General features: G+C 38.7%; 4 protein-coding genes and 2 non-coding genes across 6 annotated transcripts; 2 read left to right on the plus strand and 4 right to left on the minus strand.

Annotated features, from left to right (window-relative positions):
* Window positions 1-1,907: 1,907 nt before the first annotated feature.
* Window positions 1,908-65,748, minus strand: tafa4b (TAFA chemokine like family member 4b). Its single transcript, XM_038291813.1, has 6 exons — window positions 65,263-65,748; window positions 52,193-52,278; window positions 50,328-50,443; window positions 30,686-30,841; window positions 10,566-10,690; window positions 1,908-3,999 (listed from the first exon to the last, which is right to left on the minus strand). Exons 3-6 carry the CDS (start codon window positions 50,440-50,442, stop codon window positions 3,988-3,990), a joined length of 408 nt encoding a protein of 135 aa, XP_038147741.1. The 5' UTR covers window position 50,443; window positions 52,193-52,278; window positions 65,263-65,748; the 3' UTR covers window positions 1,908-3,987.
* A 4,510-nt stretch (window positions 65,749-70,258) lies between these two features.
* Window positions 70,259-85,692, minus strand: LOC119787775 (EGF domain-specific O-linked N-acetylglucosamine transferase-like). The gene is made up of 10 exons (XM_038291812.1): window positions 85,580-85,692; window positions 85,173-85,276; window positions 84,382-84,474; window positions 83,960-84,031; window positions 82,738-82,824; window positions 74,554-74,622; window positions 74,242-74,303; window positions 73,988-74,107; window positions 73,521-73,623; window positions 70,259-72,399 (listed from the first exon to the last, which is right to left on the minus strand). The coding sequence occupies exons 1-10, from the start codon at window positions 85,593-85,595 to the stop codon at window positions 72,253-72,255; spliced, it is 873 nt and encodes a 290-aa protein (XP_038147740.1). The 5' UTR covers window positions 85,596-85,692; the 3' UTR covers window positions 70,259-72,252.
* A 13,055-nt stretch (window positions 85,693-98,747) lies between these two features.
* Window positions 98,748-113,912, minus strand: LOC119787778 (arrestin domain-containing protein 4-like). The gene is made up of 6 exons (XM_038291815.1): window positions 113,839-113,912; window positions 103,391-103,473; window positions 101,014-101,074; window positions 100,572-100,722; window positions 99,105-99,201; window positions 98,748-99,022 (listed from the first exon to the last, which is right to left on the minus strand). Exons 1-6 carry the CDS (start codon window positions 113,910-113,912, stop codon window positions 98,748-98,750), a joined length of 741 nt encoding a protein of 246 aa, XP_038147743.1.
* On the minus strand, window positions 113,341-128,295 carry LOC119787784 (arrestin domain-containing protein 3-like). The gene is made up of 7 exons (XM_038291820.1): window positions 127,934-128,295; window positions 125,680-125,721; window positions 122,858-122,918; window positions 122,412-122,562; window positions 118,378-118,474; window positions 118,039-118,295; window positions 113,341-115,084 (listed from the first exon to the last, which is right to left on the minus strand). Exons 1-7 carry the CDS (start codon window positions 128,193-128,195, stop codon window positions 114,821-114,823), a joined length of 1,134 nt encoding a protein of 377 aa, XP_038147748.1. The 5' UTR covers window positions 128,196-128,295; the 3' UTR covers window positions 113,341-114,820.
* Window positions 128,296-140,223: 11,928 nt separating this feature from the next.
* trnar-gcg lies at window positions 140,224-140,295 on the plus strand. Its single transcript has one exon. It is a non-coding gene; the product is annotated as a tRNA-Arg (tRNA).
* A 176-nt stretch (window positions 140,296-140,471) lies between these two features.
* On the plus strand, window positions 140,472-140,543 carry trnas-gga. Its single transcript has one exon. It is a non-coding gene; the product is annotated as a tRNA-Ser (tRNA).
* Window positions 140,544-144,179: the final 3,636 nt, after the last annotated feature.

Below are 144,179 nucleotides of genomic sequence, written 5' to 3' on the forward strand. Positions count from 1 at the left end.
TGTTGTCTTCTGCTTTATCCAGGACTGGGTCACGGGGGCAGCAGTCTCAGCAAAGACTCCCAGACTTCCCTCTACCTTGACACCACCTCCAGCTCTGCTGGGGGAAGGCTGAGAGACATAGTCCCTCCAGCGTTCCCTGGCTCATGCCCTGGGCCTCCCCCCTATAAGTGCCTGGAACACCTCCCACCAAAGAATCCAGGGGACATCTGAAAGAGATCTCTGAGAAACCTTGGCTGACTCCTCTCAATGCAGAGGAGAAGCGACTCTGCTCTGAGCTTCTATCTAATGACCAAGCACCCCACCCCATCACTAAGGCATTGCCCAGTCATGCTGCAGAGAAAGCTGATTTGGGCTGCTTGTACCCGCAATCTCATTCTTTCAGTCATGGTCCAGTTTTCATGACCATAGGGGAGGGTAAGAACATAGACTGAATAGTAACTCAAGAGCTTTGCCTTTTTGCTCAGCTCTCTTTACCACAACTGAACAATGCAGCGTCTGCATTATAGTTGCAGCTGCATTGATCCATCTATCGATCTCCTACTCCATTCTCCCCCCACTCGTAAACAGGACCCCAAGATACTTGAACTCCCAGACTCGAGGAAGGAACTCTCCTCTAACCTGAAGGGGACAAGCCACCTTGTTCCTGTGAGAACCATGGACCCAAAATTAATGGATCTGATTCTCATCTCTAGAAAAGAAGTCCCAATCTAGTATTTACATCTACATGAGTAGTTTTCAGTTTTCCAACATTTCTGCTATGAATACACATTTATTGGTCTTATGAGATAGTCCACTTTTCTGTGAATCTGAATTTTGCATTTTTATTAAGTATTACATAAAACTCTAAAAAGTCAACAGAATCTAATTGTAAAGAAAAAATTGCAAATGTGCAATGAATAAATGGGGTTCACTTTGTAAAGTGAATAAGTAGACATATATCACATTTTAATATACTGAGATGGACCTGTTGTTTTTTTTTAATGTAGGTGAGCAAAGTTGTTGTTTTACTTTTTTTATATATATAATGCATTGTTTTTACCTGTATCTGAATGCTACTGCAGAATCCCATTCTGAAAAAAAGAGTATTGTTGCTAAGACAGTGCTCAAAGAAAGAGGGCAGTGTGGTGTGACTGGCCTAACAGCAACACTGCACCATAAGCCTTAAAATACTCTATGTCAGTGTTCCCAGGAGATGACCAGCGCTATCCAGGCCTCTCAGTAATGAGCGAGTAGAACCGCCTGCCACTGCTAGTCCTGCCGTCCCCGGACTCCCTCTGCCTCAGAGCTCAGCACTGGAGCTGGAGAGTCAGCGGCTCGGCTCCCAAACATTTATCATAGCTCACAAGGCAGCGTGTCTGAAAAGCGGAGGCTCTTAGCCACAGAGGAGCTGGACCCAGAAGGCTAACCTTGGGCATGCTGACCTAACACATTCACATATCAGAGAGGCATACTTCATACCGTGAGAAAAAGATTTGGATGGATGTTCAGGAGAGAAAACTTCATTTAAAAAAGCATGACACCAAAAAAAAAAAACTACATCTTTGCTTAAACAAGAAAACTGATAGAGTTTATGGAACAAATTTTTTTTAACAGAACTATCACTGTGCAAGTGTCTCAGACGAGAGGAGCATCACAGAGGGACAGAGACGGACAGAGAGGACAGAATAGTATGATGGTTGGGGGTTCAATCAATTGGAAATGCTGATGAATCAAAAGCAACAAAATCCTCTCAAATTTAAAAAGTTTGAATTTTTTCTCAAACTGTAGAACAGACTATAGATAGATCATCATCGGTATTTAAGATGTTGTGGGCTTTGTTAAAAACAAATGACACAGACTGAGGAGAGTAAATGAAAACATATGGAGCCCTGCAAAATAATTAAAAACCCTATATCTCTTTTTTTTGCTTTTATTACAATTGTTTTACTTCATTTTATACTATAATCATTTTGTGTGATGGATAAAGTAGGGTGAAATTGATATATTGGTATCAAGTTTTTCAGTAGACAAAAATCTGAAAGTGTTTGATGTTTGATGGTGTTTTAAATCCAGTTGTTCTGTGAAGGTTTGCTTGGAACATTTGTGAATAAAAAACGAAATAAACACCAAGGAACTACGTAAAAATGTCAGGGAGAAAGCTGCAGAGAAGTTTCAAATTGTTATCTCTGGAGGTGCTGCTTAGATCCTAAGCTCAAATAGAATGATTTATTGATATAACATTTATCAGTTGTGCAATTCCTAAATCTGGTCTTTATGGTGACATGAAGATCAGTGCTGCTTAAGTTTAACATAAAAAGTATAATAAAGAGGACATGACTGACACCTCAGAGAATAAAAAGATGTATCTGTTTGAAAAGGAGTGGTCAGAAAAGACCAACAGTGGTCCTTTTTTGCACACATGCATAACCTCATGTTATATGGAAAACTGACACTTCACTCTGCAGCATACATACCATCCCCATATTAAAACATGGCAGGCACATTATGATACTGTGGAGAGGCCCGTCCTCAGCAGAGATATAGAAGTGTATAGTAGTTCGAGGATTAGCTGGAGTTAGAGGCCGATGTGGAAGAAAGCATATTCTCATGTATCATGAACAAAATAACCTTAAACATACAGCCAGATCATTCTAGCTTATAAGATATTGATATGTTATTAGGCCCCAGTCAAAGTCCAGAGCTAACTCTATTTGAGAATGCCTGCCAGCACATAAAAAAAATATTTGTATATGTGACGTATGGGGGAAAAAAAATATTTTACAGCTTTAAAACAAGTGAAAGCTGGTGGTAAAATGCATTGATTCAGCGGATTAACATACAGCTGTCTGCCACACCTTTTACATTTTGACTTGCAAATTGACTTGAATGAATGTCATACTTTTTTCTGAAGTATTCCAAAGTATTTCGTGTTGGAATATTACATACAATCAAACAAACAACAAACAAAAACTTGAGGTTTTAGTGTGACAAAAAGTAACAATGTTCAAGGCGTTCACAAGGCAGTGTAACTAGAAAAAGATGATTCATTAGTCGTAAGAATACCATAAAGACAAAACCTTCTCTTTGTTTAAACGTTTATGAGCATCCTTAAAAACAGAATTAAAATAGGAAGTAAGGAATCAAAACTCTGAAGGATGAGATAATCAATGTCTGCAGGCAAAATAAAAATCAACTTATAAATACGGTAAGACAGTTTTCTAGTTCATATTTTGCGAGACTTCAAGTAAGTAAAGCTGCTTGATTTTGAGCTATTTTTCACAAAAAACTTGATCAGTTGATGGTTTACGATATGCATATTTATCTACAGTACTGCAATTCTCAGTTTATTAAAATGCTCACCTTCAGTTTCATTTGGGATCCACAACAAAAGATGTGCCATGTACTGAGCAATAAAACATCCCCAAACAGTTTTTCGACAGCTGCAAATATCCTACATGAATTTTTAATATTTTGTTATGATTCTACTGCAATTCCCCTAATTAGACCTGCAAAATGAATCCTGCAAAACCGTGCAAGCGGTGGTGACATGACCCACAAGAGCATTCTGCAGCTAATTTGCTATGAGCTTTTATGTATTTCATTGTTTCCGCTGTTTCCAGAAGAAGTTTTAAGAGTTTGACAACTTTGTCAGTAAATCCTTGACTTCTCTTCCCACACAGGAGCCCAAAATGCTTTGCTAAAGAGTTTCAAATGCTACATTGGTGTTAGAGATCAACCAATGTGTAACATTCCACATTGTTCATGGTACAGAATAACTGTCACACTTGAGTGACCCTGACTGCAGTCTTTTAGCTTCAATATGCAGTTTGGTAAATTTTCTGGATCCACATTGTTTTGATGAGAACTTTTTATCCATTTGTTTTGTGACAGATATCCCGACAGTAGTCCTTTCCTCGATATTCCCCATCAGGCTGTGAATATGTGTGAGTCATCCGCTGTCTCCACATTAACCGCTTCAGGTTTCTCTTTGCCTCAGTGGCTCTCTCGCTATCGTGTAACCTAAAAAAAAAAAGAAGAGAAACAGAGAAAGAGAGAGCAAGAGTTTGTGTAATATAAACCAACAAGGAAATGGAAAAATATGAATACTTTGCAGTCTGGCAGTAGGCTGGAGCCATATATTTGGAGACGTAAAGACCTTTTCCTCTCCAAATCTAATCCCTTGTGCATTTAAAATGAACTGACACGCTGATGAATTAGGAACTCTGGTTCTCATTTTCCAATCCCGAAAATGCTATAAAAGTTGGACTGTAATATTCGATGTAGGCAACATTATATGTGAGAACCAACTTTGGTCTTTCTTGTTGAACCATACAATACTGCCCTTGTGAGGCAGCCTATGAATCTTTCTGCAGCACACCAACGCTGTGTGGGAGCGAAACGGAGATGGACAGATACAGATAATCAAATAAGATGTTGAGGTGCTGGAAAGGGGTCACGGGTAGAAAATGAGTAGCCATGTAAAGAGGAAAACCACAGTGTGACTGCATGAACAGTTGCCAGGGAAGCAATGTGTTGTTGTAACTATTTTCCTTGACATCTGCTACTAAGTCTCCAAGTAACTGCTCCCTGGTCCCAAAGCTTTTTACAAATGCACAATTATTGCAGTCAGCTGACCAGCTAGTCGGGCTACAGCGTACAAATCAGAGGGAAAAAATAGGGATAAAATGAAAAGGCAGCATGCAACAGGATGAGGATAATTGCACCTATCACTCCCAGAGTTGGTGTTAGACTCATGCTCATTAATTGAGCTGCCAATGACTGAGCTCAGAAGAGCGTTGGTTTCTCAGTCTACCCTGCTCACCAATTTAATTATGACTCTTAATTGTACAGCCTCTATGAAAGGCTCCTGCCATAATGCATTCTAATGAATAGGACAGATGTTGGGCTGCGGTGCCATCTCTTGAGCAATTACACTCTCAGTGCCTGTGCCGCCTTTTCCCTCCAACTGTTTCTCTTTTTATATTTTACCTTTAAATAAAGCCCTTACTCAGTCCCACAACACACATACATGCACACACATCTACTACAGCTTCAAATTAACCTTCACACTTCAACTACTTACAAAGGGCCATGAAGGACTCTTATTTATATTAATTTACCTCATCTGAATGGGACTTGTTTACTCTACATTATATATGGGTTGAATGAATTACACTTAGAGTCACTCACTAAGGGATGAGCATTATGTTATTCTCTGTATCGTCTTTGTAGTTTATTAACTTTTTTTAAAAGGCTGATTAAATTATGGCTGTGACAAGTCAAACATTTGTTTATATTATATCTAGAATATTCTTCCCTCCTTTGTGAGACCAGTTTCACTGCTGCCTTTTTAAGTGAGAACACTGAAGGGGAAATGAAGCTAAAGATGTATTTCCCCTGATAAGATAATTGGATTTAAATGAATAAATGGACTGAATTAAAGCTCAATGTTAGTTTGATCTGCATTAAAGGTTAGTGAAGGCTTGGAGGGTGACGGGGCAGTCGATCAGTTCCAGTTGGACACTGATAAAGGTTGTGGTTGTTGGTATCGTAAGTAACTGTCTGCACACTGACTCCCTCAGTAGATAGCCTGACTAATTAACCAGCTAATAAAAATCACGTTTCTGTTTCATATGAAAACAGTTAGATCCTTTTATAATATTTTTGTATTTATTTATGTGTGTTTATTCCAGGTTTGATGAGCAGAACATTAGAGCATGCTAACAGTGTGTCAGTATGTTCATGTAGTGTACACACCAAGTACACAGACCAAGTGTAACCTCTAAGCTACAAACAGCTAAATAAATATCACTGTTCAACATGGAACCTGTGAGTTTGTGTTAAATATAAGAAAACAAGTGTACATTAAATGCTCAATGTTAATATTTTAGAAGAAAGAAAGATGGGCAGGCAATACGTAGTCGAGAGTTTGACAGGAACCCAAATCGTGATGGACAAATGACTGGGTCAGGGCTTTTCCAGAGCTACAACTCTTATTGGGCATTCTCAATCTGCAGCTGTCAGCAATTATCTAAAATGAGCGTCAAGAGCAATGCTTGGTCCTGCTGTAGTTTAAATTGCTGACAAAGTCAATGCTGTTTTTGACATTAAGGTGTCAGGATACAGAGATGTATCATGGTTTGTTGTCTAATAAGCTGCATAGATGCAGATCAGTCAGGGTGCCATGAGGATTATATTATCAAATAAATCAGTGTGTAACCTTAGAAATTAAATGAAAGACTAGAGTGGGTGTTGGTTCTGTGCTCCTGGGACCCGTTTCACAAAGCAGACTTAAGAAACTCAGGCTCTAATTGTCTCTGAATTTATCTAGCCTGAGGCTGACAATGAGTTTTCGGTTTCACGACAGCTGCTGTGAGTTAGTTTGATCAACTCTAAATAGGTCCACTCATAGATGAACACCTGGAACTAGAAATTAAAAATTAAAATAAAAAATTGGAGAAGTGTTTAAAAGACCTAGCAACCACACCACGGCTACAAAGTAGAGGCACATGGCTTAGAGGAGATTGCTGCTTGAGTTTATACAAAGTCTGTAATGGCAAGCAGTTTTAGCATATTTAAAAAGCACTCTGTTTTCTTGTTCAATTTGTAGATAATTAAAATAGGATTCTTCCTAGTCAAAATTATATTCCTTGATGAGTTTAATTCCAGAAAGTGAAAAAAACAAAAATCTGACAGTGACGTTGAATGCAGGAGGTTGCCCTGCAACCCAAACGAACGGTTGTCAGTTTGAGCCCCCGCACCGGCTTTCAGTGTCGCTGTGATCTTGGGCAAGACACTTCACCATCATGGCCTTCTTAGGGTGGTCAGAGGGCCCAGTGGCACCAGTGTACCACAGCCTCGTTTCTGTCAGTGAGCCCCAGAGCAGCTGTGGCTAAATAATAGCTTGCCACCATCAGTGTGTGAGTGAACGCCTGAATGTAGTGTAAAGCGCTTTGGTCGGCCAAGTCTCCTGGCTTGTAAAAGCTCTATATAAATTCAGGCCATTTACCATTCAAAATTGTACTAGCAAGAATTACATTCTATATATCTAGAAATATTTACGCATTTTCATTATCAAAACAGCCACTTGTATGTTTTTATGATATGTAAAATGCCTTTCTATCTCATCAAAATAATACAAATTATAACCGGTGACAGTAGAAATATGGAGATCTGAAATTTATTTCTACACATTATAATGATGTTATCACACATCAATGTGCTCTCATTGTTATCAAGTTATCAAGTTAATACCTGTTAGTCAATGTTGCTAATGTGAGGACGGATAAAGTCACGGAAATATGTGATGGATGGTGAGGTGAAATGGTAGCACTCATAAAGAACTTTCTTAATATGAAGGGCATCTATACACGGTGCATGAACTCTGTCTATATTAAATTCTCTGTGATTAATGCCACTCATTTTTTTATTGGATCCTCGTCAAAACAAAGTGCTAATATTGTGTTTTTAACAACCCACCTAGGTAAATAGTTTCTCTTATTGTTCGCACAAAACTATAACAGAACTCTGCAGATTAAATCCGGAAAAAAAAAAGAAAAAGAGGGCAGAGACAGAGGACACTGATTTTATTGAAGACAATCTAGTTGAAGTTTCCCTGATTTCAGATTTAAAAGATTTAAAATGTTCAAGACTTAATAAGAGTTTAAAAACTTTGAGTTTTCAAAAAAACCTGCTTGTCAAACTGGACCCACTACTCTACTCTGCAAGCATAAGCAGGAAGACAGGTGCACAAACAAAGGTCATAAAAGAAGAATGCACCAAAGCAGCTGCAGTCATGAATAAATGGTTAAACGTCATGTTGCTTGGGATTCAGGAGATAGTTCGTTGGTGTTCAAGAAAGGAAAAAATAGACAAAATCTAAACTTAAGATTATTCTTTATGGATTCACTTCTACTTCTGCAAATCCGCTGAAGCCCCAGTGTGTCTTTTGCAGGAAAGCTAGCCCATTTATGGTGGCACCAGAACACCAAAACCTGCTGGTAAAAGACCTGGTAAAATAGAGACTTTTTACAAACGAAAGCTGTCTGAATTGAAGTCAGAACATACAGTAATGAAAAAAGCTACAATTGGAGGCTTCTCATACCGTATGCCTGCATGTGACTAAATAAAAAATGCCTCACTCAAATGGTATAAAGCTACTTCTTCAGAGGAGTTCCAGTTCTTGTTAAAAAAAAAGGTAGATTTGTATTATCTGTTTATTTCAGTTGCTATTTGATTTCCGGGAAACATATTTATGTTATTGTTTAATTTTATTGAAAAGAAGAAAATCTCTAAAAATTAAATGTTAAGGTTAAGCTAATTTAATAAATATTTTTCATTTATATAATCAGATGTTTTTTTATTTTATACTTTTGGAAACTCATTATCACGTTTGACTGATTGGTTGGGAACTGACTAACTGGGTTACTCATGAAAAAGAAAAAATGGCCAAGATGGTACATAAGTTTAAAAAGGTTGGGAGCCACTGCTCTGCAGGTTAATCCTGGTACTTCCTGCAGGGTGTTGATGTGGCTTTTATCATTTTCCTGGAGAGGAGTGGCTTCTTTGTTGCACTTCTGCCATCAGATAGGTGTCCTAAGGGCTCTGCTTTTATTAACACACAGGAATTCTCCCACAGTTTCTGCATGCTCTGCAACAATATCAACCCGATCTTTTTGTTAAGTTCTTATTAAATACAAGTGTCACTTGGGTGCCCCAGAGTTTTCTACACAACTGCCTAACTTTTTCCCTTGAAGATCCTTTTATAAAAGTTTAATCAGGGTGTAAAGATGGTAGTAGTGGTCTCCTTTTCTTTGTAGTTGTACTGCAGTGTGTGATAATGAAACCAAAGGTTTTTATGCAGGTCACCACAGTTAGTAAATGAAGGAAAATCCCCTTTTAAAGTAAACTCTCTATTTTAAAGAGGGCTGAAATTATTTTACCTTGAAGAAACAATCATAAATTTATTATCAATACCAAAAAGATTAGGGGGTAAATTTTTATTTTATTTACATTTTATTAGTTTCCATTTTATATAATCAATATTCAAAGCCAACCAGAACCATTCAAATTGCAGAAGCAGTAAATATTGTTTCACAACTTTTGGCAATGGCTTTAAGTTGGTGGGCCTAGTCATGTATGGAAAATCGGAATGGAACCGCACACAGAGAGTCTGTCTGGGCATGAGATAGCTACCTGAAACAAACTGTCAGAGCTCCTGCAGAAATGAATCTATGCCAAAGATTCTTCAAGAAAAGTCGGATTGTTTTTAATCACAAAGTAGTTTTCCATTAAGTGCCCTGAAGCATTTGAGGCTTTATCTCTACATGTCTGACACTTTTAGCAATCCAACCAGATTGTCTCCCCAGCCACAATACTGAGAGCAATTTCTCCTTCCACTCTGGTTATCAAACCATAACTTGCTCTACTCTTTATCAATATAGTTAACATTTAGAGGGTAAGTCTGGACAAAAAAAAATTATAAAATAATCTAAACACTGTTTGTTTTTATCTTCTTTTTGTTGCGTTTCACTTTGTGTTGCTTAAAGGTATAGAGGACAATCTTTTATTTTCAGGTGGATCGTCTAAATAGGTGGTCCTCCAAATTGTCAATCAATCTGGTGATAAGAAGTGGAGAGGGCAGATCTTTTAAAGGGTGTTTTAAAAAATTTACAAAAATCCTCCACAATTACTTTAATTCCTTCAGTGTTCACAGTCCACTGGGACTGATGCCTGATGTTACTAAATATGTTTCTTGTTGTACTTTAAAACTGAGACTAATCTCATGGATTTTAAGCATACCTGTCCTTCATTCTTCATATTAGTTTTTTTTTTGCTGCCATCTTAGTAGTCCATTAATGCAAAGAAATATAAGTTCTGTTTAACACAAAATTAACTATTAATTGTCTAAAATATTATGAAATATATTTGAAACGTTATTTTATTAGAATAGTGTTAAATTTCTCCTTCTGCTTTATATTGTAAATGGCTTGTATTATTTCCTTGCAGCTGTTATCTTTTAGCTCTCAGAGTTTATTTGGCCTCATTACCAATTCCTCAAAATAAACCTTGGTTCTTAAACATACATATCCATACTAAACTTTGATATCACAGCACCATTTATTGAATAATGGTTTTATTTTGTTCTTATTTAATCCTCTTTAACGTTGTTCCTACAATTTATTAGATTTCTTATGCCTTTATTTTAATTACAGGTAAGTTAAATTTAAAAGGCTTAAAGAGTTTTTTGACTTATATATTTTAACTGGAAATAAAAAAAATTGTCGATCAATTATCTTCTTTTGAAGAGTTGTTTGTGTTTCTTTGGTATACATATTTAGTGCTGAAGTCCAGTCCGTCATGCATTGTTCTATAGTAGCAGACCTCTATAGGGAGGTATTCATAAAACAATAACTGACAGAGACTAAGAGCTGTTTTCTGTTATTTCTTAATTAAGTGCTTCACCCAACTTGATAGTTTTGATTGAGGGGAATAACTGTTTTAATATCTGAACTATGCATTAATTAATAGTTATTCATGGCATGCCCAAACCAATTCTTACACATGGTCTTATGGTTTTTTCTTACCTTGGTGGTTTTTACTTTGTTGCCAGTGCTGCATGACCAACCAGTCAGGTCAGGTAGGACTTTGCACTCCTCTCCATCCATACAGGGCTGCATGTGACACCACCACTTCTGGGCGACAATAGAAGCTAAAGAGCAGGAAAAGGTATTTCAGGAGAATTGAAGATAGAAATTCTGAATATGTAATGATTAGGGGGGAAAATGAATATTTAAATTCTGTGTAATCTTAAATGAGCTAAAATACTTAAAACAAAAAGTAATGGTACACTGTTTTATAAAACATGTCAGCAATTAGCAATCCAGAGTTGTGTGCCAAGTTCCTGCAGGTTCAGCACCATGGACAGAACGTGTGACCTACAGCAGCTGCAGTAATGGAAGACCCTATTTATTTAAAGTGAAGTAGAGTTTTTGTTTTATTTTTCATCTTGTAAGGATAGTTTGCAAAAGAACATTAATGTAAATACACATTTTTAAAAGAAGAAGAACTCTTGAAATGTTTGCATCAACATCTCAGTGCATTAAAAGGAAATGAAACCCTATGTCTTTACAGCATCCTCGATTATAGTAAAAAAGTACAGAAACATATGTGGTACAAAAAGATAAAAAATTGTATTATTATTCCCGTTGAGTAGAATGGAGAGTGAAGAAACTAGATTACCATAAAGATACGCAATTGGAGATGAATGCTTTCTTCAAATTAAAAGAAAATAACATGACTAATAAAGAGCTGGATGAAATCTCTATTTCCCACAGCACAAAATGACTCAATGGAACAACTGCTTTGCATGCAGAGTAGTGATGGACAAAATTAAAGGGATGGGAATAGGGGGGTTCAGTTAATGAAAAAAAAGCTCTTACAAAAATGAGTATAATATCTGTTTTATTTTACTAAGATTTACCAAAGAAAATGGCAGTAAATCTGAAAGAAAACCCCAATTTTGGCCGATTATTAGAATGCAGTTGAGCTTGACCACTTTGTGCCAAACCTGGCAGCTATTTTCTTCTATATTTGAGTCATGTTTCAAGAGCAATACTATTACTACTAAATGAACTATGGAAGAACCATTTAACATGGTGAGTGGAGCTCCCAGTGCATCCAGGAAACTAAAACACTATAAGATCTATATTTAATAGAGAAGTAAAATCCTGAGATTTTCACTGTCTTAGAAACTGACATGTAAATCTTTTGAATCATCAGACCTGCTCTGTAGACATCAGACAGTTTGACAGCTGAGAAAACTAAATTGTTTCTCTCCCAACCCATCATCCATATATTCCCCTATCTCAAAAGCAGCTTTACCTGGTCGTACAAAAGTATAATAGTAAGCTGACACTCTTTAGGAAGAGATGTTTAATACCCTGTGTCTTTGTTTGTAGCCAAATAGGTAAAAAAGCTTTCACTTTTTAAAACTATGGCTTTCCTGCATAGAAACATATTTAAATCCTCACAGGAAAACAACTTCTTTGTAAAAAAAAAAAAAAAAAAAGTAATTAGCTTTGGAGGGCACTAAGTGAGGCAGAGAGAAGGTAGGAAGGTAAAATATCCCTTTAAGATGACACTTAGGCAGAAGAACCATTTTTTAAGAAATAAACAGATGAGAATGGAAACAATTTGAATCAGATTTGGAAGAAAGACAAAGCAAAGTGAAGATGGTCCATTTTCACAACAAAAAAAGAATAAAAAACTCCTACAGCTTTCAAAGGGCATAATGTTAAGCCCTCTACTATGATACATGGGCTCAGGGCCAGTAAGTGCTTTTAAAAACCAGTGGCTGTGTGTTGCCTGTTAATGTGGTCACTACAGTGTGAAAAACAGCACCTCTAACTGTCAGCATGTTGTATTGCACTCAAAGGCATGGCCTGTGAGGTTTATTAGAGAGTTGTTTGTTCTCTGTATCTTATCTCACGCTGTTACAAGAAGAATATGGCACAAGTGGCACACACAATAACCAGGGTAAAAAGAGGCTGAGAGGAGTAATCCCCCTGTAATTTCAATGATGATCTAGATGCTGGACAGCATTCAGAGGCAGGTGCATACAGGTCAATAGTAACAGAGTTACACAGGTGGTATTAGCACTAAACAGAAGCACAGTGTCATATCAACAGTGACTGCTTCTGTTCTCAGATATGATGTTGGCAAAGAGATTGGAAGAGTTAATTTCCTGTAACTTATTGCACAATGTTGTCAGGAGAGTGGAAAATATACAGGAGTGGGCAGCTACATGATTCTTTTATCTCACATACTGTATATTACAGATGTTAAATATCTTTTAAGACGCATGTATCAACAGGTCAAGGATATAAAGATTACAAATATATATAATAATAATAATAATATAATAATAAAGTTATTGGTTGTTACAGAAGGCCATTGGTGTTTCAGCTCACAATCAAACTAAAAAGCTTTCTTGGCAATGTCTTTTTATATATTTTGTCCATATGATTTGTCTTTTTCTATTCTATCCACATTAAAGCTAGAGCCAACAATTCTGGAAAAAAAAAAAAAAAAAAAAATATATATATATATATATATATATATATATATATATATATATATAATATATATACAGACTTTGCAACTTACTAGACTTTCTAGTCTTTGCAAAAAATCATTTAAATCTACTTCAGTTAGTCACCTACAGAACAACATGCCATGGTCTGTAGTTCTTTGTTTTGATATTTTAATGGAAACTCTTATTTGATCAAATCTACTCTCTCAAAAATGACCCTGCAAGCTGAAATGTAAATGGTGACATGAAAAAAACGAAAGGCAAATAAAATCTTTTCAGTACATTCCTTTTTATATTAGATGATTTCTCTTTTTTCACAATAATAAATTCAATTTCTTCCACTTTTTTTACTTTCATTCAGAATGGCTGCAAGAAGACATTTGACCTATACAAAAACTAATAGACCTCAGTAAAATAGGACATCGCCGCCAAATCATATGAATGTACTTTATGAGGACCAGAAAAGATATGAAAACTATATAGTCTCTTTTCAAGCATTTTATGATTTTTCCATAATTTAGCAACCAAGCATTTACCTGTTATGAACCTAACTTGATCAGAATATTTCTAGTCAAAGCAAAGGGAAGAAGCAGAAATGCAATATTAACCCCTGGCAGTCAAATATAAAAAAGTAGAATGAGTTTAGATGTTTAACAGTTTTCATACATCTAATTCCAATGGTGAATTTAGAGAAAATCTATGCATACATGGGGAGAACAAGCAACTGCATGCAAAAAGACAGGTATTCAAACTCAGAACTTTCTTGCTGCAAAGCAGCTCCTCTACCAACTGTTCAGCCATTGCACAAAAACCAACCAGACCACTTTATTTAATGTCACTATTTGCTTTAGTTTCACCATCTGCAGTAGTGTCATTGAGGTCAATCTCTTGTTAAGCACATAAGGTTGATCCTTAAAACATAAATATTTTATAACATACACTATATTGCCAAAAGTATTTGCTCACCCATCCAAATTATTGGAATCAGGTGTTCCAATCACTTCCATGGCCACAGGTGTATAAATTCAAGCACCTAGGCATGCAGACTGTTTTTACAAACATTTGTGAAAGAATGGGTCGCTCTCAGGAGCTCAGTGAATTCCAGCGTGGAACTGTGATAGGATGCCACCTGTGCAAAAAATCCAGTCGTGAAATTTCCTCGCTCCTAAATATTCCACAGTCAACTGTCAGCTGTATTATAAGAAAATGGAAGTGTTTGGGAACGACAGCAACTCAGCCACGAAGTGGTAGGCCACGTAAACTGACGGAGCGGGGTCAGCGGATGCTGAAGCGCATAGTGCGAAGAGGTCGCCAACTTTCTGCAGAGTCAATCACTACAGACCTCCAAACTTCATGTGGCCTTCAGATTAGCTCAAGAACAGTGCGCAGAGAGCTTCATGGAATGGGTTTCCATGGTCGAGCAGCTGCATCCAAGCCATACATCACCAAGTGCAATGCAAAGCGTCGGATGCGGTGGTGTAAAGCACGCCGCCACTGGACTCTAGAGCAGTGGAGACGCGTTCTCTGGAGTGACGAATCGCGCTTCTCCATCTGGCAATCTGATGGACGGGTCTGGGTTTGGCGGTTGCCAGGAGAACGGTACTTGTCTGACTGCATTGTGCCAAGTGTAAAGTTTGGTGGAGGGGGGATTATGGTGTGGGGTTGTTTTTCAGGAGCTGGGCTTGGCCCCTTAGTTCCAGTGAAAGGAACTCTGAATGCTTCAGCATACCAAGACATTTTGGACAATTCCATGCTCCCAACTTTGTGGGAACAGTTTGGAGCTGGCCCCTTCCTCTTCCAACATGACTGTGCACCAGTGCACAAAGCAAGGTCCATAAAGACATGGATGACAGAGTCTGGTGTGGATGAACTTGACTGGCCTGCACAGAGTCCTGACCTCAACCCGATAGAACACCTTTGGGATGAATTAGAGCGGAGACTGAGAGCCAGGCCTTCTCGTCCAACATCAGTGTGCGACCTCACAAATGCGCTTCTGGAAGAATGGTCAAAAATTCCCATAAACACACTCCTAAACCTTGTGGACAGCCTTCCCAGAAGAGTTGAAGCTGTTCTAGCTGCAAAGGGTGGACCGACGTCATATTGAACCCTATGGATTAGGAACGGGATGTCACTTAAGCTCATATGTGAGTCAAGGCAGGTGAGCAAATACTTTTGGCAATATAGTGTATGTTGAAATCTGTGATTTTGTTTCAGTTCACCATAACATATAACCACGGCTGCTCAGCTGAATTTCTATACATCTTGTGATGTCACTAACCTAAATACACAAAGATACATTTTTCTCTTTACCTCCCAGGATATTGCCTTATAGCTCTGTTTAAAAAGAACAAGAAAATACACCACTATATATTACCTTGTTCTCCGGAGGTGAAATAGATGATTCTTTAAAAATGAATAATTAAGCACCAAAAGCCTTCATGTTGCTAAAAGAATATGAAGCCGTTAACCACTGTTGACACGTACACATCTGTATGATCAGCTAAGTGGAAATCTCTGCATCAGGGTTGCATTTCCTTAAAAAGAAGAAGAGTGGTGTAACTTTTAATACACATTTTGTGTGACACATAACAGGGGATTCAACCATTCAATTAGAATACAAAGTGTAAGATTGGCATATCATAAGTACATAGAAAAAATAAATGCATATTTTTCTCTAGGTGTTATAAATAAAAATCAAGTGTTGAATTGCAGGATTATCGTGTATTTGACTCCATTGATTTTCCTATAAACTTGACCAGCATCCTCTTCACTTACAGAGGGAAGGCAGTCTCACAGCTCAATGCTGCCACCACCATGCTGCACAGAGGACATTTGTTTTAGGATGATCTGTAGCTTTAGTTTTTCTGCTAAACATTTTTTTTTTTTTTATGTAGTCATGAACCTCAAACCTCCCTACTAATTTGACACTTCTCTGACACTTCCGTCATTTTCTCACACAAATGGCTTTATGCATGCAGCTGTTCTGGGAAGAATACTGTAGATGCTGAATGAACAACAAGAAGTCTGGATTACAGAATCTCCTATGAAAAATTTGAGACTTTTGCCTACTTGTAAATTTGTAACTTTCTCTCTGACCTGTCTAGCGTGTTTCTTGCTCTTTGCGGAGCAATATGTTTGCTTCACAGAACAGATGAATTAATGCTGAAAGAAAAAAAACACTCACGTATTTTTAACACATTGTAAGTAAGTGAGAACTGGCATCAATAGGGCCCCTGGATCGCATTGGATGGTCTTAAGAAAAAGTTTGCCAAACGTTTTGGATATTTATTTATGATACAGAATAAATATTAGAATTTTAAATCAGTTTGAATCATTGCTGGCTATGATATTTTAAGAGTTTTAGTATCTCTGTTGAACTAATTTGACATATTCAACGTTTCTCAGAATTATCTCTTTTCCTACAGTTGCACCATGACAGTCAACAAGTCAAAGTGAAAATGGGGAGAGAGAAAAAGTCCTAAAATAGGGCCCTTGAGAAATGAGGATAAAACACCCAGCACCTCTCCCCTTTTGACTATAATTGCATCATTCTCATTAAGAGCCTGCATTGATATTCACAAAAGGTGTCTATGCAAATGAAAGAGTTTTACAGCCCAAGCATACATTTCATCACACCTACTTTCAGCTCATTACAATAGAAGCAGCTCTTGAAGTAGCTTTTTTTTTTTTTTTTTTTACAATATTTTCACCATGAGATAAGCTCAGGGTTAAAATGCCTTGACTCTGCCTTGCTCAGGGTGCAGGTGATTAGGGATGACAAGAGACAGAGGCTATGTTATTCTCCAGGTTCCCACCTAGTCTCTGGGGTTCCTCTAAATAAGGTCAACGGTAGCTTCCTGCCACAAGGCTCCCTGCAGCTCTGCCTCTTCTTCCACTGATGACAACACGTCAATCTAGTAAAAGCTTGAACAGTGTCACTTAATGCTGTTCGTTCCCATTTTAGATGCAGCTTTTTGAGAACAATCTAAAAGAGCATCTTAAAAGATGCCACTAACTTCATGCTGTCTGGCTTTTACTGTCCTTGTAGTGTTTGTGACATCAAGTGGACAAAGTAGAAACTGCAGCTGCAGCTTGGAAATGATAATGAGGTGAACTTTTCCACAGGTTCCTTTGGTTCAGATATAACGCTAATTAGCACATTCAGGGTGCCACCTGTCGTCTTCATAGGTGCTGATTGTTTTTTGTGAATTATTTCTTGGCAAAACGTTCCCGACTACAAGCCCTAGAAACTTGATACTTTACAGGTGTGTTGATCAATTCTAAATCAAGCAAAAAATAGGATGAACCATTTTTGTCACTTTAAAGAAACTTTGAAGAGTTTATTTGATAATGAACGGGAATTACCAATAAATCAATAAAAAAAATACATATATACATACGTATATGTACATAAAATTTTCACTCTTTTTCATAAGTATTTTATGTCTTTTTTGTGGAGGTGGATAATCCAAGTCCAAGAAGTAAAAACCCTGCATAGCTTTTCTTATCCAGTTCTCTTAATCAGGGGTTTAGTCCCCAGTCTGTGTTGTGGAGCCTGAAATGTAAATGGTTGGAGCTAATCTCTATGCAGGCTTTTATATTTCTGGACCTAGATTATCCGCCTCTGATTTTTAGGGGGCCTCCCTTAGTAAGTAGCCACAGTTATTTTGGGTTTCATGGGAAAAATGTTTGAGATCCCAAATCTATACCCTGAAAATTTATATAATTTGGCAGTGGGGCATTACAATAAATCACGGATAGAGAATTAGTCCAATATCAATGAATGCAATTCTAATATCAAAAGAACTTTCTAGAATACAGTTTTCAATGATTTCTATGTTCCAAATGTCTTGGATTTATGCTTAGCAAGCAAATAATAGCATAATTATACTGGATGGAGCCTCGTTACAGTTGATGATAAGATCTAATTAGTATATTCACACAGAAGTTTAAGGAAAATGCTAGAAGCTTTGTAGTTACTGATAAGAAACAGAGAAGGCAGAAATATATTAACTAACTTCGACTGACATTGTAGTTGCTATGTTGGAAAATAGCAACCCAATCAAACGATTTCCCTTATATTGTGCAGCATATTATGGCACAGCTGTAAACCAGAGCTTTACAATTTGAGAAATACTTGTGATACTTCAACTGTAAGTTTAAGTTACATTTTTATTGTTTACTTAATCAATGAGTAATGCCCCCACCATTCTTTTTGAGCTTTAGCATCTTAGCCACTAGCAATGCAAACCAGTTGTAAACAGCAAGTGCTGTTAGAGTACATCCAAATGATCAAATATATAAAAGGTATGCAAGGGAAATTTTGCTTTTTTACTTCAGAAGGTACGAGGCAGCTGGCTCAAGTTAATGAGGAGATGGATGAACTAATCACAATAGGGCAACTCAGGAAGAAAAGTTGTTAGAGGCTGCAAAAGGCTTGACATTGTGTCATAGCTTCCCCATCCAACAGGACAAAAAACACGGAATCAGTGCTACAATGGAAATGTGTAGATCAGTGAGTAATTGTGTATCATAATGGTGTAATTAAAGTTCACAATCATATCCAATTGTGAATGTTTGGTATGAAAACTGATTTTCATAGATGCTCTGCATCTATACTGATGAAGCTTTTTTTATAAAACAACACAAGCAAACATGGTGCCTTTATGGTAAATTCTAAGCAAATAACTTTGGATTTTTTTCTAAAATCTGTCAGAGGACACAGTGAAATATAAGAACATTAATGCTTGAAATAACTTAAACCACCTTGATGTGATGTGGTATATGCAACATCTTCTGCAAAGCATGTGTCTTTTGGAGTGTTTACTCATTAATGCTAAAAGGCAAAGCCATTCACTACAGCAGCATGGACCATAAATTGCAATGAGCAATTCACTTCTGTGTCTCTATATGCAGCTGCTTTATGGTTTTTACGTGTAGGTAAATACTGTGACGGCTCTGCATTGAGCGTAAGGCATAATAAATATTCATGCCCTTTACTATGAGGTCATTATTATTTAAAGGCTAATGGGTTACTTCAAATGAAAACAGGGCTAAGGATGGACCCAGAGGTATAAACACCTCAAGGCTTTATAACAGTTCCACTCAGTGATCCTTTAGTACAGAAGTAGCTGGAGAGCGGCATCCATTTTTTTCTGCAATGATTTAATAACGTACTGCATCACTATAGCCCAAGCTCACATTTTCATGCCAGCACGCACCCAGGCATGCATGAGGGGAAAACCCAGGTGGAGAGAGCATCGTGAAAACTGTCCAAAAGAGATAGCAGAGACAGCAGAACGAGAATGGACTGGAACAAAATACAGGACAAAAGCTTGTCAGTAAGGAAAGCGGTCATAAGCAACAGCTGATTGATGAAGTTGATGTCTTCTGTAATGATATCACCTGTGGACAACCAACACACTATTAAACCCTCTTTTCTATTTGATCTTCAATTTAGCTGACTGCAGGAAAAATAGTGTGCACAGTAATAAAACTAGTAGATTGATGTCTTAACAGGCAGAATCATAAAAATTAAAGAAAATCCTTTAAGTTTGAGTCACAAAATCAAAATGCTGCTCATACAGTGCTGGGTGACCTGTGCTGTAAATTATTTGTATGACATCTTCTACCAATAGGACAGCATGTACTCCTCTGCTATAAAATTCCACAAGGCTGGAAAGAGAGAGGTCTGGCCCTCCTATGCTCTCTCCCCTTCAGTTCACCCCACATGTATTCTAAAGGATTAAGGCTTGGGGACTGACAAAGAGGATTGGATTTCTGGGAATCCCTTTTTGATAATAATGCTGCTGAAAGAATAATTTTCCGTTTTCTGGTAGAGTTTCTTTGATATTTCAAAAATTTCAAGATGGTCCCCTACAAACAAATATCATGGGTCCTTGAAACATGGCCTCACAGATCCTCTACCATGAGTATTAATTGCATGTGTTAGGTGGGGTCTTTAACATATTCCTCCTTTTCCTATTACTAAACCCATCTGGAGGTTATGTTGCAGATGAGCTTAACTTAAGGGCACTTTCAAAACAGAGGTGTTTGGTTTACTTTAAATAGATTAAGACTTAGATAGCTGTGAGAGCTCGCTGACATCTGTGTTACTGTTGCCGCACATCTTCCTCTCTGCTTTATTTTGTGTAGAGCTTCATTTTTCTCCTGGATAGAGAGCATAATGTAGGATAGTTTGCTGCCTTTTCTACTTCAGACAATTTATTGTGATGGCACCCCAAGCAAGCAACTGTTACAGATGCCTTATATTTTCCAAGTAGTTTTAGTTGCTTTCAAAGGTTGAGTATTGCCACTTTTAAGGCTAGGCTTAAAATTTTCTTTTTGATAAAGTTTATAGTTAGAGTGGCTCACGTTATTTTGAGCTATCTCTGTAGTTATGCCGCTATAGCCTTAGGCTGGTGGAGGACATAAAGAACACTTTTCATCATTCTGCTTCATTCTATCTTGAATCTCCCAGTCTGCAATATTTATTGCTCAAATTTTAACTTTATGCTTTCTATGCTTTCCCACATCATAGCAGCTTTATCTTTGACATGAACACTGGTTCAGAGCTTTGTCGCTTAACTATTGCTGCATGCATGCTTGGTGTGAGGGATTGTCCTAGAGTCAACAACAAAATGTTGCCACATGCCCATCCAGGAGGAGCATGTGTAGTAAACTCTATGCAATCAGCTAGTTTTCCTTAGATAAAAAACGTTAAACCTTTCAGACAGTATGGTCCTATTAAAATGTCTCTGTAAAGTGCCTTTAGATGACACATGTTGGGAATTGGTTCTTTATAAATAAACTGAATTTAAATGCTATTGAGTCGCAAAGAACCAAACAAAAGTATTACATAAACTGGAACGAATCCCCACTTGTTTTCTGGTGTGAAAACAGCCTTATCCTTAAAGGAATAGTACAACCAAAACATGATTAGCCTTCATTTTCTACTCACCCCCATGCTGAACAACACTCTGGAGTACTTTTTTGATATCTCAAATGCATCTGGAGATCTGGGAGGCTTCTTGCTGTCTGCTGACATTCAAATAATGGAGGTCCATAGCGCCCGAGGCAGAAAGTTTCATAAAAGTCCACAAAAAACGTGTCAATATTCCTCCATACTGCTCGTCCAATGTATTCCAAGTGTCCTGAGTGGGTAGCGTCCATAATTTACTCGAAACGAAGTCATTTAAAATGTTTTTAGAGCATAAACAGTAATGTATAGGATTTCCTAAAAGCGCGCGCCTGCGCGTTCACAACGCTACGGAAGCCGGCAGACCAAACCAGATGAAAGTACGCATTCAGCGTCTGCTCTGCCGATAATGCAAGCGTAGAAGAAGAAATGTGCTGTTTACCTGTGCAAAGAAAGAAACAACGAAAGAAAAATGTCTGAGGACTTCAGTGTTGAGGAAGAGCATGAGTTCTTTGCCGAGCTGAATGCGCACTTTCGGGGGTTCGGGTTCTGTGGGGAGTGCTGCTTGGGTTCTGGGCCGGTGTACGCCCGGCTGTCTGTCCCTGCTGCCACGGCCTCTGGTGTGCCGGGGTGCCTCGGGGCCTGCTGGGCTGGGGGGGGGGCATGGACATTAACACCTATGGCAAGTGCTTACCCCCTCACGGGTTTGCACTCTGTAAGTGGGGGAAGGGGAGGGAGGGGGAGTAGGTATGATCTCGGCCTGGATGTCTTCTGTCGCTTGTGTGGTGAGTAGCTTGATTGTTATTGTAGGGGAGGGATTACATCTCCGGAGGGGGGGTGGGGGGTGGTGATAGAGGGAAGGAGATCTTTGAAGGGCTTCGGGTCTGGCTCCCTGTCTTGGTCCTGGTCCGTGCTGCCCCCTGGTGGGGCTTCGTCCGGGGTGGGGGCTCTGCGTGTTGCGCGTTGGCTGGCCGGCTGGGGTTGTCCCCTCCCTTATTCATTTATTTATTTATTATTATTATTTTTTTTTTTCTTATCTTCCTTTTATATTTTTTTATTAATTTAATTTATTTATTTATTTATTTTTTTATTTTTTATTTATCTACTTATTTATTTATTTTTTATTATTTTTTTTATTTTTATTTTTGGATGGACAGGACGGGGGGGGGTGGTGGTGTCGGCTCCGTGCCCGGCTGGCTGGTGGGTCCTGCTGCCGGTCCCGTGCCCCCGGGCTATGGTGGTGAAACTGGTGGGGCCCCCTTCTCTGGGGGGGCTCTCGGGGAACGGGGGTGCCTATTGGAGTCAGCGGGGGAGCTGGCTCCCTGGGAGTGCAGCAAGCACCCCAGTCCTTTGCTCCCCATCCCCGAAATCCTCCCTCTGCCTGCTCCATCACTTTGCCACACATGTAGGTTTTTGGGGAGGGGGTCGTTACTGGAGGGCCACACCTTCTGATGACGTCCCCCACACCAATTTTATTTTGCATTTTAGACACTTCCATCAACATCATTTTCACAACACACATCTATGTAGGGCATTTTCGGGGGGTGGGGGTCAGGGCCACAGGGGGGGGGGGCTTATTTTATGGGCCTCACCACGGTCGGCCTCCTCCATCCCCTCTCGCATCTAGACATTGAGGGTTGAGGGTTGTCGAAGGGGGGGGTGTGCTGGCACCGTCTATCTCCTGGAGGGGGGGTGGAGTGTGCCGGACACCCCCTCTTGGTACTCCCAGTTTTAATTGCATCTGAGAGCAACACGCAACAACACCACTACCGAGCGGGCGCAGGGAGGATCGGGGTCTTCTCACACCCCTGTTCTCCGGCTGCCGCCTGGAGTCTGGGGCCTGGAGGAAGAGCGGGCCGCCTGGTCCGTGGTTTTGGCTGGGGCTGGCTGCGGGGCCTAGGTGGCCTGCTGGTGGCGGGGCTGTCACCTCTGCTCTCCCCAAAGAAGGTTGGATGGAGGGGCATGAAGTGCCTGGTTGAAGGTTTTTTTTTTTTTTTTTTTTTTTTTTTTCTTTCTGTTCGGGGGGGGGGCGGTTCTGGTTGGGTGGCCGGCGCGGAATGGGTGGGCCCCGGTCCCGGGGGGGGCTCTTGCTGGGGGTGGTCCGGTCCGTGTGCGGGGTGGGGGGCCGGGCTTGAAGCAGGAAAGAGATGGGTTGGTGTGGCGGGGTCGCCGCTCCCCTCCCCTCACATCCGGATTTTAGGTTCACTTATGGGGTCATCCGATAGTCCCGGGACCGACCACCGGTGTCACCGGGTTTTTGGTCCTGGTATTATTGGATGTGAGTGTTATGTGTGAATGTGTGTCCGCGTTGTTATTTTCTTTATTTATTATTATTATTATTTTATTCAATTTTTTTTTTTTTCCTGTGGTACGAGTGGGGGCACTAGGGAGGGAAGGCATGATTGAGATGGTGTGTTTTTTTTTTTTGTTTTTTTTTTTTTTCTCCCAGGTTGGGGTCTCAACCGCACCCTCTCCCAAATACATCTCAAGTCTCCGCTAAGTGCGGAGCCCATTCCCCCCGTCCTGCTCTCCCTCCGCTGGCTGGCGTCGGGGCTCACCGGTGCACTGGTGGAGCTGGGGGTGGATGCCCGGGGGACTGCTGGCTCATTCCTGGCAGCCTCTCCGCTGGCCCCGGCCGGCCGGGGCTTTGCTGGGGCTCCTGTCTGGGGATCGGGTGCCCTTGGGGCCTCGGATCCCCGGGGCCTGGGACTGGATCCGCTTCGGGGTGGGGCTGGGTGTTGTTCGGGGATTTTTGGGGTCGGTGCCGGTGCCTTCGCTACGATGCCGGTTCCTGGGCGGTGTTTCTTTCCTATGCCGGTTCTGTGGTACCGGTTCGGGGGGGGGGGCTGCACGGCATGGTGGGGTGCGGGTCTTGGGTCCTGTTTTGGGCTCCGGTTTTTCCGCTCGCACTTCTCCTCTTGCCTATTTATTTTGATTGTAATTATTAATTAATTAATTAATTTACCTATTTATTTATGTTTTTTTTTCTCTTCCTCGGTGGGGGGGGAGCGGTTGCGGACGGGTCGGTGTCTGGTGTCCGCTGTCGCATTGTGGGGGCATTGTTTTTTTTTTTTTTTTTTTTTTTTTTTTTTCTTTCTTCTTCCTTTGGGGGGTTTGGCATGTCTGTTTTCTCGGGGGGCGGGCGGGCCTGCTGGGTGGGGGTCCTGCTGGCGGCGCGCCGCTGGTGTGTGGGGGTCCGGGCGGCTCCGGCGGGGGGTAGTGTTGGAGGGCCGGTCTGGGCGGGCTGGCTGCGCTGGCTAGGTATTCGGGTGGGTTTTCCCTCCTGGAGGCATGGCGGGGCTGCTCTGTTCCCGCTGATCGCGGCGGGTGGGGCTGCGGGGCGGGTGGGGGCCTGGAGTGGCTATGGCCGGCGCGTGGTGGGGGGGCCGGGGCGGCGGAGCTGCTCTGGCCGCGTGTCAGGGCCTGGTACGGGCGGCGGGGGGGGCGGCGGACGTGGCTGGGATGCTTTGGCTTCGTCCGGTGGGGGGGGCGGCGCGGTTCGCTCCGCTCTGGCTTTGTGCTGCCCCTTGGGCTGCTGGGGGGGGTGGTTGCGCCGGCTGCGGTCTGCTCTTCTTGCGGTTTTGCGCCGGGCGGCTTTTCTGCTCTCGGGCTGATTCTGTGCGCGGTGTGTTTCGTTGCGCGCTGTTGGCATCGGTCTTGGTGGGGTGGGGCTGCGCTTTTGGCCGGGGGGGGCGTTTTGGGGGGGTCCCGCGGCGCTCGCGGCCGGTTCGCGGCGGATGCGCATGGGCCCCGGCCGGGGGCGCGGCCGCCTGAGTGTTTTCCTGGGTGGTGCGGTCGCGGTGGGTGTTGCGGCCGGTCGCCGGGGCTTGGTGCTGGGGGGCGGGGCGTGTTTCGGTGCTCTGTGGGGCTGGGGCGTTTCGGTCGGCGCCGTGGGGGGGCTGGTGTTCGATGCCCGGCCCTACTTCGGGGTGGCCGGCTGCCGGCGGGGCCCGCGGACTCGTCCCCGCGGCTCCCCGGGGCGCCGGCATGGCGGTGGCTGGGGGGCTTCTTCGTGGCTGTCTCTCCTCCTGCCTTGGTGGGGTCTGGTTTCCGGGGCTGGCCCCGCCTTGGTGCCTTCGCTTCTGGGGTCCCCTTGGGCGCCTGGGGCTTTGGGTCTCCCGGCGCTGGACTCAGTGCTCTGGGGGGTGTGCCTCTCCGGCTCTCCACAACCACTATTGAGCATTTTTTCTATGGTTAAAACTTTACATGCACAAGTTCACCCTCACAAACAACTACAGGTGCTAGGCTTCAAGTACTTAGAGATTCACTTCCAAACAGAAACCCCACATTCATATCTTCAGGTAACACAGAGTACATGTCAGACTTAATAATATTACGTTAGCGATAGTTTCAAGGTGTTTGCTTTATTGTATATCTCGTACCATGTTTTTTGGTTGTGCTGTTCTTTTTTTTTTTTTTTTTTTTTTTTTTTTCCATCTCATTACAGGTGTTGAAGCAGACTGAAAATGTTTTGTCATTGTCTCCTTCCTATCTCCTCTTTCTTTCATCTTTTGTCCTGTTTTTTTCTTTTTCTTTTCCCTTCTTCTTCTTCTGTTTTTCTGCTCTACTTACATTGCAGTGTCCATATGAACTGTAAAACTCCCTGCATAATTATAATAAAGCAATTTATATACATGAAACAAGTGGAGCAGTATGGCAATTGCCATACCGCTACACTTGTGAAAGTAAAATCTGTTGGGCTCCTTTTGGCATCAAGACAATTATTCTTATTGCCACCTTGCCAGACAGGACACTGTAAAAAAAAAAAAAAAAAAAAAAATGAATGCGCACTTTCATCTGGTTTGGTCTGCCGCGGTTTCCGTAGACTCGTGAACGCGCTTTTAGGAAATCCTATACACTACTGTTTATGCTCTAAAAACATTCTAAATGACTTCGTTTCGAGTAAATTCTGGATGCTACCCACTCAGGACACTTGGAATACATTGGACGAGCAGTATGGAGGAATATTGACACGTTTTTTGTGGACTTTTATGGACCTTTCTGCCTCGGTCACCATAGACCTCCATTATTTGAATGTCAGCAGACAGCAAGAAGCCTCCCAGATCTCCAGATGCATTTTAGATATAAAAAAAGTACTCCAGAGTGTTGTTCAGCATGGGGGTCAGTAGAAAATGAAGGCTAATCATGTTTTGGGTGTACTATTCCTTTAAACTATAGGGTGACACTCATCTCCATAATGGCATGTTAGTGTCCGTTGAATCAGGCTTTTAGTGGTTTAAAGGGGGGCAGAGGAGTTTACTTTTTTTCCTTTGATCTCTTTTATTATTCTGTTTACTGTGTTCGGTGGCAAGATAACCATGGCTCTTCATCCAGCTTGTCATACGACACTGAGTTACTTAAACGTTATGGTCTATTGCTTTTCCTATTTTGAAAAGTGAAAAATATCGCAATATCAAACAGTATAATTTATAGTGTATAGCATTGCAATAGTCATGTAAGTAATATTATTTAGCATCACTGTGAGAATTGTTTCTCTACCGAACAAATGTACATAAGGTAGAATTTGCGTATTATATTGTATATAAATGTGGACTCTAGTATTTATATCAGTCCTTATCATTTGTCACTGCAGAAATTTGACTACTAATGATTGATTTACTATCATTTAACTGACCACTAGTTTTCTGTATATTACCAAAACTACTTTTCTGAAACTATTGACATTAAGACTTATGCTTTTTTCATGTAAATTGGTGTTAATTTTCCAACAAAATGTAATTATTCTCACGCATAGTACCACCTCTAATGTTGAAACAGAAAAAGGACAGGAAAAAAAGGTTTTCAAGAGTGTTGTGATAAAAAAAAGTGTGCAGCACCACATGCCTGCAAGCAGGAAGGTTTACTCATTTTTCACCCATCATCAATAATGTAGCCCCATTTACACTGGAGCTTTTTCCACACAAAGCACCTGCTGAGAGGGGATCGTGTTAATCCATATGTTGTTGAGCTGTTAGAATGAAATAATAACAAGAGGCTGAGGAGTGTCCATCAACATGTGTTTGTGTGCTTTAGAATAAAAAGGATGAGGAGAGATGTTTTTACCCCAGACTCAGAGGTCAAACGTGAATCACAGCATAGTACTGCTGAGCCCTCAATCTGTGAGAGGAGGTGGATGCCAGAGATAAGATACAAACTAGAGAAGTGAAAGAAGGGTGCTGATTCTGTGTAAGAATTGGGTGTCAGAGGAAAAAGTTCATTAAAAACGTCAAAACAAGTTTATTACTGAGTGAGGTTCAATCAAATGGTAAACCTATTAGCTTATCATCGGTGTCATTTTATACCTTTTAGCAAAGCCCTGGATTTGAACAAACAAAAGAAAGGGGCTGTGGCAATGACTATTCTGAGAGGTTAGTGAAGTTTACGCAATTCCTTATTTCTCCTGACTTTCATTACCCAGCCAATCATCTCTGCCATGGTTGCCCGATTTTATCATTATCAAGCAACAGTTCCCATCTAGGAACTCATCAAAGAGGTTAAAAAACAAATCTACTCTTTTTATTGCCTGAAAACAGTGCAGCAGAAATGAGGCAGCAGGTATGCTGGTGATAAAGCCATTATAGAGTGGAAAGCTCCTCCTACTGGTCAAATAAAGGAACAGCAAGATAATTAATGTAAAGACAGAGGAGGCCTGGATGTGGATGGGTGACCTTTTCTCCTGGACAGCAGCAGATTATTACTATAATTTTAATAAGGTGTTAAATATAACCATTTATCAGTTTATAATGCTTTATATTTAATATGTAGATATCATGTTCACATTAGAAAAAAATAAATTATTAAAATGAGAATGTATTTTGTTGCTTGAGTGACATAAAGGAGAATATATTTAATTATCATTATTTTACTATTAAGTTTTTATAATTATATTTTTTTATCAACCATGAAGAAAAAAAAATATAATTTTTAAATTCAAGTTGGAATATTTGGATTTTCCATCCACATAGAAAATCACAAAAACAGACGACTGAAAATCTGATAGAGTCTCTCTAGTGGGAGCTTTGAATCAGTTTCCATCCTCTCCAGCTGACCTAAACAGTTTGAATAACCCCTGCGCTTTGGCGGGTCACTGGCTCCACTCTAGTCTGAGGCAACCATGTATCTTCCTCTGGCAGGGGGGCTATCGCAGCGTGATTCGATCAGGTTGGCTTATGCTGTGTGTGGGTGTCTTTGTTTGTGGGCTTGATCTCTGCAGAGCGTCTGCAGATGATAGGGGTCAGTGACACTGCTTGTTTCTTTCCAAGAAGGAGCTCATGGAGAGGACAAACAGGTTTAACAGCAGTCTATGGAAGCCACCAAGGACTTCCATCCGTCTGTTTGTCATTTCCACAGCCACATATTCATACATCAGGAGACAGGGTTGCACATATATGTGTTTGTATGGATAACTTAACAATGTGGAATGGTTCTGGTAGCTAGCCTCAATAAAACCTAAAGTATGTTTAATAGAAGATGAGACCAATATCATTTAACACAGTCATTTATGGACTTGGCATTTAAGCTGAATATATATTAATTTCACCATCTAGTTTGTTCCAGTCATTTATGCAATCATACTATTTTCATCAAATGCAGCTTTGAGAGAATTTAGTCTGGTTTTATTTATACAACAGCTTCGACTCAGATTTAGTTATTTATTATAATTTTATGACTCTTCTTTTTCTCCAATATATATGTGAGATACAGCATTATTTCTCACACTTCAATTTAAATAATCGTTATTGTTTTGTTTTAAGCTGATTTCTCTTATTGTTTATAATGCATTTGAGTTAATTTCAACAAACTGCAGATGGGAAATATTTTAATCATTGAATAGCATGAAGCCAGTGCAGCATAGAAAGAAATAAACTCAATAGACCATAGATAAAATTGTCATTTACAATTGTGTCATTGCTCTAAAACAATGCACGCTCTATTAATTTATCACAGAAGTCAAAGATTGTGTCTGGAAATGGTGTCACAGTTACAACTAGTGTGTTGCAAAAGCTGTGGAATTTACCACTTGCTTTGTTAAGTTACCCTGCTAATAACTATCTACTCAGGTGTTTTTTGAAAAGCAGCCAATATGAATCTGAAAGCTGGAACCTCTGCTCTAGTTAATCATTCTTATTATTGCTTTTTTAGATTATTGTTTAAGGTCTTGTGACCATTGTTTTCAGAGGGGGAGAAACAAGTTGCAGAGGTCATCAGGCCAAGAGTCAAACATGTAATGGTTGCATGAAAGGACCAAAGCCTCTGCACAGAACCATGCGTAACCTCTGCCCCACCGCTGTCCCGGATTATTCTTACATGTGACATACTGTAGATATTTTATCGTATACAGCAGCAGACACTTCCTTTAGATGATTTCCAGTGTAGTTATGTCTTTTACTATTTTATTTTATTTTTTTCATTTTGATGTGAAATCCGTGCTGTTTTTCATGGGCTCCTTCAAAAAATCTAAAAATATTAACTATTAACTGCAATTTTTTAGCCACACAGGGAATGATGTGTGGAAGACAAGGTATTATGCATTAGTTTACATTATTTTATCCATTCATTTTCTGAACCTGTTTAATATCTGGAGGGATGCTGCTTTCTCATGGTCATTGAGGAAAAGGCAGGGGATATCCTAGACAACTCAACCGGTCAGTCCGAATAAAAAAGCCAAAAAAAAACTTTACACATACCCGAGGTTATAATAGCATCTCTAACTAACATCACCTTAATGTTTTAGACAACGATGTGAATTAGATGGTAATAACAGAACTCAGATGTACATGGGGATAACAAATAAAGTCAGGAAAGAAAACCTCAACTGACATTTCAAGTTAAGACCACGCTGAGCATACTATCTGTCATTCCTTTTTTCTTTCTATTGTTCAGTTTTATTCATTAGAGTCAGACATTGTCAGACAAGATGTTAGTGTTTTATATGACATATTTTTGCAATGGTTCCCTTATAATGGAAAGTTGTAAAAATAGAACAAAAACTTATGCATCAGAAATCCTGTGTAAATAATTAATCACCCTGGTAAAGAAGAATAAACCTTTTCTAGTTTGAAATGTGAACATCCAAAACACTGTTTCATAAAGAAGCAGAAAACCGAAATGACAGAGCTTCCATTACTTGCCCCAATGATTACTTTCCATTTCATGTTAAAAAAAATCCCCAAGGGACACAATTAATGTCTACCATATGTGCAACGGTTCATAGAAAGTTCTATGTTATCCTAAACTAAAAGACAGAAGCATAAACACCCTCTGAAGCAACACAGGAGTTATTTAGTGCCGGTAATAATCAGCTTATAATGCTCTTAACAATGTTTGAAGGTTCCACTGAGTCTGAATTAGGAGGAGTTATTTAATTTTTTTTTTTTCTGTCTACTGCAGAATAAAGTAATCATTATTTTTTACTGACGAATATTGTTTTGAAATTTGAATATACCAATATTTCTTATATTGCTCACACAGTTATACACCACATCTACTTTGACTTTCTCCTTTTTTGTTTGTCCATGCTTTTATTCTACGGAAGATAGCGCCCCCCCCCATGACAAAAGGACACCCAGGGCAGACAGCCTTACCTCTCACCCCTAAAAATTATAACTGGCTCAAGCTCTTTCAGAGTGACGCTTGAGAAAGATGATAGAGTTATTCCACCATTAATATAAAGAAAAGCACACGTATTTATTTACCTTCCACACAGGAGGGTCTGGCTCTGGTCGTCCCAGCCACCTGCCCGGGAAAGCAGGAACACTTAACGGTTTGAGAGCGCTCCTCGATCTTATTCTTGTTGCAGCAGCGATGGATAGCCACCACCTCACATGTGCCCTGTTTCACCTGGTATGATACTGTGAAAGACAGCAAAGAGATATACAAATATAAATTGACTTTGATATTTGGTGAATTACTGCAACACATAAAGATTCAATTCTAATCAGTACTTGTTATAAGTACCGATAGCTGAGCATTTTTTTATGTTAAAAAAAGTTGAAGAATTTCAGGGAATTTAAGCTCCTTGGTTTATTCCAGGCTAAGTATTTGATTAACAAATAAACACTTTTTAGCTATCCTTTTTTCTCAGCAGTGTGGCCTCATTAACTTCACCTCAAAGGCACCTCTGGTTTTGTCATTGTGTGCAGAGAGAGAGAACACAACAGCATTAGATGATGAAAAAAAAAATCTTTTTCAGAAAAGTAAACCAACTGATGGATGCAAAGAGAGCAACACCTCAGGGGGAGCACTGTGAAAAAGAAGCCCCCTGTAAAGATAAAAGGATCCTCCCTGTAAAAGACAGAAAATGTTTTTGTGCCATTTAACTTTTTGTGTTTGTTTTGTTCCAATTAAAATGTGTCAGCATGCTCTCTGAATCCAAGGGTCATATGTTTAGAATAATTGCTTTTTTGCATGACATAATACAAACATTTTCTTTAACCTCCTTCCCTGATCAAAAGTTTCTAAGAGCAGGGTATTTTTTTCACTAAGGTAGAAGTGATCAGATCCAGTTACGTAAATCATGCCAGATTCGTTATCTTGCTATGGTCACACATACAGTTTTCAAAATAAAACTTGCACACAAAAAAAAAACTAAAAGTTGAGGACAGTTTGGTCTTTAACTTATACACATTCTGTTCAATTTTGTTAATCACATTTACATAGTACTTTTTTATAACATCTGTGATATCAAGGTACTTTACAAAATCAACTAATTTATCCTCAGTTACACGTTCCTATTCTATCACTGTTGATAAAAAAAGTGATTTTTAGTTTTAATAGTAAAAATGGCTATGAAAATCCAATGAATTATAGGTAATTGCCTTTGCAGCATTCCCTTCTCCTAAACAAGCATTTGGAGAGAGTGAGTAGTTGACTCCATCAAGATATTCCATTTTAACCCTGTTTTGCAGCAATAGCTCACACTAAGCATGCACTTGACATCAGTGGAAAGTATATACTCTCTTTTAACAAGAGGAAACCTGCTGTTCAATATTTTTAAGTGGAAAGATAACAATAAAATTTTATGACAGTTTATTTGGCACCAAAAGAGTAGCAGATGTCAGGGTTGATGGTCATATATGCCCTTTTAACCAGGTTTATATTAGGTGACCTGCCGCTTTAATTTGTTATCTTCGTTTTTTTTTCTGCTTAGAACAAAGCTAGTGCAATAAAATAAAGGATTTTAAGTAAAACAATCAGATATCTAGGGTGAGGGTGTGATTGTAGTTAGTATGTAACCAGCCCTGTAATCCACATAACAGATTTTAAAATAGCTTATTATTCCATTTAGTCTCATGAAGAATGTATTCATTAATATCCCTTTTGTTTACATTATCTATTTATACTAGTTATAAATGTGATGGTAGTCTCTTGTTGTGAAAGGGCTAACAAGGACAACTACCTCCCTGCAAACACACACATAAGAGCTGCTTTTTAAATGGATAAAGTAGGATACTGTTAAAGAAATTATTTGGATTGTTGTCTGCAATGTAAATTTCTGCAAAGTAATTTTGTCAAACATATGTCATATTGCAGATATTTGTAGACATTGGAAGAATGGTGCAGTACGTAATTATATAGAATTATTATTGTTTGTAAACCTTAGAAATGTAAACAAACTTTAGAAGGAATATGTTCAGATCCATGGGATACATCAAGGGGGTTATAATTGCAAAAATACAATAACTTCAATAATGTAAAAATTGTTTGCTTTTGACTGAAAATAATATGAATGTTTTGGAGTGGCCAAGTCATGGTCTCAATTTGGGTTTGCACTGTGTTACTGTGGGAAAAGTTAAAAAATAGAGGTTTATGGCAAGGGCGCCTTCCAACCCCAGAGACTTGAATCTATGCAACTAAGATAAATTGCAAAAAAAAACTCCATTGAAAACATGTAAAATATATAGAAATATAAGGTTTTGATTTTAAAATGCAATACTTTAAAATTGATAATAGAGCAGTCAATAAGTGAGTAAACATCTGCTTGGAACAGAGTATGAACTTTAAAATCCTTTAAAGTAATGTGTAAACATGTTCAATATGAATGTCTGACTAAATAATGTTGGCACTGGGGTTATGTTTCATTCAGTATATTAAACAGCTGACTTCCCCAGGGAAAATACTTTTATGCCTGGTGACTGTGTTTTCTGTTGGGCAAAATTTTTAGCGGATCTAATCTTTGCTTATGGCTCCAGAATGGTTTGCAGCTGCCTTATCTTCCCTTGCAAAGCTTGTTGAGCGATCCTAAGAGTTTCAGGCACCTTTCTGCGAGCACAGCAAACCCTCCTGGCGACATTACTAGCTACCTATAAGCCTCTTTACACCCCTGGAAAAACCTTGCTTATACTGTACCATAAGCCCCGATTTCATTTATCTACGTGACTTTACACAGACTGTGAAACTTTTCACACTCAGCTGAATGAGCTGTGCAGGCACACACAGAAAGTGCGCCCAAACACACTAAACAAGGAGCTTGTAGACACACACACAAACACACACACATACACACACTGTTAGGCTTCTATTTCTGCAGGCCATGGCCCCTCTCATCCTTTCTGATTTAAAGTTTGTTTGTTCTTCTCTCCAGAGAGCCCCATCAATGATCCCTGGCTCTCTGAGGGTGCCCCCCTCCACTATCATCCCTCCACTTTCATTTCCCTCACTCCTCGGACTCAGGCCCTCCTGAGGCTGGAGAAGCTGCCAGATTACCCAACACACACTCCTGCAAACATAAAGCCTCTATCCACTGATGAAATGAAAAAACTGGGGGGAAAAATAACGTACAAAACACCAGAACACAATAACTATAAGAACAACTGTAATTGCATTATTAATACCACAGTTAAAGCTCAGAGTAACAAAGTAAGAAATTAAAGTAAATCCACCACAATTAGCTCCCCTTGTTTAATCCGTTATCATAATTGCTCCTAACTGAAATTTAATTCCCTTGCTTTCATAGAACTCTGGCTGAATAAAACTGCTCAGTCCCCATTGAAAAAAGCAGCCTGTTAGTAGGAAAAAAAGAAGAGCGGAGATAAAGTCAACCAGGTGCAGGGAGAAGGTGCCACATCCAGCAGAAAGAACAAAGAGCAGCACGTCTTTAGCTGCAATAATGAGGTCAGAAGGTGATCAGGTCTCCTGTAATGATCGCCTGCTTCAGACCTGGGATGGAGCTGTTGGTAGTTTGGAGGGATGGCTCAGACTTTTAAAAGTTAGGCTCTGTTTAAAGGTAATAACCAGCTAGAAAAACAGGATAAATACAGTACATTCTGAAATAAGTTAGTCTACAAAGAGAATGCAGGTCCAACTACAATTAATTACCTCCACTGGTAACGACTAATTAAGTTTGCCCAACTTAACCTATACAACTTGCTAACTTATAAACCACATAAATTAGGATAAGTCAAGTTGATTCCATTACTTGTTACCTATTCAAGAAATGAATTTAAATTTGAGCTGGGTTAACTTTTTAGAGAGCACTTTTTCCACATTTATTTATATCTGTCCTATGAGGTGAAATAAACCTTGTTTTCCCAAAAAGAATTATCGTAGATATCCTTATAATTAAATAGTCAAGCATTAAGATAAAACATAATAGTGACTGTGTGGACCAGATGAAGAAGAGATGTGTCACCACAGTCAGATCAGGGGAGCCGGGAGTCTGAACTACCAATATGAAAAAAGGAAATGTGAAGCAGTTTGATGTTTTTTTATGGTTCTGTGTTTGCAATGTGCAACAATGTGATTTAACCAAAATGACCTGTGAAATATTTGTAAAATGTATACAGTCTTTCATACACATAAGTATCAGAATAATGGAGACCGAAGAACTTCTGCATTTTTGTAGAACTGAAAGTCGGCTACACCATCATGGAGAAATAAAATGTGTAGTTCTGCTGTGCTGGGGATGTATAAAATATATCAAAATGTGATTTTTGAAGTAACCTAAAAAGAGGAAGAGATAAATAAAGGAAGAGGCATTCTCTTCATAATGAGTTAAACACTTATACAATGATTTTGATCTCAATTGTTCTGACAATATTTACTTATTTACAACATGACAACACTAAGAACTTGAAATATGATTCTGTTATACCAATATGGAAGATTAAACAATGGATGAATTACATGACAGATTATAGATTGAATGCAGCCATGTAAAACTGTCACAAGGTGGCATATGTGCCATGCAGATATATCTATTGAATTGCTATTTCACAACCAAAACAGGAATAGGGGGTTTTCAGGTGACGTCACGCTCACGTGACTACTCAGCGCGTCCGCCATATTGGGGGGCAGCCTTAGGCAGTATTGACAGTGAAAAATGGTGAAATCGTGTGTAATTGTTGGTTGCACGGCCCGTGTAGGTGGAGATCAACGCTCTATCGCATACCAGCCGTAATCGTGAATCAATGTGAAAAAACAAAACAGCTATCTGAACAACGCCGTCACCTATGGCTGACACGGATATCCAGGTCCGATTTGGACGGTGTTAAGCTGGAATACGCCAGAGTCTGCAGTGCTCACTTTGTCACAGGTAATTAACTGTCAAGCATTTAAAACATGTAAGAATATATTAATAATAGGGCTTGGGCGTCATGACGTATTACTTTCCGTGGCCGCAATGTTGACTGCCTCCGCCGCCGCTACTCAGACTACTGCCTATGACTACCGCGTACTGGACTCCCTCTCTCAGCCGTGTTTTAATTTGATTAATTTCACCTTAACTTGATTTCAACCAGCGGGAAAAGGCTCAAATATGTGAAAAACCCGGAGGGTTTAGGGAGGTTTGGCAGTTAATGTTACTAACCAAACCTTTGAAACACATAGCAGCTAGTTAAAAGTACATTACATGCCTGAGTGGTTGTTAGCACTAACGGTTAGCACTGTTTGCTGGCTTTATGAGCTGCAGCTCCTGAACCCATCCATTCGTAAACTGCACATGAGACTCCAAGGACTTGTAGCTTTGGAACTGTTCGCGCACCGCCGGCCGTTAGCCACCTAGCATAGCGAGCCCTGCGTCGGATTGTTTACATTTTTACCATCTTATTAAAACTCACCCGTCCACATATGATGGCGATTTCCTTCATGTACATCACTTCGACATCTCATACCCAACCAGATGTGAACTGGTTGTGAGCCTCTAGACCCTTGTACGCTCTCATTTCCTCAAGAGTGTGCAGAGGGTTTTCACTGAACACCAGGTAATGAACTATGTCACCATGCTCTACATTTGGCCAATCATCTGGATTAGTGCTAAACAAGGCGCCGTGGAGGGCATAGGGGTCCATATGGTCGATCACGGAACATTTCCTCAGATATGTTCCATGATCTGGTGGCTCTAGCGTGCTGGCGTACTTATCCATTCGCGACATGATATATATGATATACGATAATATGCCACCCAAGATGGCGGACCGGAAGCTGGCCAGTGACGTCACTGAAAACCCCCTATTGGTTATTTGTGCATTTATGTCTTTGATATGAAAATACTGTCAATTCTTTTTCACCTGCACAACGAGCAACTGGACCATCTGCAGGTTGTACAGACTTCTTACCAAATTTTCAAAGATTTCTTACATTCTTACATCCCAACACAGCTGGAACTTTGCACATCCTCCTCAGTAGGTCACACAATTCTGTGTCCACAGCCACTAGCTGTACCACAAAAGAGGCTGAATACTGAAGACCACAAGACCCTCTCATCAGTAACCCCAGGACCTTTTAAGCTTGAATTAAGGTCAGCGTTTCAAAATGCAACCAAAAACTAATCATTTTACATTGATTGAATATATTCATATGAATGCACTGATATTTAATGCTTTTAGTTTTCCTCTGTTAAGAACTGATGATCTTGACACCTGTTTTATTAATAAAGTGTATCTGATGTACCTACATGGTTATAATTTACCACAGATGGGCAAGGGAGAAGGAACTTGATTTCACCATAAACATTTCTAACAGAGAATATATGGATACATAAGATAAATATGCAAGAGCCAATAATCACCAAAAGAGTGATTATGACAGACCTGGTTTGAGCAGGTTTAATTTCCCATGAAAAAACACTCATAACACATATACTCACTGCACAAGACTCCACTGCTAGAGACAAAACGGGTTACATTTTTCTTGAAATAGACCTAATAAGTGATAGGAGATGAATACTCTTTCCCTGAAATTATATCATATGGATAAAATACAGGTGCTGGTCATAAAATTAGAATATCATGAAAAAGTAGATTGATTTCAGTAATTCCATTTAAAAAGTGAAACTTGTATATTATATTCATACATTACATACAAACTCATATATTTCAGATGTTTATTTTGTTTAATTTTGATGATTACAAATGACAACAAATGAAAATCTCAAATTCATCATATCAGAAAATTAGAATATTACTGAAGACCAATAAAAACAAAGGATTTATAGAAATGTTGGCCAACTGAAAAGTATGAACATGAAAAGTATGAGCATGTACAGCACTCAGTATTTAGTTGGGCCTCCTTTGGCCTGTATTACTGCAGCAATCCGGCGTGGCATGGAGTCGATCAGTCTGTGGCACTGCTCAGGTGTTATGATAGCCCAGGTTGCTCTAATAGTGGCTTTTAGCTCTTCTGAATTGTTGGGTCTGGTGTATTGCATCTTCTTCTTCACAATACCCCATAGATTTTCTATGGGGTTAAGGTCAGGAGAGTTTGCTGGCCAATTAAGAACAGGGATACCATGGTCCTTCAACCAGGTACTGGTAGCTTTGGCACTGTGTGCAGGTGCCAAGTCCTGTTGGAAAATGAAATCTGCATCTCCAAAAAGTTGGTCAGCTGCAGGAAGCATGAAGTGCTCTAAAACTTCCTGGTATGTGGCTGCGTTGACCCTGGACCTCAGAAAACACAATGGACCAACACCAGCAGATGACATGGCACCCCAAACCATCACTGACTGTGGAAACTTTACACTGGACTTCAAGCAACGTGGATGAAGTGCCTCTCTTCTTTTCCTCCAGACTCTGGGACCTTGATTTCCAAAGGAAATGCAAAATTTACTTTCATCAGAGAACATGACTTTGGACCACTCACCAGCAGTCCAGTCCTGTTTCTCTTTAGACGCTTCTGACGCTGTCTGTGGTTCAAGAGTGGCTTGACACAAGGAATGCGACAGCAGAAACCCATGTCTTTCATACATCTGTGTGTGGTGGTTCTTGAAGCACTCACTCCAGCTGCAGTCCACTCTTTGTGAATCTCCCCCACATTTTTGAAGGGGTTTTGTTTCACAATCCTCTCCAGGGTGCGGTTATCTCTCTTGCTTGTACACTTTTTTCGACCACATCTTTTCCTTCCCTTCGCCTCTCTATTAATGTGCTTGGACACTGAGCTCTGTGAACAGCCAGCCTCTTTAGCGATGACCTTTTGTGTCTTGCCCTCCTTGTGCAAGGTGTCGATGGTCGTCTTTTGGACAACTGTCAAGTCAGCAGTCTTCCCCATGATTGTGTAGCCTATAGAACTAGACTGAAAGACCATTTAAAGGCTTTTGCAGGTGGTTTGAGTTAATTAGCTGATTAGAGTGTGGCACCAGGGGCCATCAATTTTGAACCTTTTCACAATATTCTAATTTTCTGATATGATGAATTTGAGATTTTCATTTGTTGTCATTTGTAATCATCAAAATTAAACAAAATAAACATCTGAAATATATGAGTTTGTATGTAATGTATGAATATAATATACAAGTTTCACTTTTTAAATGGAATTACTGAAATCAATCTACTTTTTCATGATATTCTAATTTTATGACCAGCACCTGTATATTAAAAAACTAATTTTGAATAAATGACGTCTCCGAGTCATCAGCCTCATCCTGCAGGACCAATTAATCTGGATTAAAAACATGTGAAGATGCCAAGAGAGTTAGCTTTTGGGGTTACAATTATTAATGGCTCATAGCCTTTAAACAGAAACTAATTTTATGTTAAAACAAGATATTCCTTTCAAATGTATAATATGTGAACAGCAGATGGAAAAAAAAATCACATACTTTTATTTATGCATTTTTTAATCAGTCCACAGTTTGCAGAGTAATTAAAACAACAACAAAGCATGTATTAATGCAAAGGAAGTAAATACAGGCAGGTGTACGATGTGGAAACAACCTAGATGCTTCTTTATAGAAAAAAGGCTCTCTGTTGCTTGGGGGACAACACTGAGCGGAGAGAGGAAAAATGTGTACGTTTACTGGGTTTTCTTAAGAGGTACAGATGCAGCTTGATGAAAATAATAAATAAATAACATCCTAGATGCTCTTCAAGTAAATAAACATGCCGTGTCTCATGGCCAGTTTGAAAAGGACACTAAAATTCTTTTTTTTTTTTTTTATTGGCAACAATTTTTACATCAGTAAGAAGTCAAACAAACTTTAATGAAAAAAGCTTATCTGTATATACTGTATATTTACTCAAGTTTGCTGCCTTATAAAAAAAAACCTTCTGCATTATTATTCATGTATGTGCAGTGGCAAAAAAACGAGGAGCTTAATTTTTTTTGTACAACAGAATCTAACCTCAAAATTATACAAAAGTAATAACTATTAGAATAAAATGATCTGTAATTAAGTTTAAGTGAGGGCTTATACTCATGGCAGGTATGTAGGGTTGATGCAAGGCTGTTCTGTCATGATTGTTCCCTCTGTGGACTTCTGTTTAAGTTTCTTTTAAGTTTTCAGTTACACTTTGCTTTTTTTTTATTTTTCAAGTTACCCTCTGTTGCCCTTTTGTGCCAGTCTCCTTTCCCTTACCTTACGTCTTTCTAGACCTGCTCTCTATCAGCTAATTAGTCCTCCCATTGTTTCTGTCTCCCATATATACACTCCTGTTCACTTACTCTTTGCTGGATTCTCATCATTTTCTTTGGTTTAACCTTCCCTCTTGTCTCTTAGCTTTTTTGGTTCTTGAGTTTTACATGTCGATCAGTTCTGGACTTTGGATTTTGTATTTTTGCGTTTTTTCATTAAATCTTCCAAAAAACACCTTAGCGTCCGACTCTGCATTTGGGTGCTCTGAAAACCTCCACACAACCCTACATGTTCTGTGCATTTGCAAACAAGCCAAGATAACCTTTTAATGAAAATAATGACCAACATGAATAACCAGAAACATGTAAAAAGTTCTAACTAGGAATATCACAACTGAGTTAAAGTCATGTAGACATAAACATATTGCTTTCTGTACAGCATGTTCTCAGCACGTTCCTCGTTAAGGAATCTTAATTACTATCAGTCACTATTTTTTAGAATTAATACTTTGTTCTTAATAATAAAAATAGTAAAGGTAAACACACAATACATCAATACATCAGTTTTAAGAGATATATTATTATGCAGAATTTGGCAAACTGGTCATTACCAATTAATACTCATATGTATGGTAGCCTGTAGCTTTTTTTTCCACTATGATTTATAAAGCACCCAAAACGCTTAATTTATCAATGGGCTAATTTAATGTATGGTAAGTAAAAACAAATCATCACCTGAAAGGAATATAATGACTACAGTTAAAATATATATATATAAAACTGTATTTTGCAGAGTTTTTTCTAACACTGATCTAGTATTTTATAATATCTATACATCTAGAGAATTTTTTTATTATTATTTTTAGGCTTACAAGTCAGAGAGACTACTCAAAAGGAACAAGCAACTACAGGGTCTCTTGAGCTACATATATACTAATCATTTTTACCAGTAAATGAGTCTCTGACTAAACACATCAAAATATAGATATCTGTTGGTCTCATACTATTAGAGATTTATGTCAGCTTTACTCCCAGCAAGCCGTTCAACTACTAGTTTTATAAATTTCCGGTCATTGTCACAAAACTCTTTTACAGACCCTTTTTCTTTTTATTTATTTAGAAAATCCAGATTTTCAAAGAAACTATTGTTTTGTGTTGGCTCCTACAGCGTGAAATCAGCTCCAGTCTGAGCTCAAGGTGTCGGACACTATTTCATTGGACTTATTTCGAGCGGTTCTTAAAGATAGACAACTAGCTTCTATGAAACAGTGTCATATCTTTTAAATAGCTTTTATTGTTTTATATTTGTGCATATGTATTAATTGGTTTTATTTTTGTAACCAAGTTTTAGTGTATGTCATATCTCTGCCCAGGTCCCCCTTGAAAATGAGATCCAGATCTCAACAGGGTTTACCTGGTAAATAAAGGAAATTATAAAAAATAAAAAATATTGTACAACTTTTGTGTCACAAACTTCACAAAGTCTGAACAGATAGTTCTTTAATTTTCCCACATAAAATAAAGCATACCATTGGACCGATTCCAGTCAAAGGCTGCATGCTAGCCTTAGCATAGAATCTTTTAGGATAAAAACATTGCCAGCAACACAAAACTTTACTTAACACTATGTTTTAGTCAAAGCCATTAGGTTCCAAATCTTTATACAGTGTTGTGAAAAAGATTTTCTCTAATTTGTAATTTTGTAGTGTTTTTCTTATGTCACATCATGAAACAAGCTTTAAAATTGAACAAAGCCTATCTGACTGAATACAAAAAGAGTTTTTAACATTTTGATCTAATTTAGACAGAGAAACAAAGGCTGCATAAACCCACCTGGTCCTTTGTTATAATTTAATTGCATCTGCCTGAATTTTGGTGTCTTACTGGAACTGAATAAAGCAAAAATTCTGTTGCCTACAAGAAAATTCTGAATAATAACTCATTTTCTGAAGTTATAATTAAGGACAAACAGGCAGCTCAACAGCACACCAGGAGGCATAGCATGACGGAGGATCCAGAGGATCTGATTTCAAGCCCCACACCCACAGACTGCCACTCTGGGTCCCTAAACAAGACCCGTAACACCACATTGCTCTGCAGGGCGCCACACAATAGCAGCCCACTGCTCCCCAAGGGGATTGGTTAAATGTAGAGAGTTCATTTCATTTCTCTGTACTTGTGACTGTGTAATGACAATAAAAAGCTGGAAAAGAAAAAAAAAGAAAAGTCCATCTCTGAATGGTTCAAAAACGTAAAAAAGGGTTTTCATCTGTGCCGTACGTTTGGATCTGAATAACCTCAGATGAACTTGAATAGGCAGGTCATACTGGAAAACAATCCACAATTAAAGAGTAAACAAAAAATTCCTCAATATGGACTTAAAAGATTCATTGCCAGTCATTGCTGTCTCTTAATGGCAGCCAACAAGGCTGTTAGGTTTAAGGGGGAATTTACTGTCTTTACATAAGGTCAGGCTCCTTTATAGAAAGCTCTTGATAGAATATTATTTTAAAGATAGTTAGATATTAGCACCTGTAATTAGACTTGGTGTAAATATCCGAAACAGTTAACCAAAGGTGATGTCAATGACATACTGAATTTCTCTGCTCAAAATGTCTTCCTCTATATCTATAACTTCTGTTTGCATTCTCTATATATTCTTCTATAACTGTGTTGTGCTGATTGGGACCTGTATTGGTGGAGCAGTCTGTAACATGTAATCCTGGGTTTGATTTCCAGCCTTGGGTCCTTCTTCATGGACTTTGCATGTCTTCCATGTGCATGTATGGTATCTTTCTGGGTACACTGGCTTCTCTCACAAAGCAAAAAATCATTAAGTCAACGATTAAACTATAAAGTCAAGTGAGGGCCCTAAATTGCCCTGGGGTGAGAGCATGAGTGTGAATGTTTTTGTTTTTCAGTGCAGCTCTGTTAGTCTGTCCAGGGTGTACCCCACCTTTCATCCATAGATTACTTAAGTCACTATCCCACTGTGATCCTGATGGATAAGCACCAGAACATGGATGGATGATTAGATTTATTTTTTATAATAAATATTAACATACTACCAGTCACATCGATGTATAACTGCCTTCAGAGTGTTTTCTTGTCAGACATACAAAAAAACAGCTTTCTTTTATTTTGAGCTTGTTTTTAAAGTAGAGATTTAAATCGATTTTGAATTCAGTTTGTGTGTGTATGCATTAAAGGTAAATTCTCAGTGAGTGGTGAAAAGTCTTCACACTACGTTAAGGAAAAGCGAGAAGTGTGAATTATAATACCAGCAAAAATGCTGAGGCTTAATGATAAACCCCACGGTTTTACCTTCTATATCAACACCCTGCTGCCTCTCACCCCTCATCTACTAAAGATTTATGTGTTAAGCATTCAGCTTCCAGCTATGTACACAAACTAACAGTGTGTCGAATGTCTCAATGTTGCCTTTAAAGCATTCTGTTATGGCCATATCAGTGTAATAGAGCCCTACATGCTGAGATGAAAAGACTTTTCAAGCATGGCTAAATGCTTCTATTCCTGCAGCAGGCGGTGTGGACGGAGGTGGGGGTGTAACAATAGCTGGGCATTTAGGCTGCCTTGAACTGATGGGTTAGTCAGGCGACTGATGTATTCTGACAGGCACAGACAAGCAAGAGAATTGTACAATTTATCAAAAAAGCGATGTCTTTCCCCCAGTCAATTCCCGACAAGCATGTCTATAGCTGAGAAAGGGCAGGTATCAGGCAACTGTCTGAGGTCCTGAAATCCAAATCTAGGAGGTGATATGGTTACATCCATGCAGATATAAACAGATTAGTTTTAATACAGCTATGTCCTTCTTTTTGGTTGTAGTCATTGTCTTTAACTATTTCACATGTTTCCCTTCTTTGTTCTATTATTTCTCCACCTTTTTTTCACAGTTTATCAATCCTCCAGACACTATCTGTGTTCTACAGTCCTGCATTAAGTTACCCTAGTTTCTGCTAATTTTCATTACAGGCTGCAGGTAGCACCAAGTGCTGCTGTACAAGACACATATCAGGGAAATGGGCTCACTTGACCTTTTTAACTTTGTATTTATTCCTTACAAAAAGCCATAAGGGAATAATACCAACTTTCATGCAAAATTCATTATATAGATGGAATGCCAGATGGACGACATACTTAACTCGGAAACTTACATTAAAAATGCAAAAATATGATGTGAAATGATCACTTTAAAAGATGAGGAAAGAACTTGTGCTTCCAAGAAATTGACTCAGATAAAGGGGTTCCAGGAAACAAGCATTCTAATTACAGTATTAAATAGTAAATGCTGTAGAGGGGCTTGGTTTTCAGAGCTGTGAAAAAAAAAATACAAGGAATACAGACTAATAAATTAATATTTTAATGCAGTTGCATAATCCTTCTTTAAAGTGTTAGGAAAAATGTAACTTTCCAATTGAGAGCCTCTTATTCTGTCATCCAGTAGCTAAGCCCACCGGCTTTCTGATGTGACCATAAAATCCAGTGGGGTATTTCTGTGCTGACTTGGTAAAATGTTCTCTAACATTATCCTACAGAATAAAGTAATGAGTATTAAAGCTACAGTGTGTAATTTTCAGCGACATCTAGCGGTCAGACTGCAGACTGCAGCAACATGAACGTCTCCCCCCCACCGCTTCTCCCCCCCAACAGTACGGCGAGCGTTACGGGACAAAATGTCTTCCACGACGTCCGCATCACCTACCTTCTCAAGTGATGAGGTTTGTTTACATAGATAATTTTACAGATAGTATTTCATTAGTCTGTGTAGGGTATAGATTTCATGTAGACTTAAGATAATAAATATACCCGTTATTTTTTCTACGTCGTTGTGACGTTTTGGTGAGCTGCTTTGCATGGTGATATAAACAGACGAAGTAATTGTAGTCATTAGTTTAACAGCGAGATTGTGTTCGCTGGAAGAATATATATTCCCCGTTTACAGAGTCCAAGTCTTGTTTGTGGCACGGGGGTTACAAGGCAAGGAAGAGGGAAAGGAAGAGGGCAGAGAGGCCGGGGTGAGCGTGCAGCTGGGGCCAGGCGAGAGAGGGGAGCCAGCGGGGTGAGAGCAGAGGAGGAAAGGCTTGAAGATCTCCAAAGGAGCCGGAGAGAAGTAACCGAGGTATATATCCAGAAAATAATTTTACAGAAAATTACTGAATCATTACCTGTGAAACGTCAGGAACGTTGCTGAATAAGTATACTGGAGAGTAACAGCATCATCACGCAGCATGTTATTGTTTTAGACAGGTCTGAGCATCCTGTACTCCAAAAACTGCAGTGATATTAGACAATTGTGTGTATAGGATTAATTACCTGTCCAAGAGAAAACTGGCAACTTGAGCGTCACTTTGAAAACCTTTTTCCTCCATCAGTGACTTCCATCGTGTAAATGCCGTGCCAATGTTGATCCGTGTTTTTTGTCGTTTCTTGTCACTCTTGCGTTTATTCTCGTCGTGTTTCCGCTTCTTAGATGACGGGGGTTCGGTGACCGCCGCTTTTCGTTGTGATACAGAGTAGACATGATCCTCCATTCGTCTGATGTTTGGCCACACAGTGCCAAACAGTTTGCAAAGTCACTCACGCCTGCCGCCTTGTTTACCTTTCTTCTTCTTCTTCTTCTTATGAGATTTTATGGCGGTTGGCAAACTTGTGAAATGTGCATTACCGCCACCAACTGATATGGAGTAAAGCAAGGAAACAGGAAACGATTCACCCCCCCCAAAAAAAAAAAAAAAAAAAAAAAAATACAATAAAATAACCTGTGTAACTTAAACCCACATAATACTAAATTATACTAAATTACATTTGCCCGTATAATTTTAATTTACTCTAGGTCATCGTACCTCTGCCAGTTTCTGATGGTCCCATTGGTCTTACCATCATGCTTCCAACCATCTCCCAGTTCATATCTTTAACATCCAGATATTTTTCTGCAGCCTTCACTATTATTTTGATTTTTTCTGTTTTTTTTGTCGTCTGAGCAGTACAATTAATCACTTCCACCATGAAAAGAACAAAATTTGTCTTTTTAACAATTAGTGAGTCTTCATCAATTTTTGGAGATTTCTCTAGAGGTTTGAAATTTGCCGTGTGTTGAACTGTAGGTTTGGGTTTTTCTGACTGAGATGGGATCCTTTTTGCAGCTTCAGCATAAGTTATTCCAAGCTCAAATTTCATTTTTTTTATTTCTTCAGACCTTTTGCTTGCTTCACAGCCGCGATAAGCAGCAGTATGTTCTCCACCACAATTACAGCATTTTATTTTAGCTTCTTTTCCACATTTACCATATTCATGTTCTCCTGCACACCTTCCACACCTCTGTTTCCCTTTACAAACTGCTGCAATGTGTCCGAATTTTTGACATTTGAAACATCTCAATGGTGGTGGATTGTAGATTTTGACATTGTAACTGATGTAACCGATGAATACTTTGCTTGGTAATTGCTCTTCCTCGAATTTAATTAGTACAGATAAACTGTCAGATCTTTCTCCGTTTCTTGTTGTTTTTAACCGTTTTACTTCTTTTACTTTTGCACCGCTTATGTTTTCCAGAATCTCTTTTTCAGAAATTTTCAGAGGAACTCCTCCAATGACTCCCCTGCTGATCTTTTTGTTCTCCATTAGGCTGCACTGAACTCTTATCCCGTCAATTTTGTTAATACGTATTGCTTTGCCTTGCTGGGCGCTGTCTCTGCAGTTAATTAGCAGGTCTCCACTGTACAGAATTCTGGCACCTCTGACTTCTCCAACAAGTTTATTGATGGTTTTTGTTAAGTGAACCGGATTCCAGTTTGTAAAAGAGTCTGCCTGATTAACGACTTTGAATATGACTTTGAATTCATTTTGTTGTGCTGTGGAATGTATGGATTGATCATCACTGGATTGTTCTGAACTAGATTCCCCTTTAACTGATCTCTGTTTTTTCCGCTTTTTCTCATTTTTTGATGCTGCTATCTTCCAACCTTCATTGTCACTATTTCCCTCTTCCATCCCACAAGAATCGCTTCCTGTTTCCTCACTACTCACGGCCCAGGACATTTCTCCACAAGCAGAGCAGCTTCAAAACACGCGCCATGCACCAAAACCCCCAGAATCTGCCTGTTTACCTTTCTTGTTACCGAGGCGCAGTATACCTGCTTCTTCTTCTTCTTTGGTTTCAGGCAGACTAAACGCTTCTCAGGCATAATACTGCCATCTACTGTTCAGTACCGTCTCAGTTCATCTCTCTCAACTTGCCGTAGTTATTTTCGAGCGTCATGGGAGATCTCGCAATCGCTAGTTTGTTGCCTCTGCGCTGCCGTAGCGCAAAGATGTCAGCCTCCATGGCTGCGAGACCCGCTCCTATGTAATTATAAATAACGAATTCTAAGGCAACGCAAATGTTATGGTTAAAAGGCTGAGCTCATAGGTGATGATAAATAACATAGTTATGTATAATATATTAAATTTCTGAATTTATATGCCTGTAATTATTACACACTGTAGCTTTAAGGTTGATTTTCTGGTAGAGGTGAAAAATATTTATGGTGCTGTGTGCATAGCAGGTCCTAGAGCCTTTGGATAAGAAATAACCCGAGAGAGCTCCTATCATACTTAACTCTAGACATTAGATGATTTCCAACCTTTATTTCACAGAAAACCCACCAGGAGCAAAGCTTTAATTTTTACCTGATGTAACCAAACCACTCAGTTACACCTAAAGTCCGAGTGGACTCCAGGAGTCAAGAGTTTATTTTGACAGCAAAGGTTTCTGCATACAGGACATACAACAATCAGCGGTTATTTAGATAGGGTCTAAAAGTTGTTTATTTTCGTATCAATAAAATGCCACTTTTAAGAACAATTATACTCACCGCTTGTAATGAAGGAAAAAAAATTTACATATGGCCATTATCCGGGGGAAATGGCCCCCTATGTCAGGTTATATTTATAAAACCCGAGTTATTTTACTAATTGGACATTTCTTTAACTCCGATCAACTAAGTTGAGTACACAAAGTAAATTTGTTATTGTTGGAGACTTTAAATTTCTTTTAAATGAGGATTCAAAAATGTTAAGATTGCACTGCTTGCGTTGCATTGTTCATTTTCTTGTCTTAGAAATCTCCTCTTTAAAGTTTTCCTATGATGGTTTCTTCATGTTTCTTTGTGTTCTGTCGATTTTATCACAAAGCAGATAATTTACCCAGTAAATGCAACTTAGAGAGCTTTATAGAAGATAAATGCGTGTTTTTCTAGCATTTTGCGGAGTCTTTTATTTATGTGTGCACTAAGCTTTACATGTTCAGTAAAAGTAATACATTTAGCTCAGTTTTTCATCTCTGTGTGCTAAATGTTATATTATTTAAAGTGAAAGGAAGATAAGGAGATCAGAGGTTGCATTGTATGCCCTTCAGTGCTGATTCATAAAATATATATATATAGCAAACTGGAAAAAAAAATCTTCCAATCACTTTTTCCATAATCTCTCCACCTGCCTTAACAAGGAGCAGGGACACTTTAAATTGCAGAAATATTAGGAGTTAACATTACAAATATTTTCATTATGTTTTGGTTTGTTAATAGATATTTAGTAAAATGTAGATTGTCATTGAGAACGACAATGTGAGTGAAATTAACATTTTAAAAATGTGTTGTATGTTCATCATTTGATGCATTCTTTGACCTACAGAGCCACTCTGTGGTGATTTGAGGTACCACATCCAAATTGATCATGAATGTCCCACTAATCAGCTAACTAAACACCAGCAGAAGTGGTTAAATTCCCTAAAAATGTATCTGGCAGCAATAACATTCACCCAATTATTATTTTTCCCTCAAACTGAGTTATGTGTGTGATATTGATATTCACAGCCAACAGGTCTTAAGCCTTCACTAATTAGGGTTGACCATCAAATAAAAAAGCTGCAGTGCATTTGTGTGCAAGATATCTTGTTTCTCAGCAAGTGTGAAATGAGGAGGGGGCAGGGGATGATGCTGACCTTCACAATCCACAGAGCCTGTAATTAGTTGTGTCCCTGCCGTAAGCAGGCTGCCGTCTTTCTTCACTTAAAAGGAAACTAACACAATCGCTCGCCTGAAAGGACGGGATGCTGGTAGCATTTCTGTGCCATATAAAGGTCACCCTGCAAAACACAAGCAGTAAAAGTGGAGAAATTGGGAGATAATTAAGGAAACTGTTGTAATTAAGAGTGAGGAAGAGGGGACTTAGCAGGTTTCAGCAATGGTGTCGGTGTGACTCAGCACTAACTGTCCCTGGAGTCATCCTCACAGACATGATAAAAAGAAGAAGTATTTGGGTTTGGTCAAGTTGTGTTTGTTTTGGGTGTTTTTGGTGGGGGGAGAACTACAATGATTTACAGAGAATAACCGTTCGACATTCATTAAGTGACAAGTGGCAAACCTTACAGTTGCTGCCTTGAACAGTTCCCCTCTTGCATTCAGGGCAGATATTTGACAGCACCGCTAATGCTGTTGCTGTCCACCCAACAGATTGTTTTTCACCTGAGCTGTGAATATCAGCATCTCCTCCAGAGTTAGCACTGGCACCTTAGCTGTCTGTCTATACAGAGCTCGTTTTTCCCAGCCTTTTAGTTTATACTGTATGGTGGACTGCCATGTCCCTAGATGTCTACATTTGAAGCAAAGGCTTTCCATTTCCACATGACAAGTTCAACAGGGCTGAGTGAGACGTTAGACGCTTGAGGTATTACTCTAAAATCTAACTCTCTTTTATACTTCACAGCTTTTCCCTGAGCTGAGCTGTCTGCTGTCTCCCTTGATTTTAATGATGTTGTTTCTTTAGCATACTCCTGAGGCCTTCACAGATCGGCTGTTTTTATATCAAATTAAATCACACACTGGGAAACTCTATTCGTTTATGATGGCAATTTGAGTGGACTAGCCATTCTTAAGTGGATCAGGGAATTGTGTGGTGAATGCATATAAATACTTTTAGGATTTCCATTTCTAACTGATGTTAGAGGTTGTTTTTGGGCTCAATGTGAAAAATATTCAATAAGCATGAACACTTTTGAAAATGACTAAATATCTAAACTAATTTAAACTTCCATGGCAAACATGATTAGTTGATAACTGTGAGTTCAGGGCCTTTACTCCTTATGAGAGTCACTTAATCATGTGGTACCACCGAAGGAGTGAGAGTCCTTGAGAATGGCACTGACTATGAAAATGTTTCACATCTACACTGTGAATAGATGAGATCTCACCCAAACTGATATGTTTGTGTTGACAGTTTCTGACAGTTTAAGTGCTATGTGTGTATCAGTGTACTCTGTATCACTCAAACAGAAGCTGTTTTGTTGCATTGAGCCAAATATGAATCCTTGTCTAGGGTATATTCTGTCAGAGGGAAGAAATGAGCAAAACATCTTCGACCAGACCCCTCCTCCATGATGTAGGCTGGCGAGCACGCGTCGGGGTGAGGGAACATGTGTTATGCCTCTGAAATGACAGTGTAATTAACCTCTCATGGTGGAGGAAGAGGGATTCAGGGCAAAACCCTGTGTACCTGTGGATCCCCGATGATTACGGTTGCCGGCGGACACTGGATCAACCCAGAGCATCACCAAGGCAACAAGGAAGGCCACCTGCCAAGGCCATGTTGACCTTCCCCTCAGCTTCATCCTGAGAGAGAGGGGGTCGGGGGCAAAGAGGGTAAAAAGGAGAGTATGAGAAATTGAAGAAAAGCCTAGAAAACAACCAACAAATGCAGCTTTTCTCAACAATGTTAGAGGTTAGCTGGCAAAGGTCACAAGAAGAAAATACAAACTTAAAAACAGACGTGACCTGAGGAAACCCTTGTTTCAACCTTACACGTCTACAGCGGCTGTCAAAGAATGTTCAGCTAAACAATCAGCATTGGCATTTCTTTGGGGTATTTGTTTTTAAGTCATGTTGGGGTAAAATTTTCAGATCTACTTGTGGGAGTGATATAGTTAAAATAAAATGTCCCTGGTCATTGAAAAAAAAAGTAATGCTACACAGCAAAAGTAATGCTACACAGGCACTATTATTTTTACTAAAATATGTATTTTATAAGAATAAATGACAAGGTAACCGAGTTTGTTTTTATTTCCTTTTCTTTGTTTTGTTTATTTTAATGCATGTCCTAAATTAATATTCTAGTCCATATTTTAGAGCTATAAAACGCCCCTGGCTGCCTTAATGCATTTCAATAAGGCTGGTCAATCATCAAAAAGTACTACAAAATTATGAAGCCATTCTTAATACCTCAAAATCCCCAAATTCTGGTTTAATTTTTTTGTTCAGTCCTTTAAAGTAACTTTTTACTCAGGTACCCTTGATTAAAACCTTGTTCAGTCAGCTGCCAGCTGTTCTGTGAAGAACTCAGAGGTTTGTTACAGAACATTAAGGGTCTAATGAAGATCCAGGAGCACAAAGAAGAGGTCAGGGGAAAAGTGCATGAAAAAGTAGCTTAGGTTATATCTCACGGTTTGGACATTTCTTAGAGCACTGTTCAATCCATCATTTGAAAATCACATGAGTCAGGTACAACTACAAACCTATCAAGACGTGACCATCCACCAGTAATGGAGTACATTAATTAAAGAAGCATTTTAAAACTGAAGGAGCTCACATTGAGCAGGGGCCCCCAACCACTCGGTAGCAAGTCAATATTTGGTCATGGGTCTATTGGTTAAGAGCCATGGTGTCCAAATTTTATGATTTCCTTATTGTTGACCTGTATTTAAACCTATAATACTTGGGAACAGTAAAGAAAATATGTCAAAACACCAGCAGAGTCAGATAAAACAAATATTTTTGTCCACTAGCAACATAGAAAACATATAACTCTTGAGTGTACGTTTTTTAAATAGTATGTAAATAAAAGCAAATAAACTATATTTTTCAAACCCGATATCCCGTTTATACTGCCTTATATTTTCTTTTTAGTGATACTTATCTCATTGTCCATTCGCAAATTTTAAATATAAACGCCAAGCAAATGAATAATTCTAGGCCTAACTATAAAACAGAGGAAACCATGTTAGAGGCAACAGAATGCAGCGCTGAGGTTCATCTTCCAGACGGAGGTCAACCCTAAACACACATCTGGAACAACAATGGAACAATAAGGACCAATGTCTCTGCCATCATATGGCCCAGTCAAAGTTCAAAATCAAACCCAGCTAAGAACCTGTAGCAAGACGATTAGGATTAATATTCCCACATTGAATTTACATCCATTATGACTGTGCTTCAGCTATTACACAAAGAACAATGGCCAGACATTTATAGAGTAGTTCTAACACAGTTATTGCTATTTTAACAGCGTTTGCAGATGAATCAACAACCAGAGACAAAGTAGATCAACATAAACATGTGTTAGAGTTCCACATGATTTCATCTTACCTGTCTGTCTTCTATCTTCCGCTACGCAGGATCTCACGAGGTAAAACTCATGGTGGCTCTTCTTCACCTTAAACACGAACAACACTCTGGAGAAAGAAAAGCACAAAGACGCCTTGTCAGAAAGACCAGTCTGCCCTGGGGTCCTCTCTGGCCTTCAGTGGCCTTGCACTCAGGTCTACGCACTCCTACACAAGCAACACAACATGCACAAATTCACAGACACATACAGGGTTGAAGATGTGAAGGTCTAGATTCTGTCAGATCTATTGTTTACAGTGGGTTCACCTACCCCCAGGCTATATGTGATCCCCACTCTAAACATCACACAAAGCCCCCCTCGTCCCGTGCTCCGACTCCCACTGTCTGTCATGGACACATACACAGCTTCTTCAACAGACTCACTCACAGCTACACAGATGGACACATAAAGCAACATGCATAATAAACCCCAAAATGAACTGATTCCAAAATATTTGTATATAAAAAGGAACACAGCAGAGGGGCCTATTAGCTGAAACATTTAACAGCTGATCAAATATGCCATAGGAGTGACGACACACACACAAGCACACTAAATTTGCACAGTATTTGCAAGGTAAATTCAAAGCCTGTCAGAGGACAGCAGGAGAGACTCTTCCTAATTACAGCTGAGTGACAGCCTCTGATGCAAGTGTACTTTCACACACACACACACACACACACACACACACACACACACACACACACACACCTTGTGCATGTAGCACACAAATACACACCCAAGGTAAATTACCATCCTGCTATAATAGTGTGTCAACACACCACCTCTTTACAAAGAAAAAAAAAACCTCTGCAGTTATTATAAAAAGACAACAGAGTGACATTAATAACAAAATGTTCTCCACTCCTTAAACCTTCATCAATCATCAGGTTTTATTGATATGTAACTCACCCCCATGATTATTCCTTCTGGAGAAGTTTCTCCAAAAGGAACAAAGACTGACAACTTAAATCACCCTCAAATATTAATGTGGTGCCACTGCCCCCTGGCGGTAGAGAATGTAACAGCAAGAACAGAAATGCTTGTAGAAAAGAAACCTGGTTTAAAACAGAGAAGAAACTAACAGGGCAGTCAAATATTATACCCTAAAAGTTCAAATGAAGCAATAAAGACAAAGAAGAGACAAAAGTCTCGCACAAAAAATGAGAAATGATTTTATTTTATTTTATAAAAGATAAGGAAGGAACTGGCAAATTCTTCAGGTAAAAGTTAGAAGAATTAATTAAATATGATTCCCACAATCATACAAAACACAGAAAAATCTGCATATTTGCAGCTTTTAGGGTCTCTGTTTACAAATGTAACTGGTATATTTGTGTTTAACTGTGCAATTCCTGTACAGTATTTGAAAGTATGCAAGGTGCATGAGCTGTGAGAAGTGATTAAGTATGCTGCATGGCTGCACAGAGGCCTATTTCTTATTCCCTTTTGAAAGCCTGAGCCAGGGCATGCATTTTTATCAGCTTTGTTCTGTGATACACTCATTAAAGTAGCACAGCCGTGCATGCATGCATGTGTGTGTGTGTTGTGGGGACGTTAGAGGGTGTAGAGGCTGCTTATTGGGAGTGCAGAGAGAAAATGTCCCATCGTGGGAAAAAAATGCATATATTGTACAAAATCCAGATAGTGGTTTTATATTAAAGCAAACTTTTATAGAAAGGAATCATAGAAGATTTCTGCTTATATTCAGGGAGTAGAGAAATCGGCCAAAGAAATAAGTGAACTAAGCTTTGAGATTGGTCCCCTATGTATATAGAAGTAATATTTTTAATATTAATATATTACTGATTAGATCTAAAACAAAAAAGCTTTTTTCTCATTTAAGATCTTACATGTCATTCAATAGGGACAGACAAGAACAACCTTTGAGTACAGCCCTTTTTTTGCACTGTAGTTTTCCCACCATCTTACATAGTTCAGCCACCCAGACACCAGAAGTAAGAAAAAAAAAACTACTTAAAGGTTCGATCCCAATTTGTTTCATCTAAACAGGTAGTTTAATCTTGAAAATGCATATATAAGAGTAGTTTTTCTCATTAAAAAAACTAAAGTAAAATTAAAATTCCCTTCTTACCAACAATCTAGTAACTCCACAATACAGCACAGCAAATTACTTTTCAGTATAATGGAGTGATTAATCCTTTATAATACAATTGCAAGCTGCTTTGTGTGGTGAAATACTAATGAAATAGTTTCTCTGGGCCACCCACCTGTTTGAGATAAAAACAATTTAGTTTTTTTCCTTATGACTAAGCAACATTTTCATTGCAAAGTGTGCAAATATGCCCGATAACTGTAAGGATGAGAATTATAAAAGTGGTAAGATGGAGGTAGAGCGTATATAAAGTCCATGATAAGAGAAACTGTCAGTACTTTGATAGGAGGGGTCTTAACACAACACAATGCCAACTAAATTCAACATCACTGCCTGCACTCAACACATCATCTTCAGTCTTGTAATCACAAACAAATTGGCGCACAGCCACTTGCTTATGTATGCTTTTTACTTCTGAGTGGAAAAGTGCCACAATATTCTTTTTGTTGTTGAATTGTTATGCTGCATAAGAAAACAACTTTGTGCTTATCTCCCATGGAGGACACATTGCAAGGGGATTACCAGTAAACTATTTACATTTTACAGCATTAAGTAGTCATTCTAACACATGTTGAAATCAAAAAATTGTAAAGATCTTTAAAAAAAAAATCAAACTTGGGCTTTTTTTTTAAGAGCTATCTGCATTCTGTAAGGTCACTAAAAGCTTCCTATTTGAAAGGAAAGGAAACCAAGGAGCTGAGGTACCTGTTTTTAGGTAGAAATCCTCTAATTCTAAGTCTTATTCTAAATGCCTTGGACCTTCTCAGACCAATATACAACCTTTTATAGTTTTTTTCTGTTTCAAAGAAGAGTGTTTTGGGGGAAGCTCAGCTGTCCTGACTTTGGGCAAAAAAAAAATAATACCTAAAACACTCCAGCACACTGAGCACAAACATTTGCAGGATTATCTGAGCACATCAAGTCTCACCCCATCTAAAATTATCCCTCCTGCTACATCACCCTCTCCATCTCTTCTCACTGCACGTCTCAGAGGGCTGAGAGGCTGAGCTGTGTCATTTCTCCGAGTAATCGTGCAGGACTGACACGTTGGCTCATTGGCATGCAACGAGGCAGATCTACCTCCTCCACAAATATACATCCGTGTGCCCCCCATCCGAACGACCCCCCAACCCCCAAACAGATGCACGCACACATGAATTTGCTAAATTACTGCTGCGGATACAGGCTGTGACCTCATCTGCCGCATCAAGAAGCAGGTTTACTAAACACTGTCTGCCTGATGTGGTTGTCACTGGCCTCGCACCGTTTGTCAGTCACATAGATAATGTCAGGACGGGACAGGAAGTTTCTGTTTAGCAGGGCTGTTGGCAACAGGAAGCACATCATTATTGGATAACCTCAGTGGAACCCAGTTTTGGAAAATATTCTCATTCAGATCTAAACATAAAGCTTTTTTCCTATTTCTCTCTTTTTGCTTTTCAGGTTCCCAGACAGTCTTAGATACATATTATAAATGACTTTAACTGAGAAAAAAATATTGAAGCTTTTCATTTTTGTAATTTAAGGAATAAGAATTTAAAAACCTTTACTATTGTATTAAATTATTTTCAAAAAAGTGTTCAATTTGAACCTCCCTGAGTATAAGTTTAGATTTCTAGGAATGCTCTTTATTGTGAAGGTATTTTACAGCAATAGTGCTGACTAGATTTAATAAGAATTGAAATCCAGTTTGGTAAAATAAAGCAAAAGAATAAAATCTCAGGTTATGTGTGTTCAAAAAGAAGGAATGTGCATTAGTCTGAGGACCACACACACACACACACATCCACACACTTATTCTAGACACTATCTTCCCTGTTCTGATTTTCTTTGCCCAGACACAAACCAAGCAGACAAAGAAAAAAAAATCCTATCAGTGTAAAACAAAGTGTCTCTCCCTAAGACGGAAAGATATTTAAAATGAAACGGGCAAAAGCACAAAGCTCAGTGGGATCTCAAGTGAAGCGTTGCAGATTTCCACCGATATGCACAGTATTAACATTCAGTGTAATGTGCATCTACTTGCCCGCTCCCATGCGCGCACTCATTACAAAATGTTGCTCCTTGCTGTTTCTTTTGGGTCGCTGGGTGCATGGAGCGGGTGCGTGTAAATATATACACACAGTAAATTGCACAGGCACAATTTACAAACTTGGACACCATAGTATTCATGAGGCATGGCTCCTTGCATTTATCTGTCCCCTAATGGTCAGGTTGCTGTTTCTTCTTGCTCAAGTTCACATCAGTGTTTATACTTTGCAAACCTCAAGGTTCCCCGTCTCACTTTATTAATGCAAAGATAAATTGTAGCTTTCTATGTACCAGAACACTCTTATCATATTTGAATTTTTCCCGTCTTCAGACAAAGAAAGATTGCAAAAAAAAAACATACCCTGCAACGTATAATCCCTCTGATTAAGGTGGAGAAGGTGTAAAAGCTCACAGACATATACCACAATACCAAATCTATGCAGCTGTGTTTATTCCAACAAGATCACAAGCCAATAAGTGGAAGTTTATACCAGTTTGCTGAGATGGTCTGACAGGGAAAAAAACAAGGAAGGAAAGTTGTGAGTGAACGTTTGAATTCAGGACCATTACCTGGCTGTGGTATTGACTGCAGAGTTCAGAGAATGGCACTGCCACTAAAGTACCATTACAGCTCGATTGATCTGCCTGCACTTAAGTCTAAATCCCACCTTGTTGCACAAGCCATCGTTTCAGGATACGGTGATGAAGAAATATGTGTGTCTGAGTGTTTTTAGATTTAGACTAACATGTTAGATGGAGCTTTATAAATTCTTTGGAGTTTTTAAGGTTTTTTTTGTTGTTGTTGTTTTCACGTCCAGCCCCCCATTTATACATTCAATCAACTTCTATACTTCTTTCTTTCTCAGCTTTCATCTTCTTTTTTTCCCTCTCCTTCAATTCTTTTTATTTTCTGGCATAAAAAAAACAAACTTATCTGACTTATGTGTTATAGGTCAAAGCACATGCCACATCTGGGAGTTTAAACTTCCTTTTCCAGACATTATTCTTCAAGTTACCTACACTAAGTACAGTTATTCCAACAAGCAGCTACATAGTGATGTTTTTTATTATAAACGCTATTCTACTACCCCAGACCCACTCCTCAGATGAAGCTCATTCTGCAAACTAAAAAGACAACAGAAGCATTGATAATGCAACCTACCGGAAATAATTTGACACATTAAAATTTCTTGGAAAGGTCAGAGTCAAGGAAAGTCAAAAGGGTGACTGAAACAATCCAAGGTCAATCTAAAGCACTATGAATGCTTATGTCCTTCTAAGGTGGTATTGTTGCCAAGAAAGCTTTAAAAAAACATATTTTATGTGTTTTGCTAATTAAAATGAGAGCCTTACACATTTTGAATAGTGTTTTAAAGACTTCCTGTTCATCACACCATTGGGTTAGTCTGATCAGCATAAAAATTGAAGAGTAGGGAATAGAGATCGTCAAATGGATTCAGGATGCGTCAAACTCACAGCCTTTGATTGAGCATGGAATTAGAAGGTCAAATCAGTCACCAGCATCCTCGTCACCATCCACCCATGATGTGCAACACACCTAAACCCAATCTCACAAGAACGAAGAGCTACTAGGAAAAGAAAGTTTTGGTTTTTTTTTTTTCTATTTTGTGGACAAGATTGTGGCGAAGAGAATCATATCCCCTGTATCAAAGGCTACCACTGCTCTGACAGACCCAGTGTTATGCCTGATCTGAACGTATTTCAAATCACAAAGAACACTGGATTGTGTTTGTTGCTTCTTTTGTTACAGCCTAAAGGTAAAGAGGAAATGTATTGTTTTATGACAACAAAACAAGCACAGAAATTTATTGAGCCTCTAAACATTAGCTAAAATATGTATGTTCGGAAAGGGGCCACTTCTGTCATTTAAAACCTTCTTCCAGCTCAGGTCGACATTTAACAGCGAAACCCTCCTCGGTGCCACTGACAGTCACCAGCACAGTTCGAGCCCGTAAATCTGCTGCATTCTAATAAAGCATTAAAAGGCCATTAAAAGTCAGTGTCCCCGAGCGCTGGAAGATGGATGGAAAGGTGAAATGGAAACGAGACACTTTAAGATGACAGCACACACCTGCTCACAATTCACCAGCTTTCCTTGTCCTTTCTCTTCTAAACAATCTGCAATATTCCATTTCTTAGTCTGATTTTGTCCGTCTTTCTTCTCTCTCTTAGAAGTATGAATCTTTAGATTTGATTAGAATGCTGAGGTGCAATCTTTATGCAGCCTTTAGCTCTGCAGGTAAACTTCCCATCTCAGAATGATTCACTGGGTTCTCCTCACACTTTTACTCACACCATCATTCTTTTCACAGTCTGGTTTTATTTGTCTCCAGCAGGAAAGCAGCAATACCATGCAGAATTGAAAGTAGAGAAAACCAGACATGTTCACACAAGTACCATCAACCTTTTAAGTCATTGTTTTTTTCTTCTCAATATTTTCCCACTGCGAATCTGTTCCTTTGACCTGTTCATATGTCTGCAATTTTCCTTGTACTCTGACCATGAATGATGATGAAAATAAGAACAAGTACAGATTAATGAACCAAGGAAAAGGAACAAAATCTGTTTCTACACAGCCAGTAAGTATTTCCCATTCAGAAGCGGCTGGAAATTTTGAATCAACCAATTTTCTCTTTGTCAGCTCAGACTGATGATCAGCTGGTCAAATAGTGAACGCCAGTTCTTTTTATTTACCTGCTCATTTAATACATTAAAACCGAGAGTTCCAATAATTTTTGGTCAATAATTAACTCAATAACCATAAGATTTATCTTTTAGGTGATTAGATATCAAATAACGATTATAGACATATTTGCAAAGTGGAGATAATTGTATAAATCCTTAATTTTCTATTTTGATCGAAGAATCTACCAGCTTCTTTATTTCTCTCTACTGAACAGGTGCCTGACATAGAGTCACTTAGTAACATGTGTCATTTTATTCTTTGCTAAAATGATGATTAATGAAAACTTAAGAACGTTGACGTGAATGCTGCAACACAATGTGCATTGCAGTTCCTTTGACCCAGATTAAAAAGTTCAGACCAAAGCTACCTTTGATTTATATCTAAATGCAGGTAAACCAGCAGCTTCCCCCAAACCAACATCCACTTCCTCATGATGCACTTATTTGAGTTTATGTTCATTTATAGACATGCACCAATCAGGCTCTTCACAGCGAAATACATTCCTATTCCTTTCTATTGGGTTAAATGTAATCCTGATTTCTATAAGGTATCTACCATTAAAAATAGATGAAACGTGTTTCGGGTAGATAAGAAGTGGTGATTTCAGATCGACCAAAAACACAGTTAAGACAAATCCTTAAATGTATCCTTATATACACATCAAAAAAAATCTCCCTACCATCTATCTGAAGTTTATAAAATGTCACCAAAGTAAATGCTGTCAGTTGATCCACTCTTAGACTAAAAATGGTGGGATTACTACAATTTCATGCATTTAATGACTTGCTAAACAGTGATCAGAGTGAAACAAAAGAAAAAAACTGTCTGATTCCCTGGCCTTTTCTTAGTGCATTTCAAATGTTTTACTACCTAATTTGTTTTCTGTGTAACCAGCTACCTGAAGCAGTAGCTTTTCAAAGAAGAATGGTTTTATTAAAACATGAAACAAAATGAAAAAAAAAAAACAATTCAAAAATAAAGGTGGTGACAGAAAACAGGGCAAAGAGGATAAGGAGGTGGACAAAAAAGAGAAAAGTCAGGAGAATTGAGTGAGAGAGAGCTGGGAAGAGAGAGGAAGCTTGATCAATTGTTCATTTTACAAAGTCACTGAGACGTGTCAGCAGTGTCAATAAGTGAATTAATTTGTCTGTGAGTCTGCAGAGCATGACACCATCACTCTGCTCCCCTCAGACAAGCAGGGCCTCTAACCCTCTGTCACACGCTCACAAAAGCAATTCCAAACAGGGATTACCGTATGCACAAATATCCCAAACAGATCTGTTGGCACTGAATACCTTTCATACAATTGCACCAGATGTGAAGGTTCTAATCCACAATGTAATGATTTTCTTTATTAGAATGTTAAAATGTTAAAATCAAAGTGGATGTAACTCCAGTGGCTGCAACTGGATCATTGATGTTGTGCCTAAATAATTATTAAATCACAACCTTCCAGAATTTGAGGTACATCATAGCAATATAGATTTTAAGCATTTTGCGCATTATGTCAGTGCAAAATCTACAATAAAATGTATTTGAACTCCAAAAGCACCAATCAATGGGCTAGAGTTCAATGTTTGACAAAGTTCCCTGTACTAGATCTGATCAGTAATCTGCAGGTCAAATACTGAAGAGAAAAAAACAACAACTTTGATTTCCCAACTTTTTGATTCAATAACATTCAGCAAACACATTTTTGTTTGCAGAGCTTTGCTTTGTATTATAAGAGTCAGATAAAGGTGAAGGATACATACTTTGATGCATAAATATGTGCATAATGTTGATATGATTATGATATATTTTCTTCCCTCTATCAAAGAACCTGCAACATATTTTACCCCTCTGTGTTTTATAATTTGAAATAAAAAATAAATCAATCTGAATCAAAATCAACAGGTCAGACCTTAAAAAGGTAACATCAGTCCTTTTTAGACAGTAAAGGCCTAATCAGTGGACCTTAGACTTGGCTCCTGGTAACTTTGTTAAAAATGAAGTAAATACTTAAGAAAAACAATCAAAAGAAAATATGAAAACAAACAAAAAAATGTAAATAGGATCTGAACTGGAAATTAAACAGATTTAATTTATTCGTAAAGTAAAGCGAATTGAGCTATATAACTAGCCCAATAGATGCAATCCCATGGGTGATAGAAATGAGCATCCAACCAATGGTGGAAAATGTCGACCCTGGGAAGAAAAAAGGGCCGGTCATATGGGAAATATTTCTCATTCAATGTTTTTACACAGTAACTGCAGCGACAACTGCAAAAAAAAAAAAAAAACAATAAACTTAAGGAGTCTTGTAATGGATATCCAAAATGCATTCCTCCATGACCATAAACTAATTTCTAAACAAACTAAGCCTAGACTAAATATAGTCAACTAAAAAAAATTTTTAATTTAAAACTAAATTAAAAGTTGCAATGAAATTTTACACTGCATTAAGAGTTAATTTTGTTTTTTACTATTTCCACAAACAACACCCATCCATCAGATCAGCCATCCTTGGGGAGGCTATTGTCAGACTGTGACTGACATCAGTCAGCCATGAAGAGGGACCCTCAGCTGGTGTTTTCATTACAAAGCCATCACCTCCAGCACAAACAGACACCCACATACACATTTACACACTCTCCCTTGCTGCTCTGACAGATTTCAGTTCAGCCCTGACTAACCACACTCCTCCTTGTCGAGGCATCACTCTTCCCCACTCATTCACTCCTGCTCCCCATTCAGACCCTGCCCTGGCTCTCTTTCTTGTATTTCTTTTCCTTTTTACATCATTTCTTCCTCTCCTGTTCCTTTCACCACTTCTGTGCCCTGCATCCCACAGGGTTACAGAAACTCCTCTCCCTCATTTTTTGAGGGGGGCTGTTACGACCGCCCTGGGCTCTGAGTTTCCTCCTATCTTTGCAATAGATCCATGCAAACACACCATAAAAGGAGCATCTCATAATCCAGCTAACACTTTCTGCTGTCACTAGTGGTTACCGGCACATCTGCCAGCTGCCAAAGGGGGAGAGACCGACTCGCATGCAGACGTGTGCACAAATGCACGAGTCGAAGGCAGCAGATTGCATCCAAGGTGATAGATGGATCAAGGTGGGAAGGAACTGTGCCTGTTCAATTACAATCATTACTATCACTTAGGGAGATTTGTCATGGTCAAAGAAAGGGAAAGCGGCAGAGAAATTCACCTTGAGGCAATTGAAGTGGTATTATTTCCTGTTTTGTTTTTGCAGAAAAATCATAGATATTTGAACCCCCGTTCCCCCTTTAGGTGGAAAATTTCAGTACTGTATGAGTAATTGTTCATCGTCTGCTCACTCTGCTTTTGGGGCAAAGACCTGACACTGTCTTCTCAAGCTTCTTGTCATGCGTCTGGATGGTGTTTCACTGCCAAACGAGACTTGCTGAATGGACAGAAGAAAGTTAACATACAGACAGTCAGCTGTAAAGAGGAATGATGAAAACTCTGCTGTCTAAACCCGGCTGGAATCTGCTTTAACAGCCTGATTGATGCGCAGTTGGAAAACTCTAAAGGATTACACGAGCATTTGCTGAAGGGAACTTTAATTTTGATTGAAATTTCAATCAACAATAACTTAAGCTTTTTTTTATGAATGTGTGTAGCAGCATATGTTAATTCTACACTGTTTATAGTCGCATCCTGATCCCTGGTTATGCTCTTTTAATACGGATCCATTTTGATGTTGGAGGCCTACGCAGTCAGTGGATATGGTCCAAACCACTATGCACTCTCTCTCACCACTAGTCACAACCTCAGTTCAGTTGTGGTTTAGCTCTGTGACATGAAACAAATCCACACAGCGCTCACACTCATTGATCTACTTCCCTTCTGTCCTCCATTAGAGTAATGGATCTCCTGCCTTAAGAAGACCTGCCAGTCTTCTTCTCCGTTTCTCTGATTTTTGGCTTAGATGAGCGATATTTTCCACTGTGTTTCAGTGACATTACTTCATGCTTTCTGGATCAATGCACAGACTGGATGCAGACACTTCTAAATCATGGGCTTTTGTTCCATCTCTGTTTCCACAGCCTGACAGAGTTTGTTCCTCTGCTCCTCCTCCTCTTTGCACTGATTACAATCAATGTGTTAACACCAGTAGGAGTGTAGGTGATTCCCAATCTGTCATCTTGATGTCACTTCATCAATCACACATGCTTGATCCCCACATATCTATGGGGTGCATTATGCAGGCAAAGCCTTGTCATTTACAAGTAACAAAATCTAATGTGCACATGTCATTTTACCTCTTTCCCTCATCCCATCTTTCACAAATCTTGCAGTCTCTCTGGCTCATTTTCTCTCGCCTCCCTTGCGCACCTTTTCCCTCCACACAGCCATCCGTTCTGCCTGCTCTGTTTGGTCTCATGCACATTCACACGTGCACGCAATCCATCCTCCTTTTTTCATTCACAGCCAATCATTTTGAACCCTCTGTGAGGAGACATGTAAAGCAGAATAGGCTCCAGAATATCTGTAGATGTATTGATACGGGCAATGCAGCTTTTTCCCCATATTTATTAAAGCTTTATACTTTTTTGGGAAACACAGAAAAAGTAGACCATTGTTCAAAGCTTTCTTAGCTTCTTGCTTATCACAAAAAAACATACCTTTTCTATCTTTGTGCCTTAAACAGAAGCACAACATGGTCCTTTCGATTACTAATAAATTATTTTATCTTGTGTAGAGGAAATCTTCCCTGACATAGCTGGCTAACCAGACCCACCGTGCTCTAAGCCTAAGTTGCCAAGACAAAACATCACACGGATACATTTGCAGTTATTCTAAAAAAAACTAAACAAATAAATATACACATACAACTGCAAAAACAAAATATTTTACAAATAACTTTCTCAAAAATTCTGTCCACCTAATGCATGCATGTAGATTGATTATCAAATGTTATAGTCTCTATTTTTCAGGTAATTATTAAAAGTTATGTAGTTTTATTTTTGCATAAAAAAACAAAAAACTGCAGGAAGTAGCATGGTAGTATTTACATAAAATATGATTACATGGGGGGCAGAAAGAAGCACCAGCCCAGGCTACCAGTTACACAAGAGACACATCTGCTTGCACATAATTTAAAGCAAGCCTTAGATGGAGTAATTGCCTGAATATTCTGGTAGTTATTCATATAGGTGTGTGTGTGCATGCACAAACACTAGAATCACACCTTTATACAGGTTTTTGTCACACTGTGTGTGACTGGGTGACAGGTTGGAGAGAGTAATCTCCCCAGGATTAAGAGCGCTGCTCCAGTGTTAATGTGACTGTCAATGAGAATGAAGTCCGAGGACATATATCCTCTTCAGTCGCCCTCTCCTCTCCCCTTTCCCCCGCTCTCCAGTCCGCCCCAATAAAGCGCCTTCAGAGGAGTGTCAGAGCAGAGTTACAAAGCAACAAAAACAAACAATGGGGGAAATAATTACAGCGTCTGAAATACAGTACAAGCTGCAGAGCCGAACGATGTGAGGGGGTGGGAGGAAACAAGGGGGGCAAACAATTACAACACGATAGGGGTTTGGTCTCATTACTGCGGCCATTAACATGCAGCAAGTAATTTTCGCCTCTCGCTTTAAGTGTGTGTGTGTGAGCAGAAGAGAGAGAGACAGAGAGATAGGGGGAGTATGTGTGCGTACTATAGAGAGTTCCTGCAGCACATTTCTCTCTCACATCACCTCAGTGCGCACGATCTGGTCAGAGATGCCGACAGCTCCGGGTTTTTATTTCTTTGTCATCTTCATATCTTAAATGTCTCTGATCTCCACGCATTTTGGTTCCAGCTCCCAGTCCATCATAACCCATGCAAAGTCATCAAATAAAATAGCCCGATGAGCAGGAATCTCTCTCCTACCGCTCCTTTAACCTCAAGTCATGAAACGCCGCATCAGTCTCACCTCCATCTGCCGTAGTTTGCTCCACATATAATGGATAAAACTGGCTGGGTGCTTTCAATAAACTCGTCGTATAAATTTGTGAATGTATGGTAGATGTTTTACAAGATCATCACTTGATAACTTAAGAAGATAAGGAAATAAATGAAAGTGACACTATGGAGTCATCGTTCATTGCTTGGACTCATCAGTGACTGCATCCTTGTGCCATGATCCTATTGCTGCGAAAAGAGATGTGCAGTTAGGCTGAATGTGAGTGGGAAACACCTTACCCGAATCTACAATATCGGAGGCATGATCAGTGCGCACTGTACGGGATCCAAGTGAGAGGAGCGCTTATTCACTTTTCAGCTTCAACTTCCAGACTTTAAGGAGTCAATCCTTTCGAGCCTCTAGTCCAGATCCGACACCAATAACGCAACAAAAAAAATAAAAAATAACTTAAGTAGCAGCAAAGGTGAGAAGTCTCTTGTTAAGATCAGAAGGAGCAGAAAAGTCTCCAGAAGTGCGTAATTCCCCCACGAAGCGAGCTCCGGCTCCAAACAAGTTCTTCTCCTCCAGCTTATCACCAAACCGTTTGCCTGAGTCTGTCACGGAGATGCGCTGCTGTCGCTGGAGAGATGCTGATGAGAGTGATGGGGCACAGGGATGCAGGAGTGATACTCCAATGCTCTCCCGTCGCTCCTCCCGAGCGGGGATCGATTGGACATGAGGAACGCGATGTGAGCTCGTCCTCCCCGATTCAGAACACGTGCAACAGCGCCCGCCCCGTTCACCCGGCTCCGTTCCACACCCCGCTTCTTCTCCCTCACTGGTGTCATGTAGTTTACAGAGCAGACCCCAGTGGAAACGTAATCAATCATATTGTTTTAGAGACAATCGATACTAAATCATTTGGAGAAGCGTTCAATCTTATGGAGGTTGGTGTGCAGAAATACATGTCTCACTTTGTGATTAAAGTTTAAAAAACTTAGTGTACATTTTTGTAAAAAGAAAGAGAAATCCTATATGTTATTTTCCCACAGTGGTGAAACACCTCATCATGTCATCCGTACAGTCTAACCCTACACCAAAGGTTTAAAGTAAAATAATGGCCTACCTCTGTGTATAGGAAATTTATAGTAAAAATGATCATTCATCGTCCGTTTTCTGGTAGAGTCCAACAAATACTCTTTTTTCTAGTTCCTGATATTCTAAACAGTCCATTCTGGTATTGCCTGTAACAAGGTCACCAGGTTATCTGAAAGACAAATAGGCCCACAGTGTCACAGATCCTCCACCATACTTAACATTGGACATGAAGCCCTGTTCCACAATTGATCTCACCAAGAAGGAGGTCTTGTTGCTGAAAAGCTCATTTTTTAAGACTAAAGCACAGATTTTCAGTTAAAGCCAATGTAATTTCCTATATTTACATTTCTGAGAGTGGGAGAACTAATTATTTGAAATGCAACAAGAAAGCCAACAGGACTGTAGGGAAGAAGACAAGAAATGTTGCCTTTACCAATCGTAGGGTTGCATCCAATGTGGCTTCCAGACATTTGGATTGTCAGTAAACTTGGAGAAACACAACCTTTATTCATAAAAATGCTATTTGAGTTCTTGAATGGATGCAAAGCAAATGTAATATTCCCCATTGTACCAAGCAATACATCAAATAGTAAATCCATTTGGTTCCCCGACCTATACACACCTTGGGTGTAACTTAATTTGCAGATCCTCTCTCTGACTTCTGACACAAACTAAACTCAGCATTATGAGAGGGTTGACTAATCAGATTACAGAATCTTGAGCCTTAGTGGTTTAATTATTCCATGGAGCAGTTGAAAAAATATGAAAAGAAATCTAATACTTCCAAGGGTAGGCTAATTCATTGCAATTGATAAACGAATGATGCTCTTACATTATTATTAATTATCTGTGTTACTTTGCACCTTTAACTTAATTATAACATTTTTCATAGATTTTTATCTGTTGCATTCTTGGCTTTCCATATAAACCTACCATAGTTATGATTTTTATCAAATCTCTCATTTAAGGAGTTGAAAACGACATAAATAAAAATGCAGACCTTTTCCTTTTAACTTGCAACAGCCTCACCTTTTTAAAAACCAATAAGAATTCTTATTGGTTTTGAACACAAATGGAAGATGAACAGGTGTGACCTGTTACTCTTCAGCAACTCGTTATATGTGTGTAAAGTTGAGCGTGTATGAGCTGTGGGGGATCAATGCTGTTCGCAGATGGACAGCTGTATGCCTTAGGGATCCCATCCCGTCATCTAATAGTGTGCCCAGCACCTTCGCTGTGCTCATGTTCCAGATCACGCACAGATATCAACGCTTAGAGATAGGCGAGGATGATGTAAGCCAACCTCCTTCCCATCTCTGAACCGCGATGAAACAAGATGTTAAACAGAATTTAATCACCGCAGCATCTCCATTGCGCACCAGGAGACAGCCTATCAATTATCCCATCCCAGAATATTCCTGCGTGTTGATGGCGATTGATTGTTCTGCGCTGTATTTGCAGTCATTAAGCTTTAGAGGAGATCGATGTCCACTAACGACCCGAGGTGAGGGGTATCCGATACATTCAGATGTCTCCCTTTCGCTCCTGTTGCCAGCACTCCTTGGTCGTGCGATCTTCTGTGAAAGATACCCTACTTTATTTTTTGTTTTGGTGGGGAGAAAACGCGACATATGCTTAGGGGATAACAATGTCGTTTTGGTTCCCAAAACACCTTTGAACTAAGTGTGCCACCTGCGAACAGAAGGAAAAAGTGCACCGGTGTTGTTTTCAGCAGATTAATCCTTGCTCAGATCTATAACGAATCGATCCGTCTGGCTTTGAACTGGGTGTAGATGAGGTACTAATGCAGGTGTGCCAGAAATGAGGCACTTTGTAAGTCTAGTTGTGAAATTTAGGTACTGTATCTAACTAAATGTTTGGTTCGGTTTCAGCACCACGGACAGCTCCGGACTGTCACAGAGTATATATTTGGTATGGTTTGGACAAATCCGCAAACAATAAACAAACAAATGACTGTAGAATAGAGGAAATTTTAAAGTTGGTGCTCAGTCTGTTCAACAATCTACAGAGCAGAGCATTAATGTCCCAGCGGGGATCGAGAGGTGGAGGGCTTTTATCCTAAAGCCAGGCAGCTAATGGAGGCAACAGCCAACAGCACTTATCTCCTCTTCATCGGATGGCCCTGATAGCATCAGTGAAAACTGCATCAAACACTTTTCTGGACGCAGATTAACGATGCAAAATTGAATTTACTCTTTACTCGCCCATTAGATATGCGTATTTGTTTCTGGGTTGTTGTTTTTTTCCTTTTATGGGGGCACTATTTCACCAAAACGATATGTCCCTTCATGTGTTTAAGTTCTGAACAGAACGGTGCTTATGAGTTGTGGTGAAGCTTACATTATGTAGGCTGGAGTTTGTCTTTCCAGTTTTGTAATATAGAATAATTCTCGACCCCCATGGGAGAATCTGCTTTTAACTTCAGGAACAATCCTTCCGTTAAGATCAATATTCCTGCATTAACCTTCCTGTTTATCTGCAGTGTGAATGAATGAATATGTGAACAAAGATGACTATAGGTTGTAATAGATTTAGGCAAAATCCCATTTCCTATACTCATAAAATGTATCCCTTTATGCTTAAATTAAGTAATAATACCCCACTGAGAAATGACACATACCTTTAACAACCTGATATCACCACTAATTCCCAGTATGTAAACATATAACCTATTATGTTAAAACGCTTTGTAAATCATTGAACTGAGCTTTTTCACATAATTGAAATGCATGATTTGTTTAGTTTTTTTTTTACAATTGTATTGTAAACACCCTGAAAAAAAAAACTACATGAGACATTGTGGCTTTGATTGATTGCATTAGAGTAAAATGGATTGCAAGATTAAAAGTTTTGAACGGGCAGTGAAGCGGTCATTGTGCTATTTAACATACGTTCACTGAGAATATATTTATACTAATATTGTGCAATACGTCTTAATTCATAGGTCACAGGAAGCCATTCTCGTGAGCCTTAACTGGGAAAAAAACGTCCCAACCCCTAAATTAATGCTTTAAGGCAGAAGGGTTCAGTCTGAAAATTCAGGAGTCCTGAGTCTGTGGACAATTTACATTGATATATATGCTGCAGGGGATAAGATGTTAGGGTCAATAATAAATGATCCCAAGGTATAGGCCCTACTACTTTAAAATCAAACTCATTCTTGGATAAAAAGTGGTATCTGACAAACTGAGTGTGCAGTTATTACTGTTAAATCTCTTTTCTGGAGTCTGTTTCTATGCTGGAGCCTTCCAGTCGTTGAAAAACACACAATAAGGTCTGCTTTTCTACTGAAAGACCGGATTTCTCCACTTAAAAGGCAAATGTCTACTATATATATGACAATAAGCTGAGTCCAAAGGCGGTAAAATATAATCCCTGCTTGTAGGGATGTTAAGGTGTAGGAGCAACATCACTAATTGAGATTTTGTTGCAAACTGCGCCTGCGGTCAGAGGAGTGCGCTCTCTCAGTAGCACGACGGCGCAGAAAAGTCTGATGACACATTTGTTTGAAAAAATATTTTTTATTTTCTAAAATCGGACCAGATGATCCACTGGAAATAATGGATCCTCGTTAAGTTTTTTTTTTTTTTTTTTTTCCAATTCTTTCACGAGGTCACTTGCAGCAACCCGACCAGGGCCAGAAATAGTCTCACTGCCAGACGGGCTCAGTGTCTGTCAATATTCAGAAAGTTCCGAGACAACATCCGCTGAGTGCACTGGAGCATCTTTGCCTGCTGCAAAAGCTGCTGATACAGGACTTAAAGTTGCACCATTGAAAAGGAAAAATCCATTCTCGGTTGAATCTGTTTTTATTTTATGTTTTTCTGAAGCCTCCGTTCTATTAAAACCACTGAAAGCTCATCCAGAGCGCTGGGTGGACATGTTGCCTGATGTGTGGTGTTACACTGCCCCCATGTGGCGCTAAGTTGCCACAGTTAAATCAGACACATTTTGAGCTTGTCCAGAGTTATTATAGTGAGTCAAAAGTCAGGGAGAAAGTGCTCTTTCCCTCTTTTGCAAGCCAGCTCCTTAACATAATGAAACCAGCAGCATAGAGATGTATGGCATCTGCAAGAACCTCCCTCCCATCGTTAACACTCACAAGATGATGGATAGCATTGAGTTGAATGAAATGTGATGTAAACCCTAATGTAAAAAGAAATACAGGCTTTGACATATATCAAAATTAGTGTTTATTTAGAAATAGTACACAGCTTTTAAATTTTAAACTATAAACATTGCAGTTAATCAAAAACCTGTGTTCACAGAGAGAACTACTCCTTATTGCTTTAGGCTGATTTCAAACTGTAGTAATTGCTTTTTTTTACTTCATTTAGTGTCACACACAATATCAATACTATTCAGGGGCTTTAGAAAAGCATACAGATCTAACCAATGTGCTCACAAAGTCACTTTTAGGACACTGAGGTTTTAATTTAGTCAAATAAGGAAAAGATTTTAAAAAAGCGTAATCAAAAACAATAGTAACAAAGATTTAAATGTTTACAGTGACACAAGTTTAAAAAAATGTAAACAAATGTTTAACAACAAAAGTAAACAAACATGATCTCAGATATCTATACTGAGAGTTCAACTTAAGTTACTAACACATAATTTATTTACTTTAATAATACTAGATGTATGTGCAACACCAAACATTAACACTAATGCTTAAAAAAAACTTATCTGCCAGCTGCAGAGTGGGTGCAAATATCCTGTTTTTACCTTTCTAGTTGTGATGAAAACATTGGAACCACACCTGTAAGTCAGGTGCAGTTTGCTGCAATAATTCAGAGTTTCACAACAAAAAAGAAATATAAATGTAAACTGGGATGTGTTAAACATAAACATATCAAAATCCTTGGAGTATTTACACATTCCCACAGTAACAAGTGTGAGATTGTATGAGACTGAATATAACACAAGTAATGCACTACTGTAAAGTGGAAGGACAGTTAAACAAGTTTTTTGTTGTTCTAAATCTGGCATGCATTTTTTATCATGCCCCCTGGTTAAACCACCATACTTCAATACTCAGCCATCCGGGGTACCTTCTTCCAAATATTTTCTGCATTTCCTCATTTAGCTTGGTGCAAACCTGGTTTCTTGTGACCGTTACAACACAGGTTTACTTCATGCAACTCTTCCACAAAGGCCAGAAAAGTAGGATGCACAACTAATAGCTGAGAGGTAAAGAAAGTCTTCCATATGAGTTCTGGACCTTTCGGTTGCTTCTCTGAATGACTTCCCCATGACTTAAATTAATTCTCCAAAACATTATCCCTGATTACTGTGTTTCTTGGTCCTAATAGATCAGCTGCTTTCATAATCAGATTAAATTACTGACAGCTGGACTCTTATCTAATGAGTCTGTCAATATTAAGTGGTATCAGATTTTTATTCCTAAAAAAACATGAAAAAAGTATATTTATTTCTTTCCACTTTGCATTTATGCACTACTATGAGTTAGTGTATCAAATAAAATCCAAATAAAATATGGTGAAGTGAAAGTAAGTGTAGTTTCAGTCTGACAAAATGTGTAAATCTTCAAGAGCTGTGAACACTTTTAAAAAGCACCACATGTTAAAAACATAGATATAGTGTTACTGTAAATTGATCCATGATTGCAGTGTATTTCTAAACACTTTAACTGGGTGGTAAAAACTTAAAAGTGTGGATACAGCTAAGAGTTTAATGCTTGACTTTGGGCTGGTTTATGCTGGCTGTGCTCACAAACTGTACTGTGATTGTCAGCAGCTCTCGAGAGGCTCCCGTCAACATGACACTGATGGAATAAGACAGGATGTCGCATGCGAAGGGTGTGCCAAAACAGCTGCTCATTTACCAACTTTGACGACATGGAATGAAGTGGCTGCTGTGGAGGTAATGAAGAAACATGGGAGACGTCTTATTGCTCTCCAGCTGCTTCAACTGCACGCACCCTTTAACTGATGTGACACTAATAAGACTAGTGAAAGCTACTCAAACACGAGCTGTCGCCATACTTCTTTCTTTCATCAAGATCTATCAGAGCGGTGGACCAGAGGTGACAAGCATAACACTGTGTGACTGAGATTTACTGGTCAGTTACATAACTTTTAATAACACCTTAAAACACCCTCCCGTTATCATTCAAGTTACGAGCTCCACAGCAGGCGACATCTGGTACTTCACAGTTCATCATGATGGACACTCCGACGCCATTTGGGATGTTGCGTGACATAATCAGCCGCTTCTAGCACAATACGCACAAACTCCCCCACGTCAAAGGAGTAGTTAGTAAACTTAGGATGGTCCCCTAAAGTAGGATGATGGCCCTGGAAAGGATATAGAAGAAGACATCCATAGTGAAAAAATAATATTAAAAACAGGTATAAAAGTATGAGAAGGTGTGTTTGTGTTTTCAAACTGTTAAAAAGCAAAAGCAGTCATCTTTAATACCTTACCTATAAATGAATCTAGCACCTAAAGTGCTTTACGAAGGTTTGCAGTGCAGAATTGTGAAACCAGGGGAAAAGGCCTTTCTCATATAATCATATATGTTTTGGTTTGCATCTTTAAATTGTAAGAATTTTTTGTAAAAGTGATCTTTCTATTTTACTAACACATTTCTTCTGCATATAAGTAATAACACATTGAAGTGGCACAAATGAAGAAACTTTGAGGGCAGTTAAAGATGATCATTATGGCAAGTGGGTCTCCTAAAACGAGTTTATCAGTGCAGATAAATTGTCAAACATATCAGAGCAAACATGCAAAAGCAGGTCAGCAAGGACTTGATTGCTTTAAGACTAACAGAGATTTATCAAATTATTGAGAAGGGTATAAAAGATTTTCAACAAACCAGTTCATCATAGATTTCAGCTTATTATACTGATTTATTTCCTATTAGAAATAAACATAAAGGGTGAATAAAGATAATAGATGAATCTGCCAAGGGTATGAAAAATGTTTACCTAATAGTGGTCTTATAATATGCAAATGCAGCCTTAAAAGAACAAGAACTTTTGACAAAGCCATAAGGAGTCTATTTGCAGTTTTCTCATCCTCAAAGGGGACGCAGAAACAGGGAAGCTGATGGAAGATGGATGGAGTTATACTGTGGGTAATGCTGTGGGAAAACCAGCTAGAAACTACATGAAGCAGTCTCTAGATGAGAGAAGCTGACGGATACATTTCCCAAAACACACCAAGCTTTAATTACAGTTAAGGTGATCTTGATGCAGAATCTGAATTAAACACACAAAACCCTTATCAGATCATTTGTGCTAAACATTTTAAAAACATTGTCTCCTTTTCCTTCCGTTTGACAGTTATGCTCCACTTTGTGTTTATGTATCCTTACAAATCAAAAAAACTTCACAAGGCACTGTGTGATGGGCAAAATTAAGTCAAAGAGCTTCCACTTGGATAATGGCTCCCGCTGGTGCTTCCCTACCTTGTCCTGGGGGAGCATTTTGTCCATTTTCTGCCAAGTCACATATCGAATGCCGCGCAGGCGAGCCAAATCTCGATAGCAGCTCTCATCTTGACAGTTATATCTAAAGGGGACAGATGCAGACAATAGGCTCTTGTTCTCTCCGCCATGTTCTTTCTTCATTGCACGTGTGCCCATCATGCTTCACTCTCTCGTGCCATGCATATATATCCAAAACAGACAAAGAAATGCCACATTGGCTACCCTAGACATCCCAACATACACAAACACACAGCCTAAGAGCTTTTTTTTTCTGCCAAGGCTTGCCAGGTGTGATGAGCGCCTGATTAATTAGGCGGTATTTCACAGTGATTGAAAGGTACTTTAGCTGGCTGGCGCTGCCAAAATGGTTACTCCCCTCCCTTTTCCAGACGCCTCTCCTAACATTCAGTCTAAGAGTTTGTGAAATAAAACTAAATGTCACTCACAGCTCAAAGATGACAGCCCAGTCAGGGAGGAAGAGGAGGTGAGTGAGCCCAGCACCATGCATCCCTATGAAGATGTCCGAGTTGTGGGTGATGCTGAGCTGCTCCAGGAAGGGAACATCCCTAAAAGACAACAAAGATTTTCACGTCTGTCTCCTTCACTGTCAAAGACTAAGTCTACAACAAAACCCTTTCATGTGTCATTAACCAAAGCTGTCTCCTTCATGAGTGATGTGAAGCAGCAATCAATAACTTACTTGTATTTGTAGTCCACCACACTGACCTCCAGAAGAGGTACAGTTTTAAGAGCGTTGACCAGCTGTAGAAACAACACAGGGATGTGTGAGCAGACGACCACTACATAAATCACAAGCCTTTTTGTACTGTTTTATAGCAACTAAGATTTTAAACAGGCACTTAATGCAGTTGGGGAGCAAATCAATGACAGAAGGATTACTGGGAGAAGGGGGAGCAGAAAAGTTGCATAAGTAAAGGGAGGAAAAGGAAACAGAAAGACGATGAAGGAAAACAAGGGTTAGAAAGAGAGACAGAGGGTGGGTGTAACTTACTTCCACCTGGTTTCGGATCCTTCTGTATTCTGTGCTGCGCGCCAGCAGTGTGACACGAACACGCCCCTCCTGAAAATGGAGATTAACCCAATAATTCATCAGCTGAGGCCAGAAAAGACAGGGGGTTGGAAAACAGCAGCTAATTCATGAAAAAGCCTTAATGTTTCCATATCTCATTAGTCTGATTTGAAGCAACAGGGTGTATCATCTGAAACCAATACAGTAGTCATTCTAAAGCTGAAGCAGTTTTTTTAAACGGGCAACATAGTGGGAACAGGCTTTTTTCTCTAGTCTATGCTGCCACCTTGTGTTCAGAATTCAGATTTACCATACCTGAAAGTTTACAATTTCAACCATTTTTTCTGATGAAATAAAGTGATCACAAAACATATTTTCAATACTTTTTCCACATATAAGCAGACATTATTGCTAATACAAAAAAATGTGTTTAGAATGAATTAAACAGGACTTTAACATGAAAGAAAATGGGTTGCATAGGTCTGCACTCCTTTGAACTATTACACTACTCAAAAAAAAATTAAAGGAACACTTTGTAATCAGAGTATAGCATCAAGTTAACAACAGGTGCACTAGAGGGGCAACAACGAGACAACCATCAAAACAGGAATGGTTTTACAGGTGGAGGCCACTGACATTTTTTCCCCTCCTCATCTTTTCTGACTCTTTTTCACCAGTTTTGCATTTAGCTAGGGTCACTGTCACTACTGTTAGCATAAGGCGCTACCTGGACCCTACAGAGGTTGCACAGGCAGTCCAACTTCTCCAGAATGGCACATTAATACGTGCCATTGCCAGAAGGTTTGCTGTGTCTTCCAGCACAATCTCAAGAGCATGGAAGAGATTCCAGGAGACAGGCAATTACTCCAGGAGTGTTGGACAGGGCTGTAGAAGCTCTACAACCCATCAACGGGACCGGTATCTGCTCCTTTGTACAAGGAGGAGCAGGAGGAGCACTGCCAGAGACCTACAAAATGACCGCCAGCAGACCACTGGTGTGATTGTCTCTGACCAAACAATAAAAAAAACAGACTTCACAAGGGTGGCCTAAGGGCCCGACGTCCTCTATTGGGCCCTGTGCACACTGCCCGTCACTGTGGAGCTCGATTGGCACATAACACCGGAATTGGCAAGTCCGCCACTGGCGCCCTGTGCTTTTCACTGATGAGAGCAGGTTCACCCTGAGCGCATGTAACAGACGTGAAAGGGTCTGGAGAAGCCACGGAGGACGTTATGCTGCCTGTAACATTGTTCAGCATGACCGGTTTGGTGGTGGGTCAGTGATGGTCTGGGGAGGCATATCCATGGAGAGACACACAGACCTATACAGGCTAGACAATGGCACCCTGACTGCCATTAGGTATCGGGGTTTGAAATCCTTGCACCCATTGTCAGACCCTATGCTGGTGCAGTGGGATAAAAGGGTGTCTTTAGTTTACAATATGCAGACAGGTTACTGCAGTTTTTATTTATAATTTTTATAATTCCGGGCTTTCATCTAAATTTTACAGAATGTATGGCGCAACATGAACAAAATCTTTCAATAAATTTACCGAAATATTCACTTTTACATTAAAAAAACCTGGTAGTTAGTAGAACTGGGCAATCAATTGCATTTGCAATATAACCGCAATTTAACAAAGCACAAAAAGGTGGGGAGAATTCCAGCTAGCATGCAGATAAGCACATTTTCTCAAAAGGGTTAGAGTACACTCCCTGCAACATTGGACTCTGGACAAGCAAGCTTTCAAGGCAATTAAAAAACTGAAACCCTAAAATAAAACCTCTACAAGCTTGTGGTTAGTGACGAGGAAAATCAGAATATAATCGCCATATTGGTAAAAAAAATAATCGCAATTTTATTTTTGGCAAAATTGTTCAGCCCTAGCAGATAGGCAGATTTGCATACATCTCTTGGAGCCACAGAAATAAGGAAATATGGGTCACATCTTCAGTTTTTCAATGGATTAACGTGTAAGGTTTTCACAGAAAATAACCAAATTATAAGAGCTAACAGCAAGATTTAAAAGCACATTTATACAGACATTGTTTCACACCTTTCCCAAAAGGAGGGAACAGAAAAAAAGAAACCATCCAAATAAAAAGAGCAATTATGATAAGGAGAGATAAGAAGAGATGATGGTTACGGAAAATGAATGAGGAACAAATGAGAGGACCAGCAGTTAAACAAATTTCTTGATTCCATTAAGTTTGTGATGAAAGAAAAAGTTCCAGAAAGGCCAAAAAGACCTCTTATTTTAGGTCATCCACTGGTATCAGCAGTAGAACAATGTCTCACTTAAAATACTTTCATCATATTTTCTGTGACTGCTATGAATAACTTATGCGCTGGCACAAAGAATTGAGTTAACAGTAGAACTTAACAGGATTTGCTGGTCATAAAGATATGATCCCTTTAAATTAGACACCATAAAAAAATTCTGCAGAGTTAGAGATTAGATTAGAGGATGAATAAGTGATTGTCTATATTATTATTCTTATCAGGCAACACAATGATTCATATAACTGTGCAGCCTGTGCCCCTTCAACATGCAAAACAGACGTTTAATCATTTGTTAATCAGAGTTATGACAAGGTCAACCATATCCAAGACCCTGCATCATTAAAAGACAGGGCAACAAAGATATTTTTCATTACAAAGTATCACAAAATCATCCCTTACAACTTGCAAATTCAGAGCAGTTAAAATATGAATAATGGATGTGAGAATATAAAACCTAAAGATCAATAATATAATATCTCCTGACAGCTTGGCAAATTTTAGTCTATTAACTCATTTATTACAGTTTAAGATCAATATTCTGCTCCTTGCCGAAAAAAAAAAACACTTTATGGGCTGTTTTGCCACACACATCATGTAAGTTACTCAAAGGAGCCAATGGCCCAAATGTGCTTTTATAGCATGTATCTGGGACTGCGGGACCAAAAGGACGTCTGCTACAACTCTGGAACATTCAGGTGAGAAATATGCTTAAATTTTCTATCTGTTCAAGGTCTGTCTCAGTCTCCATCCTGTCGAAATGCAATCACTGCTTTAAATTTTCATCCTTTTTTCATAATTTTTTCAGTGATGGGCAGTAGCACCGTTACTAGCCTGTTTCTCAATAAAGTGGTTGTAAAATTGCTGTTTTCTACATGAAATAGCTTCTCAGTAGTTAAGCTACTTTCGTGGACAATACCGGTGTAGCGTCCATAGAGGGTTCAGGCTACGTACATTTTCACCAGGAATTTCTAGACTTAAACGCATATGTCCTCCTCGTCTCCCAACGTAGACGTGGTATAGCAGCTTTTTAACTTTGTGCTTCTATCATCCTGGTTTACGATATAGGCTGTGTATAAAAAGATGCCAGTGAGAGTGATCAAATGCAGCAGGTGTAGCTAGATCAGCTGGACACAATGGAGAAGGAGAATGCACAGCTGTTTTCACGATCAAGACGTCCAACACAAAATTAATGAAACACATGCAACTACATTCAGGTATTTTCTTGAGTTAACAAAAATAGATAAACTAAGCAGCAAACATCAAAACTTAGTTAGCAAACATCAACAGCTGACATAGTTTCAGACAAAAACATGTCCTTTGGAAGCAAAAATAATAACATTGTTTAAGAGTCTATTTGTGTGTGAATGTGCAGGTGTATGCATGTGTTATAAATGCATGTGTGTATTAAAAGAATCAACGGAGGAAAACTTAGGAGAAGAAGTTTGTGTGAATATTAGTTTGTGCAGGTTTATTCTTTACAAAACAAAGTTATGGTCAATTTAATTAGATGTTTGTGTAGATAACAGTAGTACAAAACGGGCAAATAAATATTCTAGTACACACAAACAGATCCTAAACAAGACTACATAATCCAAGTGAAATCCACAGATTACACTTTAAATTAATAAAAATTAAGAGCAAAGCGTTCAATCAAAGATTCAATTAATTAATTTCAATTACTTATTTACACTAATTTGACTGACTCACTGACAGTTGCACTATTAGTCTGAGACATTGATATTGTTGTGGCTCTAAGATGCATGATCCAAAGATCTTAGAAATCCATCCCATACACATCTAAAAGCCTGAACACACAGGTTAAGTACGACTTTTTAATTTCCAACTTTTTTCAGTTTCACACTGAATGCGTATAGAGAGGCTCTGACTAGGCAGAATGGGCAGATCTGCAGATTTTTTTTTTTTTACTTTTGTCTCTGTGCTATACAAAAATTAAAACAATTTCCCACTTTGGATTTGGACAGATTATGAAAATTTATTTTTAAAAAACGATTAATTCATAGAAAAACACTGGCACATTCTATTAAGCAAAGCCCCACTTAACCAGTCTGTGCAGCATCTCAAACCAGAACAGATAGAGAATGTTCACATATTAAGGAGAGATCTTTAATATATGAACTGATTTTTTCATGGCAGTCTGAACAACACAGATCCGATTTTTTCCAATCCGACCCAGGCCACTTGGCTATGTGGTCCTGAATCCGATACGAATCTGATCTTTTAAAATGCGACCTGTGTCTGTGTCATCAATACCTGATAAAGGTCACTATTCTGTATCGTGCTATGAAGAAGCAGCAAGAAAGACAACAACCATGGCAGATGATGATACAGGGACCAGTATTTATGTTTAACCATATTGAAAAGATTGTGCTTTTATGGTTGGAAAAGACCTCTCGATGCACTCCGGCACTACCAACCATGTTTACTTCCGTAAACATAGGGCACGCTGGCCTGTGATGTCATTGCATCCTCTACTGCGCATGTGGGACACTTGAGTTGTATGACTGCAGTTCACACAGGAGATTACATACAAGTCGCATATATTTGGAAATGAGAACGGCAAAGCAAAAAAAATCAGATTTCACAAAAAATCAGAATTGAGCATCAAGGCCTGCAGTGTGAACGTAGCCTATGATGACGATCCTGCCTTAAAATATTATTTCGCTCTCAGTGGCATACACACTCATACTTACCGGTGCTGCACTGTCACTGGGAATCGCCAGCACAACCTGCCTTAGGCCTAGTCGCCTACTGGGGGTTTTCCCCTACTGTTTGTGGTTACTGGAAGTAGATATAAACTTTTTCAGGGGATTGATCATATCTCTCTGCATGAGCAACGGTGTCTGTCTTTCCTGCCAGCTCCCAGATCAGCTTCTCTGATTGGCTGATGTGACGCATCGGGCAGCAAAATAAAAATTTTCAAGCTCCAGCAGCTGCTGCTTGAAAAATGTGCCATGTGCCTCAGATGCTTGGAAGTTCATGAGGTGCTGTTTCAGCTGCTAAGATGGGTCAAGATTAGGGATGCAAACGGTTAATCGACTTTAGATTAATTGTCGATCAAGAGGTTGCTCTATCAAAATGTATTAATCACGATTAACCGTTAGAGGGTGCTAGCGCTTTACTGTAACTTGAACACAGCGTGAGAACGAGAACACGCCTCGTGTCGCGAGAGAGACCAGGGTTGAAAACCAAATGAAGCGGGTGAAAAGAAGTGCGGTGTGGGACCACTTCAATATTGTTAATTCAGGCAAAGAAGTCAAATGTTCTCTTTGTAATGCGGTATTGAAATACAACAGTTCCACTAGCTCACTCAGTTATCATTTGAACACTGTGCATGCTGCTGTCTTCCATGGAACCACCAGTTCACCTGGTCAACCTAAAATCACAGCTACCATTGGAAGGCGAGCGTGTGATGAGAGAAGGGCGGAGGGCATTACAGAGAAGATTTGCAGCATGATCGAGAGGGATTCGATGCCAATCAACACAGTTGACGGTGCAGGATTTCAGGATCTCATTGGGTTCATAGAGCCAGGTTACAACATCCCTTCGAGAACATCTATAACTTTTCGCCTCGAAGCTCGGTTCGAAAAAAAGAAAGGTGAGCTAAAAACAAAGCTCGCTGCTGTTACAGCTGTAGCATTAACAACAGACTGTTGGACGGCTCTCACAACAGAAAGTTTCATCACAGTTACCTGCCACTACACCAACGAAAACTGGCTGTTAAAATCTGCAATCCTGATTACGACGAGCATGTCTGACAGACACACCGCCGACAACTTGGCTGAGAAGCTGAATTATATAGTGGAGACTTGGCGACTTTCCGGCCGCGTTACAGCATGTGTCCACGACAATGCTAGGAATATTGTCCAAGCGAACAATCCTACACGAGTCAGCTGGAAATCAGTAGCGTGTTTCGCGCACACCCTGAATCTCGCTGTCAATGATGGTTTTGCTTCTGCTGGGGTAGACAGAGCAATCGCGGCAGCGGGAAGGTTGGTCAAACATTTCCACCACAGCACAATCGCAACCAAAGCCCTGGAAGAAAAGCAACACCAAATGTCGCTTCCTCCGCATCGCCTCATTCAATCCTGTAAAACCAGGTGGAATTCAGTCTGCGACATGTTTGAGCGCCTGGTTGAACAGCGATGGGCTGTGTCAGCCGTGCTATCAGACCGATCCGTGACAAAACTGGCAGATGCGAGGACGCTGGAGTTGAGAGACGACTACTGGCAGCTAATGGAAGATATGGCACCCGTGTTGGAAACATTGAAGTGTGCAACTATGGTGATGTCTGCGGAGTCGGAGGTGTCAATCTCAAACACGTACCCCATCACGTTCAGTCTAATCAACACTCACCTCAGCGCTTCAGACGAGGACAGCCCCAAAGTTGCAGACTTCAAGGAAAAAGTGCGAGATTCGCTGGGCGAGCGCATGAAGGTATGCATCCATTAATTATTATAACTACATATAGGGTCTATCCAATAGACTAATAATAATGATGAATAAAATAAATAATGATGCAAATAGGTCGTAATTGTCATTCAATTGTATCGTTTTTATATGTGTAATTGTAGGCCTATGCCTACAATTACACAATTAGGCTACGTACACGCCTTACCCCAGAGCACGTTAACATGCTAATTTTCTTGAACAAAAATATATAGAACCTAGGCCTAGGTCAAGTTGTGATGTGCCACATTTCAGTTAGGAGAGGGTAATATTGAATCACCACTTTATTTGATTGTTCTGGTTTGAGGCCCTGTAATGTTATGCTATGTTGTTGTGTTCAGTGACCCTGTGAACGTTTCATTCTATTTTGCTGTAACCCTATACAAATTGAGGTAGAAATATGTTGTGGATGTTTCATTTTAGGATTGTTAAGGATTACCCAATTAATAGCCTATGCAGTTTCTTTCTAACCTATAGGCTCAATAATAATCTGTTTTGCTCTCTATTTAATTTCTTCTATTCTCTTTTTATGTCTGTTTCAAATGCAAGAACTGAGCCAGGTTTTTTTTAAATTAAAGATTTTGTTTTACCTTAAAAACGTGTCTGCTTTCTTCTCCTAATGCATAATTACTTGAGGAATGTATAATATAATACAATATAATTATGGTATCATAATGTTGGCTAATGTAATATAATACCTCAATTATATTAAGGCCCTATTGAAGCCCTGAAACTCAGGTGAAAAACGCTGCTTATCAATTAATCGAAAGTCGATCGATAAGATAATCAACTAATGATTAATGAATTAATCGATAATTTGCATCCCTAGTCAAGATGAACTGCTCCTGCTGCTCTAGACACGCTGCATGACCTTTTGATGCGCGTCCAACCATAGACTTTGCACATAGAGTGGCTGCTTCTGCTACCCAAAGCACGTTAGGTGTGAACGTAGAATTAGATGAGTAGGCAGAACGTGAAAGAGTGCACCGAAGCAACAATATGGTGTGATGTTCTAAACAGGTTCCTCATCACTGGTGGGATTAAAAACTGCAGCAAATGGGAGATATGTGTACATTGTTTAGCTGATCAGAGACAACAGGCTACGAAAGAGCAAGTAAGTATTTTAACACAGTCTCTTAATGCAGAGAGTGAAAAAATTTCTATTTCTACAAACTGTCTGTGGACTTGGACAAATGTTAACGCTTCATAAATAATAGTCAGTAACCTTCAGCAATCCAATGAACCAAGATCAAACATGTTTTTTTTTTGTATTTTGATTACGCCTCTGAAGAAAAATTAGTTGATAATGCTGAATTATTTAATCAGCTGCACATGTGTTTCACCTGCAGGACCAAATAAAAATAAAGCAGATATATAAAAACAGTATTTTAGTACTGCATAAAAACTACACCTACCTTTGGTCCCTTTTGTGGGATGTTAAGCCGATGCAGCACGTGCTGAGAAAACGCTCTAAACATCCCTTCAGTGTGGCAGTCTGTGACCTACAATCAGCACAACACACAGATCCATTCCGTCACATAGATACACTTTTACTCTTTGACATCAATTATTTGAATCTAGGTATTTATAGTCCTTGAAGAAAGATATTCTTCAGAGTGTACTTTTGAGGAAAACCTTAGACTCTTTACATCTAGCCAGACAAATATACAACATATATTTCTGTGAAATGAATTTCCAATGAGGCCATCCATTTGATACAAGTCTTAGATTTCATGGTGCAGAGTATGTCTAAATGTGAACACATGAATAAAAACATGACATATGCTGCAGAGGCAATCAGCTTCAGTGTGAGGCTGACCTAGCAATATTTCACACCTCAAGGCTGAAACTACAGGACAACAAATATTTATATGCTATCATCTTTATAGTGATCTCCTTGAAATTATCATTTAAATAACCTGAGCACATGGCATCTGCTGAGGTTTTGAATATATTACATAAATATTTGATGCAAACTGCATGTTTCAAACTGAAACTGATATTGTTGTGCTAATGCTGGGGACAGACCAGCAACTAACAATAACAATGATAGTCATTAAACTGAAACAATTACAGTCAGCCCACATATGTTGGTAAAGATTATACATTAAATCAGGGTGTTATTTAAAGTTAATTTCGATTTAAATTGACACCATATTTTTCAAACAACATAATCCACAGGCTGCTGGCATGCAGTAGCAATTACTAGAAGTGCTTCAAATCTTTAAATCTTCCAAGTCACATGATTTTCAAATGCATCCTTAGAACCTCCAAACACAAATGTGAAGGGGCGTTGGCTCTGACTGTTCTCAGTCCTGTGTCACAGAATGAGGGAGTGGAAGGAAACCGAAAGATGAAATCAGAAAGTGGATGGCAGTAGATCAGATTCTAGATCAGCGCCTCTTTATTGGAATACAATTTCACCCCGACTGAGCTGAATCCTTTCATAATATTCTGATTGCCGTTGTTACATGAAGCATTTTTATTCTAATCGGGTCTTTATTCCAAATCCTTATGTATGCAAACATAGCTATAGTTCATGTTTTGGAGGCATCACATAAAATAAATAAAAAAGAGTAATATTAAGTGTATGTGTTCTTATTTAAAATATATCTATTTTAATTTAAAGTAGCTTACCAGCGGTGTGTTGTAGAAGAGACCATATCTCATTCTTGGAAGAAGGGAGAAGAATGAATCTTTAAAACACACCTATAAGGGTATGAAAAACTATAAATCAATCTGCCACATTCATGCAATTCTTTAAAGCAGGCATTACTTACTAAGGTATTCAAATCCTTTCAAACTTGCTAAATGTTTTGCATCAATAATTTGCAAATCAACATGCTTATTAGCTGTACTTTAAGATAGAACTGATTTGCTAAGAAATATTCTAAATTTTGTAGGATTAAATTCATGTAAAGTAGACTGGTGTATAAAATCTGTAAATATATTTATCTTCTATGTTGTGTTCATACAATTTATGAGAAATTACATTTCTCTAGACAAAGAGCTTTTATATAAATAAAAGCTATTTAACACAAAACTAATAACAGACTTACTCTTTTTGAGTCATATGTCTTCAGGTGGATGATGTCATAATCTGTAAAGGCTCTCCATGTTTCACTGAACAGATCACCATATCCATAAAAGCTCTGAAAAAAAAAACCAAAATTAATAATTAACATATATAAATTAAGAGTTTTTTTTCCATAAATTTTTCTGAATTCTAATAATCTAAATTACAAATATTGTACTGCATTTGTTTCCTCTTTGGATACTTCTACGGACTTGGAAATTACTTGTTTTTCAGATTCAGTTGGTCCATACTTTTCCTTAAATTTCAATAATTGTCAATACCAGTTATCAAAATGGTCATTCCTTGTTTAATTGGGTCTCTAAAGCACACAGAACTGAAAAAAATGTCTACCTGTCTTTAACTTCCGACATTGTGTATTTAAACCATTAAAGTCGTAGGGAAATCATTTATGTCAAATTATTCTGGCCTAAACAAGTATATAAATGTACTCTTTATCAGATGATATTTTCCCAAAATTAAGAACATTTCTATTTAAAAATAAAATCCTGTCTTAAAATCTGTGGGGTTTTTTCCGTTATATTTTTTCCGTGGTACACGGGAGAATTCGGAAATGCAACCATTGGAACAGCCGTTTCCCTACCACTTTAAAAATACTTTTAGAACTAAACCACAGCCTCATTGTTCCTGTATTTGAATTATGTCATTTGTGTAAGCAAATGTTAGTCATTACTTTTAAATGTTCTACTTCACCCTAGGGTCAATTAAAATATGATTATTAAACCTTATCTCCAGATAAGTGGTAATGGTACTCACTGTGTCCCACATGACGATGTTGATGTCTGAGCTAAAGGAGTTGTTAATGTGCTGAGAAATGTAGAGATTTACAAAGTCACAAAAATGGTGGTACATGTTCACCCCTGTTGAAACAAAGAAAAGGAGCACTTTTATGGTACATAATATTTTTTTGGTTTATATAATGACCCAAAATATTAAAGTATTTTTCTATTTTCTCTGTTTCTTAGGAAAACAGAGAATAAAAAACACACTGGTCACTACAAAAAGCCAGTTTGAATCCAATTATTGCTCTCAAAATGTGAAATATTTTTTCTTGAGTCTAAATTAAGCAAACTAAAACACTGAGATGCACATACTTAAATCTTAGCATAGATAGTTGGTTCATTTCATCACCAGAGCTGAAATTGAATCAGTTAGTGGCTTACCAGCATCAAGTTTCATGAAAATGGTTGGCTTTTCAATAATGACGTCACAGTGCCCATCCTCTATCGGGTGGAAGTTCAGTTCTGAGTATGTCTGAAGTTCAGCATACCTACAAAATATATGTATAAGTACTTATATATGATAAACTTTGTAAATAAAACAGATAATTAAACATACAAATGCATATTATCACAAACTGTGTACTGCATCAATTATTGGCAAGGAGATTGTCTTTTAGTTAAACGGCATAAGTCAGAGCACCACTTTAGTTTGTGTCAGCCAATTCTTTATGAATTATAACCAATGAGGAGGAGGGAGTTTAAGCATCTATAAACAACAAAAGCTGCAAACATACACAGAATAACAATTTTTTCACTATAATCCTACAAAGCAATTCATTAACAATAGCTCAGCTTTATAGTCGAAGTATATCCTCATATCCCCTTCTGGGTATGGTCCTGTTAATAATATACTGAGCTCTGGTCAGGCAAGATCTACTTTGGACATCTTGAATCATTGGAAGTAGCATCCTGATCAATATTGAGGTTACATTTTAGGTTAATTTGTTTAAGCTAATTTAAGACGATCTGTAGACAATTACCTTTACAAATATGTATTATTTAACATGTTCATTTTAAGTGGTTGATAGTTCTGTTAGTTGGGTTGTGATGGTCTGAGTCATTGAAAAGAATCCCAGCTTGAATTTTTTCCCAGTCCACCCTTAGTGAAGAAATTGGCCACAGATAAATGTGTGAAGATAAACACATGGTAGCGCTAGAGAAAACCTATGAGAGGCCACAAAAGACTTTAGACCGATTAGGTGTTCATCTTCAAGTAGGATGGAAAGTAGGTAAACCCCCCTTCAAAATTTCTTTATACATTTTTCTAGAAACTTGGGAGACATTATATTAAGACCCTTCTAGTGCCCACATTCAAGACATTTTTTGATATCATGTATGGTTTGGCTGTGCAGCTTTTAAGATGAGTTTGTTTCTGCCATTTTACTGCCAAATGATTCTACCCTACAAAATCTTCAGATGATTCAATTGTTTTCTGCAGTTTGAAGTTTCTGATGACTTCCTATCACATTTTCATATGTTCTGCAGTTAATTTCAGCTTTTTTCATTCAGCAAAAGCATTCCCACTTTGATGTTTCTCCGAAACAGCTTTTTCTAGTTATTATCAAGTGGGAATGCTTATGCATTCCCACTTATTGTTTTTCTGTTTATATTTATTATTATTATTATTATTATTCCGTAGGTTTTTCTTCGTTTAACTAGTTCAACAGTTTTCAGCCGATTTCAACAAATTTGGTATCAAAACGTTCAGCTTGTTCAGGAGAATTATGCTATGTCTTTTGGTAAAGATATTTTTTGTAGTTTTCGCGATATTCAGCTTTTTCTGCGATTTTTGGCCCCATTGAAATGCATGTAAAACTTCAAAAATTCCACTAAATCTTCAGCTACTTTGCCCTTTAACTACTTCAGCATACTTTCAGCTAGAAACACCATTCAACTTTTAAAATGTTTCCGTATCTTTCTGCTATTACTGTTTAACTCGGCTTTCAGCTAACTTTTACAGTTTTGCTTCAGTGAAGCTTCAAACTTTTAAAGAATTTTTAAAGATTTTCAGATTTATAATGGAAGTCTATGGACGGAATGTTCAGCTGCTAGAGTGTGCCACTCTAGCGTTTTCAAACATTTCACTCATGCCGAACAGCTTCAACTCACTCGCTCATTTTTTACTCTATCTAGATAAATTTTACATCAAAACGTAGGGATTTTTGTCAGGATTCAGGAAATGTAACCCTCATTTGTGTGGCATTTACGGTTTTCCGACAGTTTGGCCCAGACCACGAAGAAGTCCACACTTCCCCAATAGAAAGCCAATGAGAGCTCTCTGAAAATCCGAACTGAAAATTCAAAAAAACAGACTTTTTCGTATCGCTCCCATTCGGGAACCGTTCGACGTAGCAACATGAGCCTTGGTGAAGTTGTTCCTCAGACCTTCCTAGCACTCACATTGAAGGAAGTGTGTCGATATCTTTTATCGTTTAGCTAGGAAAAAGGTTTGTTCGGGGGTAACAAATCTGTCCGAACCCCAAAATCAAGATTTTGACAATTATACACTTTTTTACATCGTCACCACGCCTAGACGAAATATTGTAGAAATATGAAAGTTACACCAGTTGTAGTCCAAAGATGGCTGACGCTCACGGTGAAAGAATTTTTTGAATACCTAATACGGTTTTGGCTCACCGCTCGTTTGTTCGGAGGGAAAGTTTTGCTTTTGAGAGTTCTGCTCTACCATTGTGCTGCATGTTATTCAATGAGACCAGCAGGATTTCTCAAACCTTTTTATTCCTCCTTCCCATTAAGGTTGTGAATGAGCTACAGCCATGAAAGTTACCCCAATTGGAGACAAAGGATAGCTCTCGCTTAGACTGAAAGAATTTTTTAGATACCATTTACGGTTTGTCTTCAGCACTCGTTTGTTCGGAGCTGATATTCCCATTCAAAAAAGCCTGAGAGGAAAGGAACGAAAGTGAAGCGCATGTCTCTCTGTCACTGACAGGCTCGTTAACGTTGTCAAGGTAACCGTGCTTCAAAGAGATTTTACCTCCACCACTTTAAACAGCACATTTTAATCTAATGGAGGGAGACAACACTGATTTAACATTAGGAAGTGGATACAATATGACTACTGGCCATGACCCTTCCCTTCACACGCAACCCTGATAGACTTTCAAAATAAGACTCCGGGGACCCTTCAAAATAAAAGCCCCTACATTAAACTCATATTTTTTTCCCAGCATATGGCTCAACATTATGACCCAAACTCAACCACTTTTTTAAAAATGAGACTCTAGGGGGTTTTCAAAACACACCCCACAGCAAATTTCAAAATAAAAGCCTCCCATTGCCACTTCATCTACTGCCCTAATAACAAGGGAAAAGAGTGATTTAACGATTGGAAAGTCATCAAGTATCACTGCTGGGTCTGACCCTTTTCTCAACACACAACCCTGCTAGACTTTCAAAATAAGACTCCAGTGACCCTACAAAATAAAAGCCTCTATATTATACTCGCGTATTAATTGATGCAAATGGCTCAGCATTATGACCCAAACTCTACCAGCTTGTTTCTATTAGACTCTAGGGACCTTTTCAAAACATACCCCAGAGTGAATTTCACAATAAAAGTCTCCCATTTATGCTCTAATACAGCATCTATTCACCCAATAACATGGAAAACCAGTGATTTCATATTTAGAAATGGATTCTATATCACTGCTGGGCATGACCCTTCCCTTGACACACATCCATGATAGACTTTCAAAATAAGACTAAAGGGACTCTACAAAATAAAAGCCTCTTCCTTACACACACTCATTCATTGTGCCGTATGGCTCGTAGCTATGACCCAAACTCAACCAATTTCTTCAAATTACACTACCAAGGCCTGTTGACCACACACCTCAGTGCATATTTCTTAATCAGGTTCTAAGATTTACACTGTAATAAAGCATCTGCTAACCTCGTAACATGCAGCCTAAGCCTGCCAACGGTGCTTTCATCACCACAGCGGCTCTTAACATGCAGGTTAGTTTTTTTGATAAATTCAGCTCCTTAAGTGGTATTAGCTCTCTTTCTATAAGCTTCTCTCTCTGTCCTTCCTCTGCTTCTCATGGTCAGTCTTGCACATAGGTTTGTAGATTTTCAATCCTCTAAGGATGACACTGTTTTCTTTATGCTGATCAACCGACACATTTTAAATAATTTCAAATTGTTTTGCCAAGTCTTGACATTTCCACATATGATTTCAAAATGTTGATACTTATTCAATACCATCTTCCTCAACATTTTACTTCCCATCCTTAAGCTACTAATTTTTTCTTCAACCAGATAAGATTCAAGTTTTTCTTTGTAATTTCTTTTCTACTTCAGCTAATTTCATACTTTTCAGCCTATGTTGTGAACTTTGGCTTCATTCTGCTCTCTTTCTGGACAGGAATTAAGCTTTTCTGTTTGCTGCTAATTCATAACACGCCTGACATGTTTCTGGAAAGTAGGTAAACCCCCCTTCAAAATTTCTTTATACATTTTTCTAGAAACTTGGGAGACATTATATTAAGACCCTTCTAGTGCCCACATTCAAGACATTTTTTGATATCATGTATGGTTTGGCTGTGCAGCTTTTAAGATGAGTTTGTTTCTGCCATTTTACTGCCAAATGATTCTACCCTACAAAATCTTCAGATGATTCAATTGTTTTCTGCAGTTTGAAGTTTCTGATGACTTCCTATCACATTTTCATATGTTCTTCAGGTAATTTCAGCTTTTTTCATTCAGCAAAAGCATTCCCACTTTGATGTTTCTCCGAAACAGCTTTTTCTAGTTATTATTATTATTATTATTCCGTAGGTTTTTCTTCGTTTAACTAGTTCAACAGTTTTCAGCTGATTTAAACAAATTTGGTATCAAAACGTTCAGCTTGTTCAGGAGAATTCTGCTATGACTTTTGGTAAAGATATTGTTCGTAGTTTTCGCGATATTCAGCTTTTTCTGCGATTTTTGGCCCCATTGAAATGCATGTAAAACTTCAAAAATTCCACTAAATCTTCAGCTACTTTGCCCTTTAACTACTTCAGCATACTTTCAGCTAGAAACACCATTCAACTTTTAAAATGTTTCCGTATCTTTCTGCTATTACTGTTTAACTCGGCTTTCAGCTAACTTTTACAGTTTTGCTTCAGTGAAGCTTCAAACTTTTAAACATTTTTTACAGATTTTCAAATTTATAATGGAAGTCTATGGACGGAATGTTCAGCTGCTAGAGTGTGCCACTCTAGCGTTTTCAAACATTTCACTCATGCCGAACAGCTTCAACTCACTCGCTCATTTTTTACTCTATCTAGATAAATTTTACATCAAAACGTAGGGATTTTTGTCAGGATTCAGGAAATGTAACCCTCATTTGTGTGGCATTTACGGTTTTCCGACAGTTTGACCCAGACCACGAAGAAGTCCACACTTCCCCAATAGAAAGCCAATGAGAGCTCTCTGAAAATCCGAACTGAAAATTCAAAAAAACAGACTTTTTCGTATCGCTCCCATTCGGGAACCGTTCGACGTAGCAACATGAGCCTTGGTGAAGTTGTTCCTCAGACCTTCCTAGCACTCACATTGAAGGAAGTGTGTCGATATCTTTTATCGTTTAGCTAGGAAAAAGGTTTGTTCGGGGGTAACAAATCTGTCCGAACCCCAAAATCAAGATTTTGACAATTATACACTTTTTTACATCGTCACCACGCCTAGACGAAATATTGTAGAAATATGAAAGTCATACCAGTTGTAGTCCAAAGATGGCTGACGCTCACGGTGAAAGAATTTTTTGAATACCTAATACGGTTTTGGCTCACCGCTCGTTTGTTCGGAGGGAAAGTTTTGCTTTTGAGAGTTCTGCTCTACCATTGTGCTGCATGTTAATCAATGAGACCAGCAGGATTTCTCAAACCTTTTTATTCCTCCTTCCCATTAAGGTTATGAATGAGCTACAGCCATGAAAGTTACCCCAATCGGAGACAAAGGATAGCTCTCGCTTAGACTGAAATAATTTTTTAGATACCATTTACGGTTTGTCTTCAGCACTCGTTTGTTCGGAGCTGATAATCCCATTCAAAAAAGCCTGAGAACTAAGGAACGAAAGTGATGCGCATGTCTCTCTCTCACTGACAGGCTCGTTAACGTTGTCAAGGTAACCGTGCTTCAAAGGATTTTACCTCCACCACTTTAAACAGCACATTTTAATCTAATGGAGGGAGACAACACTGATTTAACATTAGGAAGTGGATACAATATGACTACTGACCATGACCCTTCCCTTCACACGCAACCCTGATAGACTTTCAAAATAAGACTCCGGGGACCCTTCAAAATAAAAGCCCCTACATTAAACTCATATTTTTTTCCCAGCATATGGCTCAACATTATGACCCAAACTCAACCACTTTAAAAAAAAAATGAGACTAGGGGTTTTTCAAAATAAGACTCCGGGGACCCTTCAAAATAAAAGCCCCTACATTAAACTCATATTTTTTTCCCAGCATATGGCTCAACATTATGACCCAAACTCAACCACTTTTAAAAAAAAATGAGACTAGGGGTTTTTCAAAACACACCCCACAGCAAATTTCAAAATAAAAGCCTCCCATTGCCACTTCATCTACTGCCCTAATAACAAGGGAAAGAGTGATTTAATGATTAGAAAGTCATCAAGTATCACTGCTGGGTCTGACCCTTTTCTCAACACACTACTGCTAGACTTTCAAAATAAGACTCCAGTGACCCTACAAAATAAAAGCCTCTATATTATACTCGCGTAATAATTGATGCAAATGGCTCAGCATTATGTCCCAAACTCTACCAGTTTGTTTCTATTAGACTCTAGGGACCTTTTCAAAACATACCCCAGAGTGAATTTCACAATAAAAGTCTCCCATTTATGCTCTAATACAGCATCTATTCACCCAATAACATGGAAAACCAGTGATTTCATATTTAGAAATGGATTCTATATCACTGCAGGACATGACCCTTCCCTTAACACACATCCATGATAGACTTTCGAAATAAGACTAAAGGGACTCTACAAAATAAAAGCCTCTTCCTTACATACACTCATTCATTGTGCCATATGGCTCGTACCTATGACCCAAACTCAACCAATTTCTTCAAATTACACTACCAAGGCCTGATGACCACAAACCTCAGTGCATATTTCTTAATCAGGTTCTAAGATTTACACTGTAATAAAGCATCTGCTAACCTCTTAACATGCAGCCTAAGCCTGCCAACGGTGCTGTCATCAACACAGCGGCTCTTAACATGCAGGTTACATTTTTTGATAAATTCAGCTCCTTAAGTGGTATTAGCTCTCTTTCTATAAGCTTCTCTCTCTGTCCTTCCTCTGCTTGTCATGGTCGGTCTTGCACATAGGTTTTTAGATTTTCAATCCTCTAAGGATGACACTGTTTTCTTTATGCTTATCAACCGACACATTTTAAATCATTTCAAATTGTTTTGCAAAGTCTTGACATTTCCACAATTTCTAAATTTTGATACTTATTCAATACCATCTTCCTCAACATTTTACTTCCCATCCTTGAGCTACTCATTTTTTCTTCAACCAGATAAGATTCAAGTTTTTCTTTGTAATTTATTTTCTGATTCAGCTAATTTAATACTTTTCAGCCTATGCTGAGAACTTTGGCTTCATTCTGCTCTCTTTCTGGACAGGAATTAAGCTTTTCTGTTTGCTGCTAATTCATAACAAGCCTAACATGTTTCTGGAAAGTAGGTAAACCCCCCTTCAAAATTTCTTTATACATTTTTCTAGAAACTTGGGAGACATTATATTAAGACCCTTCTAGTGCCCACATTCAAGACATTTTTTTATATTATGTATGGTTTGGCTGTGTAGCTTTTAAGATGAGTTTGTTTCTGCCATTTTACTGCCAAATGATTCTACCCTACAAAATCTTCAGATGATTCAATTGTTTTCTGCAGTTTGAAGTTTCTGATGACTTCCTATCACATTTTCATATGTTCTGCTATTAATTTCAGCTTGTTTCATTCAGCAAAAGCATTCCCACTTGCTGTTTCTCCGAAACAGCTTTTTCTAGTTATTATTATTATTATTCCGTAGGTTTTTCTTCGTTTAACTAGTTCAACAGTTTTCAGCTGATTTAAACAAATTTGGTATCAAAACGTTCAGCTTGTTCAGGAGAATTCTGCTATGACTTTTGGTAAAGATATTGTTCGTAGTTTTCGCGATATTCAGCTTTTTCTGCGATTTTTGGCCCCATTGAAATGCATGTAAAACTTCAAAAATTCCACTAAATCTTCAGCTACTTTGCCCTTTAACTACTTCAGCATACTTTCAGCTAGAAACACCATTCAACTTTTAAAATGTTTCCGTATCTTTCTGCTATTACTGTTTAACTCGGCTTTTTGCTAACTTTTACAGTTTTGCTTCAGTGAAGCTTCAAACTTTTAAAGAATTTTTACAGATTTTCAAATTTATAATGGAAGTCTATGGACGGAATGTTCAGCTGCTAGAGTGTGCCACTCTAGCGTTTTCAAACATTTCACTCATGCCGAACAGCTTCAACTCACTCGCTCATTTTTTACTCTATCTAGATAAATTTTACATCAAAACGTAGGGATTTTTGTCAGGATTCAGGAAATGTAACCCTCATTTGTGTGGCATTTACGGTTTTCCGACAGTTTGGCCCAGACCACGAAGAAGTCCACACTTCTCCAATAGAAATCCAATGAGAGCTCTCTGAAAATCCGAACTGAAAATTCAAAAAAACAGACTTTTTCGTATCGCTCCCATTCGGGAACCGTTTGACGTAGCAACATGAGCCTTGTGGAAGTTGTTCCTCAGACCTTCCTAGCACTCACATTGAAGGAAGTGTGTCGATATCTTTTATCGTTTAGCTAGGAAAAAGGTTTGTTCGGGGGTAACAAATCTGTCCGAACCCCAAAATCAAGATTTTGACAATTATACACTTTTTTACATCGTCACCACGCCTAGACGAAATATTGTAGAAATATGAAAGTTACACCAGTTGTAGTCCAAAGATGGCTGACGCTCACGGTGAAAGAATTTTTTGAATACCTAATACGGTTTTGGCTCACCGCTCGTTTGTTCGGAGGGAAAGTTTTGCTTTTGAGAGTTCTGCTCTACCATTGTGCTGCATGTTATTTAATGAGACCAGCAGGATTTATAAACCTTTATATTTCTCCTTCCCATTAAGGCTGTGAATGAGCTACAGCCATGAAAGTTACCCCAATTGGAGACAAAGGATAGCTCTCGCTTAGACTGAAAGAATTTTTTAGATACCATTTACGGTTTGTCTTCAGCACTCGTTTGTTCGGAGCTGATATTCCCATTCAAAAAAGCCTGAGAACTAAGGAACGAAAGTGATGCGCATGTCTCTCTGTCACTGACAGGCTCGTTAACGTCGTCAAGGTAACCGTGCTTCAAAGGATTTTACCTCCACCACTTTAAACAGCACATTTTAATCTAATGGAGGGAGACAACACTGATTTAACATTAGGAAGTGGATACAATATGACTACTGGCCATGACCCTTCCCTTCACACGCAACCCTGATAGACTTTCAAAATAAGACTCCGGGGACCCTTCAAAATAAAAGCCCCTAAATTAAACTCATATTTTTTTCCCAGCATATGGCTCAACATTATGACCCAAACTCAACCACTTTTTTAAAAATGAGACTCTAGGGGGTTTTCAAAACACACCCCACAGCAAATTTCAAAATAAAAGCCTCCCATTGCCACTTCATCTACTGCCCTAATAACAAGGGAAAAGAGTGATTTAACGATTGGAAAGTCATCAAGTATCACTGCTGGGTCTGACCCTTTTCTCAACACACAACCCTGCTAGACTTTCAAAATAAGACTCCAGTGACCCTACAAAATAAAAGCCTCTATATTATACTTGTGTATTAATTGATGCAAATGGCTCAGCATTATGACCCAAACTCTACCAGCTTGTTTCTATTAGACTCTAGGGACCTTTTCAAAACATACCCCAGAGTGAATTTCACAATAAAAGTCTCCCATTTACGCTCTAATACAGCATCTATTCACCCAATAACATGGAAAACCAGTGATTTCATATTTAGAAATGGATTCTATATCACTGCTGGGCATGACCCTTCCCTTGACACACATCCATGATAGACTTTCAAAATAAGACTAAAGGGAACCTACAAAATAAAAGCCTCTTCCTTACGCACACTCATTCATTGTGCCGTATGGCTTGTAGCTATGACCCAAAGTCAACCAATTTCTTCAAATTACACTACCAAGGCCTGTTGACCACACACCTCAGTGCATATTTCTTAATCAGGTTCTAAGATTTACACTGTAATAAAGCATCTGCTAACCTCGTAACATGCAGCCTAAGCCTGCCAACGGTGCTTTCATTACCACAGCGGCTCGTAACATGCAGGTTAAATTTTTTTATAAATTCAGCTCCTTAAGTGGTATTAGCTCTCTTTCTATAAGCTTCTCTCTCTGTCCTTCCTCTGCTTCTCATGGTCAGTCTTGCACATAGGTTTGTAGATTTTCAATCCTCTAAGGATGACACTGTTTTCTTTATGCTGATCAACCGACACATTTTAAATAATTTTCCAATTGTTTTGCCAAGTCTTGACATTTCCACATATGATTTCAAAATGTTAATACTTATTCAATACCATCGTCCTCAACATTTTACTTCCCATCCTTAAGCTACTAATTTTTTCTTCAACTAGATAAGATTAAAGTTTTTCTTTGTAATTTCTTTTCTACTTCAGCTAATTTCATACTTTTCAGCCTATGTTGTGAACTTTGGCTTCATTCTGCTCTGTTTCTGGACAGGAATTAAGCTTTTCTGTTTGCTGCTAATTCATAACACGCCTGACATGTTTCTGGAAAGTAGATAAACCCCCCTTCAAAATTTCTTAATACATTTTTCTAGAAACTTGGGAGACATTATATTAAGACCCTTCTAGTGCCCACATTCAAGACATTTTTTGATATCATGTATGGTTTGGCTGTGCAGCTTTTAAGATGAGTTTGTTTCTGCCATTTTACTGCCAAATGATTCTACCCTACAAAATCTTCAGATGATTCAATTGTTTTCTGCAGTTTGAATTTTCTGATGACTTCCTATCACATTTTCATATGTTCTTCAGGTAATTTCAGCTTTTTTCATTCAGCAAAAGCATTCCCACTTTGATGTTTCTCCGAAACAGCTTTTTCTAGTTACTAATGTTTTGCAAGAAAGTGTTTTCTTAATTCCCCTTGAACCCACCATTCTTTTCCCAGTTCCCCTGAATGCATCATGCTTACACAACATGCGTCTGAGCAGACATGCAAATTGTTGACCAGAGCTGTAAGATAGGCACCAATTGAGCTGAGAAAAGTGATAAAAAAAAAAAAAAACTTAAGTTTTAAGTTCATATTGTCAATCTTTCAGTACTTTAGAGTTGTTTCTATCAAACCCAACCGAGTGGAATACACTTGTCCTTAAAACTCCAGTGAGTTCATTAATGTGGTTAAAATAACAAAATACAAAATCTACCCATGCAAGCTAAAGCAAGAACCGCTATGTGTTAACTAAAACCAGTCGGAGTACTGTTGTTTGAGTTTTAAAGACTGAGTCATTTCATTTCTGTTTAGTTTTATAACTAAGCTCGAGTTTAAGTGTATACAGAATATAATTAAAATGAAGATTGGGGTTTGTTATGCTTTAAGTAATCCAGTTAAACTTTATAGTCTTGATGTTAAAACAACAAGTTAACTACATTATGAAGATTTGATGAGATCTCATTTTAAATAGAAAAACCATCAAGTTATATCTCTAATTGTACTATATGTGCAGACTGATCTGATCTAAGATCTGATCTTAGAGTTGATCATTAAAGTTTGATGGCGAGCCAGACCCAGTGAGGACTTCTGAAGAATCCCATATCAGAGCGGCCAGCAGCTTGTGTTTATGGAAAGAATCAATTGACCTTAACATCACAAACTGCTCAACCTCATAAGGAACAACCAGCTCACTTTATTCCGAACCGATAACCACACAGTGGAAAGATCTTTTCTGTAATTAAATAATACACAGAGACTAAATAGAAGAATACAAACTACAACCGTTCCTGAATTGTATTTCATTTTCAGAGAGCTCTTTTTCTGTATTTAACTGTTTTATTGCGCCATTGTAAAACTGTAATAAACCGGCAGACTGCTCAAATTCCAGATTTCCCTTCATTTATTTTACTCCTCTAGAACCTAGTAAATGGTTAGTTTTTGCTTTTCGTAAGTAAGTGCTACAAAAGCATTGCATGGTAAAGAGGGAAGCCTTCAGAGAGCTGCAGCGTAACTTTTGGATCAAGCCTCATAAAAAAAAAAACAATATTTTACTCCATCTAAACAGGCAAGTTCAAATAATCACGTTTTATTTGTTACACCTAGTTCTTTTTGTGTCATTCCTAACCACTTTAAGGGCCGGATCTATCAAAGGTTTGCGTGTATAAAAACGTGAGCTATTTCACTGCGCACGCTAAAAAATTTACAAACTGATCTATCAACAGCGTGCCAAAAGGATTTGGTCTTTAAAACGTGCTAAATAGCGCCTCTTATCCATTTAGTACTTTTTCTGCAATTAATATGCAATATGGGGCGTTTACACGCAAAAGTGCGTCTTGTGGGAGGAGAACATGTAAATATATTAATTTAGCACTCGCAAAGTGATTTATTAAACATGAAAGCAATTTTGCTAACGGTATCTGACTCTATATTTAACACGTTTCAAAAGAAGGTGCAAATGGTCTGTATGCGTAATTGCGCACACATGGCAGCGGTTATTGTCGCAAGAAGGAGACATCGAAATGAAGCAAGGAGACGCAGAGAACGCATTTTTTCACTCCGTGTGAATATTTTTGCAATGAACGAGGAAACGAACATCAAAACATGGTTTATCCAGCATTGCCATTTTGGAGCTGCAATTCCAGTGATTTGCTCCTCACAGAGCGTCAGCTGTACTTGTTCCTCAATGCTGGTCAGAGGCATCTCATCTACTGTGCCCCCTCCTGTTTTGTTCGCAGATGTTTTGTTATATGCCAGTTTTTCTTTTGTTCGCCTTCTAATATCCTGGTATCTTGTTTTTACTTCATCCACTGTTCGCAAGGTTTCACCAACAGCATTTACTTTATTACAGATTTGTTCACATATAGCGTTCCTCTGTGTGACAGGCACACTTCTTTGCTGTAGCTCACTCAAATGTTTGTTGGCTTCATCCACCAACACCTCCATTTCCATGGGGTCGAATTTCCTTTTGCGCCTTTTGCTGTCCAAACTCGCCATGCCGCAAACCACAAAACGCGCAAAACCCTCATTTAAATAGGGCGTCTCCAACAGTTTTGCACCTGCAACCAGTTACGCAATCACTCTTGTTAAATTACCCGCAAACCATGGTTCAGCCCCTCGCGCAAAATTCCAGTTTGCGAGCGCAAATTACTGCACGCAAAATTGGATCCTGATAAATCCGGCCCCAAGTCCTTAATATCATAACTTAATTTTCCAAATATTTTCACATCTCGCTGCTTACCCTGAGTCTGTGCTCTACTTTGATGATGTTACAGTTGAGTATGGAGGGCTCCATATCTTGAGGTATGGGAATAACCTGTGTGACTTTTTCGGAGGCCGATGGGGGGATTGTAGCTCCAACCTCCTTAATGAGATCCTTAGCGTGGACCTTTCTTCTCCCATGGGCAAAAAAGCTGTGCTTCTTGTATATGCAATACTTGGGCTTGATCTCACGAGATGAATCATTCTTAATGAAAGCCAAAACCTTTAACCCTTCTCCTGTGGTGCACAGAAAAATGATCAGAAAAGCTGCTAAAATTATATTCAAGAACAACTCATTGCTCATTTAAATGCCTCTCACCTTGGTAAAAGCCTGACTTCTCAAGGTTTACATCCATTGCGACACTTCCAGAGTTAAAAAGACCCATTTTCTTATCCTTAGACTCATGTTGGGGTACCTAAAAGACAGGTGAATAAATAAATGCAACAACATGCCCATCAAAAAAAACAAAAAAACATTCAGCACAATGACTGTCAATCTTGTGTTTGAATTTGTGATACCTGTCCAGAGGAAAGCAACAAAAATATTTTAAAGCATAAAGCTCAAATGCAAAGGGGACACAAACACAAAAAGTTAAAATAAAAAGTCTTAGCACCTCCCAAATAAAAACCTGTTAAACCATCAGAACCTCATGGTAAAATATTCATATTGTAATGTCCAGTGAGGCATGAGTGGCCACAAGGGGTGCTGGGTAATATTTACACTGGGCAGAACATCAGCATGTAATTCTAATTTTGTGTAAAAAAAACGGTTGTTCATTTTGGTCATCTGTGTATGCTAGAGTAACATTGTGTTCTTGAGGTTGCAGTTGTGTTAAACCTTGATTTAAGGGTTAGGGAGGATGTTCTATCCCTCAATCAATATATAGGAACAGGGACTATATAGTGGACTTTATAGTGAACTGACCGTTCGAAAAGATGATCACTACTTTTGGCTTCCCTTTAGTCACGTGACTCCACCTCCATGCACCATCTTTTCTTATTCGTTGGAGCTGTCGGCTAGAGACAGTGCGCCGCTGTGACAACAAATTCTATGACACTTTGCGAGGGAGCAGTCCTCGCGAATCATTCCGGGATATACAGTATCTCCTCATCTAGTGAACATGGATGTGAGGCTAATTGTAGCATGGCACTTTATATTAAGGACAGGAGGTGGGGCTTAAAGCCACAGCTCCAGCTGTCAATAAGTCCACAGAAGCTAACCAGTTCCATGTGGAATAGGGAGAGACTTGGTGGAGTAGAGCTGTGCAGGGCTGCAATTGTCAGTGGAAAAACATCATAAGGGGACATTTGCTAAAAGCATTTTTCAGAGAAAAAAAAATGTATTTACTAAACTACTATGAAGAAAATGATCTTCTGGCCAAAGATAACAGACTCTTCAGCTGCTTTAGTTTCCTAAGGGAATCCAGCTGGATCTGTGTCCATGATTGTAGCCCAAAGCTGCACCCACAAGGAGCTATTTATTAGTCAGCTCAGTTCTGTAAATAAAGCCGTAGAGACCTACATCAAATTACAATTTGCAACAAGACTGGTTTTCTTAAGACAGCTGAAGCTACTGATTCACAATGTATAGCTAAATTATATGTGATATGAAATGTAACTGTCTGGCACAGTGGTGTTAAATTTGGTTATACAAGAGAAAGAGCTTAATAGTACATACTTCTGTTTTGATATCTGCACATTTAGACAGACAAAATGTTTCACCACCAAAAGTCCTGCAGCTCTTCAAAACATCTAAGACAGAACATATCATGAATGTGAAACATACCTTTAGATCAGCGACTGGGTTCAGGTCATCTCTTGCCAAAAAGTTGAGCAGGACCGATTCCTTGCTGTCCATCCTCATTGATCTGCTCAAAACTGCTTCCAGCTGGTAAATGATTTTACCGACCTCACCTTTAAAGGAGGAGGGAATATCCCTAATGAGAAACCACACAGGGCCAGAGGAGAGTCAGAATCATGCAGTAAAAGAATACGATTTATTGGAAAGACGAGCTAAATATTGAAAAACAAAACAAGTAAGATCATATGATCTACTGGAAGGATCATTGTAAATAAACTTAAGTTAAAAAGTTTTGTGATGAGTAGTGTATGTTTCAAGAATAACGAGAATGTACCTAATTGCTACCATTACAGGATGCTAGTTAAATGCAGGGCATTTCTTTAGATGCATGTACATGTACCGAAACATATATGTAGTTGTTTCTTACTGAAGAGGGAACTGAAAGGAGAATGGATACACATGGATCCCAGGAGGCACAACACTGCAGTCTATCAAATAAAAACATAAATGCATTAGTTAATATCTTTTTTTAGGACAGTGTTGCCTCTCTGTTACAATTTAATCAAAGATCTGCATGAGTAAAACAAATATATGTTGCACAGCTTAGATAGGGAACTCCAATTCATGTGTTCTTTTATTATTATATTTTATTCATCATCTGTTTATAAATTCAATATCAAGCAAACATAGGTGATTAACTGAAGCCATAAAAAAATAATGCCAGACAAGCAACCACACAATGGTACAAAACAGAAACCCTAAAAAACGAACAGAAGGGGATGCTCAGGTTTTTGATTGAGCAGATATGCAACAGAATTGCATTGAAATTTATTCAAAAATTTTTAAACAGCAACAATGCAGCAAAAGGCATTATATTCAGATTTGCATGTCCGACATATTTAAAACAAAGAAGCTTTAAAAACAGATTTACTAACACAAACAATTTGCTTCCATTTCCATCATCACAAAGATCTAAGAAAAAAACCTCTCTGATTATTAGCTCATTTGAAACAATAATGGCTGAAAGGGAGTAGAATAGGGCTGCAACAACGAATCGCTAAAATCGATAAAAATCGACTTTTAAAAGCGTTGGCAACGAATTTAATCATCGATTCGTTGTGTCGCGCGATTAATGCGTCATCCGCCGCCACCGCCATCCCGGGGAAGAAAAAAAAATATGGCGGAGCGAGTCAGCGCCGCAGTTGCAGTGTTGCCAACTCAGCGACTTTTCAGACCCCTCCAGCGACTATTTTTTATAAAAGCGACTAGTGACAAATCTGGCGACTTTTTAAGGTGTCACTGGCGGCTTTTGGAGACTCTTACGTGAAAGCATGTATCGTTCCTATTCTTGTCCTCCAGCGGCAGCTGCTGCCGTGGGGCGCCTCCCCCATCCCAACCCCTTTCTCCCTCTCCCACAGGAATCCCTCTCAGCGCTGCAGTCAGAGCCGCAGGATTTTAGTGAGGAGTTTACCCTCAGCGTCCAGACTGCAAATGAAGCGCGCATGCCCCGGGATTGACGGCGCAAATTGATCACAATAATTAAAATAGCCTGCGCTTTGTAAAGTGAAAAAAGTCGTAACATGCAACTTTTGTAAACACAAATGAACATGGCACGGAAGCACCACTGTTATGACGCAGCACCTGAAAAGAAAACACGTTGGAGCCTTCAATGGCAGTGAAGAGAGCTGATCAGCAGGATGAGCGACCATGTTTGTTTCGTTTTAAAGTGGGGAAACGTAAGTTAGTTTCTCAGGTAGCTCATCTGATGCTTTCCCTACCGTGTTAGTAGGTTACAGACAGGGATAAGGTTGGCTACTTATTTTACTTTTAATTTCATTTGAATTAGCTTAAGCAGCGTTTATATTTTCTTTATAAATAAATTAATTTGCAAATTATGAGGGCAAGGCTTTTAAAGTTTAAATCTTCTGGCAAAGATAAAGTAAAGAAGATCCTGCAATTTATGGAAGTAAAGCAGAATAAAATCCAGCAAGATCAGTAATATGTCAATTATATGCCACATTCCCATGTAAATATCTGTCTTTGGAGGATGTGTTTTTTAGCACCCCTAGTTCTCTCATTTTTATTCCAAATACAATTTATAATTTGAATCACAGGGCTATTTTTATCTCTATGGTTAAGTATTTTCTCAAGTAGCAACTTTAACTGCTATACTTTCCTGTCTTAAAAGGCAGAACTCTTCTAGTCTAAAAAAAACTCGTTTGTTGAAATGGGGGGGGGGCTATTGTTTGAACCCCTTAGGGGCTTTAAAAAACAAAAATGCCTGTCTCTTTTTGCGCTTTATGAAACAAAGTACCCTATATTTTGTGGATGTACAGCTACATTTCTCATGTAAGTTTGCGTAGTTTTAACACAAACATTTATTTTTCATATTGCACCAGTACAGTTAATGAACAACCTGTACTTGTGTGCTTGTTTGTTCTGTCTAAAATGTTTATTTTGGAATAAAGAGGTTAATATAAAAAAAATTTGTGTCCGATTCATCGAAAAAATAATCGGCCGATTCATCGATTTTCAAAATAATCGTTAGTTGCAGCCCTAGAGTAGAAGTCCCATCAATTTAGAAAGTTTTGCAAATTTTCTGCTCTTTTACAGCCATTAACCACTGTGAGTCCATATACATTGTACCTCTCTTTTTGCACGCAAGCACAGACATTTTTTAAACTAAATTCAAGTCTAATAAAAAGGTTGTTTGAGCTATTATTACATAAAGATAGGGCACTTCACTGTCTTATTTGAGGTGTTAGGAACAAACATGAGCATGACAGAGAAATACAATTACTTACAGGTTGCTCCACTTTCATTTGTGATCAGTGTTTGCTGTTCATCTGGAAAGAAGTCACAATTGCAAGAAATTAAAAGCAACCAACTTCACACAAAAGCGGAAATTCGCATGACTGCTTTTGAATATATAGTATCTTTGTGTGCATTACTAAAGCTTTATTTTCTTCCTAACTACAGAGACTTGCGAAAGTATTTGCCCCCCTTGAACTTTTCGAACTTTTGGCACATTTAAAGCTACAGTGTGTAATAATTACAGGGATATACAGTCAGAAATGTAATATATTATACATAACTATGTTATTTTATCATCATCTACGAGCTCAGCCTCTTAACCTTAATATTTGCGTTGCCTTAGAATTCGTTATTTATAATTACATAGGAGCGGGTCTCGCAGCCATGGAGGCAGACATCTTTGCGCTACGGCAGCGCAGAGCCAACAAACTAGCAATTGCGAGATCGCCAAATCGTCACAACGATGTAGAAAAAATAACGGGTATATTTATTATCTTAAGTCTACATGAAATCTATACCCTACACAGACTAATGAAATACTATCTGTAAAATTATCTATGTAAACAAACCTCATCACTTTAGAAGGTAGGTGATGCGGACGTCCTGGAAGACATTTTGTCCCGTAATGCTCGCCGTACTGTTGGGGGGGAGAAGCGGAGGGGGGGGATGTTCATGTTGCTGCAGTCTGCAGTCTGACCGCTAGATGTAGCTAAAAGTTACACACTGTAGCTTTAACGCTTCAAACAAAGATATAAAATTGTAATTTTTTGTGAAGAATCAAGTGAGAAAGAATCATGAAGTGGAACAAAATTTATTGGATATTTTTAACTTTTTAAACAAATTTAAATTTAGATTGCAGCATGCAAAATTATCGGCCCCTTTCCTTTCAGTGCAGAAAACTCTCTCCAGAGGTCCAGTGAGGATCTCTGGATGATCCAATGTTGACCTACATAACTGATGATGATAAATAGAATCCATCTGTGTGTAATAAAGTCTCCATATAAAAGCAGCTGCTCTGTGATGGTCTCAGAGGTGTGTTTAAAGCACAGAGCGCATCATGAAGAACAAGGAACACACCAGGCAGGTCTAAGATTCTGTTGTGGAGAAGCTAAAAGCCAGATTTGGATACTAATAGATTTCCAAGGCTTTAAACATCCCAAGGAGAACTGTGCAAGTGATGATATTGGAATGGAAGGAGTATAAGACCACTGCAAATAAACCATCAGCTGAAAACAAGGGGAGAACTTATCAGAGATGCAGCCAAGAGGCTCATGATCAATCTGGATGAACTGCAGAGATCTACAGCTGAGGTGGGAGACTCTGTTAATAGGACAACAATCAGTCATATACTGCACACATCTGGCCTTTATGGAAGAAAGGCATATGTGGAAAAAGGAGCTCTGGGAGATGAAAGCAAAATTGAACTTTTTGGCAACAATGCAAAATACAAAGATGATTCTGGAAGAAAAAACTGCTGGAGTCTGCAAAAGAACTGAGTATACTAGTTTCTCCACATTTTCAAATTATCAGGATATAGAAAAGGTAAATTAAACACAGGAAAAGCCACTTTTACCCCAACTGATTGTGGTCAGAAGCAGATTAGTAGGGTAGACCAGGGACTGTTGCAACACCCTTTGCATAGTCAGACAGTAAAAGGTTCCTCAAATAATATTTTTTATAGAGTTAACCAAAGTGGAACTAAAACTTTCCCACTTGTGGATTTCTGGATGCAGCATACAAAAATGTATTTTTATCTTAATTGCAAATTGTTTATATATCTTTTTTATTTTACGATTTTGATATAATTACTGCTCCTAAATGGGTCGCTCTGCCAGCTAAAGGCATGTTTTAAAGTCTATATTTCAGTTAATGATTATTAAATTAGTTGACAGTTATTTAAATAATTGATTAATCATTAATTAATCTGAATCAATTAAGTGGATCTGATAGGATGCCACCTATGGAACAAATCAAGTTGTGAAATTTCCCCTTTCCTAAATATTCCACAGTCAGCCGTATCATACTATAAATTAGGGTTTTTTGGAACAACAGCAACTCTGCCATGAAGTGGTAGGTCAAATAAACTGACAGAGTGGGGTCAGAGGATGCTGAAGCATATAGTGCAAAGAGGTCAGCAGATTTTAGCAATCACTACACACCTAACTTTGTGTGGCCTCAGATTATCTGAAAAACAGTGAGCTTCTTAACCAGGGTTTCCAAGTATTAGTGTAATAACTGGAGAAAAACAGCATGTTGCAACCATTTCCCTCTGCATATTTTTTCCGGTCTACCTTAACATACAACTAATCTATTTTCTTCTTATATTCAATATACTGAACAGACAGAATATCTAGCTCGTTGAAATCAAAAACAACTCTGTTTAACATGTAAATAAATACCCTCCCTTGTTTAGGAGTTGGAAATAGTAAAAGGCTGCACCTGAGCTCTTTAGAAAGCTGTTAGGTTGATACTACGCTAGTATCAACAATCATATACGCAGAGGTGGGTGGTAACCAGTGTTGGGCACGTTACTTTGAAAAAGTAGTTATAGTTACTAGTTACTTCTCCCAAAAAGTAACTGAGTTACTAACTGAGTTACTCCACAATAAAAGTAACTAGTTACTAGTAAAAGTAACTATTGCGTTACTTTTGCGTTTCTCGCCCCCGTAACCCTCACCACCCAGCCCCCACCTTCTCGCCGTGTGTTTCAAAAACCAGCTGAATAGAGTGGACGACAAAGACAAGTACCTGCAGAGAGTTTAGCATTTCTTGTAACTCAATGTAAATGACATCAGGGGGGAACGCCATGTGAAGTTTTTTAACAGGGCATTCAGATCTGGTGAGTATATGAAATTAATAACTGGGGATGTCTACTTCTGAAATCCTGTGTGTTTGGGTTGTTATAGATACTGCAACATCTATCTATCCATCTATCTATCTAGATGTATACTCTGTGTGACATAAAATATGGATCTCCATCCCTGCCACAAAGGCCATCAAATAATGTTTAAAATAAAAAATCCAGTAGGTTGAAAAGTCAGAGTATCCATCCATCCATCCATTCATTCATTCATCCATCCATCCATCCATCCATCTTTCTCCCTTTCATTTGATCGTTCACGCTCTCCATAGTTCTCCTGTGGTGCGAGCACAGGGCGACTGTGGCGCGCCTTTAGCGAGCATGCGTGTTTCCTGTCGCTTGCGCGGTGACTCTTGCCGCCTGCGCTGTGCGGAGATGCAGGGGAAACCGTTATGTGATGGGGAAACGCAGCTCGACGCAACACCGGTATTTCCATCTGGAAAACTCTGTTATGCTGCTGGAGTCATCCTCACTCTCCATCTCTCTGTGTGTGATGTATACGTTAACACCCGCCAGCAGAAACACCCAACTGACAGACGGACTCTCACTATACATCAGCCATTCTCATCCTCCCCTCTCTCATGACAAGGCGCGCACCTCTGGATGACCTAAAAAATAATCTTTAATATCTCTTAAACAAAAGTAGCACAAACAATATTTTTTTCTGCACAAATCTGCACTAACGTTGCACTAACCATTCAGTCTATTTGCAGAGTTTTTTGACGTGGGTGGGGTGTCAGCTTCACGCAGCTGCGCACGAGTCCCATCATGAAAAAAGGTTCATTGTGCGACCTGAGTAACGCGCAGTAACGGGGTGTATGGAATGGTAACTGTGTTATAGTTACAGTCAAAGTAATTAGTTAGATTACTCGTTACTAAAACAAGGTAACGGCGTTAGTAACGCTGTTACTATCAACGCCGTTAGTCCCATCACTGGTAGTAACCAATTAAATTTATAGCGTAACTTTTAGAAAAATTAACTTTTAGGAGTATATTTACTTTTGTACGTTTTGTGGGTTCGATTTCCAGCCTGAGGTCTCTCTGCATGGAGTTTGCATGATCTCCCTGAGCATGCGTCGGTTCTCTTCGGGTACTCAGACTTCCTCCCACAGTCAAAAAACATGACTCTTAGGTTAATTGGCTTCTCTACAGTCCACTTAGGTGTGAGTGTGTGTGTATGTGAATAGTTTTTTGTTCTATTTGTCTCTGTGTTGCCCTGCAATGGACTGGCGACCTGTCCAGGTTGTACCCCTCCTCCCGCCCATAGACAGCTTGAGATAGGCACCCTCGCGGCCCCAATTGGGATAAAGCGTGTCAGAAAATGGATGGATGGATGGAGTATACGTACTTGACTGTACTTTTTGCTTTTACCTAAGTAATATTCTTTGAGAATGGCTACACATAGTCGGGTTAAATTTCTGGTTCCCCTCCCCTCTACTAGTGACTTGAACTATTGGAGATCAGGGGAAATGTGCAACATCCTTTACTTGCATTATATGCATTACCTACTTCAAATATTGGTTTCATCCAATCAAAAGTTGATTTGAAAAATAAATTTCTACTTACCCAATTTTTTATTTCATAATCATTGTTAATTTATTTGCATTTTTCTAAAAATAAAAGTTAAAATACCCAGATGTGCGAATTACTGTCTGCCTGATGACACAATTTTAAATATTAACATCAGTTACTCATTTTTAGAGAAACAATTTTTTTCCCCAAGTACTTTTTTAAATTGAGTAATTTCGGGGATAATTACTTTTTACTTTTACTGGAGTAAAACATATTAAAGCAGTGCTACTCTTGCTTTACCCATTGTTGTCAGAATTTTTTTTTTATTTTAATGGGTTAAAATAAGAAGTCAAAAAGGCAGTGTTTAAACCTTATACTAGACATATTTACACTGTATTATATATTAAACTTACACTATACTAAGTAATAATAATGAATTTTAATTTCAATGGTGCTTTTAAATAAACAAATCTCCAAACCAAATTTTTACAGGAAATTAATAACTCATAGCTAAAAAATAAAAAACTATTAAATTATTACAGAAAAAAAAAGTAGGGCATAAAATAGGCTAAAATTAAAAGTTTAAAAGAGAAAAAACTTGTAAAATGGAGGAATTAACCTAAAATTAAATTACCAAAAAAAACAAAATTAAATTGTGAAAAGTATGTTGTGAAAAAGGCAAAAGTATGTTGGAGAAAAAAAAGGCAAAGCATGTTGAGAGAAAGGCAAACGTATGTTGATGAGAAAAGCAAAGATATGGTGACGAGAAAAGTATGTGACGAGAGGGAAAGGTGACTTAAAGTGACTGAAGGATGAAGTGGGGCGACTGACGAGACGACATTCCTTTCCTGGAAAAGGCATCTTCTTTTATATGGTAAAGATGAACAACTTTATATTATTTTTTTCTTATTATTATTCATTTGAAACATTGAAACTCTTCCTTAAACTAACCATTGTTTTTTTTTTACTCCCTGCCCTTCAAACATGGACTCCCTGATCGGAGCCGCTCCTTGTGGAATTCAGACCTGGAGGAGGCAGCAATCAGTAACGGCTAAAGGTGATCGATTATATATTTTTTTTTGAGAAGTACAGAATTCATGCTCTTTTCAGAACTACATTTTGTATTTAAGAGAAAATTATGTGTCTCTGCAAGTCATCTAAGAGTCTTCCATTAAATTATTGATAAATAGATATTTTAATAAAATGTATTAAATAATCAATTTATGTAGAAATTAGTACTTGTAAATATCAATTTTATGCTGAATGATTATTGATCAAAGTAGGTAAGTAATGACAGTGGAAAAGATGTTTCCCCCAAAACTCAAACCTCAAACAATTGTATCCACTATACCTTTCATCTAGAAAGCACAGATGTTTAAATATTTATGTGTCTATTTGTCAGCAAAAGTTGTAGAAAAGTATGGTTAGTCTTTATTTTAAAGATATGGATGTTGCGCCCATTAATTTTCCTGTTGTAGATTGACCCTGAGGGTCTGGTGCCTATCAACTTTCGGCCAGCCCTCAGTTTACATTGGTTATTGCCTGGCCACCTTATAAAAAATGTCTGGCTATGCCTCTGCCCTTTAGATTAAGATATTTTTCATTCATAACTTTTTGACATGAAAAATAAATGCAGGCCACAAAAGTCAGTGTTTATATACTGCATCCCTCCTGCTTCTTTACTTATTCTTTTATATTTATACAAGCAGCAAACCTAAGTTGGGCGGGAGCCTGTAGGAGTAGCTGCCAGTTCCTTGCTCCCCCGTTTTCACAATCTGATTAGAAGTAATTAGTCCTTATAGATCAGACATCACCAAAGTCGGTCCTCGAGGGCCGCTGTCCTGCAGGTTTTAGAGGTTTCCCTGCTCCAGCACAGCTGATTTACATTGATCTTTGATTAACAGGATTCTGTTGAACTGCAATCATCAGAATCAGCTGTGCTAAAGCAGAGAAACCTCTAAAACCTGCAGGACAGCGGCCCTCGAGGACCGACTTTGGGGACGCCTGTTATAGATCTATTCCTTTATTTGATGTTTTGTTGTTTTTGTTGTTGTCTGCGGCAACTGTGTGATGCCATCATGTCAATATGGACCAAACTCCCTGAGGAATGCTTCCAGCACCTTGTTGAATCTATGCCACGAAGAATTGAGGCAGTTCTGAAGGCAAAAGGGGGTCCAACCCGTTACTAGCATGGGGTACCTAATTAAGTGGCCGGTGAGTGTAGAAAGTATTGTTAAAAAAAAAACAACAAAAAAACACTTGATTTGAAATTTTTCAAGAGCAACTTATGTAGCCACAAATTAAATTAATGTACATTTAACCTGTTAAATGAAAATGAACAGCAGCAAAGCACACTTTTCAATGCAGAAATAATAAAGCACGAAAACCCCTAAATGTAATGAAATATGACCCTAATCAGTTTTAACAGAAGGAGCACCAACGTTGATGTTTTTATTTTTTTATTTTTCATGAGTTTGAGCTTTTATGTGTTTAATCTTAATTATTAAACAAAGTGTCTCATAAAAAAGTAATGAAACTAAAAAACAATGAAAAGAAATTTAGTTGCATGAAAACTATAAATATTTATCTGTTTTGGACTGCAAATGAGCATTAGTATGTGCACCAAGGAGCAGAAATATATCCTTGACGGACACTTTCATTGACGGTTGTGGATCAGAGTTGCTTATCCACAGCCGAGGGGGGGGGGTTAGTTGTGGATCAGCAGAATCATTTAAAACAAGCTATGTGAGATGATTTGTTGGGCTGACAAGCTGAAGATATTCACATAAAGAGTTGCGTAAAGGTGTGCGTAATTGTGGAACAAAGAGCTCATTATGACCTGCTGACACATGATGAGTGATGGTGTATTAGCTGCTTAAGATTGATCAGTGTCACAGAGAGTGTTGAGTTTGTGTCTCGGCATCAATGGCATAAGTAAAGAGGTATTACAGCTGAGGTCTATTGCTTTGAATCATTTTCCAAATTGATTAGTAGTAAGATAAGCTTCAAAATAGTTATATTTTCTGGCCATAAAATTATATGCCCCTGTAATTGTAAGTTAAACAAAAAACATTTGCTTTAAGGAAATTACATTGAGATCACTGGTCGTCTTTATCCCTTTAATGCCCCTCCCACACCTTTCTAATTTGGATTTAAGTGTTGCAGTATCTTTTTTTCCTGCTAAAAACTGATTTGGCCGTATACTGCAATAGTGTTGAGAAGTCCCAACCTCTATGTAACTTAAAATATATGTTTTTCTTATGTTTCAAACTGCACTGAACTTTCAGTGACAAGACAGAGACCTTAATCATGTTTTGGAATAAAAAATCGTCATCATTATACCTGTAAGTGGATAGGGGTGGGTGGAAAAAAACAAACTTGGAAAATGTTGCTTAAAATGATTTCATCACAATGCTTAGTTTAATGATGTCAGTTTTTTTTATCCCTTGTTATCAGCTCAAGGAAAACAACCATAAAAATGAAAACCATAAAAATGTCACGTAAGCAAAAATGTACAAAGGATCTCTAGCATATTTTTTATCATTGCTGAAAATAAAAGTTTTACCAAGGTATTGTAATCTTTTTAGTTGCCTTCCTCAAGGGAAAAGTTACCAGTTGGGTCCTCAGTTCATTTAATCTCTACAAAAATATATTGAATATCTTAAGTAGACTTGTCTTTATAATTTATCTGGAAACCTTGGTATTTTAAAATAAATTATAGGAACATTGAATTTCTCTCTATCAATTGGGAAATGTAAGTTGATTGCAGCAATTACCAGTGAAATTGAGTATAACAAATTTAAGCTGCTTTAGCAACTAATCAGTGAGTGAGTTCATTGCTTCCCTTATGCAGAGATCATCACAGCAAGTCTTTATAACTTTTGCACAGACTTGGCAGATATTTTTCTGGATGCCTCTAATTGCTTATCATTGAGAAATGTGATTAAAGTTTTTGAATAGAATGTATTAATTTCCCAATATTTTAACCAAACCCTGTATTCTTGATGATTTATGTAATTGATTAACACAAAACTGTAAAGAGGAAAAAATAGGAAGCCAACAAACTTTGCTCAGTTTTTTTTAGTCTTTGTCATGTATGGTTGCTCCCACTTCAGTGATCTTTTGTTGGAGCTAATAGTTGATTGGCCATAGGAGTACTGGGACATTTGAAGGACACCTTTCTTCTGGCCTGGCCTGCTGAGTGGTTGAAGATCAGGCAGGATCAGTGGCTCTGTCCAGGTCATGAATTCTAAATGAGCAATCTATGCTGTTCATAAGCTTCCCTCAGGTATCTACTTTGCTGATGCCCCCCCTAGACTAAGTAGAGGTGATGAAGATAAACAAGGCAGAAGTTACTGTCTTTGGGCCAGTCTCTGAAAAAGAAGCTGATTAGGCAGTCACTTCATTTGGATGGGATTAAATTGATCTTAGATGTTAAAATAAAAAAAAAAGGTTTTATTTTTTATTAGGACCTGTCATTTAAATCCCATATCATAGAGGTTTCTAGAGTTTCCTTGTTTCATCCCTGGAATATTGCAAAAATTAGAAATAATCTGTCCATGGGTGATGCTGACAAACTATTAAATATATTTGTTACTTCAAGGTTGGGCTATTGTAATTCTTTACTATCAGGAAGTCCATAGACTGTAGTGAAAAGCCTTCAACAGACCCAAAATTCTGCAGCCAGAGTTCTGTTAGGTTTATTCTTTATTAGTCATGTGTATTACCTATCTGATAGCCAGATTAGATGGGGTGAACGGCCTTCCTTTACATGGTGTATCACATTGTGGAAAAGGAGGCTGTGCTTATTTTACAGACAAAAGTCCTTTAAATCGTCAAGTTTTATCTTATATCAGAGATCTGACTGTACCTTATTTTCCTAACAGAGCAGTAAGCTCTCGGTTTGCAGGTTTACTAGTGGTTTCCAGATTTCTAAAAGTAGAATGGGAGGCAGATCTTTTAGTTATGAGCCAACTCTTTTGTGGTACCAACTACCAGTGAGGCAGACATCCTTTACAATTTTAAGGCTAGCCTTAAGACTTTCATTTTTCATAAAGCTTTTATTTAGAATGGCTCAGGTTATCCTGAGCTACCTCTATAGTTATGCTGCTATAGGCTCAGATTGCCCTTTTTCATCATTCTATCTCCATTATCCCACTCTGCAGAATTTGTTAGCTTAACCCCTAAGATCACCCAATCTCTCCCAGTCGGCCTCGCCATATGGTCGCTCACACTGAGCCTGGTTCTACTTAAGGTTTCTTCCTGTTAAAAGGGAGTTTTTACTCTCTACTGTTGCTACAAGCATACTTAGTGCGAGGGACTGCCTTAAAGTCAATAAGTCGATGAAAGCGGATGGTTATCCTAGAAAACTTTGAATAAATTCGACTGTATGATCTTGTTAAATTGTCTCTGTAAAATGAGATGACATGTATTGTATCTTTCTGTATATCTGCTTCTCTCTCCTTGATCCCCAGTCGGCTTTGGCAGATGGCGGCTCACACATCCAGCCCAAAGTCTGTGTGCAGCTATTGACTCATGCCGGACCTTACAGAGGCACTTAAGGCAAGGAAAGGCAAGACAAATTTATTTGTATAGCACAATTCAGTACAAAGACAATTCAAAGTGCTTTACATGATTAAACTTAAGACAATAACAAACATAGTCTTTTATCACTTCAAGAAATATACAGGATTAAAAGACTGATGCCTCTGAAGGATCTCAAAAAACTAATCCACGTTTATCTTTAGCCAAATTGATAACTGCAATTAAGTCTTTACAGGTCCACCTACAAAGTTGATCAGACAGCTGCAGTTGATTGAGGATAGTGTTGCCTGCAACCTTACTACAACTAAGAAAGAAGCGGGGCATTAGCCTGGTCCGCATTGCCGGCAATAAGTTGGACCTATTCCAAGTGCATTTTGGACTCCGCCAGTGCTGCCCTGTCATAACCTTTATGGACATGATTTCTAGGCAGAGTCAAAAGACTGGTTTGGGAACCAGCAGTTCATGTCCCTGCTTTTTGCGGATGACATGTTTCTGCTGGCTCCCTTCTGCCAAGACCTACACCTTGCACTGGGGCAGTTTGCAGCAGAGTATGAAGTGGCCGGGATGAGAATCAGCTTCTCCAAGTGCGAGGCCATGGTTCTCTAATGAAAAAGGTGGCTTGTCCACTTCAGGTTGGAGGAGAGTTCCTTCCTCAAGCGAGACATTTAAAAATCTTGGGGTCCCATTCTTGAGTGAGGGGAGAATGGGGAGATCCATAGATCGATTGGTGCAGTTGCTGCCATAATGCGGACACTGCACTTGTCTGTCATAGGGAGTACTTTGGTAGTACCTTGATGTCCCCTCACCAGAGCTAGTGGAGGTGTCTGCAGAGAGGGAAGTCTGGGAGTCCCTGCTGAGACTGCTGCCTCCATGACCTGGTCATGGATGAAGCAGTAGACGAAGAGTAAGAGTAAGTTATAGTAAAGCCACCTTGTCTTTTTTAATAGCATTATTTTATGAGTAATATGTATAATCTTTCATATTTATATACCAAGCTCAATAAACAAGAATAAAGTTTTAGTCAAAATAAAAGTCACACACTATTTTATCTATAGTCTCTACTGTCTAAAATGTTAATACTAATAACAGAAAAAGGATGAGGTCTGCATTATTTAAGCCACACAAGTTATTTCTTCTCTTCAGGAAGAGCGTATTAGTGGAGACTTTACAAATGCCTCACATACCTATGGAAAACAAGAGTTTTTAGAAAAACCTATTTTGACAGGACATATATAGATGGGAGTAAAACAGAATAGGTTCAGGAAAGAACAAACTTATTTATAGATTCAACACTAATAAATAAATCTTTTGATTATATTTTACACGCAAAAACCTTGAAATTAACGCTGGTAAACTGTAGCTCTGTACAATTACCAATTCTTGTACATTTTCTGCATTGAGCTTAAGTGAAAGAACAAAAGAATCAGTAAAGAATATTACGTCTACAAAAGGGTTTTACATGCTTTTGGCTAGATCTCCCCCCTGAAGGCAACTGTAAGGGTGTTTAGTATTTATTAGCAAAATCATTCAGAGGAGGGTACATCCCGTATGTTCCATAGCTGGGTGGTGGGTCAGCAGGCAGAAACACGGCCGGCGGTTGTGGAGGTCCAAAGTCCCACACAGGAGGGTTTGGATTCCCATAGTTTTCAAACAGTCCATTTCCAAAGTCAGAAGCAGCTGGTGGTGCTGATGCCATGGCAGGTGCTTGAAGGATGAAGATGTTAAATTTGACCTCGGGATCTGAAGCATACTTAATATCAAGGTAGACCTGGGAGGAGGCAGAAAATGTATAGAATGTATTATAATGAAGTGTAATGTGTATGTTATATATTTAATTTCTGCTAAAAAAAATATGACAATGTTCTTTCTAAACAGGCGGGAATTTTCTAGAAATAAAACGACTACGAAGCGATAAAGGCAGCACTCCTCTGGGCTGTAAATCCTTTACTTTAAAGGCACATTATGCAACATTTTTCAGTTAATGTGTTCCATAACGTTTTGGATGATTAAATGAGTCATTTCAGGTTGAACAAAGGTATTCTCGGCCGCCCTGGTGGTCTGTGGGGGAAATACCGCACTTGCAATTGCAGGAGCACCGACCCGCACCCACAGGCTCAGAAGTCTCACGAGAGTCGGTCTTGCTTTACGGCGAGAACTGCTACACGCCCCCAGTTAAAAGCATGCTTGTTGCTAGCACAGTGGCGATCTTTGTGCAGTGCTGCTTTCACACCGGACTCAGCAAAATCGCGTCTGGTGCTTCATTTTTGCTGCTTGTACCAGTTAGTTCTGACGCGCGGCTGAAGCAGCTTTGCTGCTCTGGCTGCGCGGTGCAAAAGTGTGTGACGCGCATTGGGCGGAGCTTCACTATCCTTTCTCTGCCTTACAGCTATATTTGCTGTGATCAGTGTGAATAAAGTCGTTTTAAATGTTTTTAAGTGAGAAAATACACCTGAAAACGTAATCAGTGCAGTCAGTTCATCCAGATTACCATCCTGCCTTATAATATTTTTTCTGTCGGAGCCGCTCAGACCCCCACATACCAGCGGTGTGCCGACAGTAGGAATCCCTTCATCAGCAGCCTCTGGCCAGGTCGCCTCCTCTCGGTTCACCGCGGCAGCTGGTGGGTGTTTTTCATCTAAATAATCCAAACTGCAGGCAGCAGGATAATAAAAGCAAACATATTCTGCCGGCAGATTTCTGCATTTTAAGTTAATTTAGGCGTCAATGCGCTGTGTCTCTCTCCCTGCCAGCTCCCAGATCAGCTTCTCTGATTGGTTGACGCGGCGCGTCGAGCAGCAAAAATTCAATTTTTCCATCTCGAGCAGCAGCACGTTTGCGGCGCGTCAGATGCTTAGTCATTCGTTGTGTTTGCCTGTCTGCTAAGCTCAAAACAACTGCGCCTGGCTTGACGGAGAAACCAGCAGAACAGCTGTGCATATTTACGACAGTGCACTTTTACTTTCGCCCTCTGGGGGGAGCCTCGCTGGAAAATCAACACCGGTTGCATAGTGTACCTTTAATACATTACTATTCAATCTCGTTCTTTAGCTCTTTGTATGCAGATAAATAGCCTTCAAATAAGTTATTTTATAAGGTTCCTCATATTTATTGTAACACAAAGTGTATATTATAAGTAGCATTTGCATTTATCTGCTCTATCTGAATAGAGACACTGCATTTAAACTGTACACTTGCCGTTTTATACACCGTCATGCGAACATAAACACCATGGACAACAGGATTAACTACAGAAAAGTGTAATCCATATAAATAAATACTTATTAATGTTTTGCAAGAAAGTGTTTTCCGAATTCCCCTTGAACGCACCCCCTTTTCCCAGTTCCCCTGAATGCATCATATGCTTGCACAACGTGCGTCTGAGCAGACATGCAAATTGTTGACCAGAGCTGTAAGACACTGATTGAGCTGAGAAAAGTGATTAAAAAAATACCCTTTATGAGTTTTAAGTTCATATTGTCAATCTTTCAGTACTTTAGAATTGTTTCCATTAAACCCAACCGAGTGGAATACACTTGTTGTCCTTGAAACTCCAGTGAGTTAATTGAGATAGCAAAATACTAAATCTACACATGCAAGCTAAAGCAGGTACCACTATGTGTTGGAAACTAAAACCGGTCGGAGTACTGAGCTAGATTTATAAAATTGAGTACTCTTATGTTTTTTGTTGTTAATTGATAAATTAACATAGAATAACTGTAAAAGGAAAAATACTATAATGCACTTTTATTTATGTAAATTTAGTTTGAGTTTTAAAGACTGAGTCATTTAATTTCTGTTGAATTTTATAACTATGCTCCAGTTGAACATTACTGAGTTTAAATGGGCATTGACTTTGTTTAATTGTAAACAGAATATAATTAAAATGAACATTGGGGTTTGTTATGCTTTAAGTAATCCAGTTAAACTTTATAGTCTCAATGTTAAAACAAGTCAACTACATTTTGAAGATGTGATGAGATCTCATTTTAAATAGAAAAACCATTGAGTTATATCTCTAATTGTTCTGTACTACATGTGCAGACTGTTTTTTTTATTGGTCCAGATCTGATCTTAGAGTTGATCATTAAAGTTTGATGGTGAGCCAGATCCAGTGAGGACTTCTGAACAATCCCATATCAGAGCGGCCAGCAGCTTGTTTATGGAAAGAATCAATGGACCTTAACATCACACACTGCTCAACCTCAGATAAGGAACAACCAGCTCACTTTATTCCGAACCGATAACCACACAGTGGAAAGATCTTTTCTGTTACCAGATATTACACAGAGACTAAATAGAATACAAACTATAACCATTCCTGAATTGTATTTTATTTTCAGAGAGCTCTCTTTCTGTTGTCAACTGTTTTATTGCGACATTGTAAAATTGTAATAAACCTGCCAACTGCTCAAATTCCGGATTCCCTTCATTTATTTTACTCCTCTAGAACCTAGTAAATGGATAGTTTTTGCTTTTGGTAAGTAAGTGCTACAAAAGCATTGCGTGGTAAAGAGGGGAACCTTCAGCGAGAAGCAGCATAGCTTTTGGATCCAGCCTCATAAAAAAAAAAAAAAAACAATATTTTACTCCATCTAAACAGGCAAGTTCAAATAATCACGTTTTATTTGTTACAACTAGTTCTTTTTGTGTTATTCCAAACCACTTTAAGTCATTAATATCATAACTTAATTTTTCCAAATATTTTTACATCTCACTGCTTACCCTGAGTCTGTGCTCTACTTTGATGTTGTTACAGTTGAGGATGGAGGGCTCCATATCTTGAGGTATGGGAATAACCTGTGTGACTTTTTCGGAGGCCGATGGGGGGATTGTAGCTCCAACCTCCTTAATGAGATCTTTAGTGTGGACCCTTCTTCTCCCACAAGCAAAAAAGCTGTGCTTTTTGTATATGCAATACTTGGGCTTGATCTCACGAGATGAATCATTCTTAATCAATGCCAAAACCTTTAACCCTTCTCCTGTGATGCACAGAAAAATGATCAGAAAAGCTGCTAAAATTATATTCAAGAACAACTCATTGCTCATTTAAATGCCTCTCACCTTGGTGAAAGCCTGACTTCTCAAGGTTTACATCCATGGCGATACTTCCAGATTTAAAAAGACCCATTTTCTTATCTTTAGACTCATGCTGGGGTACCTACAAGACAGGTGAATAAATAAATGCAACAACATGCCCATCAAGAAAACAATATATATATATATATTAAAAAAAAAACATTCAGCCCAATGACTGTCAATCTTGTGTTTGAATTTGTGATACCTGTCCAGAGGAAAGCAACAAAAATATTTTAAAGCATAAAGCTCAAATGCAAAGGGACACAAACACAAAAAGTAAAAATAAAAAATCTCCCAAAAAGCCCCTCCAAAAAAAAACTGTTGAACCATTAGAACCTCATGGTAAAATATTCATAGCATTTTGGGATATACAGTAATAAAAAAAAATATGTTTATTGTAATGTCCTTTGAGGCATGAGTGGCCACAAGGGGTGCTGGGTAATGTTTACACCGGGGAGAACATCAGCATGTAATTCTATTTTTGTGTAAAAAAACGGTTGTTCATTTTGGTCGTCTGTGTATGCTAGAGTAACATTGTGTTATTGAAGTTGCAATTGTGTTAAACTTGGATTTAAGGGTTAAGGCGGATGTTCTCTCATTCCTTATATAGGAACGGGGATTATACAGTGGACTTTATAGTGAACTCAGTTAACTGACCGTTCGGACAGATGATCACTACTTTTGGCTTCCTTTTAGTCGTGTGACTCCGCCTCCATGCACGGTCTATGAGCCATCTTTTGCTATTCGTTGCCGCTGTCTGCTAGCGACAGTGCGCCACTGTGACAACAAAATCCATGATGCTTTGCGAGGGAGCTGTCCTCGCGAATCATTTCGGGATACATCTCCTCATCTAGTGAACATGGATGTGAGGCTAATTGTAGCATGGCATTTTAAATTAAGGACAGGAGATGGGGCTTAAAGCCACAGCTCCAGCTGTCAATAAGTCCACAGAGGCTAACCAGTTCCATGTGGAATAGGGAGAGACTTGGTGGAGTAGAGCTGACCAGGGCTGGAATTGTCAGTGGAAAAACATTAAAACATTTAATTACTAAACTAGTATGCAGAAAATTATCTTCTGGCCAAAGATAACAGACTCTTCAGCTGCTTTAGTTTCCTAAGGGAATCCAGCTGGATTTGTTTCCATGATTGTAGCCCAAAACTGCACCAACAAGGAGCTATTTATTAGTCAGGTCAGTTCTGTAAATAAAGCCGTAGAGGCCTACATCAAGTTACAATTTGCAACAAGACTGGTTTTCTTAAAACAACTGAAGCTACTGTTTCACAATGTATAGCTAAATTATATGTGATATCAACAGTGTTGGGCACGTTATTTTGAAAAAGTAATTAGTTATAGTTACTAGTTACTTCTCCCAAAAAGTAACTGAGTTACTAACTGAGTTACTCCACAATAAAAGTAACTAGTTACTAGTAAAAGTAACTATTGCATTACTTTTGCGTTTCCCCCCCTCGTAACCCTCATCAGCTGGCCCCCACCTTCTCGCTGTGTGTTTCAAAAGCCAGCTAAACAGAGTGGACGACAAAGACAAGAACCTGCAGAGAGTTTTGCATTTATTGCAACTCAACGTAAATAACAGGGCATTCAGATGTGGTGAGTATATGAAATTAATAACTGGGGATGTCTAATTCTGAAATCCTGTGTGTTTGGGTTGTTACAGATACTGCAACATCTATCTATCCATCTATCTATCTAGATGTATACTCTGTGTGTGACATCAAATATGGATCTCCATCCCTGCCACAAAGGCCATCAAATAATGTTTAAAATAAAAAATCCAGTAGGTTGAAAAGGCAGAGTATCCATCCATCCATCCATCCATCCATCCATCCATCCATCCATCCATCCATCCAGATTTCTCCATATAGGCCATCATTTGATCGTTCACGCTCTCCTGTGGCGCGAGCACAGAGCGACTGTTGCGCGCCTTTAGCGAGCATGCGCGTTTCCTGTCGCTTGCGCGGTGAATCGTGCCGCCTGCGCTGTGCGGAGATGCAGGGGAAACCGTATGTGATGGGGAAACGCAGCTCGACGTAACACCAGTATTTCCATCTGGAAAACGCTGTTTTGCTGCTGGAGTCATCCCCACTCTCCATCTCTCTGTGTGTGCTGTACGTTAACACCCACCAGCGGAAACACCCACCTACCCAACTGACAGACGTCTCACTATACATCAGCCAATCTCATCCTCCCCTCTCTCATGACAAGGCGCGCACGAGTCCTATCATGAAAAAAGGTTCATTGTGCGACCTGAGTAACGCGCAGTAACAGGGTCTCTGCAGTGGTAACTGCGTTATAGTTACAGTCAAAGTAATTAGTTGGATTACTCGTTACTAAAACAAGGTAACGCCGTTAGTCCCATCACTGTATATCAGAGATCTGACTGTACCTTATTTTCCTAACAGCAGTAAGCTCTCAATTTGCAGGTTTACTAGTGGTTTCCAGATTTCTAAAAGTAGAATGGGAGGCAGATCTTTTAGTTATGAGCCAACTCTTTTGTGGCACCAACTACCAGTGAGGCAGACATCCTGTATAATTTTAAGGCTAGCCTTAAGACTTTTATTTTTGATAAAGCTTTTATTTAGAATGGCTCAGGTTACCCTGAGCTACCTCTATGGTTATGCTGCTATAGGCTCAGATTGCCCTTTTTCATCATTCTATCTCCATTATCCCACTCTGCAGAATTTGTTAGCTTAACCTCTAACATCTCCCAATCTCTCCCAGTCGGCCTCGCCATATGGCCGCTCACACTGAGCCTGGTTCTACTTAAGGTTTCTTCCTGTTAAAAGGGAGTTTTTACTCTCTACTGTCGCTACAAGCAGTGTGCGAAATACAGGGGGGTTCGGGGGGGCTCGAGCCCCCCGATTAACCCATGAGACCCCCTGAAAGCCTCAAAAGCAAAATTTAAGGGGGGTCTTAAATTGTGTCAAAAAAATTTAAACAAAATGTTCTGGCTCCTTTGGAAGCCATTGCTCATATTTGCGTATTGTTTCAACGCCGTTAGTCCCATCACTGGATATGAAATGGTAACTGTCTGCCACAGTGGTGTTATACAAGAGAAAGAGCTTAATAGTAAATACTAGGGATGGGACGATTTATGAAAACCGTCAGAACCGTTCGGTTCGACTGTCTCGGTTCGGTTAGCATGTGTTTCGTTCGGTTCATTCGCTGCTCCTTTTTCCTCATAGGCAAAGCAATTACACTCCAGAGCAGAAGGTGGCGCTACTGTGACCAAAGCCAACTACCAGTAGTAAACAAGAAGAAGAAGAAGCGAAGCAGCTTAGCCGGGTGCAGCAGGGAAAAAAATCAGTTGTTGTGGAGAATTGTGTCGGACTGGCGAGTGGGAAAGAACAGGAGTTGGAAGACGCGCCAGCAGCACTTTATAGGTCTGCTGTATGGGAGCGCTTTGCATTTAGAGTGACCTACGATGACGGCAGAAAGAAAGTTGTGGATAAAAGTGCAACAGTGTGCAAGCACTGTGCAACACGTTTTGTTTATGCTAACAGCAACATGACCAACATCATGCTAACCCCGAAATCCCTCATACTCCATCAGCGCTCCGCCCCGATGCACTCCAGACCGGCTGCTCAAAGCAAAGCCTACAGCCCCCACTGTGGCTCCCTCCATCCGCTCCCCTCTGAGTCCCTTGGAGATGGTAGAGAGCATGCGCGAGACGATTAAATTCAAAGCAGCAAAACATACGGAAATGATCCAGGGTTTCCGCGGAACATTTAAAATAATTACAATCCATTATTTTTTGGGGGATTTTTTTCATTAATTCCATAACTTTTTATGGGATTTCGGTGTAACAATCAACATGTATCGAACCAAACTGAAAACCGTGACCAGAAACCGAACCGTGGATTTTGTGAATCGTTCCACCCCTAGTAAATACTTCTGTTTTGATATCTGCACATTTAGACAGACAAAATGTTTCACCACCAAAAGTCCTGCAGCTCTTCATAACATCTAAGACAGAACATATCATGAATGTGAAACATACCTTTAGATCAGCGACTGGGTTCAGGTCATCTCTTGCCAAAAAGTTGAGCGGGACTTTTTCCTTGCTGTCCGTCCTCATTGATCTGCTCAAAACTGCTTCCAGCTGGTAAATGATTTTACCAACCTCACCTTTAAAGGAAGAGGGAATATCCCTAATGAGAAACCACACAGGGCCAGAGGAGAGTCAGAATCATGTAGTAAAAGAATACGATTTATTGGAAAGACGAGCTAAATATTGAAAAACAAAACAAGTAAGATCATATGATCTACTGGAAGGATCTGTCATTGTAAATAAACTTAAGTTAAAAAGTTTTGTGATGAGTAGTGTATGTTTCAAGAGTAACAAGAATGTACCTAATTGCTACCATTATAGGATGCTAGTTAAATGCAGGGCATTTCTTTAGATGCATGTACATGTACAGAAACATATATGTAGTTGTTTCTTACTGAAGAGGGAACTGAAAGGAGAATGGATACACATGGATCCCAGGAGGCACAACACTGCAGTCTATCAAATAAAAACATAAATGCATTAGTTAATATCTTTTTTTAGGACAGTGTTGCCTCTCCTTTACAATTTATTCAAAGATCTGCATGAGTAAAACAAATATTTTATGTTGCACAGCTTAGAAAGAGAACTCCAGCTCATGTGCTTGTTTATTATTATATTTTATTCATCATCTGTTTATAAATTCAATATCAAGCAAACGTAGGTGATTAACTGAAGCCATAAAAAATAATGCCAGACAAGCAACCACACAATGATACAAAACAAAAACCCTAAAAAACCAACAGACGGGGATGCTCAGGTTTTTGATTGAGCAGATATGCAAAAGAATTGCATTGAAATTTATTCAACAAACATTTTTTAAACAGCAAATGAATTTCTATTCATTTTGATGAACACTGCAGCACAAGGCATTATCTTCAGATTTGCATGTCCAACATATTTAAAACAAAGAAGCTTTATAAACAGGTGTGCTGCAGCCTGTGTAAATATACCTCGGGTTGCATCGTAATAGGAAGAATACTGAACATGTTGACAACATTGACTACATTTTACTAACACAAACAATTTGCTTCCATTTCCATCATCACAAAGATCTAAGAAAAAAAACCTCTCTGATTATTAGCTCATTAGAAACTAACATATAGCTCTAATAATGGCTGAAAGAGAGTAGAAGTCCCATCAGTTTAGAAAGTTTTGCAAATTTTCTGCTATTTTTCACTGCGGTAAAGCTAGCTGCCTCTTCGAAAATAACAGTAAAGCCAGCCCGCTCTCGATTTTCACATGCGCACATTTACGTGCTGCTTTCACAATAAAAGCGCGCATCCGGTCCATGTTTAATCTACTGGAAATAGATTTACAACGGCTTCGAGATCTAGACTTTGTATCACAATTACCTGTTTAAATCAGGCAGACAAAGCTGATTTTCCCATGACTTACCCTTTCCCCGCAATATTTGTAGAGACAGCAATTTGCCCACTTTGTGGGCACCGAATGTTTTTTTTGCCGTCATAGATTTAACTATCTAAAATCAGGTCATATTCGTATTCTGTTAAGGATTGTCACGAGTACATCACAATAGCTAAATACATCTAGGTTTATGTCTTTTACTATAAAATATCTTCACAAATTTGGCTACCATCATACCTTCATCTTGAATTTTGCCATCACATCTGGTTGACAGAGGGGCACCTCTAGAACACAACCAGAAAATGTCATCAAGATCTGATGTGTCATTTCAAAATAAAAGCCGATTAAAAAAAGCACTTTTTTTACCCTAAGTTGTTGTGCTTTTTTCTGAAAAACTATGTTTCCAGTGACTTCTAGCACATCTGGTTGACAGAGGGACACACCTCTAGAACACAACCACAAACTGTCAACAACATCTGATGTGTCATTTCAAAATAAAAGACAATTAAAAAAGCACTTTTTTACTTTAAGTTGCCTTGCCCATTGCTGGAAAACTCTTTGTTTCCAATGACTTCTAGCACTTCTAGCACATCTGGTTGACAGAGGGACACCTCTGGAACACAACCACAAACTGACAACAAAATCTGATGTGTCATTTCAAAATAAAAGCCAATTAAAAAAGCCCTTTTTTACTTTTTTACCCCAAGTTGCCATGCCCATTGCCCATTGCTGGAAACTGGCAACTTAGGGTAAAAAAGTGCTTTTTTAATTGTGTTTTATTTTAAAAGGATACATCAGATTTTGTTGACAGTTTGTGGTTGTGTTCTAGAGGTGTCCCTCTGTCAACCAGATGTAATGGAAGTCACTGGAAACAGAGCGTTTTCCAGCAATGGGCATGGCAACTTAGGTTAAAAAAGTAAAAATGCTTTTTTAATTGTCTTTTATTTTGAAATGACACATCAGATGTTGCTGACAGTTTGTGGTTGTGTTCTAGAGGTGTCCCTCTGTCAACCAGATGTGATTGAAGTCACTGGAAACAGATAGTTTTCCAGCAATGGGCATGGCAACTTAGGGTAAAAAAAGTGCTTTTTTAATTGGCTTTTATTTTGAAATGACACATCAGATCTTGATGACATTTTCTGGTTGTGTTCTAGAGGTGCCCCTCTGTCAACCAGATGTGATGGCAAAATTCAAGATGAAGGTATGATGGTAGCCAAATTTGTGAAGATATTTTATAGTAAAAGACATAAACCTAGCTGTATTTAGCTATTGTGATGTACTCGTGACAATCCTTAACAGAATACGAATATGACCTGATTTTAGATAGTTAAATCTATGACAGCAAAAAAAACATCCGGTGTCCACAAAGCGGGCAAATTGCTGTCTCTACAAATATTGCGGGGAAAAGGTAAGTCATGTGAAATCAGTTTGGTCTGCCTGATTTAAACAGGTAATTGTGATACAAAGTCTAAAACTCCAAGCATTGTAAATCTATTTCCAGTAGATTAAACATGGACCGGATGCGCGCTTTTATTGTGAAAGTAGCACGTAAATGGCGGTACCATAATGTCTTGAGCTGTCGCGCATGTGAAAATCGAGAGCGGGCTGGCTTTACTGTTATTTTCGAAGAGGCGGCTAGCTTTACCGCAGTTATTTTTCAGCTATTAACCACTGTGAGTCCATATACAATGTACCTCTCTTTTTGTACGCAAGCAAAGACATTTTTTCAACTAAATTCAAGTCTAATAAAAAGGTTGTTTGAGCTAATATTACATAAAGATAGGACACTTCAATGTCTTATTTGAGGTGTTAGGAACAAACATGAGCATGACAGAGAAATACAATTACTTACAGGTTGCTCCACTTTCATTTGTGATCAGTGTTTGCTGGTCATCTGGAAAGAAGTCACAATTGCAAGAAATTAAAAGCAATCAACTTCACACATAAGCGGAAATTCACATGACTGCTTTTGAATATATATTATCTTTGTGTGCATTCCTAAGGCGAAAGTATTTGCACCCCTTGAACTTTTCGATCTTTTGGCACATTAAACGCTTCAAAAATTCAGATATAAAATTTTATTTTTTTGTGAAGAATCAAGTGAGAAACAATCATGAGGAACAAAATTTATTGGATATTTTAAACTTTTTAAACAAATTAAAAACTGAAGAATGCAGCATGCAACATTATCGGCCCCTTTCCTTTCAGTGCAGAAAACTCTCTCCAGAAGTTTAGTGAGGATCTCTGAATGATCCAATGTTGACCTACTGTACATAACTGATGATGATAAATAGAATCCATCTGTGTGTAATAAAGTCTCCATATAAATGCATCTGCTCTGTGATAGTCTCAGAGGTCTGTTTAAAGCACAGAGCGCATCATGAAGAATAAGGAACACACCAGGCAGGTCTAAGATTCTGTTGTGGAGAAGCTAAAAGCCAGATTTGGATACTAATAGATTTCCAAGGCTTTAAACATCCCAAGGAGCACTGTGCAAGCGATAATACTGGATTCGAAGGAGTATAAGACCACTGCAAATAAACCATCAGCTGAAAACAAGGGGAGAACTGATCAGAGATGCAGCCAAGAGGCTCATGATCAATTTGGATGAACTGCAGAGATCTACAGCTTCAGTGGGAGACACTGTTAATGGGACAACAATCAGTCATATACTGCACACATCTGGCCTTTATGGAAGAAAGGCATATGTGGAAAAAGGAGCTCTGGGAGATGAAAGCAAAATTGAACTTTTTGGCAACAATGCAAAATACAAGATGATTCTGGAAGAAAAACTGCTGGAGTCTGCAAAACAACTGAGACTAGGATAGAGATCTATCTTCCAACAAGAAAATGATCCAAAACATTAAGTGAAATCTACAATGGAATGGTTCACAAATAAACATATCCAGGTGTTAGAATGGCCAAGTCAAAGTCCAGACCTGAATCTGATTCAGAATCTGTGCAAAGAACTGAAAACACAGTCCAAAAGCAAGACTGTTAGGTTAATTGGCTTCTCTAAATTCTGCTTAGGTGTGAGTGTGTGGGTGTGAATAGTTGTTTGTTCTGCTTGTCTCTGTGTTGCCCTGCAATGGATTGGCGACCCGTCCAGGTTGTACCCTGCCTCTTGCCTGTAGACAGCTGGAGATAGGTAACAGCACCCCTCACGACCCCACTTGGAATAAGCGTGTTAGAAAATGGATGGATGGATGGATGGATGGATGGAGTATATGTACTTGACTGTGCTTTTTGCTTTTACCCAAGTAATATTCTTAGAAAATGGCTACACATAGTCGGGTTAAATTTCTGGTTCCCCTCCCCTCTAATAGTGACTTGAACTATTGGAGATCAGGGGAAATGTGCAACAAGGAGCTGATATTGTAGCTAGGGGTTCTTAATCCTTTACTTGCATATATGCATTACCTACTTTAAATATTGGTTTCATCCGTTTATTTTGAAAAGTTGATTTGAAAAAGAAGTTTCTACTTACCCATTTTTTTATTTCATAATCATTCTTTTTTTATTTACATTTTTCTAAAAATAAAAGTTAAAATACCCAGATGTGCGAATTACTGTCTGTCTGATAACAGAATTTTAAATATTAAAATCAGTTACTCAATTTTAGAGAAAAAACTTTTTTAAATTGAGCAATTTCTTGTTTAATTAATTTCACTTTTACTGGAGTAAAACATATTAAATCAGTGCTGCTCTTGCTTTACCCATCCTACAGTTTCTGCAGAGCTGCCAAACATTTATCAATAGAGCATGAGCTACTTTAGACATATCAATGTGTACAGAAGAATCAGCGCCCCCTACAGTCACAATATGGGATCAGAATAGTGGCCGCTTAGGAGAACAACATTAATAAACAGGCATCCTTATTGTTTTCTTTTTTTTCCCTTTGAGCAAGAGATTCAATGTCCATTATATATAAAAAAGAAACAAACAGAAGATGGACATTGATAATATCTATCCATCAATTTTAGAAAACAAAATAAAAATACATAAAAAAAAAAAAAAAGAAATACACCTAAGAACACGTGAAAATACCCTTTTTGTTGACAAACATGACAGAGAAGGCCAATTATAGGTTAATTTCCGCCGCTTACCCGTGCTGTTCTTGCCTTTTATGAAGTAGTGCCGCAAGGTGAAGTACTTTTCTTTGGAGTGATAAACTTGAGTGGACTGACCGTAAGTTTCCGACCACAGTACCTCAGCTTTCCCCTTGAACTTGATGTAAAATGACTCGATCTGGCAGTCTTTGGCTAATTCCACCTCTACCTGACCAGAAACCACATCTCCGTTACTAAAAGTGTTGCTGGCATTGATAGAGTTATAAGTAATTCCTATCTTCTTTATCGTCGACGACATGACGGCTTCAAAAACCCAAACTCTAAAGGGGCTGAGGAACACTAACACTAAAGCAAAAATAGGTTTACATCCGCTTTGAGTAGAAGGGCGGGTCTACAACACACCTGAGAGCAGCGGGCCACTTTGATAGCACACTGTTGGACTCCTTTAGCAGGGGTGGAGCTAGATGGGGGGCCAGGGGTGGTTAATTATACCGACTGACCCTGGTTAATTATACACATCATTATACTTCTCATCATTAAAGATGAGAAGTACAGAATTCATGCTTTTTTCAGAACTACATTTTGTGTTGTATAAGGTAAAGAGAAAATTATGTGTATCTGCAAGTCATCTAAGAGTCTTATTGATAAATAGCTATTTAAAAAAAATTATTAAATAATCAATTTATGTAAAAATTTGTACTTGTAAATATCAATTTTATGCTGAATGATTATTGATAAAATTAGGTAAGTAATGACAGTGACCTCAAAGAATTGTATCCACTATACCTTTCATCTTTCACCTTTCACAGATGTTTAAATATTTATGTGTCTATTTGTCAGCAAAAGTTGTAGAAAAGTATGGTTAGTCTTTATTTTAAAGATATAGATGTTGCTCCCATTAATTTTCCTGTTGTAGATTGACCCTGAGGGTCTGGTGCCTATCAACTTTCGGCCAGCCTTCAGTTTACATTGGTTATTGCCTGGTCACCCTTAAAAAAAAATGTCTGGCTATGCCTCTGCCCTTTAGATTAAGATATTTTTCATTCAGAACTTTTTGATATGATAAATAAATGCAGGTCACAAGTCAGTGTTTATATACTGCATCCCTCCTGTTTATTTACTTATTTTATTTTATTCATACAAGCAGCTGGTCAAAGTTGTGCGGGAGCCTGTAGGAGCAGCTGCCAGTTCCTAACTCCCCCTCGCTTTCCCGATCTGATAAGAAGTAATTATGGTCAGTCTTTATAGATCTATTCCTTTATTTGATGTTATGATGTTTTGTTGTCTTTGTTATCTCAAAAGTGGTTGTCATCACATGCATCATGTGGTTATTTACCTTTTATCCTTCAGAGAAATATTAAATTAAATCTGTGCTAATGTGAAATGTTTTAACATGTAATCTGTTTAAAAGGCATAATCACATTAACAAACTCCAAAATTATCAGGTAGTTGGAATATGCTTAGAATTGGATACTGAAAAAAAAAAAAATACTTGATTTGAAATTTTTCAAGAGCAACATACACTATATTGCCAAAAGTATTTGCTCACCCATCCAAATTATTGGAATCAGGTGTTCCAATCACTTCCATGGCCACAGGTGTATAAATTCAAGCACCTAGGCATGCAGACTGTTTTTACAAACATTTGTGAAAGAATGGGTCGCTCTCAGGAGCTCAGTGAATTCCAGCGTGGAACTGTGATAGGATGCCACCTGTGCAACAAATCCAGTCGTGAAATTTCCTCGCTCCTAAATATTCCACAGTCAACTGTCAGCTGTATTATAAGAAAATGGAAGTGTTTGGGAACGACAGCAACTCAGCCACGAAGAGGTAGGCCACGTAAACTGACGGAGCGGGGTCAGCGGATGCTGACGCGCATAGTGCGAAGAGGTCGCCAACTTTCTGCAGAGTCAATCACTACAGACCTCCAAACTTCATGTGGCCTTCAGATTAGCTCAAGAACAGTGCGCAGAGAGCTTCATGGAATGGGTTTCCATGGTCGAGCAGCTGCATCCAAGCCATACATCACCAAGTGCAATGCAAAGCGTCGGATGCGGTGGTGTAAAGCACGCCGCCACTGGACTCTAGAGCAGTGGAGACGCGTTCTCTGGAGTGACGAATCGCGCTTCTCCATCTGGCAATCTGATGGACGGGTCTTGGTTTGGCGGTTGCCAGGAGAACGGTACTTGTCTGACTGCATTGTGCCAAGTGTAAAGTTTGGTGGAGGGGGGATTATGGTGTGGGGTTGTTTTTCAGGAGCTGGGCTTGGCCCCTTAGTTCCAGTAAAAGGAACTCTGAATGCTTCAGCATACCAAGACATTTTGGACAATTCCATGCTCCCAACTTTGTGGGAACAGTTTGGAGCTGGCCCCTTCCTCTTCCAACATGACTGTGCACCAGTGCACAAAGCAAGGTCCATAAAGACATGGATGACAGAGTCTGGTGTGGATGAACTTGACTGGCCTGCACAGAGTCCTGACCTCAACCCGATAGAACACCTTTGGGATGAATTAGAGCGGAGACTGAGAGCCAGGCCTTCTCGTCCAACATCAGTGTGCGACCTCACAAATGCGCTTCTGGAAGAATGGTCAAAAATTCCCATAAACACACTCCTAAACCTTGTGGACAGCCTTCCCAGAAGAGTTGAAGCTGTTCTAGCTGCAAAGGGTGGACCGACGTCATATTGAACCCTATGGATTAGGAACGGGATGTCACTTAAGCTCATATGTGAGTCAAGGCAGGTGAGCAAATACTTTTGGCAATATAGTGTATGTAGCCACAAATTAAATTAATGTACATTTAACCTGTTTAGAAAATGAACAGCAGCAACACACACTTTTGAATTCAGAAGTAATAAAGCACCAAAACCCCTAAATGTAATGAAATATGACCCTAATCAGCTTTAACACAAGGAGCACCAACGTTGATGTTTTTATTTTTTTTATTTTTCATGAGTTTGAGCTTTTATGTGTTTAATATTAATTATTAAGCAAAGTGTCTCATAAAAAAGTAATGAAACTCAAAAACAATTAAAAGAAATTTAGTTGCATGAAAGTTGTGGATCAGCAGAGTTATTGAAAACAAGCTATGTGAGATGATGTGTTGGGCTGACAAGCTGTAGATATTCACATATATCCATAAAGAGTTGCCTAAAGGTGTGCGTAATTGTGGAACAAAGAGCTCATTATGACCTGCTGATACATGATGAGTGATGGTGTATTAGCTGCTTAAGATTGATCAGTGTCACAGAGGGTGTTGAGTTTGTGTCTCGGCATCAATGGCATAAGTAAAGTGGTATTAAAGCTGAGGTTCATTGCTTTGAATCATTTTCTAAATTAGTTAGTGGCAGCCTATGCTTCAAAATAGAGATATTCTCTTGCCATAAAATTATATGCCCCTGTAATTGTAAGTTAAACAAAAAACATTTGCTTTAAGGAAATTACATTTACATCACTGGTCGTCTTTATCCCTTTAATGCCCCTCCCGTACCTTTCTAAGTTGGATTTAAGTGTTGCAGTATCTTTTTTTCCTGCTAAAAACTGATTTGGCCGTATAGTGCAATAGTGTTGAGAAGTCCCAAATTTCTATGTAACTTAAAATATATGTTTTTCTTATTATGTTTCAAACTGCACTGAACTTTCAGTGACAAAACAGAGACCTTAATCATGTTTTGGAATACAAATCGTCATCATTATACCTGTAAGTGGATAGGGGTGGGTGGAAAAAAACAAACTTGGAAAATGTTGCTTAAAATGATTTCGTCACAATGCTTAATTTAATGATGTCAGTTTTTTTATCCCTTGTTATCAGCTCAAGGAAAAAAAACATAAAAATGAAAACCATAAAAATGTCACGTAAGCAAAAATGTACAAAGGATCTCTAGCATATTTTTTTTATCATTGCTCAAAATAAAAGTTTTACCAAGGTACTGCAATATTTTTTTAGTTGCCTTCCTCAAGGGAAAAGTTACCAGTTGGGTCCTCAGTTCATTTAATCTCTACAAAAATATATTGAATATCTTCAGTAGACTTGTCTTTATAATTTATCTGGAAACCTTGGTATTTTAAAATAAATTATAGGAACATTAAATTTCTCTCTATCAATTGGGAAATGTAAGTTGATTGCAGCAATTACTAGTGAAACTGAGTATAATATAACAAATTTAAGCTGCTTTAGCAACTAATCAGTGAGTGAGTTCATTGCTTCCCTTATGCAGAGATCATCACAGCAAGTCTTTATAACTTTTGCACAGACTCTGCAGATTTTTTTCTGGATGCCTCTAATTGCTTATTGCTTGAATAGAATGTATTAATTTCCCAATATTTTAACCAAACCCTGTATTCTTGACGATTTATGTAATTGATTAACACAAAACTGTAAAGAGGAAAAAAACAGGAAGCCAACAAACTTTGGTCAGTTTTTTTGAGTCTTTGTCAAGTATGGTTGCTCCCACTTCAGTGATCTTTTGTTGGAGCTAATAGTTGATTGGCCATAGGAGTACTGGAACATTTGAAGGACACCTTTCTGCTGGCCTGGCCTGCTGAGTGGTTGAAGATCAGGCAGGATCAGTGGCTCTGTCCAGGTTATGAATTCTAAATGAGCAATCTATGCTGTTCATAAGCTTCCCACAGGTATCTACTTTGCTGATGCCCCCCTAGACTAAGTAGAGGTGATGAAGATAAACAAGGCAGAAGTTACTGTCTTTGGGCCAGTCTCTGAAAAAGAAGCTGATTAGGCAGTCACTTCATTTGGATGGGATTAAATTGATCTTAAATGTCAAAAAAAAAAAAAAATTGTTTTATTTTTGATCAGGACCTGTCATTTAAATCCCATATCATAGAGGCTTATAGAATGTCCTTATTTCATCTCTGGAATATTGCACAAATTAGAAATAATCTGTCCACGGGTGATGCTGACAAACTATTCCATATATTTTTTACTTCAAGGTTGGACTATTGTAATTCTTTACTATCAGGAAGTCCATAGACGGTAGTTAAAAGCCTTTAACAGACCCAAAATTCTGCAGCCAGAGTTCTGTTAGGTTTATTCTTTATTAGTCATGTGTATTACCTATCTGATAGCCAGATTAGATGAGGTGAACGCAGGGGCGTTGCTAGGCACAAAGCTTTACTGGGGCACTGGCCCCCTAGTGCATATGCCCCTCCTTCCATACATAAATACAGACAAGCACACTACCCCACCCTGATACATTCCTACCAAAATTACCAGTTGAGATATTAATGAGTATAAGAGCATATTTGTTTTAACAAACATGAACATTTTCAACATTGCAGCTATAAAAAATAAGACATCAACAACTTTGACAAATAAAAAGTTTCCTTATACACATTCTGAAGTAATCATTAATTTCTAGGTTACAGAGTTTGAGTTCGGAGGAAATTTTAACTCATCCTGAGCTAAGTTTTCCTTTTATTTTTTGAGCATTAAAGTGTACCTCCTATTAATAATTTTTGCAAAGCGGTCAATCACTTGTGACTCAGCTTAGAAAGTTCTTCCTTTTCAACTGATAAAATAGCAAGATGATGGAGCCTGTCTTGTCCCATTGTGCACCTCAGCCAAGTGTGGATCCTTCTCAACACACTGAATGACCTTTCACAACTACAGCTGTTGATTGTGATTGTGAGGGAGATCTGGATGACCTGCGTTAGTGTTGGGAATATGATGTTATCAAGCAAGTTGAAAACACTGCATATCCTTGATGACAAGGCTTTCTTTTTTAACCAGGAAAAGCTTTCAAACCATTTTGAATTAAATGAACGTTTTTTTACTCCAAATTTGTGCTGTGGATGGTGGGACAACTTCACTTGTTTAGGACCATCATGCTTTCCCCCTAAGTCACTAATGTCCCCTTCTTGTTTGTGGAAGCTGGTTGTTGCATCCTCATCACCTTCATGGTCCTGTCTCTCCTGTCCTTCACCTGTCTCTTGCCTGTCAGTCTCGCCTCCTCCTCCCTTTCCTACTCCAGCACCTTCATTCTCATTCTCTACAGCAAACATTAAAAAAACGTAAATCTATAATAATGTAAATATCTATCATATTGCTTATAACTAATGTAACTGCTTAGCTTAAATCACTAATTCATTACGGGACCTTACCTCCCTCTCTCTCATCTTGTTTTACTGCTTCCCTGTCTCTGCTTCGTGTGAGGAATTTCCTGATATCCATCTACAAACCAATGCAGGATTTTCAGTTAGTAGCCTATAAATCATGTGGTTTCACTGGGAAAATAATAAAATTGACAGGTAAGAAACGTCACCAGAACTAAAAATGCGTCGTGGCCGCACAGTGTCCCATCCAACTCAGTTGAGAGCAGCGTGTTAATTTATCTGCAGTTCATGCAGTGACATGCGCTGACGTGGGGGCGCTAATACATCCTCAATTTGGAGTTACCAACACACTTGCTGCGCATTTGAGTAGAAATATACGTCTACTTCCGTTGGAAATATCTAAATTGATGCATTAAAAAAATGTAATACTGTTGCAAATATTCATGAGATTTATACTGGGGCACAGCTCATTTATACTGGGGCACGTGCCCCAGTAAATGGGGTCTGGCGACGCGGGTGAACGGCCTTCCTTTACATTGTGTATCACATTACGGAGGCTGTGCTTATTTTACAGACAAAAGTCCTTTAAATCGCCAAGCTTGATCTTATATCAGAGATCTGACTGTACCTTATTTTCCTAACAGAGTAGTAAGAGTAAGCTCTCGGTTTGCAGGTTTACTAGTGGTTTCTAGAATTTCTAAAAGTAGAATGGGAGGCAGATCTTTTAGTTATGAGCCAACTCTTTTGTGGTACCAACTACCAGTAAGGCAGACATCCTGTATAATTTTAAGGCTAGCCTTAAGACTTTCATTTTTGATAAAGCTTATATTTAGAATGGCTCAGGTTATCCTGAGCTACCTCTATGGTTATGCTGCTATAGGCTCAGATTGCCCTTTTTCATCATTCTGCTTCATTCTATCTCCATTATCCCACTCTGCAGAATTTGTTAGCTTAACCTCTAACATCTCCCAATCTCTCCCAGTCGGCCTGGCCATATGGTCGGTCACACTGAGCCTGGTTCTAGTAGAGGTTTCTTCCTGTTAAAAGGGAGTTTTTACACTCCACTGTTGCTACAAGCATACTTAGTGCGAGGGACTCCCTTAAAGTCAATGAGTAGATGGAAGCGGCTGGCTATCCTTACATAGAAAACTTTGAATAAATTCAACTGTATGATCTTGTTGAATTGTCTCTGTAAAAATGAGATGACATGTATTGTATCTTTCTGTATATCTGCTTCTCTCTCCTTGAACCACGGTCGGCTTTGGCAGATAGCGGCTCACATATCCAGCCCAATGTCTGTGTGCAGCTATTGACTCATGCCGGACCTTACAGAGGCACTTAAGGCAAGGCAAGGCAAGGCAAATTTATTTGTATAGCACAATTCAGTACAAAGACAATTCAAAGTGCTTTACATGATTAAACTTAAGACAATAACAAACATAGAAATATCAAGAAATATACAGGATTAAAAGACTGATGCCTCTGAAGGATCTCAAAAAACTAATCCACATGTTTATCTTTAGCCAAATTGATAACTGCAATTATGTCTTTACAGGTGCACCTACAAAGTTGATCAGACAGCTGCAGTTGATTAAGAATAGTGTTGCCCGCAACCTTACTACAGCTAAGAAAGTGGAGCACATCACCCCAGCATCAAAGTCGTTACACTCGCTCCCTGTATCTCAGAGATTAGACTTTAAAAGACTTATATTGGTCTATAGGTCCCTGAATAACTTAGCAGAAAAATACCAGACTTGTTGAAAGTGTATCAACCACCCAGACCTCTTTTCTGGCTCAGATCTACTCTGCACAACCAGACCCCGAACCAAACATGGAGAAGCAGCATTTGGTTCTTATGGCTCAATAATAATGGAATAAATTGCCAGGTAACAGTAAAAGTGCTAAAACCCTAAGTTCTTTTGAGGTACACATAATATTTGAAAAGTGCTGTCAGGAAGGAGTAACCCAAAGGACACCAAAAGGTCCTATGGATTTAGGGCCAGGTGCTGTGGCAGCTATGACTGACAAAGGCAAACTGCACATTTAGCTACACAAACATGGCAATCCGAGTAATCCCAACCATGATAATTTTGAGAGGGAGCAGTCAGATTCATCTCAGTCACTTGCACCGGATACTGATGAATTGAGCGGGCAAGAGAGTAAGGTTCAATGGGAGAGGCCAGCAGCCCTGAACTGTTCTGGTTTGAGCAGCTGGTTCCGCCTGGCTTCTCCCTCCACCCACATACAGTCCTCATAGGGACTGTCTATAAATATCCAAACCAAACACTCTTTATAAAAAAAAAGTATAACTTTAATGTTTTGTTATTCATTGACACAAAATTAATGCCAATTCAGATCATATGCCATATTTCAGACTAGAAACAGGCACACCTCTTTTTTGTCCAAATTTGATGCATTTTTTTTCATTTATGATTTTCTCTTTGAAAATTGTAGAATGTTTTAACCAATAGCTTTTAGGTCATGAAGCAGAAGCAGGTCTTTAGATAAGCTATCATTGCACAAAGTGACATGCTAACAGCATATAGGGCAAGGTAATTAAGGCAGGGGTGTTGTGTTCTAAAGTGTGTCAGAGAACAAAGTTCCACATAGCCTAGTAATAATTAATGAGCATGACCTTCAGAAATTATGCAAGAGATCATGTGTTGAATAACTGAATTGATAAGAAACAAACAAATTCTAGAGTAAAGAATGTTTATTTGAGCAGAGAACTTGGCTGGGCTTGACTGCATTTTGTTTGTTAAACAAGTCACTGAACAGCCCATTCATGCTGTGTTGATACAAGCTACAATGGCAATAGGGTGTGTTTTGAGACATTTACTCATGTAATATGAGCAGATGTGTGTCCCAAGTTCCCTGGAAATCTATTGCTGAAACACTATAGGTGGATGTTAAAAACCTTTAAACATGTAAGTTTAACCTTATTCTTCTGTAAAAATTGTCATCGTGCCATAGCATATTTGGTTAAATGATGTTCAAGTAAATTTCCATATTTAATTTAGAGGAATAACATATCAGACAGTGAATCTAGGGATTAAAAATTACTAAAATGAAATATGGTAAGTTAAATTTCCTCTAGTTTCTATTATTACTGCAGGTTTTAAAAACTGTTAAAGCTTTCTGATAATTGTTAAGATCAGATGTCAGTGATGTAACATTAGCCACTCCCCTCTAAAGTCACATCTCTGCCAGTGAGTTTATTTAAGGATCCGGCTCCTACAGTATTCAACTTCCTGTTGCCAGTGGTCTACAGCGGCAGCCTAGTAAACTAGCCCCACCCACCAGCGGCCAAAATCATTTTTGCCTGCGAGTTGGTCTAGCCTCGATCAATTCCCCAGGCCCTAGAACTGGCGGGCCAATCACAACGCAGAGATGTGTTTTGAATTTCTGGATGCAAAGCAGGCAGGGTTTTGAGGGTGTGACGACAAAGCTGCACGACGCTGCAGAAGCACAACAAGGAAGATGGCAACAACTATTGAATAGTTCTCGTTTGACTCAGCTTTGGAATCAGTTTTAGAAGGATTAGACTTGGGGTTTTCGTTGAAACGTGAGCAGGAAGAGGCTCTACGCTCATTCATTTTTAAGAAGGACGTATAGGCCATTTTACCGACAGGCTGTTTGTTTACACTCCCCCACCAGCTTTCTGTCATGCTTACTATGTCACAGTTAGTTGCGTTCATTGGTCAGAGTGTTGGCCAATAGGCACAGACATGGTTTGAAAGACAACGGGTTGTTCTCATCAACAGTCTTCCGATGTCTCATTCATCGGGGCCAGATTACACATTTAATCTCAAATTTAGTCTGGTTTATCAGGCTACTACAGCCGCATAAGGCTAGACTAACCGGTTCTCAGCTAAAAGGTAAGCCAAGTAGTCGCAAAATTCCTCCAGAGAAGTCTATGCTGGCTCGACAGAGTCAGACTATAATGAACGCAGTGTATGAACCTTCCTGCTGAAGCAGATGAGAGAACTATCCAACTCTTGTCAACCTACAACTAACTGCCTATGCAACAGCTGGGCCTAATTTTTTGCAGAGGAGCCATTAGAAGCTGCTGACCTGGGCCATACTGGTCCTGCCGGAAAGAACCAGCTAACCGCCATAGTTAAAGGGAGACATCCCATTTAATGCTACCATAAGTTATAAAATGAAGTCCTGCAAGTTGCCTCTTGTTTATCTTTGGATTCATCCAAATCTCTTTGAGAGCTGCCTGTTTGATGACCATACTGGTCTAAGGATGGGGTTTGTGGGCCAGAAAGAACTGAACCATTCCACCGAGCCAAACAGTAACAACCATCTTTCCATCTGATGTTTAATAAGTGCTCTGCTTGGGTGAACTATATAGAATAGATAGTTGTCTTTGTGTGTTATATGGAAGAAGCTTTCTGATTCAACTGCTTATGGGTTTAAGAGTCCTGAACTGAATGTTAATGCTCTCTGAGCTGACTGAACAACATGGTGTTACCATCTGTGTCTGGAGAGACAGCTCCTGGACTTTAACAAAGCTCTAACCTCTCCCTTGTTTCAGCTGGAGCCGCGAGAGCTGGACCACCTAGGGATCAGCTAAGCTAATCTATTTCTATTTTAGCTTCATCACAGCTTTAATGCATTCCTGAGTCATTGTTAATTTTCACTGTAAAACCAAATGAAACTTCACTGTTTTGACTGCATTTAATGTCTTTGCATCAAGATTAATTCACATTTATCTGCTGCTATTTCAAAGGACACCCTATAATGCATTAAGCCTTAAAAATTGAAAATTTCTCACTCTTGAAGAGCCTTTTAAACATCCTTTTCCCCTTTAATTTGTTTTATCTACTTGTGCTTATTTCAAAAGTGCATAGTTGTTCATAGCTATTAATTATAATAATTCTCTGATAGGGATTATTAGCTAATATTTTAACCCGTGGTTTTTTTGTGTTTATTTTATACAGTGAACTCTTTATCACTCAGACCAGATTGACTCTTCTTACAGTAACATCTGAATGAACAGAGACGGATTTCTGTGGTTGGTGATTAATAACTCTGTTCATAGCCAATGTATAAATGACTAAATTGATGGAGGCAACTCAATTTGAATGATCTATTAAATAACTATAACTTCCAGTTCTAGCTATTTCAAATATTCATAATCTATTGGTAAACTTGCAAAATGTAATGTTTACAAAAGTCTCCCTAGCGTCAATATACTGTATTTCAACAGTTTAGGTCATAATGTGCTATAACCACTCATCTGGCTTGTTATCTCCAATACTTAAAGCTTTCCATTGCCCTTTGGTCTAAAATGGTCATGCTGTTTGTTAATAACTACATGACTGATATCTCGCATAGTTTTCATGCTACAAGTTGGAAACACATATGTTTTAGCATACGATTTTATTCATTGAGTAAGCTATATTGAGAAAAGTAATAGGAAACATTTTTTTTTTGCAGTTTAACTCTGCAACCATCATTTTTAATGAGCTGGTGCTGTTGATGAAACTCAGAGTAAAATCAGGCCAAGGGTTCGCGCACCGAGGTTAAAATCTTTTTAAAGACCAACTATCAGATTCATATGGAAACCCGTTTCCGCCACTCTGTAAAAAAAAAAAAAAAAAAAAAAAATTATCTCATTATAATGAGATAGTAACTCAATATAATGAGTTACTGTTTTGTATGTACAGTGGCATTTACCTACTGCTACCCCTGAATAATTCAGTCAATTATTATTACAATGCAAGATCTATTAAAAAACTAAATGTCATAATGTAGTTGGATCAGATTCAAGAAAAAGTGGACTGAATGTTTAGCCTCATTCTTACCAATATTTTCCATAGCCCATATCTGTATCCACAATATGTGGACATGTCAGTGATGATTTGGAGCACTTGAACAACTCTTTTTCAAAATAGTCAATGTCTTAAGGCCTCGTATACTGTACGCTGTAAAGGCTCAATGGGGCCATCAAGTGGTGAAAAATAGACATTCAACAGCAAAAATCTGCCAAGTCTACACTTCTTAAATGTATGTGATGGAATCTAAGCACATTAGCAGGCTTTAAATAGCACCCTGCCCTTGTAAGGGAATCTCAGCCAAAAGGGATGTGAAAAAAGAAAGTTTGTAACAGCTGGGAGTTTTTTTTTTTTTTTACTGGGTCTCAGTTTGATCATAACTCACACTTTGATAAAGTATTTCTAGTTGTTCAGGTTCTGAAACAGCAAAGTTTAGCCAAATATCGGTGAGTGCCAAAGCATTCTGTGCGTTAGGGGTGTAGCTCAGTGGTAGAGCATTTGACTGCGGATCAAGAGGTCTCTGGTTCAATTCCAGATTCCTCCTTGTTACCATCTCAAGGCTATAGAGCCTCTATTAAGTGGAACAGCTTCTGAAAAACCTGATCTTGTCAGATTAACATTGTCTCAATGGTTTTATATTAAAGCCATTGTTCAGCATTTTTGGGCAATCATGCAAACTTAGGCCGTATTGTTTTTGTTAATCTTTGATCCTTTCACGGTGGGGGTATAGCTCAGTGGTAGAGCATTTGACTGGAGATCAAGAGGTCTCTGGTTCAATTCCTTGTGCCCCCTTGTTACTGAATAGAGACCTTGTTTGTTTATTAAAGCTACAGTGTGTAATAATTACAGGGATATACAGTCAGAAATGTAATATATTATACATAACTATGTTATTTATCATCATCTACGAGCTCAGCCTCTTAACCTTAATATTTGCGTTGCCTTAGAATTCGTTATTTATAATTACATAGGAGCGGGTCTCGCAGCCATGGAGGCAGACATCTTTGCGCTACGGCAGCGCAGAGCCAACAAAGTAGCAATTGCCAGATCGCCCATTACGCACAGTGAGCTGGATCCTGACCACAGCATACCCTCTCTCGGTCCGTAGGCATGTCCCTGCAGTTACCACAAGTAGGTAAAATTATCTATGTAAACAAACCTCATCACTTGAAAAGGTAGGTGATGCGGATGTCGTGGAAGACATTTTGTCCTGTAACGCTCGCCGTACTGTTGGGGGGGAGAAGCGGTGGGTGGGAGATGTTCATGTTGCTGCGGCCTGCAGTCTGACCGCTAGATGTCGCTGAAAAGTACACACTGTAGCTTTAAGTACTATCTTGAGGCCTGAAACAGAGAAGTTTCCCCAAAGCAGAACATTACCGTTTTTTTAATCAAGATATGTTTGTTTGAGTTTGGTTTCTGTTTGATGAATGAAATGCCTATTAGTTTGGATACCCTTTTAAATGGAATTGATAAAATAAATTTTTAGGCTGCTTTGTGTATTTTCTTAAGTTGGCTTTGTGTAGTAAAATGAGCTCCATGATCTGAAACATTCAGCAGTCATCTAAAATAAATAACATATAAATCTTAATAACTACTTTGGTGAACAGCTTTAGAAACTTTAGTTGTATATCTGCAATAAGATTAAACCAATACTGTGTTTTTTTCCCCACTAAGTGAATACATTTTGCTGAATTTAACCATCTGCAATGTGATCTTTAAAACTGAAAAGGACATCCATTTTTTATGACCTTCAACATTTAAAAATATTTAAATTCTAATAAAAATGATAAAGATAATAATTAGAAAAAGAAGAAGAGGAAAAAGAAAAATAAAGTAAAAAATCAAGATAATTGACTGTTCTGTATGCTACTTTTTTGACTCCTTTGACGTTCCATCTAGTACGTAACTTTCTCACCACTAGATGGCACTAAACACTTTATTTAGATACTTAGCCTGCGCATCAAAAAAAGGAAAATATACTGTTGAAATTGCATGAAGTATGAATCAAAATGTTGTCAGTACATTCTCATTGGTCATTAGAGGCTGTAAAAAAACAGAATGTAAAAGTAGCTTTTAAGAAATAAACGTTTATAATATTTAGTAGTTTTTTACTATTCTTTATTGAGATGTTCAAATTAAATTCCAGAATAGGACTAGGCTGTTATTTAACATGCAGTACTGAAAGCTTTAGCACAACACCACTACAGTATCTATGACTTGCAGATGGAAGTTGGAGTGTAAGGACGAGCGCATCTAGAGCACCTAGACTTCTTTATCAATTTATATACTTTTAGCAATAAAATAATCCCTCTGCTTTTAGAAATGATCCCTGGAGACTGAGCTGACCATGGATACAGGTTGGTTTTGTTTTCTAGTGAACAATATTATTAAAATTTGGAAAAGTGTTTTTAATCCTGACCACCACAAAAAGAACCCTAAAAATCTTTAGTTTTCTGGAATCACAGAAATGCATACCGTAGTTTAAAAAGGCTCCCAGTGCGAATGGTTCTCACTACAGTGAAATGGGCTCACAATATCACAGTGTCCATCACACTTATTACCTGGAATCAGGTGTTTGTAAGGTATTTATTCTTTCTTTCACACCAAACACCTTTAGAATTTGGTTACAAAGCTCATTGAAAGCACACGGTTCCTTTCAAAGTCCCAGCAGATTTTAGAAAACTGCACACATTTACATCTGTTATTGTGGGACAGAGACTCAAAATCAGCTGGGGGGTAGAAAGTGTCGAATGGTTTCTTGGAGATTGGTTGGTTAGTTAGTTGCACAAAGATGCCTGTCTTTGCTGTGGCTGTAGAACTGTATAGTAACTGAGCACGCTATTTACTATACACCATTATAAATACATTACCGTACTTTGTTACAGTTTTTAATTAAATTTTGTGGATTCGTGCTTACTGAGTTTTTTAATCTTTTTTTGTTTAACATGAGATCTAAAATATTGTTCTTTAAGGTTCTTTATTTAGAAATCTGAGACACTGTTACTTACTACAAATTAACAAATGATCAGAGGCTCTAATGAAAGGATACGTTTTTGTGCAATCGGCATGTGAACAAGAGAGGAGAACTGTGCATCGTTTGTCCAGTTCCCCACGCCCCACTGCAATTTATTGTGCTTTGTCAAGTGTTTACTAATCTTTTTGAGTATGCCCCTTAAAAAAAAAACAAAAAAAAACAAACAGAATTTTTAAAATCTTTTATTTCTCTTGAGAGGTGAGGAAATCATTTATACTGTTACAGTAGATGGCTGATAAATCCAAGTTACCGCAAACTGTTGCATTATTGTGTATATAAGTGTAGTAAATTATCTTCTGTTTTGGTTGTGTTATTATGAGCTTTGGTCGTTTTTTCCCTCGAAGACAGAATTGATATTTTTCATTTTATCCTTACAGAGGGCACTTTCATGATGAATTCAGCCTGGAGAGACTCATAAAGAGAAAAGCTGCAATTAGAAAATATTCCATTTATCAATAGAATTAACACATTCATATTCTTCAAAATATTTCTATCTAAAAAAAATGAGCCGATTACATCAACTCATTGACTTTTTGCAATCCCTTGCACTTAGAATGCATTTGGCAACAGTGGAGAGGAAAATTCCCTTTTAACAGGAAGAAACCTCCAGTAGAAGCAGCCACAGGTTGAATGGGACTGAGAGTAGTTGGCGAATGAAGATGGGGTGGAGGTGGGTGAAAGTTGGCAGGCACACGGGAGAGAGAAGCTAGGCCAGGAGCTAAATGAAGAATGAAGGGTATCTTGAAAGATGATTGGTTTCAGACAAGGTGCAGCTACCCAGTTCTTTGGCTGGAGCTGAATAAGGGACACCACAGGTGGTTCAGGTGAAAATAATAGGAGTCTGCCAGATTGAATTTTCTCTAAAAGGAAAAGTCTGGTCGCATTCAGAATACAAACTTTGGAAGTACTTTAAGTAGTTATTATTACAGACTTTTCAATAAATGAGTAATTTCATTTGAATGTACTTTACCGGAGACGTTGATGTTTGTGAAAGAGCACTACTGCCACCTTGTGAAGTCACGGTGCGGTATCGGCTGTTGAGCTAGTCTCAGTGCTGTATCTGGTGTTTACTACAACGCGCTATTATCCATGATGGCGACGACCAGTGCACTATGCGAAGCAGAGAGTAACGGATTAATGACGTGTTTTTTCTCTGACCAGAAGTTTGATGGCAAATCCTCTCTCTTCAAGTTGGTAATCCAACAACGAACCCGTGGAGGAAGAATTGCCTTCAGCTTAGCGCACCGTGACGTCACTGTCGGAAGATGTCAGCAGTGAGGTGTTATTATATTGGGGCAAAAATGGCCCTTCCCTGACTCAGTGATCGCAACGAAATATATTGTTTTTATTTTTTACTGATTAATGTTAAATTAATTAAATCACAACAAATTTAT

This window comes from Cyprinodon tularosa, unplaced genomic scaffold (genome assembly GCF_016077235.1).
Source record: "Cyprinodon tularosa strain WSP-4 unplaced genomic scaffold, ASM1607723v1 ctg300, whole genome shotgun sequence".
In the NCBI taxonomy this organism is placed as follows: domain Eukaryota; kingdom Metazoa; phylum Chordata; class Actinopteri; order Cyprinodontiformes; family Cyprinodontidae; genus Cyprinodon; species Cyprinodon tularosa.

Bases quoted from the DNA above. Each gene is read 5' to 3' on its own strand.
- tafa4b (XM_038291813.1), bottom strand. From the start codon at position 50,442: ATGAAGCTGAGGGGAAGGTCAACATGGCCTTGGCAGGTGGCCTTCCTT. The intron at 30,842-50,327 runs GTACACAGGGTT...TGTCTTTCACAG, and splicing joins TAATCATCGGGGATCCACAG to TATCATACCAGGTGAAACAG. The intron at 10,691-30,685 runs GTAAATAAATAC...CCTGCTCTTTAG, and splicing joins CAGACCCTCCTGTGTGGAAG to CTTCTATTGTCGCCCAGAAG.
- LOC119787775 (XM_038291812.1), bottom strand. The intron at 74,304-74,553 runs GTAAGTTACACC...TTGTTTCTACAG, and splicing joins GGATCCGAAACCAGGTGGAA to CTGGTCAACGCTCTTAAAAC. The intron at 73,624-73,987 runs GTGAGTGACATT...TGTCCCCTTTAG, and splicing joins TGGGCTGTCATCTTTGAGCT to ATATAACTGTCAAGATGAGA.
- LOC119787778 (XM_038291815.1), bottom strand. From the start codon at position 113,912: ATGGCCTCGCACTTGGAGAAGCTGATTCTCATCCCGGCCACTTCATAC. The intron at 103,474-113,838 runs GTGTAGGTCTTG...TTTTGTGTGAAG, and splicing joins GCAAACTGCCCCAGTGCAAG to TTGGTTGCTTTTAATTTCTT. The intron at 101,075-103,390 runs GTAAGTAATTGT...TTTATTTGATAG, and splicing joins AAATGAAAGTGGAGCAACCT to ACTGCAGTGTTGTGCCTCCT.
- LOC119787784 (XM_038291820.1), bottom strand. From the start codon at position 128,195: ATGTCGTCGACGATAAAGAAGATAGGAATTACTTATAACTCTATCAAT. The intron at 122,563-122,857 runs GTAAGAAACAAC...GTTTCTCATTAG, and splicing joins TCCTTTCAGTTCCCTCTTCA to GGATATTCCCTCTTCCTTTA. The intron at 118,475-122,411 runs GTATGTTTCACA...CCTGTCTTGTAG, and splicing joins ACCCAGTCGCTGATCTAAAG to GTACCCCAGCATGAGTCTAA.